Source organism: Leuresthes tenuis, unplaced genomic scaffold (genome assembly GCF_036924035.1).
Source record: "Leuresthes tenuis unplaced genomic scaffold, fLeuTen1.0.hap1 SCAF_1, whole genome shotgun sequence".
Classification (NCBI taxonomy): Eukaryota; Metazoa; Chordata; class Actinopteri; order Atheriniformes; family Atherinopsidae; genus Leuresthes; species Leuresthes tenuis.
This window is the reverse complement of record NW_027325355.1, coordinates 21,108,704-21,234,593: the sequence shown is the minus strand read 5'-3', so window position 1 is coordinate 21,234,593 and position 125,890 is coordinate 21,108,704. Positions and strand designations below refer to the sequence as shown.

Sequence of the window (125,890 nt, the reverse complement as noted above, 5' to 3'; positions counted from 1 at the left end):
TCATTTACCCAGAGAGTCGAGGAATACAGGGTCCTGTACATACGTTTTTCTAATTCTTTGTAGCAACAGTGTTTGGGACTTGTTTCTTCTTTATGTTTTATCATCAGTTGGGACTCGTTTTTTTTCTTCTGTTTCATTTTGTATAAAAGTGAAGCAATGGCCTGTGAGATGTGTTGGTTAAACCGTTGTTACCTTTATCCTAATTTGTTGGCTGGTGTAGTTTATGAAGTTTTTGGTGGAGGATGAGCAAGTTAAAAGTCACAGCCCGTGGGAGGTGGGTGAGATTTGAGGGTTGATGGTCTGGGCTCGACCAGAATATGCAAAATTTGAAGAAACAATGGGTTTCCTGCATGGATCGTGCTCGAATCCTTTTGAAAAATTAAGAATATGGTGCTAGGCTTCACATCTCGGTTTCTCTCACGATAACATTTACTTTTAAAAAAACAGCCTTGCTATTTACCTTAACAGATGATTATATCACTGAAAAGTAATTATGTGTATTATTTTATGAAAAAATAAAAGTATATTTTTGTAACAGGGATATTTGCTTAGAGACGTTATACCTATAAAGTTTCTGATTGAAGGGAATTGGAAAAATTATGAAAAAAAAACATTGTTTTGTTATGTGGAACTGCATAGCTCACAAAAATCAATAGGTCACTCACTTAAATGTCTTACCCTTATATTGCAAGATGAAAAAAATGGTTTGTTTGTGTTTTCATGATTGAAGGGGGTGGTTTTGACATTTCAAACGCACTTCTAATAGCAGCTCTGCAGGCTTTTTGTGTTCCGTTTGTCAATTTCAGTGTCATTGCAACGATTCACAGTCGATATAACAGGGACGGAGCTATCGATGAAGTCAGCACGGATGGAGGAGAAAGCCATCGTCACCTGAAGCATTTATTCTACCCGCTTTCCTCTGTAGGACCAAACAAGGCTGTCCAGGGCTAAATCGTTATTTCAGTTATCCATTTCCTCTTAAATGACAGCTCGGTTATTTGTTCGCCACCCCCCTTGAAGTGATTTGTCTGTCAAGTGACGCTCTCAGAATGAAACGGGGCTCTCACATACAGACCACTTTGAAGCGATTCTGACCACTTGGCTCATCTTTGGCGAAGATAAAGAGACAACGATGGTGAAGAGTTTCACTTCAAAACTAGTCTGAGCCACCTCAAGACTTCATGATGAAACCATGATATGGTAATGTTTAGATATTATTATAAAAGTAACATTTAGAGCATTGTATTTTTGAACTACTGACCAATAATCATCATGGGGGTGCACTCCCTTTAAAACCAACAGCCTTTTAGAATGAAACCCCTCCAGATCTGATGTAGTAATACTCAAGAATGACAAGAATGTATTTAAACATGCCAATTAAATCCTGGTGTATATGTAACTACAACAATAGTGCAACTTTATTCCAAAGCAAGCTAAAGTAAACAGTTCCCACTCAGACAAAAATCTTTTCTGTCCATCGTAATCTGTGTGATTTCATCCAGTCAAGCTCTTCTCACATATCCCCTCAGATCTGTGAGGGCGGCCTGTGAAGCCACTCCTCCTGCAGCAGTGCCATATCTTTTAGTGATTTCAAGAAACTAACTTCCCTCTAAAACACCTGCATCATCTCAAAAGTTTTATTTAGTGCCATAAAATATGCAAAGTGATGAAGTTGTAAACGATGAATGGAAATTGTGTTTGGTTCCCCTTTTACCTTCTTGAGTTCATCACTTTTTCTTTATCTGAGAGCAGGCCTGGGTTTTTCCTATTTTTTAATTCCTTAGTTGAAAAGTTTGCCATAAGCTAAACATTGGCATTCGAGATTTTTCAATCAGAGCCAGGCCTGTTTTTATTCACCTCAGTCAGACCTTCACCTCCTTGGAAAAGTAAAGTATTGATCATGTTTAAGAGCACCAACTCTGAACAAAGAGTGTAATTGGGTATGGCATAAACGTGTAAATAAAATCCAAGCATCACGATTAAGATGAAGACAATCGAGCCATATTCATGAATGCGATGGTCGTTATTCACAAGGCCTCTCGAAGTAGAAACGTCGATCTTGACTGGATGTTGACATGTAGAATCTGTTGGATTTTAATAGCATCTGGTGTGAATGGCCCTGCTTTGAGAGGCTGTGTGAAGGCAAAGGTTTGCATTTTCAATGCGGGATGACAACACACTTTTGTTTCATGATTACATTTTTGGTGATGTGGCTTTGATTAGAAAGGCGATGATGAATAATTATGACAATATATAGCACAGAATTATTCCAGGCACTTTCACGACTCTTGAGACGACGTCTCTTCTGTTTTCTGATTTATTTTCTATTATGTATCTGCAATGTTCATTAAAAGAGATACTGTTATTATTAATAAAACCACATTTATGGTAATGTTATTTCCCAGTCCTGTGTGTGTTTGTGTGGCAAGAGTGAGAGCGCCGTATTAGTTCGCTAAGAATGCCACTCAGCTCACTTTGTTTATGGAACGGCGGCGCGGATTGCTGACGCTGCCCGGATCTCTCTTCTTGGCAGAGAGCCGACACGGCCCACCGCCATAACTCCTCTGTCTTCCGTAAAACCTTGAAACAACAATCAATAATTCTCCTTATTCCACTCAGAGACTGAATCAGCTTGGCCTCATTTTAGAATAAGACTAAATCAGGGGAGTCGATGCATTGAGAAACACTTTAAGATGCTCAGTGTCCTGATTGTCATTTGACCTTAGAGTAGGCAGACAGCTACATCTCCCGAGCAGGAAATTAATTTATTGTTTATGCACTAGTTGCATCCATAATTTAATGGCATCGTGCACATTCTGAATGTATTTTAGATTTCAGACTAACGGCACTGTTACAAGTACTCCATGTATGTGTATGCTCGGATAGAATTAGTCTATCCGAGAAAAACTGGAGGCAAGTTTGCTCAGTGTGACTGTCACATTTAATGTCTAAGTAAACAGGATCCATCTTCCTTCGGCGTGCTTTGAGGCAGATAAACACATTTTTTTATACATATATTTTTTCTTCCTTCTCTATCTTGCAGTATTGTGCCCATGGTGTTGCTGTTTACTTACTTTGCTGTGATTAAAGCAACAGCAGAAAAGGAAAAAAAGAAAAAAAGCACGTGAGGAGGGGATAGTGAGGTCATGACATACTGCCCGACTGTGCTTGAGGTCGGTTGGGTTTTGGTTGCACACTTATAGGGTTAACAAACACTGTTATACGGTAAGTAAATGTGTCTGCAGTTGTGGTTGCAGCTTAGTTAGCTTACTATAGCTATATATATAGATCAGGAAGAGCGAAAAAGCTAGCCAGGGTCTGTCATATGGTTATCCTTAAGTTTTGCCCTTTTTTATATATTATTGTACAATATAAAGCTATCATTTCATCATGTAAAAGGTCTGCAGAACACGAGACTCAAGTCTACACCACAGGGAATTTATTTTTGCCACATATGACTGCTCCTTAGCTCCATGAAGCACCTTGAGATTACTTCTTTATCTTTAGAAACACTTTCACTATGGCAAGTTTTGCTCTATGGACAAAGAATGAGGATTGTAATCAATCAGCTGACCACTCACAGCAGACTGGCACTGTTTTCTTAAGACCCTCCTAGAGGTTAAAGGCCGAAGACAAGACTGCAGTAACTTGCAGAAGAACGTGTGTGCTTTGACAAAATCTCACCACAGGTACTTCACCAAACAAAGTTCACAGAGCCTCTCTCTTTTACTTGAACTGCTTGAGTTTGTTTCACAGGGTCAAGTTGCGCCAGATTACAGCTTGTGCACATCAAGTGACGACAGTCTCCTCTGGTTTACAGGTAATCTCCAATACGCTCATGAATTAGTGTCAGGTGTAAAACTTGGTTTTACACCTGACACTAATTCATGACACTTGAATTTCATGTCATGCATCACCAACAATCTTGGTCAAGTACATACATGAAGAGCGTTGTTCTACATAATGTAACACATGCGCTAACAGATACTTGTCTAATCAATGTTAATTAAAGAGGATGCACAATGCTCTACATTGATGATTCTCCAATCCTGAATCTGGGGATTTGTGGGGAGGATTACTGTTACCCAAACTATAATCACATAAAATCCTTCTCTGATGCACTGTGGGATTTCCACGAAAGAGGCAAAACTACATTCAGTCATCTGTGCCCATGTGAACATAGAAAACCTCCAGATGTTGTCATCGGAGCCGGCGTGTCCCTATTTGGTGTGCTAGTGTGTGAAAAGGAGGAATTCCTAAGGATTTTCCTCCCCAATTAAATCATTTTTACTGCATTACAATATCACAGCAATTATAAGCTGAACAAAAGTATTTTAAGCATGTGTAGACTTTCACTGCAGTGAGAGCAGATCGTGCTGTAAGAGCACACCTTTACACGCACAGATGTTTTGTATCCTCTTCTCCCTACACACATGCGCACATGCTGGGGAAGAGTATTACTCACTCTGGCAGGTATACCACCACCCCCCACCCCAAGTCCCACAGGGCCTTGTTACAGCCGTTGCTGTGTTCTGTGCCCTGTGCGACATGTCTTCCACTCCAAGAACCAGGCCAATTGCCGGTGCAGAGATAGGTGCTGGTGGAGTGTGTGTGTGTGAGGGAGGGAGGGAGATAGAGCTGAGAGCATTTGGAGAGGGGATGCAGGCAGCTGTTAACCCAGATTTGGGGTGATTCTGAACTCGCCAGGCATCGGCACGGTATAATTGGCTTCATGCGAGTCTATGAGCCAAAGTTGCAAGTCATGGATCACTGATCACTTACCAAGCCCTTCAATTTACTACTACTTCCTGCAAGAGCAGCTCCATCTGCAATTATTTATTATTTTACGATAGTATCGATGTCTGTGCAGAGGGGAGAATGTTGGCTATTGATTTCACTGTGGATTTGGCTGACTTTACTGCCGTTTTCATCTATTAAATGAACATGTAAAGGAAATTGTTGGTGAAATCATAAGAGATACGAAAATGCTGCAACATGGATACTAAGCAATTTCTGTCCTTCAATTACTGAGAGAAAACTGGCCACCACGGGAAATTCAAAGGGAAACGCTGCCACCTGCTGGACGCCATTCCACCCTGCATCTCTGCTGAAACAGCCCCAGCAAAGCATGCTGGGAAAAAATAACCTAATTTGGACCATTGTAGGGAAAGTGAGGGTGATGGGTAGATCATTCAGTCATGATAAAAATCACACATCTTCTCCAAATTGCTCCAGCTGAAATCTTTTTTTCCTCTTCTTCCATTTGGAACCTGTAATTGGGATGAATGGAGGTCTGCACGTTTTCCTTTAAGGCAACACTCTGCTGCCGCTGTTACTTACAAAAAGCCTTTTTATGGCTTTTTTTTTTTTAACTATTTGGATTTTCAGATTAACAGATCAGGCGTTGATAAAGGATGGGATGTTAATTTGTGCTGCGAGCTGTACATCAAATAAATAACTGAGTCGGATGACATGGCACTTTGTATCTACAACTAAAATCAAACTAGTAGATAGGGGAGACGTTTATCTATTCATTCATTCAGTTATTCACTCATCTATCTTTATCTAATCAAAACAAGAAGAGAAAAAGAGGAACCAAGCGATGGTCCAAAAGGTGTGTTTGCTTGGCATTGTGGGTAAATAGTAATTGTGAGCGTATTTTCGAGCTTCTCTAGACTTCATTTTTGTGGCTACTAATTAATAAAGTAGACATCTAAATTGTATATATCCAATCTAGATTACATTTGCTTCTTGTTGGTCTTATCTTTTTTTTGGTAGAAATCAGGACGTTGAACGAACAGTTTACTGTAAAGGTAAAACAACGGAGCTGACTCTGTGGTTAAATTCCAAACTTTATACGTGACATGAAAAACAGCTGTTGAAAAAACAGTGAAACGAATACAAGCAAATTAGATGGCATTAGCCTAAAGCTAATTTAGATGAGCGACAAAAAAAAACGAGTCAGGTGTTTAATTGCAGAGAGCGTCCGCCATGACCTGAAGTGACAGACGGAGCATGTTTGGTGCGAAACATGAGCTCTTTACTCTCTATTCAACTTTCAACTTTGTTTTTTGTTTTTACCTTTACAGTGTGAAGTAACCTCTATGTGAGTGAGTTAGTTAGCCAAAACCCCGACCTTTTACCCCTATAGTTTTATTACTGTATTGGTGTGATAACTAGCAAACAAAGTGAATGTAGCGTGGGATGCTAACAGTGCATGCTACATGCGGTCGGTTTTAAAGACTTTATACTTATATTTCTGAAGTTTTAAACTAGAGTTTTTAGCAAATTGGCGGAAATGTACCTCCTTTGTTAACCTAATGCCACTTATCGGGTAACAAACCCTATTGTTATATTTAGTAAGCTACTTCATCACGTATTTGATATTTTTTAGATTTAGGAAAGACAGAATAAATGCCTTTTTGGTGATGGATATGAACAGTGTGGGCTGTAATTTGGGCTAATAACTCATTCTGAAGGTGTTACCTTGCTACAGATGTGACTGAAATCATTTGTGTTTATGGTTGGAAACCCTGTCAGCTGCAAAATGGTCTGAGAAAATATTATGCAAGCCAGGTGTTCCTAAAGTGATCCCTTGAACTGCACAATGTCGAGGTGTTATGAGTTAATATGTATCATCAGAAATACGAGGAAACCCCAGCCCTGCATTTATTGACAGTGTATCAACAAATGTTGATTACCTGTTTGTTTAGTTGCCAGCTGTAAATTATTGGTTGAATATAGATGTAGATGCCAGCCTCCTGTCGGCTAAACGTTGATAAGGAAGATCTTAAACCCTGTAGGTGTTTCAGGTTAGGGTGTGTTCATGAAGGTCAGTATCTAGTACGAATTCATTTGTGACTCGTGTCCACTTATAAATTGGGATAAAACAATTAGTCACTATTTGAAATTTTAAGCTTGTTTACTGTCTTTTAAAGTGACTTTAGGTGAAGTTTGTGTATAAGCAACAAACAGCTGTTGATGCAGATGTTTGGAGTACCATGGTGCGAATATTTGAGACTGTTTACATTGTCTGCTGCTGCCTGTGACGAGAAAATTCCAGAGAGAATAAGCTCAGAATCCAAGCTCAGCGTTTCCTCATCGTCGCGGGCAGCAGAAACTGAAGCTGGTGACTTTTAGACTTTGAACAATGCAGAGTCGGCAGCTTAGAGGATTCAAATGTCAAAATGATGCAGTTTAATAAGGTATGAGCTCTACGTCAGGGCATCTTAACTGAATGCACCATGTTTCTGATAGTCTAAATTGTATGAGAAACAGTGCCAAATGTCCCCCCTCAAGGTCCGAATTCCCAGGCGTTCGGCTTCTTCTGTGTTTAATATCATTAGGAAATAAATTTGTAAATTGTGATTTGAAGGTGCCTCTATGGGAACAATGAGGGAAGGATTTCAGCCCTACAAATAAAGCTATTTGGAAACCTTTCAGTCTGCCATAGCTGAATTCGCTGTCAAATTTTCATCCAGTTTGGTGGTGGTGATGTGGTTTAACAAATAAATGATTTTGTCTTTTTCAGAGAGAATATCAGCTCCACGAGTCCAAGTGAGCATCGCTGGTAAGCAGGACTTCATAATTCACAGTGCTTTGTTTCCACATATGTGAACACAAGGTTGAACACTTGTTCTGCTGATGCCGATTGATTTAGTATGTAGTTGCTTTAGTTCTTGTTTTCTGAATATATGGAAGCACCTGAGGTTCTGCATTGATTCAGAGTGCGTTGGTTGCCTTTGGTCGCATTTTAATGGAAGCTTCGTTGCAGTTTGTTCTCTGGGCACTTCGGTTTGTTGGCTTCATTAAATTAACGTGTTCCTGGTTTGTTCTTAAAGTGTGTGAAACATTCTGTGTTGTTCCAGCTGCAAATTTGCTGGTCTTGCATGTAGTCAGAAGTACAATTGGGGAAAAAAAATGTTATGGAAGTTTTCAATCGCTTCCTTCCTAATACCTCTGATGAGCAATGAAATAGAGAACTTTACTTTTTCTGCCGGCCGGCTAAGTTTTTATTCTTCGTTGCAAGGAAAAAGATCAGTCCACACCATTCAGCGGCAATGGTATGAAAAGATCCAGACAAAAGGAACACAAAGAATTTATACCCGAGGAGGGGGGCTTTGTTCTTTAGGTGTGTAACCACACCTCCAGGGGGGGCAGGATGCAGTCTTGATGATAATTAAGAAACAGGAGGTTAAAACAATTATCTTGTCTGAGTGTTAATTAAGAGGTAGATAGTTTAAAACAATTAGCGTGTCTGGGTGATACAAATGGTTAATGTGGATTGGAGTGTCTGTCAGTCCTGAGACATAAAATTTACCATCACAATAACTATGATAAAAACTTTAAAACTGACATATTTTTATTTTTCATGATATGGAGGGTGAGAAGAGAGGGGAAAAGTTTGGATGTCAAAAAGTTTAATACATTTTTGATGGAGTTTTGAAGTAATCCACCTGTTACTCTGCCTTTGATTGGGTGTCCTGATGTGCTGCAGATGTGCTGCAGATGTTCCTAAAAAGCAGCTGGTGTTCAGCTGGGACAGATGGCAGTGATTTCTGACCTCAAATGAACATTTATACTCTGTTGCTCAGTCCCACACCTCTTCTTCACTGGGGTCCTCGCTGTCATAAAACATGGCAAGCACGTGCTCATCCACGCTGCTGATCACGGGTCTGAAGAAGAGTCCTGCCACAGCTTCGGGGTCCATGGAGCGTAGAGTGTCCCGGACCACACGCAGTTTGTCGAACCGGGCCGCGTTTCCCAGCTGGACTGTCTTTGCGTGCTCATAAAGCGCGCGCTCAGCCTCTCTCTGAAGGGCCTGGATGTACTCCCGACACTCCAGTTCAGTGACTTCTGCAGAGAGGAGGGATGTCACATCAAAACATGAGACGTTAATGCGGGAGAACAAAGCAGACTGTGCCTATATGAGGTGTTATTGAGTCTCACCTGGGCTGAATAGTATCGCTCCCTTCAGAAAAGCGAATTCTGTGACGCTCATCTTCAGTCCTCTGCACATAACCAAAACCATCTTAACGCCCTCCACGTCACCCACGGGCACGCCGGGGTCGTAGTCTCGTCCTCCTTTGTCGTGTGTTAAAATCCTGTGTAACAAGCTGGGTTGCTGCGTCTCAACCGTGTCGAAGTCCACCGAGTCCTGCACCAAGCCCAGAACCAGCAGCGGCGCCCAGCTGTTGCGCACAAGCCGGAGCTGGTCTTCCGCGGGCAAACCCCGAAAGCACGGCACGTTCTTCACGAACCTGAAAGTTTTAATGAGCACGTCCGAAGCCGCTTTGTAAACTAACTGCGGAGCGCGAATAGCGACCCTTTTTCTCACGGAAGCGCAGGCGCAAAGTTGGTGCGCAGCGGCCGTCTGAGAGTCTCTGTTCAGGAGGCTGTAGAGGATGCTGCGCTGCCCCTCACGCGACATGACGCTTCTCACAGCGGTCAGACCGAGCGCGAGCTTTTCGTGGAAAGTCTCAGCCTTTTTATAGAACAGATTTTGGGCACCTGCAGCCCTTCTAAAAGTCTCACAAAACACACATCCGGTTGTTGTTTTCGAAATAAAAGCATGAAAACTTTAAAGCAAAGAGCAGCCTTATGAAAATGCTCTTTTAAAGTGATATAGAGAATTTGGGATTTTTTTTTTTTGTTTCTTTTTTTAATTTTTTTTTTACCCTTTGTTCTGTTGCAAGAACAAGAAAACCAAATTTATTTCCAAACCCTTCAGAAGCACATAGTTTTACAAGTCAGGCAACTTCCAGTCTTTGCCATTTGTCGCTGGCTTGATGGAATATTCAGATAAGCCTATTATAGACTAATGAATCAAATCTCGTGACCCCAGACACAGAGTAGCCCTGAACAGGGCTTGATTTTCTTTTTTGTCTTTAACTTATCTTGTATACGCCCCAAACCTCAATTATGCTTGTGTGTTTTGCATTGCAGTGTCTCACCCCCCTTATTTTTGTCGGCTCTAACGCATAAGCTCCTCCGACAGTCAGAAAGGCTTTAATTTCAGGTGTTTTGCTGTCTGATGTTGAGCATGCTAAGTTCTGTCTGTCTGTGCAATGAAACGTTGGACTGTTTTTAATGTGAAATCATTATGGAACTGCCTCATACCTCATTTAAAAAATTCCAAATTCTCTACAGTCACTTTAAAAGAACATTTTTCTGAGGCTGCTCTTTGCTTTAAGAGTCAAAGAGAGCACATATGAGATAGACTGTGTACAGTATGATGGTCTGTAACTTCCTCGTACCTTAAACGTACGATAAATGCAAAGGCTTTCAGATTGTATCTTCTTCCCTAAGGAGATAACCTTTTGGATCAGAAACATCCAAAAGTAGGTTATTTTATGCTATGGATCCAAGAACTAAATGTATGAAATACTATGTACAGCTATGCATTTGTTTACCGTATGTTTAATCTCTAAATAAACTAACTGAGCCACATAAAGTCTAGAAATCATTGTAGATCATCTGGACAGCGGCGTGGTTGCAAACTTCTTACAGCGTTTTATTGGACATGGCTTCTTTATAGTATTCAACCTCACGACACGCATTGAAACATCGTTAAAAGATCATAGAAACTGATTTTGGTGGGAAATAGTTTAGGCTACAGTATGATTATTTTAGTGTTTAGTGTGAATAATGGTATTTCTTGGCATAACACCTGCTGATGGAAGCAGAGCCAAGGTGGTGTCTCCCGACTGTGCTGCTTGGGTCATCGGGTTGGCTGTGGTTCGCCCGGGTCTCTGTGGTGTGCGTCAGGTGGGCTTTCCTCTGTCTCCGCCGTGCCAACATAAGGAGCTTCTGGTTGGTGTTGTGAGACTGCATCAAAGGAAGCTTGGATGTTGGAGTTACCGCTGGGCAAAAAAGGTTTGATCAATAATAACAAAAATAATAGCATTTTTGGACGCGGCGCAGACTTAGTCTCCAGTTTCATGAATGATGGAAACTTTATTGCTGTGGTCTGAGGCAAAGGAGTTAAAGTTACTGTTCAGATGTCTTTAGGCTTTAAAACTCTGTAACGGTTCGATGGCTGTGGTTCCAAGGCAAAATTAACCATTTTCATCAACTTCTTGATTATGTTGTACAATCTTGTAAGTTGTATCAAAGTGAAGCTCAAGAGCTCCATAGACCCCTTCAATGAATCGTCCAATGATAGTAAGCACATTTAACATTAACACACATGAAAATGGAGCCTAAAGTAAAAAAAAAAAGTGGAATGGAAAAGGGAGATGAGCAGATGTGTGCAAAGTCTCACGAGTCTCCACTGGCAGCGGGACATAGAAGTTGTCAGTCTTCACTGGATTTGCGATATTTTAAGACGGCGAAAGAGTATTTGGTCAGTCCTTGATCCCAGGTCCTGCTTTACATTTCAAGGTCCTTTGTCTGTTAGTCTGCTTGGCATTAAGGTGCGAATGTTACCAAAGGCAGATTTGGGATTGAGGGTTGTTGAGTTGAGTGGTGACTCCAAAGTTAGCTTGACTGCAAGGAACGATTTAAGAGAAGTGGGTGTTTAGCGTCTCCTGCCATCTGTGTAAAGTTGTGTCAAGGTCTGAGAGCTTTTGTTGTCCACGTGGGGATGAGTGAACAGCAGTTAGAGGAAGAAGGGACACCAGGCCCAGAAGTCTGAGTTGGTCTTCTGACTGCTGCACAGAAATAACATGAAAAGATGGTAAAACATGAGTAGACGGTCACAGTATGAATGTATGTGCCAGTACATACATGTGTATGAATGTGCCTTTTCATACGTGTATGTATGCGTGTTTGTGTCTGTGCACCAAATTGACCAGAGAGGCCTTAATTGTCCTCTTGGATCAAATTTGAACACAGGTGTGTTGTATAATACAGCTTGAATATTACACTGGAAAGGGTCACAAATTCCTACGTGTATGAGAATCAAAACAATAGCTTCTGAAAGTTCCCCTCAGGTCACATACTTTGATGGGTCACCCTTTAACGGTGACGCTGGGTTCACACTGGGAGTGCTGCACGTGCGCGGCATCAGCAGCCACTGCTGCCAGATACCCATGGTTGCCTTTTTGGACTCACATGTGCCATCTAGTGGCAGTTAAAGGATTTCATGTGTCCAAACCCCCCTGTAATGCAACTGCCTCAACGTTGGGCTCGTTAAATACGTTTGTGGTAGCTCACAAAACCCACACCAGTAACTGCAGTTTTGTAGCTGTTTAAGATGGGCCTGGTGTAAAACCAGGAGTTATGGCTGAAGCTATAAATAATTATTTATAAAGATTCTGGGATTCTTTTTAAGTAGACATTCACCACACTTTCCCTGTGGTTACGACACTGAACATAGAATAGATTTACAGTCACGTCTGTTAGAGCGTCTCATTAAAAAAGGATCACTGAGAGATCCAGTAAACGGTCTTCACCTGCTCCAGAAAAGCTCAGAGGCCTTCTGCTGAAATTGTTAAAAAGCTGTCTTATCTGTTGTATTTATGGGAATCTGTGAAACGCACCTATCGACTTGTGGCCAAGCTTACTTGCGTGTCAAAGGAAAAGCAACACAAGGCAGTTTACTTTAAACACGTAAAAGGAAATATATTTTCTTTAAAAATGAAATAACAAAAAAAAGAACAACATTTCATACAGAAGAGCTGCTTTTGTCATTGCAGAAGTAATTTACACAGGACTTGAAATTAAAAGACTTTACTCAAAGTGGCAAAACAGCAGCTGCACCTCAGTTTAAAACATTAACTCTTCATTTTATTCGTTTGAGTCTTCAACCGACTGCAGGCGGGAGAGTGTTTTGCCACTTTTGGTAAAGAATGGTAAGGTTATGTCACATACTGAGCTTCTTTTAAGGGTTAATATACACTGGCTCTTGGTAATTCACTCGTATGACGTACGCACCATTGAAACATTTACACACAAAATTATTTTCTCTCCCCCAAAACAAGAATACTCTTTTTATATTTTTAAAGACGACAGTTAACAGTTCTGAAACTGTGGCTCTAGGGTTGGATTCATCCCTCCTACATGAAGCCCTACCCTTCCATACAAACATTCACTTCAGTGTCAACAAGCATGGCTCCCTGCTGGGAAAGAAGAAAACGTTGTCGTGGCGGTATGTCTGGCAGAAACCAGGGGTGTGCATAGGTGTTACGGACTTCTTCCCCCGAGGCTCTGATAAAGAAGTTTTTCCTTCTTCTTTTTTCCCTCCTCATGTTGTAGTTCAGGAGCCATGGTTGGTAGCTGACGACGGTGCTTTTTCATATCAGAGTTTGTCCCAAGAACATTGTTTGAGTACCTGATGATAAGCATATTGTGTTTGAAGAAGAGGGGAAAAACCAGACATGATAAAAACAGGTGACAGAATGCAGCACGTTTTCTTCTTCTTTGTCCATTTTGTGCAAACTGAGATGTAAACAGAGACAATCAGTGGTTGGGAGGGGGCAGAGAACAGCAGGCAACACAGAGATGCAGTGTGCACCTTCAACAAACTGAAAGGCACAGAGGGCCAGCGAAATAAATAAAGCGCTGAGGGTGGGGAAGTGAGAAAGAAACTGCTAAGTTTCCTGTGCTTTTTGCTTCGCTCAAACTTGCATTTGTAGCTGAGGGAGTTAACTTGTCGCCACTGTAGCAGTTTCTGATGTGCTTCAAAGTTCGGCTTGTTTTCCACAGCGGCCGAGGACACTCGGGGGCGTTGGAGAGGAGGACACAGAGTACCACAAGAAGTGCCTTTTAAAGGTCAACACGCACGCACGCACACACACACACACGCGCATACACACAGGCAACCCCATAAGACTGTTTTATGGTCATGCTCACTATTGCCTTTCCTATATTTTTCATCCATCCATCGATTACAAAAGAAAATTACAAAATATCTACTACAATGCCCCGCCACTCCCCACCCTTCAACTATACGAGGACAGAACTATATTCACTTAGTTTTGTTTTTTTTTATCATTTATATATACACATATATGTATATATGTACACAACAATCCGCCTTTGAGGATGCTGAGAAAAGAGGGTAAGGGCAGGATGAAGACTTTCATGAGGCATGAGTCATTGTTTCTTCATTTCCCTCTTTTTCAACAACAGTTTATTTACAGAAATGTGATCTAATGAGAGACTCAAGTTTGACAAAGTTCAGATGTCATGGTCGATCAGAGATGGGACCCTCGGGGTGATGAGCTAATTGCCGTTGACTGTATGTCAGTAGACCCATGAGACGGGAACCCACTGAGGGGTGTTGGACACCAGGTCCACTGCCTCCTCCAGCAGGCGAATGGTGTCATCAATCTCATTGTTGATGATGGTCTGGTCAAAATAGTGAGCGTAGGTCGTCTGCAGCATCTCGGATTCCTTCTGAAGCCGCTGAAGAGAGTCGTCCTGTAGTTACGTTTGCAAAAGATGAAAAGTTATATTCAGACTTTGATACACTGTGTCTAGAATTAGGGGATTTATCCACAATTGTGTTGGATACATGAAGAAGAAATGATTGAAGGTTTAAGCTGGAGGAGAAAACTGTGTGAGTGGAAAGCATCAAAAAAAGGAAGGGGCTAAAGCTAAGCTAGCTAGCTGCTACTGACACAGACACGGGGGCCAGATGCGCTAAAGTCACTCCATGTAATCTATACTTACAGGCAGTTTCTTGCACCACTTTGGGACCTTGTGTGCAAACGAAAATACGCACGCCAAAAGAAATACAAACATGCATAAAGCAAACAGGACATGAGCAGCAAGAGAAATGGAAAACAGAACAGGAAAATAGTGGTTTTCACAGCATGATCCATTATGTCACTACAGCACAGAATAATTAGTGTTTAGTCAATGTTAATATTTTGGTGTAATGCAAAAAGCCAGTGCAGATAAAATCAGTTAGTAAATGCAATTAAAGTAGACTATGAACTGAAAAGTGGAAGTATATGTAACTGTACCTCAGTTATGCCAGGAGTGATAGTAGGAGCTGCAATGAAGACTACGTAGGGAGCAAACTCTGCTGTCCTCAGGATCTTAAGTGCCTGTAGGAGGAAAAAAAAAAACAAAGAAAAACATTTTCACCCAAATTGTCATCTGTAGCGATGATGTTGGGATGATGAGAAGGGATTAGAGATCTATGTTCTGTGCATCTTAACAGTTCTGCTCCAGATTAACTTCTATTGAGCTAAGAGTGGTATAGAAGACACAAACTATGCAGACGAAAGCTCAGTGTGGAGCAGAGGGACTCCATGGCTTATTCTGGGACAGTCATGCTCAGGGATGGAAGAGAGCAAGGTGTGTAGTTGATCTGGACAGTCAGAGTTGTTGTGATGGGTGATATAAGAAAATTCTGTAGATTTTGAGTGGTGCAGTTACCAAGATGGTATGGCATTCAAAGGTGTTGTATTTTCACTTCTCCCAGATGTATGAGAGGTGTGGCAGAATGTGATGTTGGTCCAAAGTACAGCTGGGGTAGCATTGTTTTTGGGCTTAATCCAGGTCTCTGTGAGAGCCAGGATGTCAAGTGACAGGTGGTTGGCATAAACTGTAATAAAGTCAGCTTTGTTTACTGCTGATTGGCAATTCCACAGCCCCACACACAAGGGAGGTAGTGTCACAGAGTGAAGTGTGTTTTAGAGAGCGCAGGTTGTGCTGTTGGTTGGTGAAATCTTCTATGTGATGATGTGGAGAAAAAAAGGAATGGGTTTATATACACATGTATGTATGTGTGCGTACGTATATTAGTACTACCTACCTAGTTCGTACGTACGTAGGTGGTAGTACTAAGTACGTAGGTAGTACGGACGTAGTAGTAAGTAAGTACATAGGTGGTAAGTAGTAAGTACGTAGGTGTTAGCGGTAGTACGTACGTATTTAGTAGTACGTAGGTTTTAGTAGTACGGACGTAGGTGTTAGTGGTAGTAGGTAGTACGTAGGTGGTAAGTACGTGGGAAGTACATAGGTGGTAAGTAGTACGTATTTAGTGGTACGTACGTAGATGGTACGGATGTAGTAGTAGTAAGTACGTACATAGGTAGTACGTACGTAGGTTTTAGTAGTATGGACGTAGGTGTTAGTGGTAGTAGGTAGTAAATATGTAGGAAGTACATAGGTGGTAAGTACGTACGTATTTAGTAGTAAGTACGTAGGTGTTAGTGGTAGTAGGTAGTAAATATGTAGGAAGTACATAGGTGGTAGGTAGTACGTAGGTGGTAAGTACGTGGGAAGTACATAGGTGTAAGTAGTACGTATTTAGTGGTACGTACGTAGATGGTACGGATGTAGTAGTAGTAAGTACGTACATAGGTAGTATGGACGTAGGTGTTAGTGGTAGTAGGTAGTAAATATGTAGGAAGTACATAGGTGGTAAGTACGTACGTATTTAGTAGTAAGTACGTAGGTGTTAGTGGTAGTAGGTAGTAAATATGTAGGAAGTACATAGGTGGTAAGTACGTACGTATTTAGTAGTAAGTACGTAGGTGTTAGTGGTAGTAGGTAGTAAATATGTAGGAAGTACATAGGTGGTAAGTACGTACGTATTTAGTAGTAAGTACGTAGGTGTTAGTGGTAGTAGGTAGTAAATATGTAGGAAGTACATAGGTGTAAGTAGTACGTATTTAGTGGTACGTACGTAGATGGTACGGATGTAGTAGTAGTAAGTACGTACATAGGTAGTATGGACGTAGGTTTTAGTAGTATGGACGTAGGTGTTAGTGGTAGTAGGTAGTAAATATGTAGGAAGTACATAGGTGTAAGTAGTACGTATTTAGTGGTACGTACGTAGATGGTACGGATGTAGTAGTAGTAAGTACGTACATAGGTAGTATGGACGTAGGTTTTAGTAGTATGGACGTAGGTGTTAGTGGTAGTAGGTAGTACGTACGTAGATAGTACGTAGGTGGTAAGTACGTAGGTGGTACGTACGTACGTACGTACGTATTTAGTAGTAAGTACGTACGTACGTAGGTGGGAAGTACGTAGGTGTTAGTGGTAGTAGGTAGTAAATATGTAGGAAGTACATAGGTGGTAAGTAGTACGTATTTAGTAGTAAGTACGTACGTATACACACATATATACAGTAGCTGCCATTAAGTCATTTTGATATGTATTAACTAACAAGTCAAATGTGACAATTGAAAGGGAAATGGTTATCCAAAATCAAGCAACCATTTTTCCCAAGCAAATGGTGTCTGTTGTACATATACACAAGAGCTCTATACCAGTTTTAGAACAACTTGTATAGTTTCACCACCCTCATTACTGTGCTTGTCAGATCTTTATCCACCATCTGCCCCTCCCAACACAAATCAACTTTCAAACACATGGTTTAATGTGACATTACCTGTGGCTCAACATCCAGGATGGAGATCATGCCTTGGACATGGATCTGCTTGATGGTCTCCAACCTGGTTCCATACATGGCGTCCTCATGGCTGCCATATTCCAGATAGTCATTGTTGCTGATGTCCTGCATCATCTGGTCATGGGACACAAAGTAGTAGTTCTTTCCATTCTCCTCTTCTTTTTTAGGAGGCCGAGTTGTGTCTGGGCACAGACAGATGGGAAGATGTCAATACAAGTTAATGGATAGAAAAAGATCTTGATGTTGCTATGGTTGCATAAGCCAGTGTAAATGCGTTACTTTGGCTTTTTACAGATAATTCAAGTCTGACAGCTGATCTGGAAGCATTTAAAGGTCTAATGTTATTGCTTGAGGTTTGTTATGTCCTTACGCGGAATAGGATACGCAAAGCGGTCAGGATGTTTGGCAATCAGTGTGTTCTTGATGTGCCTCCTGCCAACTCCATGTGCACCTGAATCAAGGAGACAATAGAGGTGGTTACAATGGACAGGGTGCAGGCACATTACTGCATCTCAGTATTGAAAACTACACCATTCTACCAGCCTTAAAAGCTACACTGAGGAGAGGGGGTTGTACTCAGTGACCAAGAACCTATTACACTGTTGCAACACCAGTGTGCCTAGCATTAGAATACAGTTATTCATATTTTTGCTATACCACTTTCTGATTGCTTGCAAAGATTTTCAGTCCAGCTATCAAATACTACAACCTCACATCACTTATTTAATTGACAATTAGGTGCTACATAGGTTCACATGAAAATGTTCTGCTCCGGTATGTTCCTTGGTTATACTACACTTGTACTTGGCAGTTGTTTTAAGATCTTTCAAGCTGTCTGTGGCCATTCGGGCTTCACTGCACAACCAGAATGTGGGTCACTATAAAGTCACTTACCGAGCAAAACCAGTGTTTTCCTCTTGAACGATGGCAGTTTGACTACTTCCTCATAGGTCACCAGATCTAGTTGATCAAACACTGCACAACAGAGGACAAACATTGGGTTAGCACAGAAATCTAAACAATAGCAATGTCATGTAAAATAACTGCTGCCACTCATCATACTTCATGACACTGTAGGTTTCTGTCCAACCTTTACAAAAGTATTAAATGGCATGAAGCAGGATGAACTTTGGAGCCATTATAACACTTCAGCTGGGTTCTACTGGAAAATAGGGTGCAGATTCTAAACCAGTGTAAACATCATAAAGGCAAACTTAACAGAGAATCAGAGGGCATACGAGCAAAGTCACTGCTGAGGAGATATCCATTAATTCCAGTGTTATGTCCCTGTAGTTTAAGTTAATCCATGAATTCTTACATGGGCTTTAATATTTCAAGATGGATTATTTAAATGATGCTACAATGTAAACCAACTGTTGGCTCAAATAAGCACTGAGCAGTCATGATGAAGGCCTAATGCCCCAAGACAGCATTAAAACCACCTTATTTACGCTAACCTTGGTCAGACAGAATCAATCCTCAATATGAATTATATTACCATAAACAAAGTAGCCGTCGTTCAAAAGTCAAGGATACATTAGAAGACAGTATTAAAGATGGAAGAAAAACACAGAAGCTGGATGCCAGCTTTGAGTTACTTACATGCAGCCATGTCATTGGGTAAGAGACAGCATGAAATATGGACAAAGGGTGGGAGCGGAAGGGTTAATAAACCAAAAAATAACACCATAAAAGACAAATTCAACTAAAAACACCATAGCCTGTTAGTCACTGAACAACAACACAGCAGTAGAAAAGGGCAATCGGAGGGAAAAACGCAACAAACATGCAACATTAACTCTTACTGGATCACTTCTATTCATTACACAACACACACACTTCATCCAAGTAGGAGTCACTTAAAGATGACAAGTTCTCCTTTTAATTAATTTGTAAATGGACTAAACTTTCCACACATGGTAAGAATAAAAAATACTAAACAGTGGTTCGCAGTACTAAATTACAGTCTTGAAGGTTAGCTTTATACTATCGGCATGACACCATGTTTGTTAGCTTACCTGCATTGTGCTTAGCCAGATATTTGTCTTTGTACTGTTTCTTCTTCTTTCCAAACCAGGTACAACTGGCCTGCTGTTCCTGCTTGGTCTTCTCCATTGCTATACATGCCACTCGCCTGAAAACACCACATTCTCAAATCAGGGTGAACACACCATCGGTGTTGCCTTTTTTTTTTTTGCTTTCTCTTAATGAAGGTCCTGGTGTACATTTAACTTCATATTTCTACTCACCATTCTTGCAGCTCAGGAGAAGGGATGAGGCCCGCCGTGCCATTCTTGGTGTTCTCCAGCTTTCCCTGCCACCAGTTGTGGTCGTCCTTGGAGATTATCTGGATGATGTCACCTACCCGAAAGCGGATGCCTGCCTCCTTACAGGGGATGAGGTCATCTTTTGCTGGATCATATTCAAACTGGGCACGTACATAAATCTGTAGGTACAAGACAGTGAGATAAAAAAAAAATGCATTACGTGCCCATACTGTGGCAAAAGACAAAATTATCTTGCAGCCAGGGGAGAATGTGATCAGCCAAGCTGCCCATGTGAGAAGAGACTGGCTTGATAGAAATGTGCCGCCTGTTTGCCCTTTAATGGTAAGGTCAGGATAATAAAAGCCCAAGCAGGAAATGCACAGACAAACTGATGAACAGGGGAAAAGAAAATGACTGAACAAGCTGCTTTTTTTCTTATTTTTTTCTTCGGCCTGCAGGTGCTTTCTATTTATTAATGGCCTGTGCAAATTGTATGTCCATTGACAAGAGCATGAGGAATAAGCTTAGCTAGCCAACATGGGATCTGAACAACACTACAATGACGTATCAAACTTTGACTTATGGGATGGGAGGAGTTGGGGATCTACTTCTACTAAGGGATCCACTTAGATACATCTTACCTTGATGGACAATTTGTCCTTGATAGCAGGTCTGGAGATCTATGGGGTTGAGAGCATCACACACACACAGATATCATGCAGCAGAAAATGTTGGGGTGCATAAACAGGGAGGGTGACGAGGGACCCATAACCAGGTGCTAAATGTCTGTACTGCAGTTTATACTTGTGCATGTGTGATGTTGGACCATGACAAAGACACCATGCAGCAAATAAATTTAAATGGCTTGCTCTCTAATGCAAGCGTTTCTTTTTTCCACCCTAAGTGGGGTTGTCGTTTCTGTCTGTACTGCAGGAGACAGCAGTCAGTGCTCGCAATTCAGAGAAGCTGCAAGGATTGCTGATGGCAGAGCCAAGCAATCTACAAACAACTCAAACTTGTAACATTTTAGAGGGATTCAAGCACATGCTATATTCACTTTTTACACAGTTTACCTTATAGTGTTTGCTCAAAACCCCATAAATTCTAAGTTGCTTTTAATGGTGATAGATTGAGTTACACACATTTAGCTTGACTCCCACATCAGAATTGCACACTGATTCTCCAAACTGAGAGCACTCCCACTGCTGTAGCCTTCAGGTAAGACACACTGAGGAGAAATACTTGATGGAAACAAGACAAAGAATGAGAAAGGAAGGAGTGTTTTCACATCCAATACACACATGCATGTAGCAACCTCAATGGCATCGTGACTGCAGCTGGAAAAAGGAAAAATAAATCTCACCTGCCGGCCCTTGGGCTGGATGGTCGATGGCAGGTCCTGAGGGGAAATGACATTGTCGTTATTTACTTTTTTCCCTGTGCCATTGTTGTGCATTAAAATGGAATAAAAAGAAACCATGACTAAAATTGTGTACTGTGTGAAGGGGTATGTGGAAGCGAGGCGAGGCACAGACGTACCAGAATGGAGCTGGTGACACTAGCATGGCCATTGGCAGGTGACTGTTGAGACAAATCTGGAGACTCTTTCTGCAAAAGATAATTCATAAAGACCAGTTTATTACCTCCACAGGATATGGGGAAAACAAATGTATCAATGAGTCAATACCTCACACGACATCGACTGGGAGCGGTAACTGGGTACAATCTTGAAAGTGATGCTACCCCTCATCTCCCTCTGTGGAGTTAAAGGTGCATTACTTAACAACTGAGATGACATCATTAAAAATAAAGGTGCAAGTCTGCAATGCTGCACACTTTTCAGCTACCGTATTTTCCGGACTATAAGTCGCATCAGTCAAAACATGCGTTATGAAAAGGGGGGAAAAAACAAAATATATAAGTCGCACCGCACTAAGTAATTTATTTCAAAATCCAAGAACAGAGCTCATCCTTGCTGATCATATGATCCGGTGGCACGTTGTGTTCAGTTACCTGCTTTTCAATGAACTCACAGAAACTGTCGACCTTGGCTTGGAAGTGTGCTGGCAGTTTCAGACACACCGGTGTCCGAGCTCTGATCTGATAGAGAGGCAGTTGCGTTGCATGAAGCAGTAACACCAAGAAGGCCCACCTGCAAAGTCCTTTACGTTCATCTCCTCAGCAAGTACCAGGGCGTGGAGACGCAACTGCACCGTCGACAAGCCTCTCCCGACAGTAGCCTACGTTGTTCCAGCACCCACCTGTGAACTCGTTTCTCCAGCTCTGGCCATCTTGCTTTCAGCCCACGATTTCCAGTCCCTCACAAGTTTTTCACTCACTCAAAACTTTATTTCTGCTGCTCGATTACCATTTTTACTACCTGCAGTTAATATTTCAGTTAATTTCTTCAGTGGCACAGGAGCAGCATACAGTTGTCACAAGCCTTGAGTGTCCTCTCACGGCTGTAGATAGCAATGTTTACTCTTTGTTTCATGTCAGTCAATATGAATTAACATCTAAAAACATGTTAAATCATATATATTTTGATATACAAGTCGCAGGACCAGCCAAACTATGAAAAAAAAGTGCAACTTATACTCCAGAAAATACGGCACATACGTTTCAATCAAAACTCAAACAGGAGTGAATCTGGATTGTGCAACATACCAACATCTTCTGTAGCTGTTCTACTGTCTGATTAGCAACGCTGATGCTATTAATCTCTCGGATCTCATCACCTACATGCAGAGTCCCTGAGGTGGAGAAATAATGAATTAGTGAGGGCTACAAACAAAGCCCTGGGGCGTTGAAACTTCAACACCTTAACAAAGCAAGGACAAACCCCAAAGGGAGTTCTACTAATGTAAGGTACATTTCCCGTAGCCACTCCAGTATAAGAATACATTCATAGTATGAAGTTATTAAAAATTAATCTGATCCAAATGGAAAATCCCCAACAGAATGTAAAACTCTATGCTTAATCCAGTTTTAATCCAGATATGATACCTTGTCGATGAATCATTCCACCATGCATGATGCGGGCCACGATACAGTGGTTCAGGTCATTCATTTTAAGAGTGATGCCCTACAACAGAGAGTGGGACAGGAGGATAACCAATTACTACAACCGCTACCTTGATGTTATCCGTCTGTGCATTAATTTATCCATATTGTAGTGTGCAGGTGCCGGCTGTGACTGGTGGGAAGATCAGCATCTGGCCGGTAAACAGCTCTTGAAGGACAGCCTAAATATTAAAACCTGACAAGTTATCTCTTTCATAACAATATTGTAGCCGTGGCAAATATTGCAATACTGCAAGAATTCCAGTTCACACATACTCACTAACATCTGGCTTTTAGGTGCAATGGGAAAATGTTCAATAGTCATTTGGTCCTGCATCAAATCAGTTATTTATCACATCCATATGTGCAGAGCTCTGGGCTGTAAGAGTGGGCACAGCCCCCTTTTTTCTTCTCAAAAAACATGTTTTCTACCATCTGGCTTGGAAGCTATGACTCTTAACAACAACAACACAGACAAAAACTGTCTGCCAGACAGGTGGTAGCTTCAGCTCTGTGACTTCATCAGTCTGCTCACCATGGGCTCGTCGGTATTCTTCTGAAACTGGACCAGCCGAACCCTGGTCACATTCTCCAGGTCCATGTCTCCGTTGGTGCTGTCCGGGGAGTCTCCGTTCAGGTATGGTGAAGTGGGTGGTGGGGTCACCCTCAACGCCTCATCACTGTACACCTCGTGGGCCACCACATCGTGGGTCTGCAGTAAAGCCTGGATGTACACAGACAGTCATAAGTGTCAAGACTATTAAACAACTGCCAAGTACTGCACATCTGACGTCTTTTTGAAGTAACTGCTGTTTGTGTTGGTTTGTCTTTACTGAAGCAGTTAAATCAGACCTATCAATGAAATCTACACTGAGATTTGTGTTAATAAATTCAGGCTATGACTCAAGAGGAAAGCAAATTTGATGGCAAACGTGGCGTCGCTGCATGTGTGTGTGTGTGTGTGTGTGTGTGTGTGTTGACGATGCCGGTGTGAAAAACAGTGTGGCTTACACTTATCCTCTCTGGACACTAATCGTGCCACTGACACATGGCAGCCTCACAAAACACACCCAGTGGCTGAGCTTTCCAAATGATCACATCTGCGCAGGGCGACATCACACACTGATGCTGTGTGACAGCCAGACACTGAACAGGGACTAAAGCCTTTTGACTAATGGCAGAGTAGCTCAGCTGTTAAAAGCTGTTTACAGGCCTTTGCAAGAAACAACAATGAACTGAAAAATGTTTGACACTGGATCGTTCCATAAAACGCAGCAGACTGCAAAACTAGAACAATCACAAGAGGGGAATTTGAAAGAAAGTGGAAATGTACATGTACGTTGTCCCAGTCGATGCTTGTTGAGCTGTACTGCAGAGTAGTGATACGCACTCCAAAAGAAGATGTCGAACACTTCTCCATTCAGAACTTCCATAAAGCTACCCACCGATGCCTATCAGCTAATCCCACTACATTAAGTGTAAAAGTGTGGGAAAAACATTATTCTTTATTCTTGGGAAATATGTGCAACTCTAAATCCTTCGCACTCGTTCTGCCAGCAGCGGCTGTAAAACCCGGCCGGTCAGGTCAGAGAGCACCAAGAGCTAATTGGATTGTTACCAAATCCGAAGTGTGACGGCACCTTTAAGTGTCACACACTGATTCAGCAGAGGGAAACACCTTGTGCCTCTAAGTCAGCTAAGTAACGCTCACTTCACCGCTGTGCAGAATAACTGACAATTAATCAAATGAGTACACAGCACGACAGAAAAAAATAAGCTACTCACAGCGACTGTACCTTCTCAAGACACTGATTTCTTCTGTCTCACTTTTCAGTTTCCAAGTCTGTCAACAGCGCTCCCTCCGCCTGTTCGTCTCAGCCGCTACACTCATCGGATGAGCACATAGATTCTAATGTTTTAGTGTTAAAATATATCCGCTCTCTATGCAGTTTGGACACCTTGAGCTTTCCCTGCTGCTCTAATGCTTCTGTCGCTGCTCTCTTTTCTTCTGAACGTGTCTATTCCTGCCTGGGGGCTCGCCCAGCTCAGGTGCTAAGCAGCTTTGTGGCCGAGGGAGTTATGTGGATTGTCAAAAGAAGCCTGCTTCTGACACGATGGGTTGCAACTGCTCACACCAATAAGACAGCTGCACATGTCCTGCAAAGCAGTGTTATCCCCAAATTAAGAATGCTCGTATTTCTTTCATTTCCCACCATGAAGTGTGGCTGTGTGAGGATCCTCCTGAGCTCCTTGGCCTCCATGTTCTCTGGGTAACAGGAGATGGTTTCCAGTACCTGTGGAGGGAAAAAGACAAAAGAAAGAAGTTCTTCATGTAGAGCATACCATCTCAAACCAAAGTCAGACATCGAGAACGCGTGTCCCTTCTTTTATTTTCAGCATTTGAATCTCAGCAGCTGAGTCCTCACCTCTTTGGCTCTCTGGACTCCATCACTTGGAGGATTCCTAATCTGAGGGGACGACCTGGTGTTGATTTTGTCATAAAGCTGAAACAACAAAAAATAAACATCTGATATTAATGTAAAACTCAAACAATTCAGTGTTATAAATAGATTACTTAAACATGCGGTTGATTCCAGGTTGGTCCTGACATCTACTGGACATGTTTGGTATTACAGAGGAAGACTTATTGGTATTGCTGTTAACTCACATCTAACAGGGTGTGAAGGTGTTGATCCTGGAAAACACTGTGCAGAAAGTCCATGTCTTTCTCACTGCAGTCTGTCAACGCATGAATCTCTTCTAAGCTATCCAAAACCTGTGACACTGCCCCTGTAAACGCACACAGATCAGGTTTACACTCAAACATAGAGCGAGTGGCAAACATACAAAAACATTCACAAGTACGCCGAGCAATCCTCACAAGCATTCGATGCTACAAAGAAGGCAAACGCTGTATGTGACAGATGAACTACAACACAGACACGAGACCTGTGACACATCGATAAACAGGCAAAAACAACAAGAAATGACACACACACACACACACACACACACAGCACCATGAGATGGGTCACAACACAAAACACTGAAACACACAAAACTATTTAACCCCAAGTACCTGCTGCATCGCCCACACATGCAGCAAAACCAGAGAAACAGCGGTACATGGCATCAATACAACATCAGAGGAAAGTCACTTCAGATAGTCACAATGTAGAATGACGGGATTTATTTTTTTTTTTTTTTTTTTGGGGGGGGGGGGGGGGGGGGGGGTTATGCAGTGAAACAAATAACGAAAGAAATTCATTTGATAAATGGCCTAATGTGTGTTTTGGTAAAACATTTGTTGCCTCCAGGCCAAACACTCCCCTTGGTGATATAAGAGTGAGAGGAAGTTGAAGTGCTGTGTGGTCTCTTTCTGCAGCTCTGAAGGAGCTGTCATTTCAACAAGGAATGCAGTCGTACATTTGAACTCAAGCTGATTCTGAGTTACCACATGAAGTATACATGGCAGCAGATGGCAACAACGGGAGCTTTCCCTCCACAGCCAAACCAAGTCAGGGCTTGAATCTTGTACAAAAGATTACAAAAAAAGTCTTTTTGAACTTATTTATGTATATCTACATAAAAAAGGCTCTGCTTTACAACAGAGAGGACCACACCTTTGCCCAGTTTATATTTAAACTTGTGACAGAAACCATGGAAAAACATAAGAGAGATGGATGAAGAGAAAGTAATCCCTTTTACAAATATGTGTAATTCTGGGCCAATGTGGAGCTTTCAGAAAAGAGCACAATGGACTTCTATTACTGTTACCGTGGGGCATCAAAGAGATACAGCAGGGAAGAGAACATGCTTATTAAGATAGCCAGAACTGTAGGAAAAGCTTTTCATGTGTCTGTTTACATGCATTACACTACTTCAACGTGGGATACTAATCACAGTTATTAAAGTAACTGTAGTTGCACAAATGGTGACGGACAAACGTAAAATTCAAAGAGTTAATAACTCAATCAATAAAATTCGCACATCTACATATGGTTTTGAGCCAGAATATTTACAATCACCTGAAATATTGTGTATCCCTACTGAACTTAGAGCAACAAGTGATTTGCAGCATGCCGTGTGTTCTACTGAGGAACCGCTCCAGCAGAGACCCAATTATGATAGAAATCCCATTGTTTCTCAGGACACTGAAGAGAGTAAGCATCTTATCCTCTTTGCCTCCGTTTCTGCTTTTGCTCATCTTGCAAGATAATAATCAATACATCTAGTTATCTAGATCGTTCCACAGCGTCCTGAATGAAAATGCATGTAAACAGAAAATCTTCTTTACAGGTCAAAGGGGAGCCATTTGGAACAAACGCAAACTCATCAAATCAAGTTGGATTTCTCAAAAGGGAGACAGGAGAGAAGACAGGGGGGACAGAGGGATGGAGGATTAGTACCCGCATCATTCAGTAACAAGAATAAAATTGCAGCTACAAAGAAAGGGATGTGGTGGTGAGATCACACAACAAAAACTATGGGTGGGGAGGGGGATACGTACTTTCAGCAGCTAGCAGTCCTAGAGGCAGCCGGGCAAAAGAAAAACACCACAAAAGACAGAGAGGCTGAGATTAAAGAAGGTTTGCAGCAAATATAACATCTTAAAGCCAGTAAGAATGAAGAAGAAAGTCAAGAGAGGCAGTCAAGATGCAGCAGTGTGCGGAGGGATGAGGGCTGACAGGAAAAAGGAAATTAGAATGAAAGTAAAGAAAGGGCAGCTAAATCTGAAGAATCTGCCAAGCTGCCGCAGGGATCTACTGCACTAAAGTCAATGACCGACAACAAGTCTGGAGCCCTGCAAAAATAAACCAGTCACCAGGAAGTAGGGCTGTTAGAGACCGTCACACTCAGCAGAGCAGGCGTACAGGATACTGTAGGTTTATCTGGCTGCAGGAGCTGAGGCATGAAAAGCTGAGCTGATTACTCCGACTAACATACAGGTCATTTTACATCAAGGACACAATGGTGAGTTCAATGAGTTCAATATGCCGATAAGTGTTGGAAGGGACTGCCTGCAGACCTCTTATCTCAGGAAATGAAAGTCTGAGGCAGTGACAGGGAAGTGAGGCTGTTGGGCAACATAAGTCTTAATTTAAACACAGACAGCTGGCCTGACAATAAGACGCCAGTTCAGAAACTGGATGCCCCAACATCCTGCAGATCTTTGTTGATGAGCAGGGAGAACTGAATCCTTTTATGAATCAATTGGTTCCACTATCAATTAGATTCCAATAATAATGCTGTAATCAAGCGATGCCATTTTCATGACCACAATACTTTATTGTACTTCATTTTAGTGTACGTTAAGCCATGCAAAAGGTAGTAACAGGACCAGGTCCTGCCGTGTGACTTACCTGAGGAGGTTGGGTCCTCTGAGAAATCATGGAGCTCTTCAGGAGGGTCGCCATAGTAGGAATTAAACTTGTGGCTGGAAACAGCAGCCAGTACTGCACCCTGGGATGCAAAGTAGGGACATCATTGCTGTTACACTAAACCTCTAAGAGTTGAGGCTCTTGAAACATTTGCCAACACATTAATGTGGGTCAAGGAAACAGCTGCTTTGTGAGACAAGTTGGCACTTCCTCTTATAGCAAAAAAGTGCTAAATCTGCCACTAATCTAACATCAACAGTGCTGACCTTCAGTTTCCTCCTGGCGTTGAACTTCCTCAGCTGTTCCACCGTTTCAGGCAGGTGGATCTTGTAGGCATACCTGTCCCTTTCCTACAGTTGTTAAAATCAGAATGTAAACACATGAGCATACAAACAAAAACAGAGAATAAAGCAGAGCTGTTGTTGCAGGAAAAGAACGTGCGTTTTAATCAGCACCAATAAATTAAAGGAGACTTTGACCTGCAAAGGTTTTATTAAGTAAAACACGACCTGTTCAACAAAGACTGAAAGCCTGTTGCTTGGTTTGAAGATCATCTATGAATTCAACGAGTGAAGCTTCTATGACAACAACCCAAAACTGGCAACATCTTAAGCAAGAGCCTGCAACATTACAAGCTGTGTGTGTGTGCTCTTGCCTTCAGCCAGGGGTGGTTCAGGGCCTCATAGACTGTGATTCTCTCAGCAGGGTCGAGCATCAACATACGTCTGACCAGATCCTTGGCGCTCTCTGAGATGTGGGCCCACTGGCGCGGGTTCATCTGGAAAAGCACATGCAGGAGGACAGACGCATTCAGAAACGTGTGGCGTTTGTTGCCATGGTGAACTGGCAGTAAGTAAGGTGTGCGTAAAAAATGAGAAATATAAATCCTAGCTAACGGAGATTATTAAAACACAGTGACAGAAGAGTTCAGTGTTGTGTTTAGTTTGAGCTAAAGAGCAAAGTTCTGATGCGTTTATGAACGCACTGAACATGTTCGCTGACAGACTGGGAGGACATTCAGTCGGTCAGCTCTACCTTGTATTTCCCCTTAATGATGGCCTCAAACAAACGCTCTTTGGTGCCATAGAAAGGCAGGCAGCCAGACAGGAGTATGAAGAGGATGACTCCACAGCCCCACACATCCACAGGTTTCCCGTATGGCTCCCTCTTGACTACCTCTGGGGCCATGAAGTGAGGAGTGCCGACTCGACCTGACGACGGAGAAAAAAAAGAGGTGGATAGATGAGTGGAAATTAAACTGGAAAAAGCTGTTCCTGCAGAGACAGCAGTGAGAATGCTTATTAGCTGAATGGGGATAGCTGATACCAGAAATGAAGGCAGAAATCTACAGAAAAGAGAAGAAAAATTAAAGAAAAAAGAAATTAGTAAAACCATTTGAAGCTGATGGAACACAGGCAGAATTGTTTAAATGGCTAGAAAATGGCAGAAGAGTCATCATAGAAAAGCTGATGGGTGAAAAAACCCCAAAATGATTTCAAGCAGAATGACAAGTATTGATATTTTGCTAAATCATTCTAAAAAGGGTGAAATGGAATGGGTATGCCAGCTTAATTGGAACCTTCAATTGAATTTTAAAAGTACAGAAGTGACAGTTGAAGAGCATTTCAACACAGAGATGACCAGATCTCGGTCAAAGGTTAAATGGATCACACAAAGAAAGAAACGGTTTGATTCGAAGCAGCTAATGTGACACTGTGTCCCTCAGTGTGAGATGGCTCGAGTGGTAGGAAACAGTTCAAAGCAGTGTCCATCAGTGTGAAAAGGTAGAATCACAAGTAAAATGGAAAATTAACATGAAGATGCACAGTATTCTATGAAGAAGGTCAAAGCTCAAGTGAGTAATTGATAAAATGGCTGCAGTGCAATATGTAGCAGAGGAGTGGACGAGAGATGTCCTCACAGTTATAGGAATGTGTGTAAGCTGCAGCGGCTTAACGAGCTCGAAAAAAAAGTTTCTATTTTGAATGCTTTGGGGGCCAACCGATGCGTGCTTTATGGACTAATGAGAGGATTTTAAAGGTGATTCTGTATCGAACAGGTAGGCAGTGAAGGGGCTGCAGTGATGAGTTCAAATTCTCATGTTTGTGTAAGAACTCTGGCTGCTTGAAGGCAGAGTTGAAGGCATCCTTCTGATTGATTGTCTGGATAATCCTGCAAATAAAGCCTCACAGTAGTCCAACCTGCACGATATGAATGCATTAATCACCTTTTCAGTCATTCTGAGATCAAATTTTATAACTTTAGATATACTTTTAGGTGGCAGACAGCACTTTAGTAACAGTGGTAATACGAATATCAACATCGAGGTCTCCGACTTGCTCACTGTGTTTGAAGACGGGTGTGAACAGATTTTATGTATCCAACTATTTGCACCAGCAAGAAGAATTTCAGCTTAGTCTTCATTCAGTTTCTTGAAGAAATCTGAATTTATTTACTGGGATCATGCCTCACATTTAACTGTTGTACATCACAGAGTTTCAGTGAATTCCACTGATATAAAAACAAAAAAACCCAGCATGTGCAGCTTCATTAGTGTCGACAGTCTTGTTTTCATGACGTCTTTTGAGCGGTTAAAACTTTAAATGGAACACTGAGGAATTCTGAAGGAGGAGGTTGTGCTCTGAGGCGTAGGCCAGGACAAAGGGGCGGACACCCCAACTTAAAATCCGCTTAGACCTGGGAGCAAGCTGCCGGACGATGACTGGGGGAGAGCTCATCTTAGACAGCAGGCAAAGGCCTGATATGTTGGAGCAGCTAAAAGCTGAGAGGCAGCGACACGGCGAGCCTCAGGAGGCCGTCGCTCTGCCCTCCTCCAAACCTCCAGTGTTTTGGACGCAGACTGCACAATACGGATGGAGTGATTTTCAATCAGATCGTCTATCGAAGGGAGGACCTACTGTGAGGTTTAGGATTTACTGTGTACTTAAAAAGTTTCTCATGGAGCAACATGTCTGCATACAGAGCGAATATTAAACTCTAATTACACCCTGTTGCATCTTTTTTTCCCGGAGGTGCGCACCGCAGACACAGGCTCTCTTTGTCTCCTCTGTTCTTCATCTTCTTGCTTGCTTACCAAACCACAAGTGTTGTGCTATCTCATCTTTCTTTTTAGTCACAAAAGAAAAAATTCACGCATATATTTGAACAACAATACCTTCATCAAATCGGGGAATCAGCGTGCGTAAATTAAATGCTCCTCACACAAATAACCAAACCAAAATAACATTTTCAGCCACAGAAACTTCTGTCTGTGCAGATGTGGCGCAAAACCTATATTTCTAAATAAATGCCGGACCGTCTATCAGCGATCGACAGTGGCCACGATCGAATGATCTGAAGACGGGGGTCGATTTCACATCCAAATTTTTCATAATTCTTTTTAAGTGGTCAGGGCACTTATTTATGTTTTGAAGTGAGTTTGAAGGTGGCTCCGTCAGAAATCTACTAAAAATAGTTTTAATGTTTAGATAAAAGCATAATTTGCTTTGAATAATTCTGTCATTTGTAGTTCGATATTTTAATGAAAGATTATTATGTTGTTAAGGGAGTCTATTTGAGGCCATAATGTTCGACCCTACTCATCGCCCTGGTTTATTAGCTCCAAATCACATTAGGCATATATATAAAACAAGGATTACACACATTTTTAATGAACAAATATTTCCTTGGATTTATTTGACATTTGGATGGACAAACAGCTATAAAACTATATTTGACACTAAAGGGATCATCAAGAGAAATAATAATAAAACCTAATAAAAAAGTCTCAGTTCATTTGTTTTATCTAACAGATGCCTCTATTGTTTCGTTTTGTTTTCTCGAAGCCCTCACGCTTTAAAAAACAAAAACAGCATATTGGTATTTCTGTAACCAGAAAACTGATCAACAGTGCAGATAAGATGGGAAAAAACATCAGAAATTACACAGAAATTTGCTCCTGTTGCCAAAGTCATTTCAGAGTCTGAATCTCAGCCAATAAGAGCTTTTTAGTAATAACAGCCAGCTTGACAATCTTCACATACAATCTGGTCCTAATCAGGCCTTGAAAACTAGGTAAACACAGCCTCAGATGAACGTATATTACACTGTAATTTTTTATTTCACAAAAACTAATCCAAAATGCAGCAGAAGTGTGTAATAAAACATAAAAAGAAACACCTTCTTGTACCACATTTAGCAGTAATAAATTAACCCATTTTAATTTGATATTATCTCTATAAAAAACAAGAAACAGGCTTTGAGTGCTATCTGAAACGTCCTGTTTCACTTGAATACGCTTTGGCTGCTCAGGGTCAACTTTAAACTGCAGGTCTAATTGATGCTGACTCAAACGCACTTCCTTCTGCCTGGAACCACAGCTATACTTTCACATCCGCTACGTGACTGGTGTATTGTGTCTTTGTGCTCTCGTATCTGTACATTTGTGAGCCCGATATTAACAACTGCAACTGGGGAACAGGTACGCCTAAACCTGTTTCAAATGCCCAAAACAGCTGAAGGTGGTCAACTCCAGGAGGGAGCTGAAGGTCAGCAGTCAATGTTAAACGAGGAGAAAGAAACAGACGTGTCATTTATCTGTGATAAGAGGAAACGGTGCCTCACCTGCATAGTGCAGCTGTTTCCTGGTAAAATGTTTTCTAGAAGTATCAACAGGCCTGTCCTTTTTAAGGCTTCATATATTGATGAATAAAAGTCCTGTACATTCACCTCACAACCCAGGGCTGCTCTGTAGAGACTCTGTCTAACAACAATGCCAAAGACAGCCTAACTGGGTCATTTGGGCCTGTTTTACTGCTGTATGACCTGTAGCTTCGTGTTTATGAGTCGACCATACCGCTTCTGTATCTCAACGTATTCTAGAGTCAAATGTGAGGCCGTCTTTTCAGCTAAAGCTGGCTGAAACTGTTTCAGGCAACAGGACGATGATCCCAACCCAGCAGCAAATCTCAGAGCGGTCACTCCCCTCTCTGAAACTACTTCTTGGTTAACTCTCGGTGGGCGATCCTCTCACTAAAGCAAGAGCTTTAAAAACTCACTACAGCACACTGAAAGTATCGGAACTGCACGGAAAGAGCCTTGTGTGTCTGCTAGTGTAAGCTTTTCTAAGCTTCTTTGCTAAAATCAATATCAGCTGTTGAGCAAGTGATCGAAACCCATCCGTGGGTAAAACCTGTTGTCTAGTAGCCTGGGTTGGGCCATCGGAAATCAATCAGAGTAATCAGGGGCAGTGAACGGACGGTCAGTCCCCTCTCTGAAACCACGTCTTGGTTAACTCTCAGTGGACGGTCTCAGCCAAGTACAATTAGCTAACACGTGAACGGCCGTGTCCAATTGTGTGCACAACGTAAAATAAGTGGTTATGCCTGAAGCGTCAGCCATTCTTGGGTAAAGACGTGTCCACCGAGCAATGCCACTGAACAAGGCAAACCTGTCCTACTTGCCTTATCCATGTTGCTCCAGCCTCACCACCTGCTTTTGAAATGTGCCTCAATCCCATTCCTGGTGTCTCCGGCTCGCGTAGAAAGTTTCACACAACCAAACACCACCGCAACCTTAATAACCTCCGCTCACTAAAACACACTTTACTCTGTGACACCTGTCTGTGGGGCTGTGGAATTGCCAATCGGTGGTAAAGCAGACTTCATTATGCCAACCACCTGTCACTTGACATCCTGGCCCTCACTGAGACCTGGATTAAGCCTGAAACAATGCTACCCTGGCTGCACTTTTGACCAACCACACATTCTCCCTCACCTCTTGTGCATCTGGGAGAGATGGTGGAACTCTGTGATTTTCTAGATGAACCAGAGCATGACTGTCCCATAATGATCGTTGGTGATATGAATATCCACCTTGACACTCCTAACTCTTCAAATTTTCTGTCATTAATGCACTTGTTTGAGCTACCAATGCTATGCTGATGATACTCAGCTGTATCTGTCATTCCCACCTGACGACCACACGGTCTCAGCATGAATCTCAGACTGTTTCTCTGACATATCAAAATGGATGAAAGTGGACCTCCAACTAAACCTCTCAAAAACTGAACTGCTTGTCTTTCCAGCCAAACCAACCATACACCACAGCATCTGCATCCAAACCGAATCCCTATCTCTTGCTCCATCAAAGGTAGCTAGAAACTTGGGTGTCATGATTGATGACCAACTAACCTTTAAAGATCACGTTACCTCTGTTGCTCGTTCATGCTGCTTCACATTGATTAACATAAGAAAGATCAGGCCGTACCTAACCCTACACGCCATCCAGCTCCTGGTGAAGTCTATGATCATCTCCAACCTCGACTACTGCAACGCTCTCCTAACTGGTCTCCCAGCCTGTGCTGTGAAACCTCTGCAGATGGTCCAGAATACGACGACGCGTTTGGTCTTCGATCAGCCGAAATGAGCACAAGTCACCCCTCTTTTCCTTGAGCTGGAGTGGCTACCCTTAGCTGCCTGCATCAAATTCAAGACGCTGATGTTAGCCTACAAAGTCCTTAATGGAACGGCTCCCATCTACTCGAACATCTCCTATCCTAGCACTTACCCTGTACTTCCCTCTATGCCTGCACTATCACCCCTGTCACCTCTGACAGTCTGACTTGAGGTTTCCTTCTATGTAGCTTAATGTTAGCTTTCATGTTATATTCTCATTTGTAAGTCGATTTGGATAAAAGCGTCTGCATAAACATAAACATCTACAACAGAACAGCTGAAAAAGAAGAGAATGGCCTTAAAGAGAACGGTGCATAAACAAAAGCCAACAAATACCAATTAACTGAAACAATGTTATAAAGAAGAGTGGCCTACACGATGTCAGAAACTAATACGATTATACGGAAATCAGCAACTTCAAGTTACTGATGCAGAAAGTAGTTCCAGAAGTTGCAGAATAATGCAGTGTACTTGGTTTCGTCACACACATCTTCTGCATTTGGTTTATTGTCAAATAAATGGCAATAAGTCATGTGCTGTTGTTCATCTGTTTTATTTCCCTTATTTTAGGACCTTGTAAGAACCAGAGGATTTTTTAAATTGCGTTGAGATACATAAAACTTTAAAGTTGAAAGAAAGCCTACTTTCTTTTTCACATGGCCACACCAATTAATCAAGCGTTGCTCCCGTTTGTCCAGTTCTTCAGAATGAGTGTATAGATATCTGTGTGTGTGTGGACATGTGAGTGTTTGTACCTCCAGCGACTAAACCAGACTCTCCCAGCTGAATCGCCACTCCAAATCCTCCCAGCTTTACTGGGGCAGAGTTCTCCTTTGAGGCCAAAAGCACACAGTGAGGCTACAGAGAAATAAAGAGAGACATGTCAAGTAGTGTGGTTAAGGAAGGAACACCTCTTACATCAGATAAGTTCAATTAACCGAGAGGGGTGAGACAGAAAATCAACAAATTCTTCCGACAAGTATTGCATTTCCCGTTCTGTGCAAAAGTGCATGGCCTTCTTTGTTCAATGTGTGCTTTGTGCACCTCAGTTTCAGAATGAGCAGAAAAGTTATGCAAATGTAACCACGGTGGGGTTACCATGATGCTGACAATGAGACAGTACCCAGTAACCAAAGGTCTTAGTCAGAACAGGCAGGATAATGTGCAATAAATGAGATGCATGGTTTATTTCATTCAAATATAGCTCTCAACTATTTTTTCTTTTTCAGATGAAGCAGAGGAAAAAAAAAATGAGGGAAACAATCGTAAAGGTGTGTGTGCGCGCGCGCTTCAGAAATTGTATTCTTGTAATCTTTGCCTGCTGTTGAAATATTCAATTTACTCCATAGTCGCCACTGCTAAATTACAACAAATGGTTCATAACGCACAAGCAAATGACTACGCTTCTTCAGAAGTGGACTGTGTTTTATTCGATCCCTGGACTCTGGTTTAGTAGCCCCGCTCACTCTGCCCATTAAAGATGGGACTAATTGAGTTGTGGGCAACAGGAAGGAAGAGGGGGCAGTAAGAAGTGGGTCAAAGCGGATATGCTGCTGATGAAGCACTGAATGGGGAATAGAGGAAGTCACAGGGCCGATTTGGTTTTTGGTGTAAAAGCACACCACTTTTACAGACATCTCTGTTGTCACTCAGCGGATTCTGCAATGCCGGCTTGTTATTTGCAAACAAAGTAATGTTGTGCGTAGGAATGACCAAAGAGGAACAGTAGTGGCTTAATCATGTCACAAAACAACATGCTCCATATGTAAAAATGGCTTGTGTTAAAGTGGTTGAAATAACTATGTGAGAGGAACTTGCAGGAATTCACACCTTCTGTAAAAACCCTGCTATAGCTTAATTATGTATATCAATTCATGTTAACTGTGCATACAGTCTCTTATAGGGTCGAGTCATTTGGCTCTTGCAAGAAACAGTTTAGGGCCACAGAGGCGAAATGCGTGAGAAACGCTGGAGAACATGGTGAGGGAGTGGTGGTGGGTTTACTTCCTCTCTTCAAATTTTGTATTTCTTGTAACAGGACTAAAGGGGTGTAGATGATGTTAACTGAGAGCATGATAAGAACTGCAGCATGAGGGTGAGAGAGAAAGCAGCGACAAGCGCCGGCAGACTCAACAGTCAGACCTGTGAGAGGGTGAAGGCAGAGAGAAAAAAAGCTCTTTGATAAAGGGGGAACAAGGACTTACGGAGAAAGTCAAGCAAGCTGAGAACAGCGAGCTAAGAAGACTGGGAGGAGCACACGAGGAAACAAAAAAACAAAAAAAAAAAATGAAAAAGACATCGCTGTGGGATAAATGAGTCATTCAAGGATTGCAGAGATAAAGGTGAGGACAGTAATGGGTTCAGCAACAGGACATTTGTTTCAACATATGTGCAACTAAAATTTCTTTTATAGGCTGTATTTAGAGAGACTGCTTTCTTAATAAGAAGTCTGATGGAGGAAACCACTGCGTTCTCACCTCTCTTTGCACATTCTGGCACTTTCAAACTACAGCTGTTCTAAGTCTTCTGTGGAAGGAATGCTGATGGTGAGTGTTCCGTCTTAATTCAAACATCTGCGTGTAGTAGCCAGCGTGAATGTGTGTGAATGTGTGTGTTCGACTTTCACCTCGCTATGACTGCAGCTCGCATCGTTTAAGAAATATCAACCCTGAGCTGAGGAGAATCTGTTACAGATGATCAAATATGTTTCTCAAGTTCATTTTTTGGAGGGTGCTGACATTTTTTAAGCGATGCTACATACGTTTCTTTATATGTCAACTTTACAATGAGAGGAACACGCCTGACCTTTAATTCTGAAATCTACACATTACTCACTTGTCTGTGAATAACGCAGAAAATTCTCAACTGTGGTTTGAAAACCCCGCTCTGTTGGCCTTTAAATCAGTCTGTTTTTGAAATCAATGTTAGAAAATTCACTCACAGACAACGGCTTGAAACCATGAAATCACCCAAAGGCTTCAGTATTTTACTTGCAAGGGGAGAACAACACACAAACCTTCTCTCTGCAGATTCACAAGAGTTCTCCAGCGAGTGGTTGCCTCCCTTTATCTTTTATTTGGTATCATATCACACACACACATACAATCTTCTACTATATTTCATGTGCCGAGACCTGGGATATATCATGAGAATGCAGTCATCCACTTATTTGGGCAGTGTGAAGATAACATTCCTTTTTAGTACACCGTTCTCTTTGTCTCCCCTCTCCTCCTTGTGAGTTTTGATATACGATGGCCTCTCTGGCCTTGACATTTATGCAGTGACTTTTCAGACAGTCAATAAGCCAAATGTGTGTTTTTGGATTCTTCCTTTGCAGAGCCTGATCATCAAACGTCGGACACAATGACCACATTCTTCTCCACCGGTTCTTTCACACCAGCTCCTTCGGCCTCTGCATCTTCGAACCAATCCCCTTCTATTTCTACGTCATCCTTCTCCGTTTCTATGTCATCGCACTTTTCAGCCACCTCACCGAACGTCTCCACAAACCAGACGTGCATAATTGATGACACAGCCCTCCGTCTGCCGCTGGCAGTTGTCTATTCCCTGATCTTTGTTTTTGGGCTTGTGGGTAACCTGTTTGCCCTTTGGGTCTTTCTGTTCCTAAACTCAAGCCGCAATTCAGTGAGGGTGTTCCTCATCAACTGCGCCGTGGCCGATCTGGTCCTCCTCGCGTGCCTGCCCTTCAGGGTTTTCTACCACATAAATGGGAACAAATGGATACTGGGAAACGTAGCCTGCAAGTTCGTGGGAAATTTATTTTACATGAACATGTACGTCAGTATTACATTACTGGGTCTCATCAGCCTGGACAGATTTCTGAGGCTGAGGGGGAAAGGCAGAGCACAGAGAGGAATGAGGATGAGGCTGTGGGGGCACAGACGGCCATGGAGCTGGATGGCGTGCGGGGCTCTGTGGACCCTGTCGTTGGTGGCAATGGTGCCCATGATCGCCACACCGGAGGACAAAGAAAACAGCGGAAAATGTTTCCAGTACAAGCCGCGGCAGAGTGTCAAACAGAAGGCCTACTTCAACGCAGTGCTGGTGTTACTCTTCTGGCTCGTCTTCATCATACTCGTGGTCTCCTACGCCAGGATTGCCTCCCGGCTGCTGCGGGTGTCGCGGGACAAGCCAGACCTTCCTAACGCCCACAAATACGACCGGACCGCAAAGAAGTCCTTCTTTGTGCTGTTTCTGTTCACCCTCTGCTTTGGGCCCTACCATGCTTTTCGCCCCATCTACATCTACTCCCAGCTAAATATTTGGCTATCATGTGACTACTTGCACCTGGTGGACCGTACCAACGAGGTCATGCTATTATTCTCTGCCTTTAATAGCTGTTTGGATCCTGTCATGTACTTTCTGTTATCCGGCTCCGTGCGTAAAGCCGCACTTCAAGCACTCGGACACCGGCTGGGCAACAGGCTTCCCTTCCTTATCGAAGCAACATCTTTAAGCTCAACAGCGGAGACCAGGCGACCATCTATGCCTTTGGCTTTACCCAACTCTACCCTCAACACGCCCTCCCTCACCCCTAGAACCAGCATCTGTGTCATGAACTCCAACCTCCGCCGCACAGGAGCAGCTATACTTCCACCTTCTGGCCAACAGTGATAACAAGTATATGAAATTGTAAGAAATGTAAAGAATTTTCATTTTCAGGCTTACTTTACATGTAAAAAGTGCAAATTCTTTGTAAAAAACCGAGTACTTCTACTCACAAATCTAATTTGTTCAAGATTAAAAATCATTTTTAACTGCCGAGTTGATTTTGCTGCAATAAATTTTGAAAGCTTGGTGGCAGTTTGTTTAAACTTTAACATCTCAGTGAAAGACAAAACACTGATGGCTGAAGCTTTGTACCCTTGAAAATACCATTGAGATAACATTTCAGCTTCATTGTTTCCTTTCTTACTCTAAAGACAGAGGCAGACAGTAGCTGTGCCAGATAGCATACACAGCAGACAAAACAGTAAGTGCCAAGTTTGGTCAAGCACCACCTCTTATCGATTCAACTTGTTTCTTTCTTTCTCAGACAATGTCTGAGATGTTTGATGTGGTTGATGTGGATCGGGGGCCTGTTTCAGAGATGCTCCATCTGATTCGGCAATGTCTGTCACCTCGGCTCGTTGATGCTAATCTGACTATTGTTGTGAGACCTGCAGTGCAACTAGAATTAAGCTTGCTAAGGCACTGGTTTGCAAACAAGGCTGACTTTGAGGTGGTCAGATTAAAATCAGGTTTATTCTGTTGTAACTACAATATAACATAAAAAGTGAACATCAACAGAAATTGTACGGTAACAAAGATTGGTTTCCATGTAGTGACATGCTATGTGGTTTTTGTAGCTCAGTGGGCAACACCGTAGAAAAAAACCTCACCTTTACATCACGATGAATCACATTGTTGTCATGGCAGTATCGAAGTGCCTCCAAAATCTGCCTCATGTAGTGACTGGAAGGAGAGAAAGCACAAAGAGACGAGGAGAAATGCATTCAGGGAGTCTACACATTGTTTATTTCAGGATTTATCATTTCTCTGACGTGTATCCTACCTGGCGACAGCTTCGCTGTAAACGAACCCCGCGTCAGCTCTCTTAACGATTTCAAAACACAGGTCTGCTCCATCCATGCTGAGAGGGAAAGAGCAAAATTATATCAGGGTGGGTGCGGGTCCAAATTAAATTCCTATTGTAAACAAGTTAGTATGAGGCTGTGTCTGCTTTACAGCTGCTTAAGCAGGTAACCACAAAGCATTTGCAATATGATGGTTTTGACTCAAACTGTTTACCAGAAAAAATTGGAAAAATGCTACTGGTAAGCAGCTGTGATGGTGGTTTATCAAAAAAAAAAACAAGACAGTTTCCTGCCTATGTCACAACTACTCAAAAAAGGACCCTGAATAAAACCTCTGGGGTTTTTGTGTGCAGTAGGGACTTACAATTCAAACACCATGTACAGCATGCCATCGGAGCTGTAGGTCTCCAGCAGCTCCACGATGTGGGGGTGTTTCAGCATGTGGCAGATACTCGCCTCCCGCTTCAGATCTGGAAGAGTGTGACGGTAAGACACAGTTGCATCCAATATTAGTGTTTCGCACCAGCATAATAATCATAACAAGTTGTGAGTAAAGGTGTTGGTTCTCACATTCATGATAAGAAATGGCTAAGCAGTTGCTAACAGTGATTCAAATTCCCCATTTAACAGCACATATGGGCCTACGTGGAAGAAATAAAAATGAATTCTTGAGATTGGAAGCTGAGGAGACAAACTTAGAAACTTAACACTTGAGAGGTGTAACAGAGAAGCAAAACCAAAACCCAAATACTTCTGAGAAGAGGACGACAACTAACCAAAGACGCCAATAACAAATACAGACTGAACAGGTGGTTTTGTAGAGCCTTATTGTCTGCCTTCAATATGTTCAACTCACTCCTTTATTTTCCATCTTCACTGAAAGGCAGCAAGTAGCACGAGTCAAGTAAAATGAACCAACCCTGGCTCGTTGTGATCAGCTGGGGCTTCGTTCAATACTTCCATGCCTCTCCGTAGTGGATTAATGTTGGAAAAATGATGGAGTTATACTATGAGAAAAGCTGCACGAATAAAGGTTTGTGTGATGGGGGGGAGGCTTTCTCTTACCTTTTGGTTCTCATAACATTGTGTAGCCAGTGAGACTGTTTTTTTTTGACTATCTGAACTCAATGTCTCATAACATGACTGTCTGGACTCATTTTCCCATAACACCGAATGGCCAGTAAACATAAATAATATAAAAAGCAATAGTATTATTTTGCGAGTGAGACAACTCTAAGCCAGTTTCCTGATAGGTTTTGTGCAGACTTGTCTCTTTCTTACAAGAAAAAATGCTTTGTGTTAATCGTATCCAGCGACTCTGAGCCTAATTTTGAGAGAATTTTCCTGACAATTAAAGAGATTAAAAAAAAACCTCCTTTCACACCTCAACAGACGTGCCACATCCCTACTTCAACACCAGAGGGGGTTTAAGTGCAGCTCGTTTCGTGAGAAACAGGACTGAGATGTCAAACATTTGGCTGACAGAGGAACAAAATAACCAAGACAAGTAATGTCAGATGTAGGACCACTAAAAAGAATCTATTCGACTCGCATATCTGGCTCATCATCATCATCTCCTCCACTCGCTGTAACTAGATCAAAATTATACTGCAGATACAATTGCATCATGACCCTGAGGCGATCCTTTTGTTTTGACTGCATCATTAAACAGGGAAAATACTCCCACGATGATTGGACAGCCCCCTCTCTTAAAGACGGGGAAACACACAATACGGAAGACTTCAACAAACAACTGGCAAGAAGTGGTTAAGACGGACACAGACTGAGGTAGCAAACTGACAGACAATGTCCTCTTGTTGAGTTCCTCAGTCCATAAAAACCTCATTTACACACTCCGCTCCCCATGTGCAAGTCTGCTGAGCTTTGTGTGCGTTTGTGTGTCTGCTCTTTGTGTCGTGACAGACCAGTATCATTATGCAACACAGAGAAATGACGCCGTGTCCACACTACAGAGGCCCCATTCTCCTGCCCCTCTGCTTCCATTATTTCCCTCCTCTCCTCTCGACTCTCATCCTCACCCGTCTCATTGCATATCTGTTCTTGAATGTAACAATGCTGCCCAGTGTCCACACAGCAGCAAGGAAACCACTGAGACGGGCCTGGAACACTCTGAAGGAGGACGATGCCATTTACTGGGCCCATTCCAAATCAATTCTTACATGGAGGCTTCAGCCAAGCTGGGACGTCACGTTAAATCATTTCACTTTGAGGTTTGTTTTGGACATTTTACCTCTTGAAACGATAACTCCAAGATAAAAACACAGCGTATTAGAAATCACACTGATCCATCTAAATCTCTCATAAATACATTTGTACATAAATGTGGAAATATTTGCTTCCAAACCTGCAGTTCACTCTCATTTCTGCTGACACGGGTTCTGTCTTAATAAGCCGGGGTACGCGGGCTCAGGAAAGCACTCCCTAAAACATGGCTGTACTCCAGTTCTCCATCTTGCCGCCATGAGCGGCCAACTTTTTATTTCTTCTTGTGACTTTTAAAAATGTCTAACAGAAGGAAAAGGGTACCTTTTCTCACTGTGATTCACGTTTCATTTTGATAAACATTAGAAAGGGCATGCTTAAAGCGTTTATGGCTCTAGACTATCACATTTTATTGGTCAAAGGATGCTTATAGAAAAACATGCAAAATGGGATTCAAATAACATTTAAACATAGTGATCTTTGTGTTGATTTAAGTTGCACATTTGTCAGAAATAACTGCCATCATGTTGACTGTTTATACCAGAAAATTCATAAAAGATTAAATTATCTGTCAATCAACACTAAACAAATGTTCAAGTCTAATCAAGTAAAACTGCCAGACATTTAAGTTATTCTCTGGTAGTTTCATACATTTCAGAATCTCTGTAGTTCAAATGAAATGAAAGGATAATAAAAATGATCACACTACAGTTGTGTACCACACTGCCTCTTCAGAACGGGCAGCAACTTAATCTAATCATTTGAAATGCTTTTTTTAGTGCAGTTGTGCACTTATGAGAATCCAGAAGGAAATCTGATGCCGGGTAAAAAGCTACTCAAAGCAGGGACACCAGAAGAGAAAATTTACTCCATCAAAATCAGCTGAAACCTTAAAAGTTTTATAGCACTTTGAGCCAATGCTTTATAAAGTAAATTTAACACTGCGTCAGTTTTGCTTCAGACAGGTGCTTAATTTCTCCTCAACTGACAAAATAGTGACAGAATAAAAATTACTGTATGTACTGCAAGGATGGGAACTTTCTGAATAGTCGTTAAACTATCAAATCAAATAGTTTATTTAAGAACTATAATCTTATTATGAATAGGGGTGGGCGATATGGCAAAAATATCATATCACGATTTCGATTTTATTACAATCTTAAATTGAAAAGTGAAAAACAGACAGTGTAGCAGAAGTCATTTTCGGCTGGGCAGCTTGTACCGCGGCTCAACTACTTGAAGCAGACGGTCGAACCACTCCTTTTCTGCCGTCTTGAACGGTACCATATCTATTGCAAGATAAAAGGTAACTGCTTCTGTTACCTCTTTCTATCACTTGCTTGACTTGTCATACGGAGTGCCTTTGTAAAATGCCTGTGTTAATGCTGTCTGTTTTGGTCTTAGCTAGCTGCTGCCTCCGCCTGCGGTGCCGGTGCCACCGGGCCCCTCGCTGTTTAGCTCTCAGCATACTGTTTGGGATGCTTCCTCTTCTGTGCAAACTTTTTCCGCTTGATCGGTTGCGGAAAATCCAAAACAAATTCCATATAATGGAGGTGGATTTTTTTTTTTAGCGACCAACTCCTCCGTTTGGCTTTCAGACATGGCTCTCCATGCGGCTACTGCTACACACGCTAATAAGGAGGCAGGTAAGAAAGCGCGTCACTGCCCGCAATTCGCTGTGATTGGCCGGTCAGGTTGACAACGTCATACATAGACGTAAGCATAGAACTGCAATTTATAGAATGTGCCCTTGACGATCCCACGATCTCTGCAGTTAGACAGATCGTTACGGATCGTCTTCACGTTGCAATCGTTCACGATTTAATATCGTCATATCACCCACCCCTAATTATGAAGCTTTTTTGTTGTAACCATCAGCTGGTAGTAATGTGTAACTACCAGCACAAAGTCAGGTGTTTGCCTAAAGCCACAGAAAAGTGCTCCAGTGAGCACAGGTGCGACAGTGCTCCAACCAGAGAAATCATTAGTTATTATTTGTTGATTCATTTCTATTCCCCCTTGATATATTTTCACTTGAAATGCACATCCCTAATGTATCGTTCCCTCAAAACATTATCTATCGTTTAAGGTTTGAGTGAGAAAATATGCAAATTCATTATGCGTACTAATCAATCATGAATAATGTCTGGCATAAACATAGAGCCTTACTATTACCAGACAACTTGGACACTGCACATGAAGGTTTACAAGTATGCTAGCAGATGTCTGTAAGAACCTCTTAGAAGTGTCTGATGTCTCAAAGATAGCTGTCATACTTCAAATCTGCTGTGAATTTGACAAATGAGGCGTCATTAAGAGCTCATCCATCTTGCAGACGCAACTGGCATGATGAGTATACAGTTAGGTTGCCAAGTGTCGAGCTGGTATAGCTGCTTCTTATGAGACATTCTCAGCAGATCCACTCCAGGCAAGCGCACAATGATGTAAACAATGATGCAGCTGACCACTGAATGAAACATGCCTTTATGTGACTCAAGAGATTTGCAACTCCAAAATTTCTGAGACAAGAAAAACCCTCTTCATGTAGGTGTTTTATACTTCCACGTGAATGAATTTAGCAACAAAATGAGGCTGCGTATTCTGGTTTGTGAACCACATCTATAAATCTCTTTTTCCATTTCCCCTGCTTTGGGTCATTTCCTTGTCTTGCTGTTATTGGCTGCCACACAAATCTCTGACTGGGACATCACAGATGGCACTTGGTGAATGCCAACGCTGCCACCGACAAACACCTATGATCTTTCGCCTCTTTGACGAACGCACACAGACCTCAGCGGGACAAGGCGCAAAACCACATAGTGGGACGAGGAACATGAGAATACCTCGTACAAATATAACATCGCAGCCTAAAGTAACCACACAAAAACAGGCAAACACATGCCGTTCCAACATTACTCATCTGGGTGCAGCGTGTGCATGACATTATGCTTCATCTGTTTATGTGTGACAATATGATTTTATTCTCTGTATGTGCCTTCGTGTTTGATGTCTGAGCCAAACAGTATTTGCAGATTATACTCTTTGTTTTAGTCCAAGTGGAAAAACAGGTGGGCGAGTATGAATACCAGCACAGAAAAGGATCCGCAAGTTATTTTTCCCTTTTTTTGTCATCCTTTCAAGGCAAAGTGCTTTTTTTCCTGTGATTGAAAGCATCCTTCTGTGGAGCTGAAGCTGTTGCCCCTCCAAATGGACGACAAACACACAGCAGCTACAGTCCAAAACAGGTTTGCCGTGTTCCTCACCTTCAGTGCTCAGGCCTGGGCTGGAGGTGAAGCTGGCCACATCGACGATCTTTACAGCAAACTGCTGGCCCGTGTCCCTGTTGATGCAGCGCCTCACCACACTGAAGGGCCCCCTGCAACACACATGCCGAGTTAGTCACAGACACCTACAAAAACACATGAACACGCCTTTGTGTGCAGTGTGCATGACTTCAAACATTAAAACACAGGAATAACTCTCAGTTCAGTTAGTACTTAAATCCCATATGTACACATAATCATGGAGACACACCCGTTGAGTGCAATGGGCAGACCTGGCGTTGTTTCTGAGAATATTCTGGGTTTACAGTGGGTGGTTAACTACAATCGGTAGCCTCCACACTCGTGCCAGTGGGAATTATAGAGCTGTGTGGTGTAGCACAGCTGTAAAAAATCTCAAATCTAACAAAAAGACCTGCGCACAAGAGATCTGCCCTACAGTTTATTTTCAAGGAAAAAAAGGTGCAAGACTGCAAAGTTGTTTTTCATGTAGCTGCACTGATGCAAATGCTGACATGAGAGAGGTAGGTGTGGTTTTTGACCCGTTTCCAGCAGCTTGCCCTGAAGCTGTGCACGGAGGATTAAAACGGTTGTCCAGGACTAGATTTGGGATTTCTGCTGCATTACTGACAGGAAACGTAGTTCTGTAGCATATTAAACAATGGCTGTTAACAATTTTGTTTTTATTGTTAATACCGATGAGTTGGGAGGGAAGATGGCGGTGGGTGGCAGTAGCAACAAGCATGTCTTTTATTTGGAAGTTTATCCTCCGTGAATAAACAAAACTCAAAGCTAGCAACGTGTAATACCTCTACAGACCAAACAGGGCGTTTAGCTTGCCTTTAAATGCAGTAAATGATTATTTAAAAAAACTAAATGCTTCAGAGAGGACTGGTACTTTCAAGTGTTGCATGACTTCTGACCTCAAGGAGTCAGGGGTGTGAGTCATCAAGAAAAGGGCAAGTCAAATGAGGGCTGAATACTGCCACTGATTTCATGCATCAATTCAGTTGTGATTAGCGAGGCGCCAACTCTGTCTGATCGCAGATTTGATTCTCTGGCTCAGCCCCGCCCCCACTCTCCGTTCTGAGAAGACGACAGCTCGCACACAACTAGTCCTCGATACAGTCAGCTTGGCAATTTTTTCCTCAATAAATTTTCTATAAAGCACTTAGAGGGAAATTGATCAAATATTCCAGCTACTTCTCAGCGAGGTCTCTTGCTTTCCCTCGAACTTGATCGTGAAACACATTGTTTTGTTTTGGGCCTTATCATCCTAGAATAAAGATCAATTCAATCCCAAGAGAAATGTTTTACAACAAGGGAAGGTGACCTCTCAGAACAACTCTGTGTCGACTGCAGTGTCCCCTCACTCACTAATCAACCTCTTTTATTAATACATTTCAGAGCCTTAAATGAAGATGTCATTTCAAACACTGCTCCTATTCAATCGGCCAGTCGAGCAGCCTTTGTGACTCAACCTCCTGCCATCAGTGCTCCAACAGCGAACCTTCATTAAATGTAATTTATATCCCCCCCAGTCTTGAACAGAATCTGAAGTGAGTGGGCCTGTTCACCATTTTAATACACGCCAGAGATGCCCTGTGCAGGGCTCTGCCTTTCTCCATCTTCACCATTTTATTTTTCATTCAATTTAAAACACCAAGTACATTTTAATTGCAAATTTGCCTTTTTACCTAATAACAATGACAAATGCTGCTACTGTGAAGAAAAGAGCACAATTGTTGTCGTATACACCCGCAGATTTTGTGTTTGTACGACTGTATACAGTAATTCTTTGTCATGATAGCCACAGCTCCAAGTACAAGGAATAAACACTGAAAGTTGAGACAGTAACACACTCCAGCCCCAGACATTCACAGCCCTCCCGTGTTCCAGCTGTCTTCACATCTCTCAGGTTTACAATCCTTCAAAGTGTGACCAACTCTACTGAAAACACACACACAGAAGCAGACCACTCACATGTTAAGCAGTCCTAATTTGCTGAAGCAAAGCGATGACCATTGGCAGGCATTGCTGAACTGAATAAAAAGAATTAATTAACAAATTAACTTGCTTGTCAGTGCCAGTGGACCAAACAGTGAAAGCCATGCATGCAGCGAGTGCTGCAGCTGATTTGCTCTCACTAGTCTTTCACATCTGCTGCAATGATCAGCCCTACAAACAGGGGCCGAGGCAACTGTAAAACGATACTCTTCCCTTCAGATTCCACAGGAATCCGGCGAATTATCCGACAACCCCATGAACCTTTGCCCTCCTTCGTTTATGTGCTGTAGCAGCTGTGTTTATCCACTATTAAGAGAGACATGCTTCCTGAGTACACGATGGAGCCTTTCTCGGTTTCAGGCTGTCGAAGAATTTGGTGGGTTAAGGCAGAAGCAGCGACCGAAAGGATACAAATAATGCAGGAGGGTAAGAAAATCTTGGCACTGATCTCATGTTTGCCAATGTGAGACATTACAGCCTCATTAAGAAATAAAGTTGGGTTGGATGAACCTGCCAGATTCCATGCATCAACCTCATCTATTTACTTGGCTTCCTAAGCTGGGCTCAAACTTGTTTTTTTTTTTTTTTTTTAGATTAAAAAGGTAGAATTACGTTTTAATTTGGGGTTAGATTTTCAGTAGCTGCTTCAGCTTAGTAAGAAGCTCTGGAATGTTTTATGGACACAAGTGTCCTCACAAAGATAGAAGCACAAACGGGTGCATAAGTGTGAATAAGAGGAGGCCACATGCCGTACTGACATCACTGCAGCTGTGCTGAGTGGGCTCGCACAAAACGCCCACACATGGCTCACATCCGACAGCAGCAGTCATCAAACATTAGCCTGAAGTGGCAGCCTTCACAGACTGCTCCTTGGCCCACTGCAGCTTTGTGCTTTATGCAAATCAATTGTACGTTTTTAACATCCATGCCGGCCACGAGCCAAATATCCAATCACGGTGTCCTTTTCAGACCAGAAACATCAATACAGTCTCGACATCTATAGTAATGCTCTCCTGAGAGCAGTATTTTGCCATTTAGCTTTCACCAGGAGCTAGCATGCTACATCATCTCTCCAAATAATAATTAAATGGGAATTAATACCCAACTAGGTAAACAACATCGTATTTGGTCTTCCCTTATAAACACTGGCAAATAACAGCATTTCTATCCCCGCGACATTCATCAAATCACACCACTGAAACACTTGAAATAAACACGCAAAATTAATAGCAGACCAAATTTCAATATTTACGTTGCAAGACTGAGCTTTGACATCAGCAAAAATGTGAGCTTATCATGATGGAGATCATTCCAGCACTTCCTGCGGAGAAATTTCAGGATCACTGACGTTTACCCTGCCGGCCGACTGAGCTCAAGTGCAAAGCTTTTAATTAAACAAGTTCAACACCGTTCCACTACAGTCTGTGAAGGTCCGTGCCACAGTAATCCAGAGTGTTCCTTTAGCAAATGAGGGTAACAGCCCTTTGAATATTAGCATTCCTGTGGCAAACAGTAATTTACAGCCGAGACACCCTCTGGACGTTTTAAAGCTTGACATTAACAAGAAGTGGATCCAGATTCCAGAACAGTTCAAACCCCCCTGCAGAGTCTGGCCTTGTACTCAGAGAGAAAGTCTCATCTTTACACCATCCATTCACAACTATTGATCGGCTGTGTGTGGGAAGGTAAAAGGAGCATCAACTGAGCATTGAGAGGAAGGGTTCAAAGTTGGAATCAGCATTATTTTGGTCAATGTTGTGTTTCAGATTATTCAACACAATTACTAATTGAATTTCTTACAAGTAGCCCTGAAGCCGGGGCTGTAACTAACTCGCTGCCTCCAGGGATCAAAGGTACACTTATTTGAAAGTTCTCCAAAGTTGTTATGACTTTTATTTTTCCTGAACAGCTTGTTAACAAACTCACTCTGTGACTTACGTTGACTCAAGCTGAACTAAACATCCATGCAACAGGACAGAGTTAATTTGGGCTTTAATTGGCCACTGTACTCAAAGTGGTGCACGGTATTTACCACAGAAGACAAAAGGGGAGTGATGATCTGAGATGGAAGCCATAGTTTGATCCAGATCATCTTCTTTTTTGTTATTGAACAACAGATAATCCCAAAATGAGGGCTCCTGGGCACTGATAGCAAACAACAATGGTGCAAAACTCACTGTCTACTTGTTTTGAGGTCAGTGAACCATAAGATGTTTTCTTTTTACTGTGGACACAAGTGCATAGTAGAAGGGCAGCAGTCCGAGGCCATTCCTTCTTGGCAAAGTCTGCAGAGCCCTGTTAAAGTGGGTCTCTGTTGAAATAATTCTGGCACTCTGGAACATTTGATGGAGATGGGTGTAAACGGCGAGATTGTCAACGTATGCTTCGCAAAGAAGAAAAATGCATGCATTATTGTAGCTTTAGACTAACTTTTTCAGTTCCAGCCTCAGAGTAGAAACTGCTGGAACCTTTTGTAATTAACTGTAAGGTGACTAAAACTCACCATTAGGCAAGGCACGTTTATTTGTATAGCACAATTCAACAACAAGGTGATTCAAAGTGCTTTACAGAGACATTAAAACAGTACAGACAGAAAGCATGATTTAATATTTAAACAAAACAAAAAAGAAATAAGAACAATAGATTAAATCAGAGCAATAAAGATAAGATTGAATAAAAATGTAAAATATGATGACGTTTTGATTTGGAGCTTTATTCAAATGCAGCTGAAAATAGATGCGTCTTCAACCTGGACTTAAATACACGGAGTGTTTCAGCTGATCTGGAGCATAGAAGCTGAATGCAGCTTCTCCATGTCTGGTTCTGACTCTGGGAACTGATAATAAACCAGATCCAGATGACCTGAGGGGTCTGGAAAGTTCATACTGGGTTAGGAGGTCACTGATGTATTTTGGTCCTAGACCATTCTGAGCTTTATAGACCAGCATCAGAACTTTAAAGTCTATCCTCTGATGGACAGGCAGCCAGTGTAAAGACCTCACAGCTGGACTGATGTGGCCCACTCTTTTGGTCTTAGTGAGGACTCGAGCAGCTGACTTCTGGATGAGCTGCAGTTGTCAAACTGACTTTTTAGGTAGACCGGTAAAGATGCTGTTACAATAATCAACCCTACTAAAGATGAATGCATGGACTAGTTTTTCCAGGTCCTGCTGAGACATCAGATCTTTTAACCTTGATATATTCTTAAGGTGATAGTAGGCTGACTTTGTTATTGCCTTAATGTGTTTTTCCAAATTTAGGTCTGAGTCCATCACTTCACCCAGATTTCTGGCCTGAAAATAATGAATTAAAGAAGGATGAAAACTTGCAAATATTAGTAGAGAAAAGGCATCTATGAAAGTAGGAATTTGATTTGGATTTGGAGGAAAAACTCATATTGCGATATGATAAATAAATGGCATCATGACTCATCCTACTTTTCTCTGTGCCGATGAAAGGTTTGTGGCCAAAAAAAATAAATCGCCAAAAGAAAAGTGAATGGTCACTCGACTTGACAACCGTCTTCTTTTGGTCCTCATTACGCACTGGGAAAGTGGGAAACCCTAACCCTGACCACACACGCCACTGCCCAAACTGAGACTGACCGGTCATTTTATGATTAGCAACGGGGTAACGAGCAAAGAAAAAAAAAAAAGAGAGAAAAAAAAACACTTTGCAGTCACATAATTGCACAAGGTGACATCGCGTTCTTAGCATTAACCTTCAATGTACCGGCAGTGTAGCTAAACCTTTATGTAGCAGTGTAGCTTAACCTTAAGCTTAGATTCATGTACCAACCACAGGACTGGCTGTTACATCTGTGGTGTAAAGCAACCAAAGAAAAAGCCCTTTGCTTTCAGCGAGCTTCCCCATTAACCCCTTTAAGTGTTTTGTCCAACACCAATTAACACCATAACCCATGTGTTAGGCAGACTCATAGCCTTATGATGATACCACATTTATATTAAGGCCACAGACTCAGTGTCTTGCTAACCATAACCATAACTGACCATGGATAGGGTACATGCCGAGGGGCTGGCAAATGTTAGCAGTCTCTTCATTGAAGAAGAAAAGAAGAAAAATGGCTCAAGGTTTTCTTTTTTTTGGCTTTTCCCTTTGATATCCTGGGGTTTCACAAAAGAGAGAATCACAGGAGGCACAATGAGGGCAAAATCTCTGCTTTTTTTCTTTCTTTTTTTTTAAAAATATAATGCATCGATATTTATCAAAGTCCTGAACAATTTTGTTTTAAGCTAAAGATGTCTAACAAATTAGTTTTGACTGAAGGAGTTTCAGGGTTTTTTGATCTTCTGAATCAAGAGCTGCTTGCTTCAGGGGCCGGGAAATATTGGACTATTCTTCCAAAACGGAGAAACCGTCTCTGGTTTTCTTGATGGAACAGCGTCTCCAATTCCACAGCTACAGGCCGTCTTAAACTGTGTAAAGTTGTGTCTAATGAAGGCTAAAATCTGCCCCATGGGGCGTTAATCAAAAGAAGAAGAGATCTGACACGAGTCAGTGTAACACAAATTAAATATTTGACAAATCATCTATAAATAACAAGTTAAATCAAATGCTACTATGACAAAATAAGTCGCATGTGCCCCTCTTACAGCAAAGCATTCTGGTAAAGATTCCTATGTTAAAGTCTACATCTGCTTGGTGAGTAACTATAATTTGCCACATTAAATTATACTAACAAAGATAATAATAAACTTTTTTTTCACTGCAATGAAAATTGAAAGCATCAAAATAATGCCTAATAAACCAAATGATCTAAGTCAGAATAAGCCTTAGGACTGATCACTTCATTGGTTTGGAATGAGTCACACAGTGCAATATTGTTTGTCGTAATGAGCACCCCGGGGCAGAAATAAAGAGCTCAGAGACTCCAACAGTACTTCTCAACAGCCCAAGTCCTATTCAAGCAGAATCACTGCAGACAGAACTGATTAAATTACCTCTGTGCTTTGCCAACAGCCTTCACAAAAATGGCATGTGGTTAATGCATTATGTCCATCACTTATTCATCATGTAAACTACAAACCAAGAGCACCCTTTAAATACCTGAGCAGATTACATCTGTTCATATCATCTTTTAACAGTTATTCTAGTCAGAAAGGGAATTAACAACTGGCTTCTTTCCATCTTTCTCAAGTGACCACAAGGGAATTGGACAAATATTCACATGCGTGTAATAAATAGAAGTTTTACAAATAAAAAAATCTAACAATAATAATCAGACATAGCTCATGCTTGTCTTCATAGCATCGTCAAACAGCTCTTCCAGTTGTCATGCGATATAAACCTTGACGGACCTGCACCTGACCGGCTATGAGATCAAATATTTTGGTCTTGTTGTGCTTCTGCTCTCAGGTGTGAAACTTTGCAAAGCTCTCGGTGCTGCAGTGACAGAACGAGCACATCATTCGAAACATCCCGTTGAACAATGTGTCCATACTGGAAGTTACTTAAATGCCATCTAAACTCAAATGTGTCACCAAACACCAGTTGGATCCAGGTAAAACTAATCAACTCAACCACTATACTAAAACTAAGATCCAAGGGGAAATTACGATAAAAGGTTATTTGAAAAAAATGGACTTTCTCTTAACAAAAATCCCTTTAAATATGGCACTCTGTACAATCTGCTTTAAGAAGAGGTGATTTGTGGGCAGTTATGGCGTCCTCAGTGTCCTAAATCCCATGAAGTCAGGCAACTCCTCACTGACTCAAGCCAGTCAGGGACAATAATAAGACAACTTCTCTGAGCAATAACAGAAGTGTGAAGGAGGGGCGGCTGGATAAAAGGATTTATGTACAAGTTTGAATGGGGGTGAGGTCAAAGTTTAGCAGGAGGCACATGTGTGCAGCAGCAAAGCGATCCAACAATATGAGAAAAATCACCATGAAAACCTTTGGTTTTAAAGCAGAATAAAAGAAGAATGCAGTTACCACACTGTCATTAGGGATTAGATTGTTTCACTTGCGCTTAATTACAGTATTTTTAGTAAAGTACCGAGATCTGACCAGAGAGGCTTAAAAAAAAAGAAAAAAAAAGGGTCAGGTTCAAATATTTAATTGATGGTCGGATGTTTCTGCACTAACAGAGAAGTTATCAAATCGCTTACAAGCCATTTTTGGATAGATTTAACCTGACAAAATAGTCTGGCTTCTGTTACAGCACTAAGACTAGAAGGGATCAATACCCTCATTTTTCTTAAATGATCCCGTACTGTGGTTTCGGTATGAAATTAAAATGTTTTACAACCAACATCCTGTCTGCCATGCTGTCTCGTACCTACGGTCGTGTCGACGATAAAACACGCGGCTAAAACAAGGCGGAGTGCTGCAGTCGGTGTCTCCTGCCATTATTTATATCCTTAGCCTCAGGGCCATCACATTCCCAACTCCACTTGTCTCCATTGATCTACCTCAGCCTCCCTTTCCCTCCCACCTCCAGGCTGAGGAAAAATGATCCCCTCTTTCTTCGCACAACACATCCCAAGACACCAGGACTCAACACTAAAGAACCAGGTGGATAAGAAAGACTTTCAAGCTCAAAATGCAGATAAAAAATTAGATTGAGACAAACACACACACAAAAAAGGACATTTTAGGGAAGCTGCGAATTCACAACCCATTCAAAGAACACAATTGTTTGACTCAGGCCTTCTCTATACACCGTTCCGCATATACGACCCCTGCTAATATGATTTGCCAAATGAAGGAATGCAAATGTTTGGATTGCAATATTTCCACATTAACTTTAACCGGCGGCACCTTGTATCTGTTGCGAGGATTCCAAGTTAGTGGTCCTGGACTAAACATCAATTAGTAACCAAGGCAACTGGGACTCTCAGGATAGAGAACAGGTCCTGAGGGCTGGGAGAGAGCATCTCTCTCCCTTCAACTAACTTAATGGACCCTCTGACTTACAGTGAGGGAAGCTTGCAGGAGGGAGGGGACAGACTGGTAAGTCAGGCCTCGTTCTTCCCGCCCCGCTTCCAGGAAGATTTGAAGCGCCATATCTAACTGCACAAAAAGAAGCGTGCATCCACTGGAAATTTTCAGTTGTCACAGCACCTTAGTTTGCCTCAGACAGCCTGATGGTTTGTGCTGATGAATGCAACACTACAAGCACAACAATTCCTACTGTTGTCAGATCGCAAAAATCAATGACACATTTTAACATTAAAGGGGAAGAGTCAGAAATATGCTACAGTAATTTCTCTGGACCTGCTTCACTGACAGTATTTAAAAAAATTTAATTGTCCCGAGCTGAACGGCTTGTCAACTCTCAAGTGAGTTGACAAGCCTTAAAAAACAATATGCAGGATCCAGAGTGTCAGAGGGACCACAAGATGAAATCTCAGGCTGAACATGGCCAGGTGAAGAGATATGAAAGGTGACCTGGGTCAAAATAACATCTGTGTGTATGCAAGACTGCAGGTTTTCCGAGCAGAAGATCACATTCTAACAAGCAGTGTTGCGCGCTTTGCCTGCTAAGTGTCTTTAACATTATGCTTGATCTGTGTGTAGGTGTGTTTAACGTGCATGTTGTTCCCTGTAGTTTACTCAGATTGTCTCCTTATTATCCCCGTAATTTGAATGCATTGCAAACAGGATTAAACAATCAAGTAACGCTCATTGGCGATATTGCATGTGACACACTTTTAGCTGCTTTTTCGTGTCCAGACAATTCTAACCACAGTCACACAATGCAAGTGGTTCTTCATTCTGAGGAACAGGAACCGATTTCGCTTGGATTATTGTGCGCCTGTACGGTCCTCCGCATCTGAAGGTCAACTAAAGAAATTACAAACTGGCCAAAACAGAGCTGCCAGGTTAGTATTATATTGTCCCATAAGAACAAACACTATCAGTATGCATCATCAACTTTCATGGTTAACAGTGGAGAACAGGCTGGCTTTCATTAGGACTACGTTTTTTAGAAGCACTCTCTTTTCTTCTCAACCCGTTTTCTTATATAACCAAATTTTCAGATGTGATCAGGTTCATTGTCATTTGACTAGGTCAGCCGATGATATTAACACGTCCAAAATCAAATGCGTTAAAGAAGAGTTATTTATCGTGCCATCAATCATTGGAATAATTGCCCACTAAATATACGTAATTTGAATAGCAAAATATCTTTCAAGCACCATTTGAGAATGCTCTATTTAAATTTGTGAGGAATGGAATGTATGAATGTAATACTGATGAATGCAATAACTTGTTTTGGAATCATTTCTGATGTTTGTAATGTAATGTAATGTAATGTTCTGCAATGTTTTATTGCTTTTACATTATCACTGTTAAGTGATTTTTTTGTTTTGTGGACCCCAGGAAGACTAGCTCATCCCGCTTTTGGTGACAGGTAATGGGGATCCTTTTAACAATAAACAGCCCTGAAACTCCTTCAGTCACAGACAAAGTAGTATGAGAAGGTACGTGCCCTTTGATTTTAAAGTGTACCAAATCTAGTTTTAAATAAAAAAAAAATTCAAATGTGCATCGCTGCAAATATTGATATTACCTGTTAACATAAAGGTCGGTCAAAACAAAGACTGCTTTCATATCAACTCACCCTACAATAAGTGGGTGAAATCCTTTGACTTTACATGTGGGCACTGCCCAAGGATTCTTAGAAGGAAAACCCTGTACATCAATTTCAAAGAGCAGCCAGGTGATTAGTCCTTTTCCTCTCATGTCCTGTTTCAAGCTGAGTCTGTCACATCAAAGGGAGAATTACTCGCTGACTGAAAAAATAATTGCATTTGTGTACAGTAAAAGATGGCAGATTTTAACCCGAGAACAACACTTCAAGAAAACTGATACCAATTGCGACTTTTTAAACTTGTGATCAAACCATTTCTGATCTGAATGACGCTGAAACTCAAAAAGGATGGTCTTAACCTCTTGGTCTCTCGGACACGGGATGTTGTCCACTTAGGTGGCACGACTCTTTGCAGACTAATCCAACCTCACCCACCCACATGACTTTCCCCCTGCACAACCTGCGAGTCAATATGGTTCTCAACGCTATACAGTCTGTGGTTAAATGAAACTGTGCAACATGCAGTGGTACGAGACAATACTTACTTTCCAATCACCTCGCACAACTCGTAGACATCCTCGAAAAGCACGTCGTCGTCCGCCATGGTCATCCAGGTAATTGAGGATGCTCTCCACAAGATATCCCACCCACAAGGGTTTTGAAGTAATCAATGACACTGTATTTTCTTGCTGAATGAGGTATTTATTGTGTCAGACTACGAACGCTTGGCAATGCAAAGTCCCCAATATAGGAGACAGGAAAACCAGTGGCCACTAAAGACACAATTTTAGCCGGCTAGCCACATTAGCTGTCGAGCAGGGCTGTCAGTACACGGCCCCACCTTCTCCCGAGCTACTCTCCTGGTAGGCTGGCTAGCCAGCGAGCTAGCTAAACAGTGACCACAGACCAGACCCCAGGGCGTGGAGATTTCCTCGCTCGTTTGCAGAAAAACACCCCTCTTTGCATGCCCCGGGTTTGTTTCTCACTGGTGGATATTGCCTTGTACCGAACTCCCTCAGCAGCATCCACAGAGACTTCCAGCACTGACCGAGATGCTCCCTTCACCGCAGGCTAACGGGATTTTCGAAAATAGTTAGCTAGCTGTCGATGGGATCACCGGCTGGCTCGCGCCGTTATTGCACCGCGCACACCCAGTGTATCACAGATGGCTTATCCCACCGAAAAACGTAATGTGTCCCGGCTGCAGTATGCTTCAGCTTCCCGAGCCCAAATGGAAGACCTTCACGTTCATATCCACAGCTGTTCTGTTGCTTACACCGTCTGTGCTCGGGAATATTGAAATTATATCGTGTCTTAACACAGCCGACCCTTCGTCCACCGTTGCTCTAGTTCTTACGCTGGCTCAGATGCTGGCTGGCTTTGACTGGCTGTTCCTCCGACTTCCAGAAACGCCAGGCTCCTCCCTCTATCGTCCAGGCAACTGGTCCGATCGGAGCCGAAATGGCCAGAGAGAGTGGGCCAAGATTCGTCTTGTTGCAACGCTCGAGCCAAGATGGCGTTTGGTCGAGGTTCGCTTCAGGCGTAGTTTCCCATTAATCTCCCTCAAAGGTTGCATCCAGTGTGTCCCGCGCAGGCGTCGACCTGCCGAACCTCCTCACCTTACGTCAGCCTTTCCCCTCTCCATCACTTTAGCATCCTATTTATTCTCACTTGAATAATATCTTCTGTCAGTAAGAGTTAATTCCCCTCATACTGACTGTCAGACATGTGAATAAACGGGTGCATTCCGTACACATCATATAGAGGGTTACGCGCTATTTTCAGGGACTGTGACATTCCCATGGAGTCTTAGGAAGGTTTCTAAGCACAGTTGTGGTAATCGGTCTTTTTTATTATTCTATTGAGGCTGACAATTAGCTCGGGGCACAGGTATAAATAAATCGAGTTAGCTTTTCCCCATAGGAGTTGTATAATTATTGAAAATGTAAAGCTTTTTCAGGGTTAAAAAAAGATAACGTTCCGGTGGGAGGGGGAAAATCGTGTAATAATGTCCGGATTCAGTCCCAGTCACGACCAGCCAACCTTTTTGCAGGTGCAGAGATGCAGGTGGAATCTCTTCAGGTGAGGCAGGTCAAAGCGGAAATGGGTTGCTAACGCCCCCTAGAGGTGATGGCAGGAATCGTTCCCGTTCCACTGCTCCATCATCAAATATCAATTTTACCTCATTGGTTAAAAAGAAAAAGAAGAAAAGATCCACCTGATATATCAGACAAGAACAAAACAAAAACGTGAATGTGAATAACATAATTTCACGTGAGAATAGTCAAAAGTCAAAGTCAAAGCAAACTTTATTGTCAATCAAGCATTACAACATTACATTGCAAGCAGACTGAAATTGCGTTTATCCAACTCCAATGTGCAAAGAAACATACAGGAGTAAGAACGGTAGCTGCCATTAAGTCTATTTGATCCTCTTGGTCATGAACAGTAAGCATATAAAAAAATATGAATATCTTCAGTATTTTACATGAAATACAATTTTGTATCATTGAACATAACTATTTCCATATTTATATAGGGTATTCAACTTGTTCACCACATTCCCACTGAAGTTTTAAATGTAATTTCCAATTTAGGGGTTACATTCTTCATAATTTCAACTATGTGTGACAATCTTTAAATGTTACTCTGTTTGACTGAATAGTTTGACAGTAAATAACAACTAAAACAAGAAGAACAAATCAAGTAAAATCACAAAACAGCAAAAGTTCACTCGCGCCGAAGGATGGACTCAAACGTGCAGGTGGAGGACAAATAAATGCCATTAGATGGCGCTGTGTTCTGAAAATCCCCTCTGCAGTTTCCATGGTGCTGCATCCCCTCTCCTCAGACATCATCTGTAAGCTTCTTCCATTGGTTTAAACCCACCAGCTGCAACTGATCATCCCATTGGCTGTTGATGTGGTCATCACTCTGTCTTCTATTGAGCAGCCCTCCATCCAATACACAATCATTTGAAAAATACACAAATGCACACAAGCTCACACAAATGTCTGGTCAGAGCAAATGTGAGCCTAGAAACAATAAAGACAGCCGAGATACATTATGAAGAGGCCAAATGAACCGAAAAATATGAGAAAATTGGGAACTCCACTATTCATGGGTTGGAAAAAAAGAGAAAAGAGCACTGTTTCCATGGTAACATGGAGGGGAACGTTCCGAAGTTGGCAGCAAGTAAAAAATGCACACACGCCAATGCACATACAGGCACACAGAAAATGGTTTTGATGGCTTAACTGCATGGCCTAAAGATGTACACTGACTGCAACACCTCACCCTAAAATGTTATGTTAATCTAATAGGAAACAATAGATAATTTGACTATTTTGTGGTCTGATAAATTCCATCAAATTCTATACCAGTCATTTAGATTTAGTAATGTTCCATTCTCTGACACTTTGGTATAACCTGAAGTCGTTTCCTCAACATTTCGAGAGCTCACCAAGAAAAAAAAACGGTTGGGAGTTCAGTGCTGATGTGTGTGACAGTTATTATGCTCAGATTTTGGTAAAGAAGAGAGGAAAACAGGGTTTGTTATGGCAACTACTCAAGTTAGAGTGTGGCTCAAGGTTGGTAGTCTTCACTCAGGATTGATAACTAACTAGAGGGGCACATCCACTCAAAATTCCTTACAAGTGGTGATCTTAACATATTTGTTTTCATATTTCAACTATTCAACATTCACTGTTCACAGCATTTTATTCATAGATTTAATTCAACTTTAATTTTATTACGAGTAAGGCCTATCACAGATTAATATCTGCATCAGAAAACGTTCAACTTGTACTCACAGCATTTACGAAAAGTCAATACGTTTTCACAGCTCTGAAAATATATGATGGAAAGTCATTCATGAAATGTGACTGAGCAAAGGGTATTTCAAAGAGATTTTTATTTTATTCTCAGAAGATATTTAATCTGTCAATTATTTTTTTGTGCTTTTAAAATTAATTTTGTATCAGATTTTTAAAAAATACTTTTTTTAACGTTTCCAAGATTTTGATTACCTTGATTTTGCAAATCGAGTACAAAGATGACTAACAGATTAGAATTTTAACATATGGATTTTATACATATATTATTTTTATTTGAAAAATACTTACTGAAATAATATATTATCATTAGCATCATTATTTCTAAAAAAAAAAAATGTTTACACTATGTCTCTAACGAAAGAAAAAAGTTTTGTTTTTTTTAAAAAAAAACAAACCTACTTCCTGTTTGGGATAATTTGATTGGCTGATTCTCGCCGCGCAGACTTATGGGAAAGCGCGTTGTTCAAATTTGTTTCCGGATTTTTTTTTCCTCTCAACTTCGGTCGGATCGTCAGACATGGAGCGACCTCAGACAAGGTAAGCTATTTCGTTATATCACTGTACAAAAACAGTTTTCCACATTTATGTTTTTCGAAGTCAAAAACAGCACAGTTTTATTTAACTGTGCATTACGGTTACTCTAGCTGCAGTAGTTGCTCCTTTTTGGTCCCTCTGAAGAGACCGCCATGCGAAGTTACGTTCGCTTAACTGCTCATTTAATGTTGCCGTGGTTTTCATGAAATATGCCAAACTAACGCAACGCCGTACATGATATTTTCGGATTGTTGACTTCCACTATTGAATATAGCGATCGGCTATATATCCTACAACCAAGAGAGAGGTAAAAATATAGATGTCAAAAATTCACATCTTGTACTAGTTTATTCTTTACTTTGCACAATGCTTTGTCGCCAGAATACAGAAGAAAAGAACTGCAAGTGTAAGTACAAGCTAGATGAAGACGTCCAGTATGAAGTTTCTAGTAAAAGAAAGTTTAGAATAAAGGCTAATACAACGTTTCTCTTTGCCTGATGGGTTAAGTTGAATAGATGTAAACGTGATCCGACTGCACATACAGTATGAGGACAGTAGTTTATTTCTGTAAGATCCTTTTAGCAGAACTTTGCTTGTTGCTGCTGTTGATGTTTCCAAATAAACACTCATTTTCTATGTATTGAATAGATAAGTGACTCTATATGTATGTTTGGTAGTGTGCATATGAAGAAAATGTAAACAAATTATACTAAGATTCTCTTAGTTTGGCAGAAGCACACTATCCTCTTTACTGCAAACGTGCCCCTTTATGTTTGTGCATTAGAACCATGACCTCTTTCCAGAGTTACAGTTTACAAAAAAAGATGAGAATTAATGTCAGAAAAAAAATCAACACTCGTTATCAACAACTTGATGCTCAACATCAACACAAACAAGAAACCTATTTTACAGAGGCAACAATGCACACTTTTGTCTTCATCACAGGAGATGAGATGAAGGAGGTGAATTTAATCCTGACAAAAGCTTTTACAAAGGACATATCTACCTTCATTCCAAACTAGAGTACACTGGCAAACTGATCCAATGGTCGGTGTCTGATTTTCAGTGTGACGAGGACTCCTCTCACCAGTGTTCTAGTTCAGCGGAGGAGCAAAAGTAGGAGTTACCGGCACTCGTACCGCAGCTGCTTAGGTGCCGCTTCAAGGCTCGGCCTGACTCCAGGGCTGACAGCTCGGAGACTCAACACCAGCAGAAAAGCTCCAAAGTCGCACAATATAAAGGTTTGTTGTAGAGATCTATTTGTGTGGGGGGGTTTTATTGTTTGTTTTTTTCTTTCAAGGTCATTAAAGATGCACAACCAATAGATAAGTAATTATTTCTCTTGCTATCCTCTCTCTATCAAAGGAGAAAGTGAATCCTGATCACCTGGCCTTGTTGGTGAAAACGGAGTGGCAGCTGTGCTACGTTACTCCTCTCTACCAGTTCAGCCACATGCAGCTAAAGAGCTACGCAAGACAGCTGTCTGCGTTTATTGCAGCAGAGAAGCAGCAGGGTTTGGCAGTGGAGGTGGGGGGACCACAGAACAGCTATAAAGTCTCCTTATCTGTGGTCCAGGGGATGGCAGAGGCAGACAATGATGCCGAGACTGTCCTCATACAGGTACGGACATAAGCCCAGAGGTCATCTTTTATCAGCATCAGTCATGGTTGAGTTTTTTTAAGCGTGCCTTTAGTATGTTGGAAAACTTATTTCTATTTCCCAACGCAGATCCATTCAAAGCCATTGTTTGCGAGGCAGGATGAGCCACAGAAGTCAGTTTGGAGCGGCTTGCTGACTTGCATTAATGGCAACGCTGAATATATGCAATCACTTCCGAAAGACTTCACTTGTCTGCCGCTCTTTGGCAGCAGGGGGGCTGAAGATCTCTCCTCTTTGGTCAAATCCTGGTTCCAGAGGACATTTGACTGCTGCTTTGCCCCCCTGGAAATCAGCCACACCAGCCTACAATGGCTCGCAGCATTATGGACTAACTGTCACACAGAGGCCAACATCCAGCATCTCAAAATGCTTTGGACTCTTCCAGTTGTGCCGCCACTACAAGTAACCTACACCGTTAATCCCCATGATGTGTGGGAGCTGTGGAGCAATGTGAGAAAGGATTCACTGGAGAAGGGTGAGGGAGCAGAGGAGGCGGGCTGTATTGACATTGAGGAGGTGGTGAGGTTCATGGAGGGGCTCAAGAGTCACTTTTACAGACACTTCAGGCTGGATCTGTCAGCTGGAGTCCTGAACCAGGTATCCACAGCTCTGGGATCAGCTAAATCAAGCGGCAGGATTAAGGTAATTTATTTTTATTTTTATTAGCTAAATTTCACACGGAGTAGACTAATATTTCTCCTTTAATTTCAGATCTCCAGCAGCAGATACGTGATCACCACCCTGACGCTGCTGACAGAATGCGCCCTCCTCAAAATGCCCATCTGAGTACGGCAACATGGACACTTTTCAGCCACCGAACCATCGCTTTGCAAAAGTATTCTTTGCCAGAAAACAAAAGACGCTAACTTTTTATTCTTGTTGCAAATATGTTTTAAACGAAACCAAACATTTCATGGTCTTGACCAGACTTTAACTCGTCCATAACTACAACCATGACTTCTGAAGGACAAAAGCTTGGTTTTCCACATTTTTCCAACTCTAGCTGTTGAACATGTTTAGGTCCCGCCCCTTCTTGTAAATAAATATGTATTCTACCTGTTTGTATATTTTTATGATTTACAGTTTTAAATAAAAGCAAAGAAAAGAATGGCTTTTGTATAAACTGATGCATTAAATCAATTGAATTAGCTCCCAAAGTGTTTGGACAGTTTTTATTTTAGTACTCTGATACTTTCTGTACAGAGTCACAGCTTCAAGGTTGGAAAAAAAGGTTACTTCTTCAGTTTGGCAGGTTAGAGGTCCAGAGTTGATTCCAAGTGTGGCTTTTGTAACTGGAAGCTCGTGAGCCCATGCAAACAAAGAGGCTCACAGTGAATGTGAAATGGGTCGGCCTGAGTTTGCTGGAACAAAAAGAGATGACGGAAAGGAGTGGACTAATCAATACTGGTGCAGTCTGAGAAGGTGAGAAACTCCACTGAGTTTGGTCACAAAAAAAAGGCCCAGGCACTAACAGTGGATGATTGTAGGGTCCCTTCAATATCGAAGAAAAACTTCAGAACAACATATTAAGGGTTCGCAAGGTGCAAACAATAAGCCTCAAGAACAATAAAAATAAAAGGCTGCAGATTAGATTCCATGGCTTCCAGAGACACCAGCTCATTACTGTTGGTGAGACAAAAGAATCTGAATTTTTAGGTTTCCAGGCGTTTACTCAGAATCAAACGCAGCAAAGTTAATTGGACAGCACTTTATTTTAGGATTTTAGTAGCAGTCGATTATTGGATCTTAACCCTACCAAGCTGCTTTTAATTTGCTAGAGATGAACCCGGAGAAGCCATCTGCAGTAAAGGTTTGACAAAATACCACGTAACAGGAAACCCATCCTGAGCCAATGTCTGAGGGTCCCCGAGTCGTTGCCTACAAAGGATTTATTTTAAGAAGAATCAACGTTCTATTGAAGTTTAACCGTCTACTTACATTTCAGCCCCTGAAAATGAGGCTCTGTGAAAATGGTTCTGCTATATTTGATCCATTACTGAATCCAAATGTATAGACATGTCATTATGGCCCTATACCAAACCACTAAAATCCCAAATATGTTTTGGATGAGTTGGAACACACACAAAAAGAAAGTTAGTGGTTTAATTTTTTTTTTACTGTCACTGAAAACAAATTCAAGCAACTTTGTTCCAAAAGAGTCACAGACCACATGTATGCAGCTCAAACATGGTTATTAAAACGATGTTAAATAGAAACAAATAATTTAAGAAAAAAAACAAAAAAAACACGTCAATGAAACAAGTTCAACTTGCATCTGAAATACAAAAAGGCAAAAAAGAAAAAGTAAGCAACTCGTGATCAACAGGACTGAACTCCTGAGAGTGGATCTGGATAATTAGAATAATGACACACGACTCAGCAGCGCCACCGTTTCCTTATTGCTACACAGACACTATTATACACACATTACAAATAGCCAGCAAGTATGAGTCACAATCACTGCTCCATTATGCTCTCCAATGATCAGACTAGCGTCTCTTTTGGTGTGTGTAGCCTGTCGTAGAGGTAATTAGGCTACAGCAGATGGTCATTCTACCATTGAAGAGCATTGTGGAGCTGCTGGAATAAAGGATTTTATTCAATACTGTATAATTTGCAAGGCAGAGGTTATTTAAAGTCAACAGCAACCCGTTCACGTGTTATTAGCTCCGAAAGGCGTGCAAACCTGACAAAACCTCACAGCTGTATCAAACGTTTCTCTAGACATTAGTCCGGCAATAACTTCCCACTCATCATGCTGTTTTTGTAATGTTAACACCGGTGTGTGCATTGACAGCTGTGAAGAGAGGTTGGCAATATATTCATTTACATTTACAACGGTGCCCGCGCATGCTGACTCGCTTCAAATCCGAGTTTAGACTCCACCAGAAAAACTCTTAAAGCAAAGAGAAATATGTGCTAGTTTGTGGCAGCTTGACATTTTCAGCAGTGTGGAAACAAGATTAGCAAAGGGTCCCGCTGGAAAATTCTTCACAGTACAGTCAAAGTACCCCAATTTTCTACTGAATCAGCAAATGCACGCTTCAAATTGTGCATGTGATTTCCAGCCAAATGCAACTAGAATTATTATAAAAGGAGAGGGGGTTACACAGTTATTAACAGTCACAACAGATCATGCTAAAATGCTCATTATAACCCCCCGTTACCCTTCTCACTTAATTGAGTGATGATTCAATAGACACATGGGGCAAAGAGGTAAAAAATGGAGAGCAAAGTGACCTATGTAATCATGAGATTGACATTAAATGGAGGCAGCAGCTTTAGGAGGCCAATCCGAGAAAGAAGCCACCGACGAATCCGCTGGACATGACGATGTTCCTCTTTATAAAATCTGTGGCCTGCATAGGAGGGAGGGTGGGGGGGATTGAGTCGACAGGAGACGAAAACCAATCCAGATTAGAAATATTAAGATAGTTTCCAACACCACAAAACACTTTGCGCTGGTTTCACCATTTTTGAGCCTGCTGTGTCACTGCTACTGGCTGTAGTATCGCTAACGTTGCACTAGAGGGCACTGCTGGGTTGTGGAAGAAGAAGCAATCTTCTCACCGCAACCAGCATGACAACAACACATGAATCTGCTTCTTTACACGTGAGGTAATAATGTTGGGTGAAGAGCCAGCAGTTCAACATTATCGGATTTTATTTTAGCAGGTTGCAATTGAAAATGAGCAAAGGCGTGAGAGAAAAAGCAAGCGTTGTTACAGGTACCTTTACCTCCTCAATGAATGTGTTTATTTCAGGGGCTGCTTTGTTGGCTTTCTTCTTGAGGTGCTTCTTTGCTTTGTTCACGTCCTTCTCCACCTTTTTCCAGTCCACCTGCACGTAGCCGCTGTGATTGGCAATCTGCAGGAACAAGTCGTACCGAGAGCTGATTGTGCGCCGCTTATTTTGAATTTACAAAGCTTTATTAGTTGTGCCTTTGTTTTAGTCTGAGCGTTTCACTCTGAAGCACACATTGGAGATAACTGTTTAGAAAAACCCTTTCACATTACAAATCATTCAGGCATAACGTGTTTTCATTCATAAACAACCTTTAGTTCCATCTGCCTGGCAAATGACTCTTCGGATTATAGGGGTGTTGCGGTTTATAACGTCCCCTCATCACACATAACCTGTGTTTTATTGACACTCTACAAATCTGTCGGCAAAACAAGAGTCTTTTTAGGAATTTCAAGAAGTTTCAATGTATTAAAAAGCAGTTATTTCCAAAAAAGCTAGTCTTTTATGAGGGGTTACAGGTTATGAACTCAACTTTACACACGGTAGCCATTGTATTGCATGTGTGCAACCTGTAAATAAAGTCATCTGTGTTTGTTTTAATATACTAATAGAACACAATTAGGAATGCTTTATAGGAGACTAAATAATAAGCGGTTACAACTGCATTCGCCCATAAGTGTCCAGATGGCTCGTGTGCGTCTAGCGCCAGCTCGCACACAATGCTCGTCTTTCTGCTGTGAAGAGGGGACCAGCTGAGCAGCCTGCTGTGCAGCCTGCTGTGCAGCTGGCATCTTCACTTGTCAATGAGGTTGACAAAAAGCCGAATCTTACAAAAGGATGTAGTAATGTAGTGTTTGATTAAGGCTACATAGAGTGTACGCAGTGTTTTGGTGTTCCTACCTGTAAGAGAAGGAACCCTCCACCAATGGCAGTAGCTGCTATCTTCCCAACTCTCTGGAAGACGTAGCCAGCACACCTGGACATGTTGAGACAAGGGATGGATTATTTCTACAAAAGCACATGCTGAATTATGCAGTTCACATTATTCACAATGTGTCAAATGATTTACACAACACAAATACTGAGTAATAAACACTCATTATGCTGCTTTGTTTGCATCCTTTCCACACATCTTCCATCGTTACAACTCACTGCATTGTTAAATGTGTTATTATGTTTATGTTTATGCATTTAGCAGACGCTTTTATCCAAAGCGACTGGTAGGCAGTCAGGGTAAGGGGGTCTTGCCTGAGGACCCCTACTGGAGGTAGTACCACCTTCCTGCAGGGGATTTGAACACATGTCACCCAAATGAAAGGTGGCAATCTTACCATTCCACTATCCAGACAACAAAAATGATAAAAGGAAAGCTTTAGCATTTACTGCAAAGCTACTCTTATGGGTGGAAGTCGGGGTTGGGAAACCCTGGACATTCAGAAAAACCATTTGTGGTGTTTTCTTAGATTTTTCCCTGTCTGCGACAGAAATTCTGAGTTACCAGTTGCCTTTGAATACAGCATAATATGCCTGAGGAGAGTGTAGCGAGTTCTTGTTGCTTCCACTTGCAGTCATTTCACTCAACAGTGACAGGGCGAGCAGCCGTATCCTCAGACAAGAGCACTTTTCAGTGTTAGAAATCTAACAACATTTTCCTCCTGAAACCACATTGCTCTCTAAGTATAGTGCTGCGTAAAACTGTGAAAATGCTGTCAACATGAAACTGCTCGCTGTCAAACCTGAGGAAACATCTACTACCTGTGTTTCAGGTCTTAAAACATTGATTAGTAAGGTGATTAATTAAATTATAAACGTGGCCCTTGAGCAGTCCTTACCATCCAGTCACCCCTCCCATCATGAGTTGAGTAGCCACGGAATACTTCTCAGCAATCGGGCCAGAGTTGCTCCCAAACACCCTGCTCCACCACTGGTGCCTCCGGGCATACTCTGTCAGATCCACAACCTCGTAAACCTCATCTTCGCTTTCCGGGTCGTCCTGACCTGCAAATAACATCAAATGCAAGAGTTCAGTTTGCTGACGCATGTCTAACGACCCAGTAATTGTCAGCGCGCTGTGGCTGTTGCAGCAGTTTAAACCCGAGCTGGGACCCTTCAAAGCCACCGTGTCACACTGTCTGAGGGCTTTAACTTCACTCTAAGTGAGTTGGACAGCTAATATTAGCTGGCTAGTGTCAAATGGCTCCCACTATGTGAGCACCCAGATTCCCCTTTCAATAAGTTCAACAAGCACATCCAGAGAGCCCATATCCCGATTTCAATGTCGCTGCTGGAGGTAAAAATCGATATTTAAATAATTAACCGGGTCAATAAAAACGATAGTAACGTATTTCTAACAGCCATAATAACTAACCTTCTCTCTGGTCCACCGTCGCCATTTTGGGGATACTAGTTATGTCATGAGGATGTTGACAATACTAAGCCACGCCCACATGATGATGCTCTGCCACGTCAGTTAAAAATGCTTTCATCTCTCTTGATTAGGTTCAACAAATTGTCGTTTTATGGGCAAAAAAAGCTCCAACTTTTTCATCCCATGAGGAGGAGCTAGTAGAATTCGCTTAAGAAATTTTAAAAAAAAACGCGTGAAAGGTTCAGGTAAAGTGATGCATTGCAGTCACTGTCATTAGCTCACTTCTGCAAAAAGATAAAACAAGAACTAGCCCTAATGCTTGAATCTATGACTGAATACACGTTGATATTTTACGTGTAGAGGCTGATATTTGTCAGGGAAAAAAAGATCCTGTGAATGCACACGAGACATGTTAATAAAATAAATCGCTGTTGCAGACTTTAGTGATAGTTATGGTATAAATGTTGAGTGATTCGCAAGGATAATATGAATTTTTAAGATAAAAGAATGATATAGCAGGGAAGTCATATGGTGGGAGATGGGCACTCCAATTGGTTGAAGAGGGGAGGAGAGGGCGTGGCTAAAGCGGCGCGTGGGTTCGCTTGGGTTTCACAATTATAACAACTTTATCTTCGCGGCCGAAACGCATTTTATTGTCAATTACCCACATCTTGGATGTTTTATTCAGTTATTTGCATTCAAATAGCGGCATAGTATTACTTTGGAATGAAAAATGTGACGTTTGAGGAGCTACCCGGAGAGCGCTTCTGTCCCCCCCGAAAGGATTTACTATATCGAATCGCATCTTATCATCCTGGGAAAAAGTTTTTGATCATTTTGTTTTCTTCAGTTTCCCTTCTTTGATTTGGCGGAGCAAACCGTTTGTCCCAGCGTCGCGGTTTTCCATGCAATCGTGCGGTGTGTCTCTAGCCGTTGCTGCCTGCGCTGCTGCTCGGAGTCTCGGCTCGGCTTCTTCTAGTGGTGATGAGGGAAAGAAAATGGCGGCGGGAAAAGCGAGTGAAACAGAGGAGGACTTTCCGACACTGACAGCCCAGGAGAGGGACAGTTTGGCCGGGATCGACAGGTCGGAATTGTTACTCCGTGCACTCACACAAAACATTCAGTTTGAAAATGTGTCGTTTTCTATCCCTGCATGTTGAAAATGTCCCCGAACCTCCCTGCAAGTGATACTGAGCCGCCTATGTTGTCTTCTTGCTTGCAGCTCACTGTTTGGATTTCTGAAGCTTCATGAAGATGGCGCCAGAACGAAGGCCCTGTTGATGAAGGTAGTTAATCTAACTGGATGTATTTTACAACCAAGCAGTATCCCGATTCACATGACTGACTCCAGCCATTGAACAGTTGTGCACGACAGTGAATTTGCTCTCCAAGTAGCAAGCCCGGCTGAATGCAAGTGGCCCACTCACTACGGAAAGCAAGGCCAGCTAGCCGCAGCCCCTCATTTAGCCAGTTAGCTGCTCTGTGCCGATGTACAGCGACCCTGCACCTGCGGCTCTTGTGCAGTGTCGTTGGCCTCGGTAGCCAACTAGCTACATCTTTATTGGTGTACCAAGCATGTTAACGTCCCCATATGTTAAGTTTGTAAGGCAACCGCCCTTCCCAGTTAGCTGTAATGCAGTTCCATGCAGCTTATCCTTGTGTACTTGCAACTGTACCCCCCAACACAACGTCGTCGTAGTTTTCTGTCCTGCACACCTTGCACTTTAATGAGGAAAGTTTTATGTCATTGTGAAGTGGAATATTTGCAAGTCCCAGACACTCCCATCTGACCTTAAACACAAGTATCTTTATCTAGCTATAACTGACGGTGGGAGTAACGTAAACGTAGTTGTCTGCAGGGTGCAGCTCACCCATTGACTGTACTTGGCGAGGTTAGCTAGTACCCACAGCACTTGCATTGGTATAAACTTAATCGCGCGTTGGTGGATTGTTTGTGACATTGCGTTTTGTAATTTCACACGCTTTCAGGACGCTCTCAGGTTATTACTGATAAGTCTGTGGGAACACACGTTGACAAACGTTACAAGTAACGTTAATGGCTGGCTGCCTGTCCAAGATGGCGGGACATGGCGGAGTGACACCGATAGCTTTATACCTAATTTGATGTTTGTGTATTTCTCCGAACCGACTGTGTGTTGCTTAAGCGTGTGCCTGTTTTCCTCTTTGGTCCCGACGCTTTGTAAAAATGGGTCCCTATCGCTGACCTAGGTGGTGTCATGGTCCTTTGTTTACAGTCGTGTCTCTTCATGTGCTCTCGGACCAAACGTGCGAAACCGTTAAAGTCTACCAGTCCACTACACAACGCTGTGCTAACAAAGAGAAAAGCTCCTCTCCTGCGGTGTGTGATAAAGTGTGGATGATGTAGAGAACACGGTGCTGTTGACAACTCGTGGCTTTAGGGGCCTTCAATGAATCCGCTCGCTAGGTGGTGTGGGTTACCTACTAGGAAGTGTAACTACTCCACCACCATGAGATGCACAGAAGCAGCAGAAGGCACAAGTTTGCCAGACCATTTTGCCAAATCTCGCGAGACAAACGAAGACCCAGCTTAGTGAGAACAAGCTCAAAACAAGCGAAAATTGCTCTTTTGAAAAGCCCACAACAGGCGACCATCCCCATTATCGTGTAAGAAAAAGAAGACACTTGATTAGTATTTTTTTCTTTGCACTCAATTCTCTGTCCCAAACTGAGCTTAAACTAATGTAGTCAAATACTCAAGTCCTGCAATAAATCTTAACTTCACAGTGGTTATAATATTCAGCTTTTGTTCGGACTGATTTAGAGAGCTGTTTGTGTTCATTTTGGTGTACGTCAAAAACTGGCAGCCAGATGATTATCGCTTTGAAATGATGTCACTTGTAATTTTCTCGCACTCTTAGAATGTTAGACCAAACCAACTGGCCATCACGAAACGATGATTGAAAGCAAAGCTAAGCAAAGAGGCCAGTCTGTTATATTGTTGAAAGAAAAACACTCAAAACTGGCATTTCATTGGCAATCTCAATTAGTGCAACAGGAGCTGCATGATGTGTGTGCATTTCACACATACAAAATGTGCACACCGATTTTGGAAATCCCCCCCGCTCTGGGTTGCATCCAGCCTTTTAATCCTATCTTTCTCTCATTCTTTGTTGTATTTGCTCCAAATTTCGCCCGCGTAGTCTCTGGCATGATTAGAAAAGTAACTTAAAACCCCCATCAATCACACCACCAAAGCTACAACTTATATTTGTGAGCAACTTTATGAGAAAACGAGTCAAATTAGCTTTCAACAATCACACTCTGCTACTGTTTACCATGCTTTGTAGACTGTGTGCACCTGGGTGCATGGAAATGTATTTGTTTGTCCTGTGATGTGTTCTTTAAAACTGCACACCTGGGATCTTGGAACAGCATGCCATGTGTTTAGTCACAACCTTAGCTGGAATTGGTTTGGTTTCAGTGGACATACTGGTTGTACTGGGAATGTGTTGCTGATGACACTGATGACCAAAGCCTGGTTTTTCTCCCATGGTAACGTCCCCCTTTTTCTTTTTTTTTTAAACATCATTACATATAGACGCAGCTCCTATAGCTGTACAACTAACCTTTAGCCTTGGGTGTTTCCATGTGTGATCTATAGCAGCCACTTAATGACAGATCTGATTCAGTAACTCTTTATCCTTGCTGAACTGGACTGTGTTCAAAGGGGTAGCGTGGAGCTGTTAGCAGCTAGTACACAATAAATCAGTTTAGCCCACCCTATGTAGATGTGAGACTTGATCGTAATTCAGTTATGTCAATAAATAATATCTTGACCTTCAGCATCAGGACAAGCATGCTTAGACCCTCTATTTTTAGAGCACATAAGACCAGGCCAACTGAGGTCATTTCTGCGTCGATGCTCAGATCCACTGTGCATGGATCCGTCACTGGTGTGGACGCTCGTCTCACTCATCACATACTGGGGAAATGTGACTGATTCTGGTTGAATATTGTTTCCAACAGGAGATTGGAGCAAGGCAAACAGACAGACTTTCAGATCACGTCTTAATTCAACTGGTAAACGTCCATGCCGAAGAAAATGAAGGAACGTTAAATGTTACACATGCTAGAATACATGAAAATGATACAGGTATGTCATTTTGCCCTGTTTTCCCAAGATTAAAGGAAAACGTTAGATGTGGGTGTCTAAAAGCCTGTTTGTAAACCATTTATTTATTTTCTTCTTTAAAGACCTGAATCAAACACATTGTGAATGTCATACGTCACGTCTCAAGAGTTAAGAATAGAATGGCAAATAAACAATAATGTAGCCACGCTACCCATTAAGAGAATCTCTTAGTTGAGTCAGAGGTGCATTTATTGACATGGAACTTTTTTTTCTTTGAACATCTTAATGCTTTGATGCTTTTTATGACTCCTTTCCCCCCCTCGGTTTGCGATAACCCTGTCTGGCTTTCTGCAGTGGTCATTACCCTGCACTGTTGCTCAGTCTACTTGCAGATAAGAGTGGGTTCAGCATTGCTGACAGAACTAGGTCACTGTATCACCACCAGTGACTGGGTTGCAGTGACGTAAACTTAGAAACAATTAGTCAGAAGTTGGGGGACCTCTATTTGTATTGGTGATTATTTTAGCAGCACATTTTCAGTTTGAGTCGAGGTTGAATCTTGATATTGGACCGATTGGTGCCTGTTTGGATGGAGGTTGCATGTTTTTTCTCCATGTTTGCCTGGTGTTTTCAAAAAGGTCAGGGAGACGACACCGAAAAGCGTGCATGCTCGATGTTTTTCAGTGTTCTCGTGCTGTGCTAATTCCTGCAGGGCTCGATTGGAACAGTGTCGTTTTTTTACAAAGGCAATAAGTCTGCCGTTTTACTCATTAACATGCACGCACTATAGGAAATAGGAAGATACAAGCAGACATTTTGAGTTAAACATTAACGGTGTAGGTCTTTCACTTGGACTGAGATGCATATGTACCTGAAAGAAGCGTTTTTGTTTGTATTACAAACGTCTTTATGATTTCAGCAGCTCAACAGTCGGGTTTGTTTTTTTTTTTTTAAAAATAGGTGTTTCAGTGCAAAATAGCAGTGAGTCGACATTTTCTACAGCTGATGCAGAGCCTCACGCGGTCAGTCAAGGCTGAAACTGAATTCAGCGGTACTGGGAGTTGTTTCACTGTATGGGAATGTGTGGCTGATTTTAAAAATGAAGGTTATTTCGTCTTATTAGCATGTGCTGCAGTTGGAAAACATTATTAATTACAGTCAGTTTAGGCTCATGTGTCACTCAACTGTAAACACCTGTAGGATTAACGCTATCTCAGAACTCCTGGTCTGAAATCAAGCAGATCTTCCCAGAAGCAACAACTTCTGGCCAAACAACTTAGTTCTCGTTTAAGTTTGGCCGACTATTTAACAAGATCTTTATTATCTTTTAATGCTGGGGAAAGTGGGTTCTTGCTTTTTATATACACTAGTTTCCACTTAAATTTGATCAGTGTCTTTGTCATTTCACCTTTAAGAAGTGTTATTCCATTACAGGATCCAATTGAAATACACATATTTAGGTCTGTGTTATTTTCTGGCCACAATATCCTCTAAGTTGCATGATGACCCAGGAGTTTAAAGGTGATATGAAACGCTCAACCACAATATTGAAACTTCTGACAGGTGATGTAAGCAATATTATCATCCTATCAAGTTTAGTGGTCGGCTGTAAAATGTGGTTCTTGCATTCATGCGGATGTTACTCATCATAATGAATGAAACCGTGTAAACAGCGCCTGGCCTATATTGACTGATGAGAGGACTCGACCCTCTTGTCTGTCATATCTGTAGCTTAAATCAAAATTAAGCTCATTGTTGTGTTTCCATGTCACACACTTCAGTTAAGTTATAAGAGAAAAGTGAGATTATTTGCACAAGACAGAGGGGGTGGTGTCCCAAAATCATTGAACCAAATGAAAGGACAAATAATGGAAGCTCATGTTTGAAATGGAGGCTGTTGCGTTTAACCTCCACATTGTGAGGTGCACTTTTTTCCTCTTGTCACTTTAAATTTCGTAGCTGTAGCTATGTAAACTGAATGTATTTGGTTGCGTAACTCCTTCTTGGAAATCGATGCCAGGGAATGTCACATTTGTGTGTTTGTCCTGGTGCAAACAGAGATATTGACTACATGTACTTATTTTCTCTTTGAAAATGGGAAATGTTTGGTGGGCTCAGTTCAATGGTGATCCCCTCTGCCCCCTCTCATTTAAGCTTAGCAACTGAAGAGCTAACATCAAGAAGACAGTTTCTGACCTTACTGGGATTTGTCTCTGCAAATGTCGCTTTTTATACATCAGTTTAGTGTCTTTGCAGGTTGTATGCCACATATATTCAGCTAACACAGCGAGAGGCTTCTTTCGTGTAGAGCGGTTTTGTTTTGCTGGTTTTTGCACGCGTTGGGTCACATTTAATTTGTAATGCTGGCAGAGAAATTCACTAAAGTAAATTTAACTCTATGCCAGCTGATATGAAATTCCATCATGTTGCTTTCGTACTGCTGCCAGGCAGCTCTGCTAGCTTTTGTGATTATAATGTTAGAAAGTGACATAAATTAGTGGCATTACAACAAACGTTTACTCACTAACGTGCACATTTCATCTCAGCCTTTTTTGTGTTGCTGATATTTAAAAAAACGCAGTTGCAAACTACACTCCACAAGTTATTAAAACATTTTTTTGTTGTTGTAAAAATGAACATCAATAAAGACGACTGTGCAAACGGCCTTGTGTCGCCTGGTTTCACTGGAACACGTCTCCGTGTGTCGTTGCCTCTAGTTATCCCTTAATGGGACCGTCTCCCACTGGTGAGTTTTAACTGTTCAGTCATGCTGGGGAAAATCCGTGCTGTGAGTTTATTGACAGTGACATATGCATACGTCTTCAGCGGTTGATGAATGGCTTTGGTGATGCACATCTGTGCTGTTATGCAAATTAGCCATGTGGTAATTACCATGCATTGAAAGCTGCTCTTGCAGTATGAGATTGAGTCATCCCTGAACACAATGTTTATTTGAAGCCTATTGTGTGTGTGTTTTTAATGAATTTATTTCCTGATTTTTGTTCATGAACAGAATTTACTATCTGACTCAGCCTTTTTTGACATTGGCTGCACTTTTTGTTGTTTTTCCCTCCACCATACATGTATTTGCATCCCTGCGGCAGAGTAAATACTTTCTTAAACTGAGTTTGAACTGAAATTTAATTCATCCCTACATTTCTTTTGTAAAACATTCATTGAATTCGTAAAACTCTGAGCTGTTGGTATTATCCATGGAATATGCTGCACGTCTCCAAATTTGATGCATTTTTGGACAGCAGTCTTACAGTAGCTTAAAGAAATGAATAATGCTTCACTGTGAACAAAAGACCTTGAACACAGATCGTGTGATTATGGTCTGTTGTGGTAGATTCTGATTCCTGTAATGGGTGTGATGGGTGGATGTGGAGCAGAAGTTAAAAACTGTTGGCTTGATGCTTATCTTTTGGTGTTACTTTCAGAAGCTCTGTATGACCCTGGTCACTGGGTTTTTTCCCGCCTCGAACGCTCTGTCTGTATAAAACGCTGTGTTTAAACTGGTGTTTTTGTATTTTCCGCAGGCTGTTCGCTGCTATGATTCGCTCATCCTTAAGGCCGAGGGCAAAGTGGAGCCTGAGTTATTCTGCCAGCTCGGTCATTTCAACCTCCTTTTGGAGGATTATCCGAAAGGTGAATCATCCTTTCCTTGCACATATCTGTCGGAAGATGCTTGTTGTGTCATTTTGTCTGAACGTCTTTATTGTTTGAATGAAAACTTTATTTTCATTTAAAAACCCTTATTTGGTACCATCTATAGGACCAGAAGACGTTTAACAACTCCAGGTTTTTGCTGATGATCTTTCTCTCTTCATTACAGCATTATCAGCATACCAGAGGTACTACAGTTTACAGTCAGACTACTGGAAGGTAAAGCACACGTCTACGCACCTGCTCTCTGGTTCAAATAATGGCATTCGCACGTTCTGCTGTTACACATCTTTGTTTTTTCCCCTCACACACACACACACACACACACACTTGCTCGTACACAGGAAGCATGTTGGGTGTCAGTCGGGTTAGATGTCATGTCAGGTTTCATGTGGGAGTCATCTTGAAGCCCCTTCTCATGAAGCTGTCACTTTGTAGTGAGAAAGAATACAAGTTTTGAGGTTACGTTTTTTTTTTTTTTAATTGCTCAACTTCGCCACATAGGCGTAAAATTGTGTAATCTGTAGCGTTGTTGTTAACCACCGAAGCAGAAATGTTTTGTTTTTTTCTCTCTGTGTTTGAGCTATGCATGAGGGACGAAGCCGTTTTGATTGATCCGTTTGATTATCTCTCCCTCCCACCCAGAATGCTGCCTTTCTGTACGGCCTCGGAATGGTCTACTTCCACTATAATGCCTTTCAGTGGTAAGTCCCTACTTTCTGTTGTTTCATTTGGGTGAAAACTTCATTGTCAGCTGGAGTGGTTCTTCATCTCAGAGATGAATTACGAGACAGTTTTGAGCAGCTCAAGTTCATACACTTGAACCCTGTAACTTTGCATGACTTAATAGAGTTGGACGAAACGGTCAATATCTTATATCGTCTGTCTGGTCTGTTCGTGCAAAGAAAGAGAACAAAATCCCTCAAGGAACACTTTTAAGCTCGCTAATTTGCACTAAATGTATCATTTGTTTAAGCTATACAAAACCAAACAACTGTATATTGCATCACGTATGAGCAGTTGCCAGGCAACCAGTGAAGAATTAAAGTGGAGATGATTTATTGTAAAACCAAGACATGCTTCTACACTTCAGACTGTTCACAGGCAGAGTTAGATTTTTACAAAGTAGAGAAGGAAAAATCCAGCCAGCAAGCTGTGTCGTGCAAAGATGAAACATTTCAGGTTGTCACATTGCACAGTTCCACTTGGAATAGGACGAGTTTGTTTATGTTGCAATTCTTCACTTGTGTGCGTGAAAGGAGGCAAGCGATGAACAGAGAAATGCACGAACCTGCAAGTGCAGCACCCAGGATTCCACCGGTTCACTTCCAGTCCACTTATGTTTACATTTTTGTTGTCAGCGGTTGAAAGGAAGCCGCCCTGACGTTTCCATAGTAACACCACAACCAGAGAGGACTCCATTTTGGCTGAATTTCAAATGAGAATCAGCCAGTTTAAACTTGTTTACAGATGTCAAAAAGTCGGCAAGTGCAACTGTTGAAGAGCGCTTCCGGGTTCTAGCTAACCAAAAAAATCTGGATTTTAGGCTTTAAAGTGTCTTTTTAAAAATGTTTTTATAAGATTCTAAAAAAATGGTCTAACTTGCTTTACAAAAACTACAAAAGCCAACATTGAATCAATGATTGATCTGTGAAGCCCGATCAGAATTCGCTGGAGTGCAGATTTTCCAATAGAAATACAATTTATGGTTTTAGTGCTTCCAGCTGGGTCTGTTGACTGTAACCCAACTGGAATAGCAATTTTATTCCAAATGTAACCCAATGAATAGAACTGGATATCACTTTGGTCCCTGCAGAAGCTATGAATTGTTTCACTTCCCACCTCTGTGGCGATGGGGATGGCGTGTGCATCTTTTCAGCATTTTAGCCCGTCAAAAAAGTCTAACTGATGCAAATGCAGAAGAAAAGGCTGAAAACCAACCGGGCGCATTCTGACTCACTGTGGGAGGAACATCTTTAGTATTCAGTTCAAGAAGTGCACACATGCAGCGTGACTGGAATGAACGCCGGCTGTCTGACCGACAGGATGGGCTGAGGCTTAGTTTGTCTTTTGCATCCTGTATTCCTCGTTTAACCTTTTAATTCTCCCGCAGGGCAATCAAAGCATTCCAGGAGGTGCTGTACATTGACCCAGGGTTCTCCCGGGCCAAAGAGATCCATCTACGCCTGGGTCTCATGTTCAAAGTCAACACAGACTACGAGTCAAGCCTAAAGGTACGTCCAACCCAGAGCTCAGCTTTAGAGTCGGGCATTACTCCCCCAGTGATGCCAGAACTGAGACGGGCTGTCATTCAGGGACTGAATTTCAGCAGGCAGCTGGTGATAAACGATTTAATATTGTGCATGTATGTATGTATGTGTGTGTGTGTGTGTGTGTGAGAGAGTCTTATTAGTGTGTTTTAACCATTTGTACCCTTTGTTCTCTCATAGCATTTTCAGCTGGCTTTGATTGACTCCAACCCCTGCACTTTGTCCAAAGCTGAAAGTAAGTACATTACCCGTTTATTTTTTTATTTATTTACTTACTAACGTATGCTGTGTAATTGCTTCTTCTTGTCATTATTGTTTAACGTTGCTGCACACTCACACCAGTTGATCATTAAATCTGTGCTTGTACACATCGTAAACATAAAAGATCTTGATGTGTTTACTGTAGTCAGCTGCTTCAGTTCAGTCTGGGTAGAGTAGAATCTTTATTTAAAATGCTGCTGTAATCTCATCTCTCCCGCCTCAGTACCTGTTACCTTGGCGACTGCAATATCCATTTTTTGCCCAGCTTCTCTGTCGCTGTTTTCCTCTGCCTCACTGTGTCCCCCATCACTCCTGCTCTCACTCACTCACACACACACAGAATCATACATATCAAGGGCAGCCCCCATCTTCCACCCCCTCCTCCCCCCTTTCTCTCTACTTTCATTCTCTCTCTCTCTCACTCCCTCCATCTGCTGAGAGTCACTCAGGCAGCTTAGATCAGACACTGCAGCGTTCCAGACAAAGGAAGGTGCCGCCAGGAGCACAGTTACCTATCTGGTCTGTTACACTCCACATAGACAGGCAACCTTGGGTTTCTGATATCTATTTATTGACAACGCCGTACTACTTTCCAAAGACTGGGGAGGATAAGGCGGAGGACCAACTCTTGAGACTGGGTGGGAAACCTTTCTTAAATGTTAAAAAAACCTCAACCTAACACATTTCCTGCTCTGTCCTTTTACAGTTCAGTTCCACATTGCTCATTTGTATGAGATTCAGGTAAGTGATCATCTTTTATACTTGCTCCCAAAGGTACAAGACGGCATTTGTATTCCCTCCGTTTGAGCTGCATGTTGATTAAGTGAGAATTACAGTGGCAAAAGCTCCTAACCCTGTGTTTTTGTTTGTTTAAAAAAAAAAAAAATCTCAGGGCATCTGAATACCAGGGACAGCCCTTTTCTTTGTATTTTAAACTCTGTGCTGACGAATTGAGGAGGGATCGGGGGCCTCGAGTGGGTGGCGTGCGGGAGGGGATATGAGATTAGCCGATCGACGTGGTTGCCACGGAAACAGCAAAGTCTGTCTTCCCCTTTTTTGTATGCTGGTGGTCTCTCTCTTTATGTGGGCTTCTGTGGAGAGGTACAGTAGCTCACCAGCTCAGGGAGCAGTGGCACTTCACAGCTAATGTGGTTTGTTGGGTTGTGTCTGAGCACAAAAAGCTTTGAAAGTGTCAGTTTTAGGATGTGTTGTAAGTCTTTGGACACAAGAGAAGCAGAGAGGGTTGCCTACATGATTACTTGGGCTTTTTTTTTTTATTTTCCTTTTTGCTTTTGCTTAATATGGCAGTGATGGAAGGATAGGCAAGGGATGATCAGGAAAAAGTCCTGGCTTGAATATGAATAATTTTGCATCACCGTTTGCCATTTCCAGAAGAGATATCGGGCTTCCAAGGAGGCTTATGAGAGCCTCCTGCAGACGGAGGATCTTCCTGCGCAGGTGAAGGCCACTACACTGCAGCAGCTAGGTAAGGCTTGGTTGTTTTCATATTTTAGGGGCTCTCTCGTTTCTCATGAAACTGAGAAATCTCACCCTTCATGAGAAACACAACTGACGGATTTGACTCGTCGCAGGCTGGATGCATCACACAGTGGAACAGCTCGGGGACCGATCCAGCAGGGACAGCTATGCCATCCAGTGTCTGCAGAAATCTTTGGAAGCTGACCCCAACTCTGGACAGTCCTGGTACTTCCTTGGCAGGTGATTTGCACACACACATACTGGATATTTACTTTGTGGGAGAAAATGATCCCTTCTCATTGCACACAGAAGCTGCACGGTACTTGCCATCTTGCTGAAATGTTTGCCACGTCTTCTGCAGGTGCTACTCAAGTATTGGGAAGGTCCAGGATGCCTTTATCTCCTATCGGCAATCCATAGACAAATCAGAGGCCAGTGCGGATACTTGGTGCTCTATAGGGTAAATGTCCATTTCATTTTGCCATTATGTTTCATTCCATAAGTGCCTTGATTTACTCTCTGAAGCTCAAGCAGTTTCAGGAAGTGTAGAAATTCTTTCTTAAAAAACACATCAAATTCTTTCTACTTTCATCATCCGGGCCTTTGTTGAGGTTTCAATTAACCTCCATTCTTTCTTCTCTTTCCATCTCCTCACACCAACGCCTCTGGCCTCTCAGGGTGTTGTACCAGCAGCAGAACCAGCCAATGGACGCCCTGCAGGCGTACATCTGCGCGGTGCAGCTGGACCACAGCCACGCCGCGGCCTGGATGGATCTAGGCACGCTGTACGAGTCCTGCAACCAGCCGCACGATGCCATTAAGTGCTACATCAACGCCACACGCAGCAAGGGCTGCACCAACACCGCTGCCCTAACTCACCGCATCAAATGTCTCCAGGTGGGTGGAGAGAGGAATTTAATGCAGGAGGTCACCACACCGTGGCTGGTTGGATGGTTTTATAAACGAAACAAAACTAAGAAATGGAAGGCGTTAGATGACAGATAGAGGTCCATAAATCAATCATTTGCGGACGTCGCTGACTAAAACTGCTGGCTGCTGTTCATTTATGCTGATCTGTGCTTTTCATGGTGTATCTCATGTGGGTAAAGAAAACAGTGCCACAGAATGCAGGCAAAGACGACGCATGCCACTGACTAATAACTAAATTACCCCGATGTAATGCAGCAGTGTCTGACAGTCGGCTCCTTCAGTTGTAGCTTTAGTAGCCTCTTGTCTTTCTGAACCCTCCTAACCCTAAATCTCCCATCCTTTTTACACTGGAAGGAAAGCACAGGGTTTCTCAGGGTTTCTTCTGTACTACCATTTGTTCTTTAACATTCCTGTAAGACTGACATTAATTAATCCAGATATTTATCCTCAGGGATGTGATTAGTCTTATATGTAGATGTTCTTTTTGTTCCTGAGAATTGTACAGAGCACATAAACTGATCTGAATCCTCCCTCTGAAGACCATTCTTTGTGCTTATTGTCAGTGTAGAAGGTCCTGAGCCTCATTATGGCCTACACCATATTTCCTGAAATAGGAGCTAGTATTCAGTTGTCGGGCAGGTCTTTTAATATGACTGAGGGCGTGGTAACCAAGTACAGGCCAGGGGTTCGGGGAAGACAGTTTCATCTGGTAATACTTTTAAAGTTAAAACTGCAACACGAGGGCTTGAATTTGAATGATTTCTGTTTTGCATCGTAGCCCTTGTCAGACATGGGATATGTCACATTTACAGCTTCATCAATCTGCTAAAGCAGCAGGAATTAGTCAGGGTCCATATGCGTTGGTTTCCCTCTCTGCTTCATTCAGACATGCCTGTGAGGTGACAGAGATCCACAGTGCATGAGAAGTATTTTCCTTTCAGACAAACTTCGACAGCTCTCCACAGTTTAGCCATAACAGTTCTTTGGAGATGAGAAGCTGCAACACGACATCAAACTCTTATTCCTTCCAGAGTTACTGTCACTTTGCCAAAGAAATTCATCAAGCTAATAAACGTGCAGCATTTAGTTGAATAATCCATCAGATGTTACCAAAAGAAAGAAAGCATTGTTCAAAGGTGGAAGCGACACATTCAGCTGAAGGAATGAAAGAAGCGCGTTTGTTTACTGCTTTTTGGGTTGCTTCATATTTACTTTGAGGTTTGTTTAGCACAGATTAGTTTACAGGGGTGTGTTTTTGATTAACAGATGAGATTTGAGGGGAAAGTTTTTCAGAAAGAGGTAATTAGAATCGTGCTTTACCTCTGACACCGGCCTGTTTCAGTCAAACACTCTTAGCAGCTGAGGTAAATAAAAGCCCTGCTCGCTGTTTGAGGAGATATGGTGTATGAGAAGAGTTCACCTTTTAGAAGGTGATTAATTGAAGCCAATGATGGCAGAACAAAGTTGCCTTTAGCCCTCCGTAGGATTTCCACCTGGGGTTGTAACAGTCCCCGTATCTCATGCATTAATTTACTCATCTATATTTTTGTCCAAGCAGTGTCATTTTCCTTTACATGTGCATGAAGGAATGTCACATTTCCACCAGTTATGTTAGCATACGTTCATTGCATTAAGACAAGCTAAGTGGCTTGTTTTAATGGATTTGTGACTGTGTTTGGGAGTACTGTTGTGTACTTGTGTGGTTGATAACACAATGTAGGTTTATTGGCCGAGCCATGCAGCCAAAACAGTTTAAAGACACAAGTTTGCATATCACTGTCAGTTTCCAACGTAGCTTCACTTGTGTTATAACCTCTACCTATATTTACCATTGCTGATCATTTCCTTGTTTTGAGGTCATCAGTTTATTTTTATTTTATTTTTTGTTTTTTCACGTCGTTTTCCATTCCCCTAGGCTCAGTTGAGTAACCCCCAGCTCAGTAGCCTACAGGGTAAAAGTAAAATGCTCCCTCTTATTGAGGAGGCATGGAGTCTACCAATCCCAGCTGAGCTAACCTCCAGGCAGGGAGGCCTGAGCAGTGCACCACAGCAGGTGAGAGACCAGATAGAGCAACTTACACCTCCCTCCCTCCCTCCCTCCCTCCCTCAGACACATACTGTAAACACACACTCGTATACACCGCTGAACATGGAATGGGTAACGCTTGAGCTCGTCTCCCCCTTCCTCACTGTCTGTCTGTCTGCTTATGGGAACACTGATGTCTAAAGGGGTCACTTAAAAATCCTCCCACTATGACACTTTGTCACTCCACTGTAAATGTAATTAGAATATAACCTCTTATTCCTTCTTCATGGTGTCGGTTTAAAATGATGAAGGTTCCAGCCAAGCGTTACCCATTCCTGCACTCCCCCCTCCTTTCTACAGCAGTCACTCGGCTTCACCCATCACGCTCGGCTCCAGCAAAATGGGGGGGGGGGCTTTAAATTCTTTCCTAATCAATCTCTTCTTTTTTTTTTTAATCAGATGAGGGATTCCAAAGTGGCAAACCTGTTGAATCATTACTACACGCTGCTGTTTGCTTTTTAGCTGCTTTCTAAGGAGATTAAAATGCTCCCAGGGAAGTTGTTGTATCTCTGTCACATTCAGTAATGTTTTGGGTTTTCTCTTTTCTTTTTTTTTTTGGCCTTTTTGGCTTTTGTCCCTGCTCTGGTGGGATCGGTGAGGTCGTGCTGTAGCAGAGAGGCCCTCCCATTCGCTCCTCCATCCATCACCCATCCAGTAGCTGACCTTAGAGGCCCGCAGCCGCTCACAAAGCCCCAGCACTGTCCTCTAATGTTTCATCACCACTTCATTCAGTCATGTACATCATACAGTAGATGCCAGTAGCTCTGTTTGTGCGTGGTCTTTGTTGCTGCACTAGAATATGTTAATTTAGCAGCTGTGACGATACGGATGAAGAGATTTCAGTGTGTCAGGTGTGACTGCTGTTTCCTGCCTTTTGCTGGGATAGTTCTTGTAGTGAAACGTCAACCAATTGTTTACACTCTTGAGCAACTTTTAACTTTTAAGGCAGCTATAGGAAAACAAAGCAACCAAGCAAGTGGGCTTCTGTCAGCAGTCACATCTGCCTCACAGGCTTCTCAAGCAGTAATGTGTGAGACTCATCATCACGTTGGCTTAAAAGGTTCAGTCACAGAGCGGCTTCTGCCTTGCGTCGTCTGACAGTGCAGCATTGTTTACAGTGAATTTGGCCACAATGGCAGAATAAGCGCTGCTTATAAGTGTGAAAAGCAGCAAGACAAATACCCAGGGTGCTGCTGTTGTGCTATGACTTTCTATCTCCAGATACACAGGAATGTTTTGCTCTGTTCTCAAAGCTCAAACACAGAATCACATCATTTCTCTCCCTTTTTTTTTCTCTTTTCTATGTTCCCCATCTCATTACTTCTACCACTTGCCGTGCTCTTTCTCCTTTTCCTGCTTTACGTCTTGATAATCGCTCTTAACTGCTCGTTTTTTTTGCTTCTGCCATTGATTTTTCTCTCTCTTCCAACCGCTGCTGTCTTGCGTGACTCCTTCGTTTTGTGCGTCCTTTTAACATCTCCCTCCTTTGCCTCTTTACATTTGTTTTGCTTCCCTTTGCCTGCTCCCCTTCCTCCCCCTCCCCTCCAGGCTTGTAAGCCCAATCACAGTGCAGAGGGTGGGGGCTCGGGCCAGTCTCTGCCCCCTCACGTGGCCTCGCTGGGCCAAGCAGAGGACCAGTCCTGTCCAGCCAAGAGGAGGAGAGCCTCCAGTCCTGCCAAGGTAAACATGACGCTCACGCCACAGAAATGTGCTGCTAGTAGTTGTTCATCCTGTATTACGCTGAGTTAGTTTTGCACCTTACATTACCCAGTGTCTTATTTTCAGCCATTATGTGTGTTTTACTCAGGGTGACTCATGGACCAGTAATCCAGCACAGCAGCCACCACCCAACTGGTACCTCTCTCCACACAAACTACAGGTTGGTAATATAACTCTGTCTCTTTGAATATATGATGTCATTAGAGTGCCGATCACCCCAGGTTTCCACTCACCGTCTTGTCTTCAGATGCTGGAGCAGCTGCGGAGTAACCGGGCCAACCTGAAGCCCCCGCAGCTTCAGATGTTGGAGCTGCTGGAGGCTCAGCTCGCCATAATGCAGCAGGTAACAATCTGCAGCTGTGAAAAAGAAATGGTTTAGGTATCGAGACAAAATGAAGTCTTCTGATCCTTATCAGGTTTAAGTGTGTGCAGCCTTAGGTGAACAGCATTACACGGCCTTCATTAAACACCATGAACTCATCTGTATACCAAAGTATTTTAGGGTCAAATGTGAGGCCATCTGTCCAACAGCTAAAGTTTGGCTGAAACTGGCTCATCAACAGGACAATGATCCCAAACGCAGCAGCAAATCTACAACAGAATGTGTGAAAAAGTAAAGAATCAAGGTGTTGCAACGGTCCAGTCAGAGTCCAGACCTCAACCTGAGTGAAATGCTGGTGGGACCTTAAGAGAGCTGTGCATAAACCAAAGCTGCAAACCTCAATGAGCTGAAGCAACGCTGGAGAGAAGAGTGGCCGAGATTCCTCCACAACCATGTGACAAACAATAGATGAAAACGATGTAAAGGTGGCTCTGCAGCCTATTCCATCACGGGGGGGTGTGACGCCTCTTCTTTGAACTGCTTAGTTTTTGTTAAATAAATACAGACAAAAAAACCCAGCTTTATGTTACATCTAAAAGTTGCATCTTTGACAGTATTTACATTTACACAAACCCTGCTGCCGTCTTCGTGCGTCTTTGTGATGCATGCCTACAGAAGTGTGCACAAAAACGTCCATTTGAATAATTCCTAGTCAATAATTTAATAGTTGACAGCCAATGTACGAGTGAATTAGGGTGACTAAACAGAACATGAATATTTCACATGCACACACAAGCCATGATATTAGAATGAGTAAAGTCATTAATCCAGAATGTAGGAATGTAAACGCTGAGTGATTTATGAGTCAACGGTATTCAGACCTGACTTGGCTAACTCAAATACCTTTTGGGGTGTGTTGGGGCATGTGTAGAGGTTAAATGGTATTGTTTGCCAAACCACAAAGTATCAAATGTCAACATGTGCTTTCCCAACCGACTCAAAATAAATGACTCAGACAGTGATTTAGCCCTCATTCCAAGCTGTGACTTTTGACTGTTATCTTTTGCTTTATAGATGAAACAGAACGCCTCAGGAGGTCAGGTGCGCCCATCTCTTCCCAACGGCCCCGCCACAAACTCCCTCCCCTCCCCCAACCTCCACCCCACACGACCCCACCTGGGAGCCCATAGACCCCTTTGCCCGCCTCAGCCGCTGGCCAACGGGCCCCTCGGCTCCGGGACACACGGACACTCAGACTCTGTGGGTGACAACAGTAACGTTAGTAGTAACAGTGGTAGAATTAATCAGCCAGGGCCCCTGGCCACAGGACCCAACGGAGACGTGCCTTACCCGCAAGCTGCCACAAGCGGCAGCGGCAACGCAGCACTGCTACCTCACACCTGCACAAGCACGCAAACACAGGACGCCACGCAGCGCCAGGCCCTGCACCTAAACTCCTCTCAGGTAAGCAGCCTGGACACGTCATCTTTTTTCAGGCCCTGTGTTCTATTAAGTTATGAATAAGATTGTGTTGTCTCCCACTGATATGCAAGTCTGTTGTGGAAAAAGCTGTCAAAAAGTGGCCTCCAGAAAAGTCGCCATGTAGATTTTCTAAAAGAATATCCGACTGAATTAAAATGCTGCATGAACTCTTCGGCACCTCTGCCGTCGCTGGCACTGAGCCAAAACCAGCATTATTTGCTGAGCAGTGAGACTGGTTTGAAGGCCAGTTGATCTGCAGTTCCTGTTTCTCTCATCTAACAGTTGTACTTTTTCCTTCAGGGGCTTCAGAAAGGGTCTGTTCCACATGCGACAGGCTCAAGCAGTGAGGGGATGCCCTCTCATCCCCAGACCCCCAACTCCACCACTCCCATACACACCAACAATCCGGTTGGACATTCCACTAATGCCCCATCGCCGCGGCAGCAGCCACATAACCACCTCCCTTCCCCCCCCTCCATACCCCACTCCTCTACCTCAGGTGGTGCAGGACCTGGTGTGTCCGCTACCAAAGATGGCAACACCACAGCCACTCTTGTCACCGCAGCCGCAGCCCTCGGAAACGGGGGCTCAGAGGGCAAGGCACCGTTGCCCCTGCCATCTGCTGATAGTAAAACAGCGCAGGCAGACGGCCTAGCCAATCATGTCCACTCGGGGGAAGGCAGCATGGTGACGGAAGGTGGCGATAAACAGAGCCTTAGCGCAGACAATCCCAGGCTATCTGCCCTGCTGGCGGGGGGAAAGGGCCCTGAGGAGAGCAAGGGGCCGTCAGAAGGGGCCGCCTCCACATCCACACTTGAGTCCCACAAGAAAATCAACAACATCCACCCGGCCGCCCTGCCCTCCACCCCCCACGCACAGGGCAGCTCAGCTGCCTCCTCGCCCATCTCTGCCATATCCACCGCCACGCCCTCACCCAAATCCTCAGAACACACCCAAACAGGCGCACAAAGTCCCGCTGCCACCACGGCCACGCCCTCTGCACCCGCTGTCAACGGAAACAGCAAAGGAGGCATCTCTGAGGATTCCCAAAGCCCGCTGAAGGCCGAGCCACCCACCGCCACCTGTCTCAGAGCGACACCTCCACACGGACACAGCTCCTCATCGTCTTCCTCCATATCCATCTACCCCAGCTCCACGGATGTGCTGAAGGCCTGCAGGTGAGAACCCAGCTGACTCTTCTTGGAGGTGGTCATCCTCCCAGCAGAAGTCGTGGTGTTGATGAGGGGTTTGATCGAGCTCTCGGTTCATGAGCATTACCCTTGATTTCTCATGCATGATTCAGAAAATGGAAAAATATGGTTTTGTTTTTGTTCTTCAAATTTCCTAATGAATAGAAAGGATGAAATCTGTCTTTTCTATAGTCACTGTGCACGTCAGAGCAGCATCAGTGGATTGTTTTGAACATGTCTCCTCCCGGTGGAATAACAGTGCAAGTGCAGAAGCACAAGTGATTATGTAACAGTCAACAGAGCTGAAGGCCGCCGGGCAGTCTTGTTGCCATGCAGATGTCATTAAGTTACATTGATTCTTTCATACTTATTTTGCAGTTGATTGGTAAAATTGCACCCTGAATATTTCCGATAATGCAGTCAGTAATCCTACGGGGGGGGGGGGGACGAGCAGAGCCCGGCTGTTCTTTTCTGCTACAATGACTAAAATGATTATCTGTTGTGTGCGTTTGCAGAAATCTGGGAAAGAACGGGCTTTCCAACAGCAGTATCCTCCTCGACAAGTGCCCCCCACCAAGGCTGCCGCCCCCACCCTCACCAGTCCTGCCCAAAGACAAGCTCAACCCCCCGACACCCAGCATCTATGTGAGTAGTGTTTTTTTCTTTCATTCTAGCTCATAAAATCGAGTAGTTGTGTGTGACATCCTTCAACTTTCTGCTTCCTGTTTGTGGACCAGCTGGAGAACAAGAGGGATGCCTTCTTCCCCCCGCTGCACCAGTTCTGCACAAACCCCTCCAACCCCGTCACTGTCATCAGAGGCCTGGCTGGAGCACTCAAACTGGGTAAATGCTTTGTTTAGAATCACGCTTGTATGGTTTTTTTTCATGATCAGTTCAGTACTTTGACAGTTTCTGTCCTTGGTGTCTGTTGCTCTTTCAGACCTGGGCCTTTTTTCCACAAAGACGTTAGTAGAGGCCAACCCAGAGCACCTGGTTGAGGTCTGGACTCAGCTCTCGCAGCCCGCCGATGAGAACTGGGACCCGACCGGCACAAAGAAAATGTGGCGCTGCGAAAGCGCCCGCTCCCACACCACCATCGCCAAATACGCTCAGTATCAAGCTGCTTCCTTCCAGGAGTCCCTGAGGGTTAGTTTCAGGAATATTAAAGAATATAAAGAGACACAGTAGAGGTGTTATGCTGGCTTCATGTTATTTTTAATGCTTCGCTCTCAGGAGGAAAATGAAAAGAAGGCGTTAAAGGAGCCCTCAGACGCAGAGCCAGCATCAGCTGATGGGTACTTGTCAAACATTTCTGTCATTAACTCAACATTTGATGTTGATGATGCGGCTAATTGGGAACTGTTTTGTACCTTCAGTGCAACACGCAAAAGAAGGGGACCCCTGAAGCACATCAAGTTCGGGACAAACATCGATGTGTCGGACGAGAGGAAGTAAGGCTGGAGTTGATCTCACGGTCTCGTCTCGAGGCTTTTTTGGCATCCTTTCGTGCTTTGTAACATTTCAAATGGGAGCGCAACAATGTGATTTCCTGATGTCCACCAGGTGGAAACAGCAGCTGCAGGAGCTCAGCAAACTGCCGGCCTTCGCTCGAGTCGTATCAGCCGGCAACTTGCTCAGCCACGTGGGTCACACCATCCTGGGGATGAACACAGTCCAGCTGTACATGAAGGTGCCTGGGAGCAGGATACCGGGCCACCAGGAGCACAACAACTTCTGCGCCGTCAATATCAACATCGGACCCGGAGACTGTGAATGGTTTGCGGTGCCAGAGCCCTACTGGGGAGTGATGAGCAACTTCTGTGAGAAGTATGATGGACTTTTATGCTTTCTTTGCTTCCCTCATTATCTCTTTCCTGAATTCCTACATCATGGTCATCATCATCCTTTCCTCCTTCTAAGGAACAACATCAACTTCCTGATGGGGTCATGGTGGCCCAACCTGGAGGACCTGTACGAGGCCGACGTGCCCGTCTATCGGTTCATCCAGCGTCCAGGTGACTTGGTGTGGCTCAACACGGGCACCATCCACTGGGTACAGGCCATTGGCTGGTGCAACAACATCGCCTGGAATGTAGGACCTCTCTCCGGTACGTCTGGGAAGATGGTATAAAGAGTCAGAGAAGACACAACCTCACACACATGGGTTTTATCTAAGAGAATCTAAAAATCTTTTCTAGTATCTATTTGTGTCTGACTCTCAGGTGTGGTTGTTGAGTGACATCACCAACATCTCATTGTTCTTTATGTGCTTGTAAAACAATACAAGGAAACGCCTTCAACACTGTTCGTTGTCTCAAACTGCTTTTTTCAGCCCACCAGTACAAGCTGGCTGTAGAGCGTTACGAGTGGAACAAGCTCCAGAGCGTCAAGTCTGTGGTTCCCATGGTGCACCTCTCCTGGAACATGGCACGCAACATCAAAGTGTCCGACCACAAGCTGTTTGAGATGATCAAGTGAGTCCCGGGATCCACTTCCCAGCAGATTGTTTTCAAATCCAGCACTAATGGCTGTGTTTTTGTCGCAGGTACTGCTTGCTGAGGACGCTGAAGCAGTGTCAGTGGGTGAAGGAAGCCTTGGCGTCGGCCGGCAAGGAGACGGTCCTGAGGCCGAGAACCAGGGACGAGCCGGCCCACTACTGCACCATCTGTGAGGTCAGTAAGTTGACGAGGAGTATTTCAGCCTCGGGTGCGAATTTAAACAGGATTTCACTTATCAAGCATCTTAGCTCACACTCGCTTCACCTTTACACTTTAGCTCATTTCCAGAAGCCCATCGTAGAGTAATCCTGGTATTTCTGAGCTAAGATAATCACGAACTGCTGTTTGACTCATCCAGACTACAGAAACGCTATGTCCCAAGATGTTTCTGATTTTGGGAGAAACTGTCAAATTCCCTCAGAATGAATGGATTTGAGCTCTTAGACCACTTCGCAAAAGTTTCATTTTCAATTCTTTTCATAACCAGTGTCGCTTCAATATTATCTCTCGTCCATTCTCTTATTACTCGGGGAGGCCCGCGTCACACTTTCTGACACAAAAAAAAAGAAGAAAACGCATTTTTGATTCAAACTGAATGCATTTGTCCAGTCTGACAGATGGTTGATTTTTCAAGCACATAATGTTAAGTATCGGTGACACTGAAGTCTGTTATGTTGAACAGAGCTTTACTTGTTGCCCCTGCAGCTGTGAGCTCCATCGTATTATTATAAAGAGAAGTCATTCTGCCTTAAGCTGGTGCATTGATTTTAGACAGCGTCCAGGTTAATTAAGGACAGGCTCGGTTTTTGTTTGAGCTAATTAACGGGTATGCTAATGGATTTTTGTTTGAATGCAAAGCTTTCAGCTGTTTTTTGTTTGGAAGAGTCCGCATCCCGTTAAATGACAGTTGTTCACGGTCTGTGAAGCAGCTCCAGGATGTCTGGAGATGACGTTGTCACTGCAGTGTGAAAGGAGTGGCTCGAAACATTTTTATGTACACGTGTTTTCATGTGCTCGCGCCTCAGGTGGAAGTGTTTAACCTGCTGTTTGTGCGCCGCGAGCTCCTGTCAAAGAAGCAGTACGTGGTCCACTGCCAGGACTGCGCCAGGAAAGGCAGCGCCACGCTGGACGACTTTGTGGTGCTGGAACAGTACAGGATAGAGGACCTGATGCAGGTCTACGACCAGTTCACATTAGTAAGTTCTTCAAAGTGGGAGTAAACCTGACAATGTGCAAACTGGTGTTTTTTCTTCAAACTGGGTTTCCTGCTGCTGTTTACAAGCTTTTAGTCCATTAAAATACTCTCCAAACCAAAATCATCTTAAAATGTGTGTGTCGCTCTTATGTTTACTGTGGAATTTGTTTTTTTTTATGTCTCACCATGCTAACAACATGGACTTTTACTTGCAGTATTCTTGCAGGGGATTCGTGGCGACGAATTCAAAGCCCTGGCTGATATTCTTGTGTCATCTCTCCCCAGGCCCCTCCTCTTCATTCATCTTCATCTTGACATTAGGCGACTCCTCTATCTTCTTCTGCTCTGGAGCCATGAAGCCCATTCACAAGAACTTGTATTAAGATTTTCAATAAAAGAACAACTAAACATCAACATAAACGGACCATTTCTGATATTCAGGAAAGCCAAGGCCGTCTCCCCCACCCTCACCACCGCCCCTCTCTTGTGGCTGGTCTCTATAGCGACGGCCGGAGGCTGAGGCGGCCGAGTGTGTCTGTCTATGCAACCTGTTTGAAACGCCAGAGCCTTCCAGAAGGGGGCACCACCTGGCTCGATAACGGGACTCGTTTCTCTCTTTTTCCCTCCTCCCCCTCCCAGCCCCCTCTAAAGACAATGGTTCAGCCCTGTTTTAATGGAGGACTTAATCAAATACGGTTGGGAACTGGGGGAACGAGGGGGTAGGCGTGGGATTCTTAAAGCGTGATTAAAAATGTTTTGTAGATACTTGTTAACTGTCACAACTGGCCACACCACCCGTAAAAGACTACTGACTTGACAACCCCTCTCCCTCTGACTCTCCCCCTTTTTCTCCTTTTCTATTCTGGTAACAGGATGAAATGTTGGTTTTGATTTATGGGACTCTCCCGGATTTTCTTGTTTTTCCTTCTAAGGAGCACTAGCCCAACTGGTCTTTTTTCTATAGTAGGTAGTCATTTTAAGACTCTTTGAACAGCAAAATCTCAACAAAAAAAAAAACTTTAAAAAACGTTTAAAAAAAATGTAATGTGAAGAGTTTAGGTGATTTTTCTTTCCCGTTTTTTTTTTTTTTTTTTTTTTTTTTACAGCTTTTTATGTTTTCTTTGTCACGTTCTTTTCAAAACTATGACGTTTTTGTTTTTCTTAGGTTAAAAAAAGAAAAAAAGGAAAAAAAAACTTACTAGCCAAGTCACAAAGAAAATGGGTTGCACATAGACTTAATGGAATTAAGTTTAATTTGTGATTTTTGTTTTATGTTTCTAATCTTGATGTAAATTTACACTATTTATAAATACATATTTATTGCTTGAAAATATTTGTTGATGGAATGCTGTTATTTTTTCCAGAGTACCTGCCATTAAATTTGAAGGAGTTTTGTCATTTTAACACAACTCCTCTTACATTTTCTATATATAAATAAAATTGCTTAGCAAGCAATGTACAGAAACGGACATTTAAAATTGTTTTATTGTTTGAAGAATGTTTTATGAGTCAATAAACACAAAATTGTCAAATTATCCACGCTTTTGTGCTTCCTTGAACACACCACAATGCTTTTTTTTTTTTTTTTTAAATGCATCCATCTGATGTACACAGAATGAAACAGAAGCACACTGTAGATGTCATGTATAGGTCTGAAACCCAGCAGACAATGTAGCTGTAGACTGAGACACACAGAATCCTACACTGTATGCCAGGTTCAGAACTTATCCAGAAACATTCCTGCTGTCGTCCAGTTTCCCTTCAGATGATGGACAGTTGATTCATAAACATTTTAAAGCTGTGTGGCAGGATTGGTCACAAGTGAAAGCTGTGTGAACTACACAGAAACAACTGCGTCAGAAGGCAAACGTACTTTAGAAAACTCTTGCATCAGATAACCATACTGTGGGTGTTCAGGATGGAATGGTTGTCAGCGGAGACCCAGTAGCCAGATGTAGCTGCTGCCAGCCCCACAGGATCTACACTGACTACTGAGCAACTGCTGGGCACCCAGAAGCTCTGCGGCTCTGGCTGGAGCCAAAATTGTAGCTTGTTTGCCACAGTCCAGGCAAGACCGGAAATAATGAGGAGGAAACCGCCGTCCTGCAGAGTCCACCGCTGATGTAGTGCAGGTGAGGATGTGTATGTAATTTTTTTTTTTCAAGAAATAACACAAACCAAGCTCTGACTGCAGACTTCCTTTACAATAAAATGTATACTCTTGATCCCTTGTTGAATACAAACAGAAATAAATGAAGAGAATGCCAACACCACAACACCCAGAGGCCCTTTTCCCACTTGCACCTTCTCCCATAAACATCCTGCCAATTTCCTTTGTTTGCAACGTGTGAAAAAGTTGTCTGTGTCAGATTCCAGCTCTGCAGGTCTTATTAAAACAATTTTCACACTTCCTGCTACATCCCAGGTGAGGATGTGGCTGCTGCTGCTCATGCAATACAAAGTTGACCTGCAATAAGCTCCACTATCAATCTGCTCCTGTGTGAATGAGCCACTGTGAATAGATCTGGTGAGTTTTAGAGACCGAGCGTTTGTCCTTAACAGAGAACTGTTCCTCTAGTATATGGTAACAGCGGAAATCCATGACCTCTAAAGGATTAAATATATTAAAACTTGATGTTTGCAGGATCACCAGCAATATGGCTTCAGAAGTATTTGTGGGGGGCTTTCAACCACAAGTGAAAGAAAGACGTTTTAAGGCAGCCAGCACCTTAGCCGTGCTGTTTTTCCTATTTTGTTGCATTACAATCCATAATTTAAATGGATATGTTTTAAGGATTATTTCTGTCACGGAACTACAATTTTTTTAATTTATTTTGAAGCCCTTAATTATGATCTGGTGCTGCCTTCAGAAGTCACACAATTAATCAAGTTCAACATCTGTCTGCAGTCTAAGTGTCACATGACCTTAGTTTTAATTCACCTGTTGATGAGGGCCCCAGAGTCTGAAACACAACGAAGACCAAGGAGCTCTCCAAACAGGTCAGGGACCGATTCCAGGAGAACTTGAGGCTGTAACTGATGCAAGAGGGGCCTTTACAAACTATTCACGTTATAGGGTTGTGAATTATTAATCCATGCTTAAGCTTTTCCTCCTTTTCTTTTGTGTTTTTGTGTCACAACTGAAAATGTCGTCCACTCCTTAATGTGTTTGGGACATGTCGGGCAACCAACAGGACATATGGCTCAGGGGGTGAATCATTCTTCAAGGCACTTGCATGTAGAATTTGGGAACATACAACCTGTGGGAACAAAGGACCATGGGATATAGAAATGTCTACCATTAGCACTGTTGCTGATGGTTAATATTAACCTTTAAACACAGCTGCTAATGTGACTCCAAGTGTTTTAAAACACTTTAGGTTTTAACCTTATAAAGACAATTTACACGTTGAGGCAAATGATAAAAACAAGCTTAACTCTCCTCATCTCCCTCTTTGCCTTTTAGCACTTAACAGTCCCTCTGCTCCAACGCTGAAAACAAAATGGCCGTCTGAGCCTGGCTGGCAGCCTCCCTTTGAATTTTTTTCCCATCATTCCTCTTGAAGAGTTGATCTTCGGCTCAAAGTCTGACCATTGTCCTGGAAGGAAATAAAGACATCAAGGTAAGAAAAGTGCAGACACAAAAGAAGAGCTGAGTCCAAGATTTCAGACTGAAACAAATTTTAAACATTCACAGGCAGCTAAAATCTTTGGTCACAGGATGGTTTTGATATAACGTGCTGCGTGTTTAGGTTTTTTTTGTAGCTGGTTTTGTAAAACATTTTGACTTGCACGCAGCCACTCTGGTTTTAGGCACACGGCAACAAAACCAAGTGTGGGCTGAGAATTGGTGATTCTAGGAAACTAGATGGCAGCTTTTATTGTGTTTACGTCAGTAAAGAAGACGAAAGCTTCCTGTTGGTTGCAACGACAAAGGCAGGAAACTTGAGTTTTGTGATACGGTGACATGTTATATGGGAGGGTTGAAAGTGGTAGATTTTATCTGTAATTATTAACCTTCATTCATCATGTTGAATTCTTCTTTAGCATACACTTAACCGTACACACAAGGTGTTTAATGCGGTCTGTGACTCTCCTCTCCCTATATATTCCACCTATGTACTCTGTGAAATCTGGCAGAGTTCCAGCAGAGTGTTATGTGAACTCCACTTGGCCCGGACCACCAACCAACCCCCCCCAAACATCAAATCCCGACCCCCTAACAATGTCTCCCTGTGTCGCAGCGGGGGAAAAAAAAAAGAAGATAAAAAGCAAGAAAGGAGGAGTTAACCCAGCAGAATGATCAATGCCCTCCATCCTGAGCCCCCTTTTCCTTCCTCTCCGCTCCCTTCATCCCTCCTCTGATGTTTCCGCCTTTGTGAGAAGCAGACAGGTGGCCCTGACTGCTAATTTTAACCGGGCCGATTGTCTGCCTGCGTTTCCCACAGCTATGTATAGATGCCTGCAATAAACCAAGTAGGTCAACGTGCAAAAATCATGCACTTACAAACACACACCTGACCTGACCTCGAAAAATTCTCTGACTTGTCCATTCATCCGCTCCCACCTCAGCTGCTAATGATCCTCCCTGATTGGCTGTCACACACAGCCAATGACGGAACTCTACGCTGCCCATTCATAAAACCCAGGGTCATTGAAGTTAATGTGGTATTATGGTATGAGCCAGGAGGAGGGGTAAGCCCACTTCTTAGTTTGCACAATGCAACTTAACCACATTCTGTTGGAGCATAACGTGCACATCACATAAAGGAAAAACAATAAAATGATGCTGACTTGTTTACTGCTGATGTTTACCTGTACATTGTCATATAAACTGAGTCTGCTTTTTTTTCAGTTTACAGATTTTAACAACACGAAATCTCAGCCCTTTAAAATGAGAAGTTCCTAACATTCCTGTGTGCTTAATAATTAATGAACCTACAGCCACTCAGGCCATGATTACCCCCGCCCCTCTTTTCTTGTTTTCTCAGTCTATCACTCTCTAGTCCCCTCATCCGTTTCTCATGTTTAACTCAGACCCTATTGTTTTCTTCCTCTGTAATTATCACACATTTCAAAGCCTCAGGGGTTAATATAGAGATGTGCGACTGTGTCAAAGTGAATCCCTCATGAGCAGACGAATGTGTGACTCCCAGAGCAGGGCCCCAAAGGTGAGTTGGAGGGAGGGGGCGAGCTAGTTCATGCACACTAAACGGATCTTCAATTAATTGTCCAGATTCAGTTTGGAATGAGAAATTAAGATGCTGCAATACGAATTTTTTTTTATTAATGGCAAAATAAATAACATAGAATTATATTAAAATCTGTTAACAAAATGAAGGAAATCTCAAGAGACTGCAATGAACGCATCGAAGTGTTGTGTTTGTAGCTTGGCAACAACTGAGGTGACAGCGACCGGCAACACACTCGTCAATATTCAAGGGTAGAGACGCATGTCCAGGATTACACTTCTGTGGTTAACAAGCGTTCTAATCCCTCTGCCTTTACTCTTACTGCTCTTTCTTCCCGTACACGGTAAAAGAAAAATAACTCTGAAAGCAATAAAAAATGGAGCCGAATGGCCTCTTCAAGAATATTCAGCTGAGATTTGATCAGATAAATCCACAACACTCACTTCATTTAGACGTAAGACAACTTTTCACCTGCCAACCCAGGTCATTTTGTGGAAAGAAGACAGTTGAATGGGAAGGTTGGGTTGTTCCTGTTAAGAATGGCAAAAGCTTCTCTCCACTTTGCAATGTGAACTGTTGCCTCCGTCAAATGATGAGATGGCGAGGCACCGTTTGTGATGGGCTATCCAAGATAACAAAAAAGAATGAGGTGCTACCCATTTCCATGGTAACGGCGAGTAATTAGCACAGAGAAAAGGACAGACGAAGAGGGAGCACGGTTTAATGCGAGTGGGATGTTGGCCTGCTTTCAAGAGATGAGCAGCGGGGAGGAGGAAGAGGAGGGGGGGAAATTAACAGCGCAGGTTTCAGGTGTTTCTACACAACGCCACAGATGACAACTTCCTCTGTGTTGGCTCCATCTTTCACCAGCCACTTTGATTAAGAAATCAGTACTTTTTGCAGGAAGGAAAAAAACAGACTTACTCGCTGCTGCTCTCCCCCCCCCCAAGCCTCGCTGCATGTTTACACAGAGACTGCGCTGCGAGGGGAAAGCTGGGTTCAGCTGTTGATCTGGATCACGCTGCTACAGTCCCCCATGTACGACGGATGTCTGTCCATCTGTTAGTCATGTGATGTTAGTTTCACTAATGTGATTTTTGACAAAAGCTGCACAAAGGACGCATGGAACAAAGACTGTACAGCTAAACAGTCATCGTCTTTAATTTGATGATAATTTATTTTTAATTGTGACGTAAAAGACTTGATGTTTTGATTCTAAATGCTCTGGATTAATTGTCAAGAGTCATTTCTAAATCATAAGCCTCCATAAAGATGGAGTTTCAAACCTTGACGGCTGCAACGTCACTGAATCCACAAGCAGCGATGCATCTCGGCTGCACTGTACAGCAAACTAGTTTTAGGGTTGTGTTCATTTGACCCCTGAGACTGACCTTTGCACCAGGATTCACAAAACTCCTTTATCCATCAAAAAAGAAACCAATTAAAAAAACAAACCTTTTATGAGGCTATGCCAGCGTGTTTCCACCCACACGTGCACTCTAAACACCCACACATTTGGAGCACAATTTTTACTTCTGTTCTTTAAGCATCAAACGTCTCCTCAATCACTCTTCTCCTGCAACAGCTAATGGCAGCCAGGATCCCACGAGCGCTTATATGCTAAGAACAATTATGCAGATGTGTGCTAAAACCACTTTGGTGCTATAATCCAACAATCAGTCCATTATAGTAATTGTCGTTAGCGAGTGGGCGATTATGGCTTCGACAGAGATGCTGAAGAACACGCAGAGCTCCGTTGGTTTTATGCAAATCTGGCAAGCTCCATTTAATGTGTCGGATGTAATGTTGCTGTATTTCTGAGGTTCTGGGGCCACGGAGAGAGTGTGTGTGTGTGTGTGTGAGTGAGTCTGAGAAACCACTTGAAGGTCTGCAGGTAGATGTTTTCAAAGGAATCAGTTAGACAGAATGAACTGTATCCAGTTTTAGAAGTGCAGTAGATGAATTACCAAAGAGAAAAGAGGGAAGGTCATGTTGTTTTTTTTCTCTTTTATTTCCTGTTATTTTTCCTCACGGGTGGCAATAGTTGCATCTATTACTTTGATTTGCAAGAAGCACAGCCAGCACTGACAAACAGTGAATGTGGCTTATCTTAGGTAGCAGAGACTGAACATAACTTTTATAAAGAGTACAACTTCATGCTTAGCTAGCAATCGCATCATTCCTCCAACTAATGTAAAGTTGAATGTATCATGACCTACAATGCTGACCAAACCATGGAGTATTCAGGATATGTACAGTACTTTTAGAAATTTGGGGCAAGCACATTTATTTTTCATGAATTTAGTATAAGTGAGAGTATTGAAATATTGTATACATGATCTATTTTTGAGCGATGTTCAGGCCAGTTACAGGCATTCATCAACATCCCATTTGTTGTGTTTAGAGCTGATGACTTTGGCTGTTTTTTGTCTTCGGACTCGCTGTAGCATCCCTGTTTGGATTTGTAATTTCCCTTGATCTCAGTGAATAATCAGTGCTGAGCTCATCTGACCGCTTCCTCCAGTTGTAATGCATCAGCTGGGAGCTTCAGGATGTCATGTGAGGAGACAACATGTCAGCGGCTCCAATAATGTGGTTACCTTAAAGAGGAAGGCAAGGAATGTATCCTAAATTCAACCCCAGTCCTCCTCCTCCTCCTCCTCTTCCTCCTCCTCCCCTTCAGTCATGGGTTCTCCGCTGGGTAATCGCATACCAAAAACACAAGAATTTCCCCCTCTCTCCTCTCCAGGCAGGGACTACCCCCCTCTCTCTAACTGCCTCCATATTGTTAAGCCACGGGGAATTCACTGGGGACAAACCGGAAACTAAACACCGTTTTTCGTTCAGAATAAAAGCATCCAGTTTTATGTCTCCTTATGTTACACACTGCTGAAAATTAGCTGCATAAAGAGGAGAAAATGAATTGGCAAAAAGATAACTGAATACACAGGTTGTCATGAACATTTGTTGCCAGTCAAAAGTGAAAATTCAGCAATGTTAGTGGCACATTCATGTACTGAAAAGATACGGCGGTTCGTTCATAGCTGTTTGACTGAATCCTTTCATCATCTATAAACCAATCGGAATATTTTTTTGGGCAAAAACTTTTGGGCTTTATATTGTAATTGTTTGTTTCCTGTTATAGTTATTGATTTTTGCCGTGGTTTGTGGTGTTGTTTGACAAAACACAAGAGCCGTGAAAGGGGAGATAGTTTATATATAATCTGAGGTGATAAGGCTACGAGTGCTTACATCGATGAATAAAATAGGCTAATCTAGGATGAATGTAATAATTCAGGACACATTTGGATTTTTTTTTTTTTTTAAAACGACTCACTTTAAACTTTTACTGTACATCACAAATGTGTCATTGTTGGGTCTTTACGCAACTGTGATTTTGAAAAACTAAACCGGATGTCGCTGTCTTTTTGCATGGACCTTGACGGCGCTGGCAGCGCTTCTGAGAGCGGCTTTCAGAGCGATTCCCAAACTGCTCCTAATGTGAAAAATACAGAGAAAACGCCGGGCGCATTCCTGAGACATCTATGCCCGACCGAGACAGACACAACTTGTCTCTTTATGTGTGTGCGCGCGTGCGCAAGCGTATGCACCGTGAGTCTCTGCGGGGGTGGAGAGCTTGGAGACCACACACTTTGCGCATTGCCCCCCCACACACACTTACACGGGACCCAGCGCCGCACTCGGACCTCAAAGTAGCCAAACAGTCAAGTTCGAGAAAAAGAAAAGAAAAACTGAACGCTCAGCAGCGCTGGGTGTACGGTTTTAGGGTTAAAAAATACACATTTAGTGCGTTAAAATCCCACTCTTCTGACCAAGTGGAGAGATAGAAATGTGCTCCCTGGAGAAGCCCGCATGGCCAAAGCAAATCAGAACCGAGATGATGAGAGGGACTTTTGCACAGTGAGCGTTCAGTAGTGACACTAATGTCTAATTAAAACAATAATCCCGAGCTGTTGTCACGTTTTTCAGTCCGATCACACGCCGCGTTGCGCAACCTCTACGGAAAGCCTGCGAACGGCGGAATGGTGCCGACGAGCGAGAAAAACTGTGTTAAACTTTCCTTTCTCCTGCGCGGGCAGCAACAACCACGACAGACCGAGGCTGGAGAAAGTTGTTACCCTCCCTCTCTGGAGATAAAGCGCCGACTGAAAACTGGCTCTACTTACCATGGCTGAGTCTGCTGGCCGCATGTCCCCCATGAGAGCGTTGTGCGTGTGTGCACAGGACGCATACCGATACTAGTGGTCGGAAGCGCAGCGCGACACGTCAACGCGTGTTGCCTCCATATCATAAGGGGGATTCTTCAGCTGCTGCTCGGCTCAGTGGTGCACAAACTGGGGTCCGGGGACCTTCAGCGGGACCCCCCAAGTAGAAAGATTGGGGAATTTTTATTGTTGAGAGCGCAACAAGTCACAAGTGGCTGTGACGCAGCGGACTCGGTTTATTAGCGAGTGAAGCAGCTAACTGGCTTTTTATGTCAGGACTTCCAAAGAAAATTGAAGGGGGAAAAAGGGTGATTTATCGGAGGGGAGTGTGATCACAAAGAAGCCTATAAAATCTATTTCTAAAATCCATTCAGTGGTAACTCAAAAGCATTTTAAACCTCACAGGGAGTGGTCTCCGGTTACTTTTTACACTTGAACATGTGCATTTATTTGGCTGTTTAACAGCAGCTCTGCCAATCAGAAAAAAAGCAGCAGAATATTGAATCCACTCTGGTGTGCTTGTGAGAAGTACGTGTCTCTTGAATAGTGGATGTTTCCCTTTGTTTCAAAATCATCTGCACCACATCGCTGTGTCATTGGGTGATTATATTCAGAATGTGTGGATGTAATGCAAGCATTGTGAGTCCCTCTGATACATCTGGGCAATAGCGCTCTATTTTTTTCTTTCTTTTTTTATAAATCACGGACAAGAACTTGAACATGCAGGCAAGTCTGTGCGTGATTTTTTTTTTCTTTACATGCACATGGCAAAGCCGCTGCTGTTTTACAGATAATGCACTGAATGGTTTTGTCTGCAGCAGAAGGAAGCCTGGAAGATTTGTACTCCTCCTCCTGCTGCTGCACTGTTCACATAAACGCCTGGCATCTCTTTTTCTCTGCAGTGGCTCAACACTGAAGATTGGGCAGCACAAGACGAGGACAGGCATACAAATGGGCACCCAAGGCTGTACGTGCACACACATCTAATGTAGAAACACAGAAACATCAAACGCTTACCGACAGGCTTTATCCAGACTGTATAAACCCAGGGCAACCCCAGCCGCTGTGATCTGCCTCTTTAATTCTCGCCCTCATCTGTTTCCTCACTCAATTTGCGTCTTTCTTTCTTCCCCTCTCCTCTGCAGAACCCCAGTATCCTCCTCTCCATCGTCTCTCTCTGCTCTTCACCAGTTTCTACACTGATCTTTTAAGTCTACCAACCTCTCCACTGATCAATGGGCAGCCGGCAAAGCAAGTTCTGCTGCCTCCACCTCCCCCCGTTTTGTGTGTGTGTGTTTGTGTGTGTTTCACTGCGAGTAGAGGAGGCTTCCAACCCACACACCACTCTGTAGAGCTCTCATCCCCCACAGTGTCTCATCAGTTGACCACTCCACACCCCCTACGCATCAATTGTGTGTATATGTGCACACCTACATACAGTAGTGCCATTAGAAGTAAAGTGCACATTTCAGTGTCACCTGTAGTTTTTTTCTTTTTTGGGTGGGGGGGTGTTCTAAGAAGCGCAGCACAGCATCCTCCGCAAACAGCTCTGAACACTTGTGAGTCATATCCATTCCCAAATCTCATGATGGATGAAGTTGCATCCACATGACAGCAGCGTTAAAGGGGAACTCCGGTATTTTTAAATCTAGACCTCATTTCTGGCATGAAATACGTTTATCTACTCACCGAGAACAGTTTGGAGAACAGTTTGGCGAAAGTCGGCGTCCTTCGGAAGATGTTCGACTTCATCGACACGCATGGCTGCAGCACAGCTCATTCACTCCGGGAAGAACGTCCGTCTTACTCAAAGTCGTCGTTCACATTGTCAAAATTTGATAAATATCCTGCCATGTTGCACAAAACTAGCAGTAGCAAACTCTGTGTGAAGTTAGCTGACTGTCACAGAGCAAGGAGTAAATAAACTGTGCTCTGGGGAGGCGTGTGGATGAAGTGGTCCCAGTAGAGTGCCTGTGTAGAAATTCCTCCGTTAGCTCTCCTATAGCCGCAAGTAGCCACATAACAGCACCTATGAGCTAACAGAGCTATAGTACACGTTTTTTCATTCATTCATCTTAAAGTATTGGAGAAATAAAGACAGATAATGCCTTATTTAGAGGCTGCATCATCCCTGCCCTGTTCACTCCGTTATATGTATATATGCGGATTGCGAGTTATCTAAATATCTTCCAAAGGACGCCGACTTTCACCATCTGCTCGGTGAGTAGATGACCGTATTTCATGCCAGAAATAAGGTCTAGGTTTAAAAATACCGGAGTTCCCCTTTAACCAGGAAAAGGCCAGCTTTGGTGACCGGGAGTCTTACTGCAGTGTTGTCAGCATCCACTCCTTCACTCTCTGTCGAGGAGTTTCCCAAAATCAGAAGCAGGCTTGTTTCTGTACCTCTCCAGTTTGAATCAAGCTTATTTGAAATTAAATGAATCAGAGCAACCTGCACTGCAACAAGGTTATAAATAGTGATCTAAATTCATCCTGCGCTGGCTGCTGTGCGAGGCGGAGAAGCCATCAGATCAGAATAAATGCAAGGCATTCAGTGGTGGCATCACGAGGGGTTAAATCTAATAACGGCAAAGACATTACCGGTTTGAGGCCCCACGGCGCTACACTTTGACCCAGTGTCAGCAAGCTAACAGACACTGCCATTCAGGGCTTTAAAATGATAAAGATAACTTGATTTTTAACTTTTATATTAAAAAAATGACCTTTGCTTTAATGTTTCTAGCATCAGCAGCAGTGGAAAATACATCAATAATGAGCAGTGATTGGCATCATGGCTTAAAAACAGGGAGGACTGATTGACAGGTGACACAAGCCATTCAAAAACACAACAATTAGCCTTTTGATCCGAAGATGGATGTAATATTCAGTGAGAAAATGAATGGTCTTTTAATGATAGTGGGGGTTTTTTTTCTAAAAAACCTATGCAAATTCCCTAAAACAAAACATCCCAACACGATCCTATATAAACGGAGGCTGAATGCTGCTGAATGCTGTCTGGATTTTCTGATCCAGATTGAGTGAGCTATTTGTATTGGTATCAGATGAGATCTGAACAGTTCTGTGATTACATCCAACATGTCGGTTATGGTCAGAATCTAAAAGAAGCCATCACACTTTGCGTCAACATTTACTATCATCCTTCCCTAACCCTAAATCTTGTAATCATGCCCAACTTATGATGCCATTTACAGCAGCTATATCGTGTGATCAAGGTCGATATCTGAGATAACCCAAGTGTAAATCAGTCCTGTCATGCAACAGGTAAAAAACATTTAACCAGTTTTGTTTCTGCACACAGGGAACGCGTGGGGATAAAAGTAAGGATATTTTGAAAAACGAAAAGCCTGCAAGTAATCGGTGCTGTATGGGTGGCTTGGCTTTGGCCGGGTGTTAGGTCTGATGAGTGAGATGTAATAAAAAGATTAAACTAAAAGAAACCAATAAGGAGTTTAAACTTTTTTAAATAAGTGTTTAAAAAAAACACAGCAAAAAATCACAGCACACAGCTAAATGGGAAGCCTTGTGATTTCCTCTGAAGCGTAGCTTGACAAAATGTCAGAATAAAAATGAACAATTGCTCTAAAAGGACAGCAAGATTGCAGTCGAGCTTGCAGAAAGCTGATACCTACTATCTGCCATGATTAGGATCGCGGTTGGATTGAGAGAACTGGTGTTGGTGGAGGCCATGATGGGTGCTGCTTTAAAAGTTCTGCTCTTTCCACACTTTGGACAAACAGGGCTGCACCCTGAACCTGCTTCATCTTTAACGTTGAGCTTCTGAAGATGAAGGCTTGTTTTATAAAAGCTGGGTATGCCCAACTCAACATGACCTTGTTTAAAATGGTCATTTGCTTCCCTGATGTAAAAACCTTAAAGTTTTAAGGTATTCTGAAAGACATTTTATTTACAGCCCCAGTGACATTCAATGAAGCAATTTTTTAGCAAGTTGAGGGATATGATTTTTGGTGGAATGAAGTAAATTGGAAAATGAGAAACTTCATCATAAAAGGTAAGATTTCAATAATTCCTCCTTCCAGCCCACAGTTTAAAGGGTTACTCCAGCAAATGATTGCAATAATTTCATAATACTTGCGATGTCATGAGAAACGAACTACAGAAATAACGGCGAAAGCTAAAACAGCAGAGGTTTCAATTTCCTGGCTTTAGTCTCCTTCTTTCTCAAGCTTAGACAATCCAAAATTGATGCCACAGCGTTTTTTAACTTTGAAAAAATATCCCAAGCCACAAAACCTTTCACAACAACCCTAAATAAGACCTCTTGATAAGGAAACCAAGCTCATGGTGGCACATAACCAGCATTAGTCAAACCCACTCTGTTATCACTCTAATGACATCATATTCTGCTGTTCTGTCAGGGCCCATAGCGTCTCAAGCATACTCAGTGCCGGTTAAGCACTCGAGCCCAGCTTAGAAATGGTCATTTCTGTTTTGAAAACCATCTCTCCGGCTCCTGCAACAAGAAACGGGAGCTATACGACCATTAACTGCATGTATCAGGAACTGGGGGTGGGGTGGTGTTGAGTTTTAATTGTTGAGACAGTATGTAAATTAGTTTGATTATATTAAGTGCATGTTGTTTTTGTGGAAATTGACTGTCGACAGAAAGTCAGAATACAGTTGAGGAAGGGTCAGACATGTATTGGAAGAAACGTATAAAGGGAAATAAGAATGTTGCTCTATTGTGGCTCTTGGAAAACCAAACCAGTTCTTAGCTAAGACCAACTTAGAACTGACTCTTGTACCAGCCCTAAACCAGCACTGGAACCACTTAGGGGTAAAAAGGGGTATAAAACAGACAAATGTAGCCTGAGATATCTCCCACTGGTTTATGGACTTATGTTTTGAAGCCTTGATTTGAGCAGCTTAGCTGTCGCCATCTTGATCTGGATCTGTGTAAACCAGCTCTACATGGGATAACAATTCACAAAATGGACATCTACTCTCTTCATAAAGATGTGAAACCAGCGATTAAAAGCATAAACTTGATCAAAGTTTTACTGAGATCAACAGATCAATCAAAGTGGGAATTTGAGTAATTTTCCTTTAGACCTCTGTGCAAACTGCAAGTGTTAAGTGTAAAATACAGTGTTTGAAATGGAAGGCTATGTACATCTTTTTGTGTGGTCTATTGGTACAATCAGCACAGAAGCCATTATTCAGCACCATATTTCAACAAGTAAGGTATATGTAGGGACACCTATATCTAATGTGTTAAATTAATGTGATGACATTTCAATCCTTGCTTTGGAAACAAAAACAAACAAACTTATTTTCCAAAACCTAAGCATGTCTAAAGCTAACCAAACAAAGAGTAGAATCAAAAGTAGCAAGTGAATGAAAATAAGGAAGTTAAGAAATGGCTACTACAACCACTTGTTCAAAAGCAAACACTGCAGGTAGATGCCTGAGCCACAGATGTGTCGGTGCATGGATGCCAAAGGACAGCGAGATACATATCTACATCATGTTCGTTCATTTACACATTCATGTAACATTTGTAGACACGAGGATGTGCATATGATCTGGTATCCTGTGCCCATGTAAAATCACTCGTTTTTTTTGTGGTGTGGGAGAGTTTGTTCTGTGAGCCGCCTGTCTGAGCCCGAGTCATTTACATAGATAATGGTAGGGGTAGTGCTAAAAAATATGTGGGGGTGGAAAATATACAATCCTCCAGTAGCATACAAAACCAGCCAGGAGGAGAGAGACAGAGAAGCAGAAAGAGAGATGTAGGTGTCAGGCTCCTGAAGCACTCTGAAATGATGGGTAATTACATTTCAAATTACCGATGGGAACAAGAGTGAACTCGCTGACTTTGGTGCGCAGGGAAATGCAACAAGAGTGTTGAAATCAGTGAGCAATAGGTAATTTCTAGAATTCCTGTGTTTAGGCAGTGCTGATTTGCATAGCTTGAAATACCAGCCACTTCACTGAACAACAAATCAGATTTCTTTTACATCTCATTTCAGACAGCTATATTTTAGATATCAAAACTATTCGCCTTGTTCCAACTGAACTGAGTTATTTTAAGAGTCGCTGAGTTTGTTTTCCAGAGATCAAACCTGAACATGTAGTTTAAAGCTGCAATGATACTTTGTGCAGATCTACTTGTGTCCTCAGTTTAAATTCTGAATCTTGGATCGTTTATCGCTGTTTTCACATCGTTTGTAGGAGTGGTAGCTTGTGAAAAGTGGATGCGAGCTCAAGAGAATCTATCGGCATCAGCTGCTGAGGTATTTCAGTAAGGCCCAAAGTGGTGTCGATACTGTAGGCATCCGCAGTCTATCGAGGGAGTTTCATCATATGTTTAAACAAAGGGATCATATGATCAGATACGGTGTGTATGTTGACATAAGATTTCTGCTGAAGGCTGGAGTCATCTGTGTGTTAAAGTGATCAGAGCAGCATCAGTACTAGGGCTGTCGCTTCTTCTTCAAAGTTCAAACTTGGGAAAACATTCTCAAGTCTGTGCTTCAGACTATAGGCCAGTAATCTGAGCAGTGGCGTTTTGGGAGTCATTTGGATTTTACCCCATGAATGGTATAGTAACGACAACAAAGAGATGGTCAGCTCTCTTGACCTGTCAGTCTGCGGATTCACCTACAAGCCTGTCACCCTAACGAGCAGCAGAGGCTGCTACACCAAGAAAAATGCCATCACCAACAAGATGGTAATATATGCATGAGAAGAATATTCAGCCCATCAGTGTTGTTTCGTGCAAGGGGTTTCAGGAACTTATCGTGGCGTTCGGTTTACAGTAACTATGGCAATCCAATGAAACTACAAGCAGTTAAATGAATGAAGGTCAACTATTTTTGAATCTATCAGCAGATTCATATGATAGGAGCTTAATTAAACTATAACTAAAATCGAAGGGACCATGACATTTGCCACCCAAACAGCAGAAAATGTGTTGGGAAAACAATGAACTCTTACTTAACAGCTGGTGCAGTGGCACTGACACAAGCCAGACCAAAACGCAGTAATATGTTTGCCTTTTGGAAGTTCCTATAACAAGTTTCCAAAATAGTTAGAAAACAGGGAGAAATCCTGCTAAAATTGTAAAGAGAAAACAAGCCGAATGTTGAAAATGAGAAATGTTGACTTGCCACCAACACAGTGAGCTGGCCACACGTCAGTAACATTATATGAAGAAAAAGATGATCAGAATATTTCATGGACAGACGATGTTGAGCTCAACACTGTTAAAGACAGTTAGATCAGCTGTTTAAAATGAAGGATTGTTTTTTTACACTATATATACAGTACATAACCAAACAGTAGCTGATATCACTATATGAAATCTCATTAATTACATTAATTCAGAGAAAGCTCTGAACACACAGATCAAGGCTAATTCACAACAAAGTGGAAAACTTTAAGGAGATCTTTTTGGAAAACATGGATGTTCATGAAAACATCATCCAGCTGCTTATCTGCACACAGTTCAAACCCAGCATCCATCATGGTAAGAGAAGGTACACTAGCACATATGGCAGTGGTAAACTGCATATATGCGATAGCAACATTAATCCTGAACAATTAATAGGTTTGGAGGTTAAATAAAGAGGTTTGGAGCGACATATGTTGCTGCACAGGTGACTTTTCAGGGAAAGTCTTGCTTATTTCAGCACAACCTATCAGATTTGTGGTTAGTCTGCTGCTGAACTGGCCTGCTGTCAGCTAATAAAGCATTTGGTGCATTATGAAACAAAAATATGACAAAAGAGAGGAATGGGAAAACTTTTTTCTTCTGAAACTGTAGAAGCTGGTCTCAAACATTTGGACTGTTAAGCGAACAGGTGACGCGGTACATGTCCCTTACACAATTAATTTTTAAATGCTTTGGGTAAAAATTTGCGCATTATTGCGCTCTGTGTCTATTTTCATTTTTAGCAGTGTGGACAGAGGGACACCTACCCGTCCGAGGTGTGCTGAGAGTTTTGGTCTTTCATCTATATTTCTTTTCATTTTTGCAGCTCCCTGGCTGACTGGTCAGATTGTTGCTATGGAATGTGGTGTGGGACAAAAGGAGCGGAGAACCAGAAACTCAGTGACCTCCTGGAGAGGCCTCACTCTTTTTCCTCGCTCTCCTCTCACCCTATTTGTATCTTATTCTCTCTCCTCCGCTATTCAAAGCTTGTTTTCCCTCCAAGCTTTTCTTGCTTTTTCTCCATCTCTCACTCACTCTTTCACTCTGTCAGGCTGCTGTACTTTGATGTGGTGCTGGCCCAGGTACTCTCGCTTGGCCTCTTTCCTCACACACACACACACTCACAACACCGCTATATTCTTCGCCTAGAACAACACAGGCACAAAATCACACGAGCGCAACACACACACATACGCTCAAACAGGAATGTGTGGGAATCTCCCCTCTGGCTACCTCTGTAACCTGCATCTGAAGCTGGTGAGGGGCCAAGAAGGCAACAGACCCAGGAGACTGAATGCAAATAGTGGAGAAGCTGGTAGGCTGCCTGGCTGAGATCAAAGATCTTCTCCACATAGCTCAACTCTACTAGACATGCATGAACAACATTCGCTTCCACACACAGTCTGCAAGTGTGTGTTTTTGTAGGTGTGGGAGCGTGCGTGGAAAGCGGGTGTTTGTACTCACACGTGCAAGCACGCCTGTGTGTGTATGTGTGTGGGCAAGCTGGATTGTGGGGGTGCAAGAGCACGAGCAGTAACGTTAATTTAAGCAGGAGTTCATACTTTCAAAGATTTTGTGCTTTAGGCAAATGAGTCATATTGAATAAAATGATCAGTGACCCCTGAGGAAACTGTTTCAAACACAAGGGCTCAGGTAAATAAAAGATCAGTCAAGCTGCTCTTTGTTGGTTTTCTGCAATGAAATATGCCTCCAATTATGCCTTAAAGCTGTAAAATATTTTCATCTGTTTACAGCAGTGTCACGGTTTTACGTTTTGATAACCTTGTTTCAGGTCTTTTGTTATATTTTCAGGTTCTTTTGTTTTCAGGTTTTTGGTCATGTTTTTCCCTGTCACTTAGTCTCACTCAAGTCACCTGTTTCTGTTCACAGCTGCACGTCGTCACCAATCACCTCCCCACAGTATGTAGTTTCCAGGTTCCCATCACTCATTGCAAAATCCTCACTTTACCTTCCACGCGCACGCCACGAATGCTAAGTCTGGTCTTGTTAAGTCATAGCCACAGTAATTTATAGTCTTGTTTTGTTATTTATTCCATAGCCTGGTTTTGCCATAGTTTTGTTTTCATAGGTAAATATTTTTGATTATCTGGCTCAGCCGCGTCCTTTGTTCCTGCCTTTGTGCCTTTTTGGAAGTGTGCATCTGGGTCCTCCCTTCCTGCACCATCGACACTGACAAGCAGTTCATCATCACCTGTGTTTATGGACTGAACTGTTGGAATCAATGACCGATATCAGCTCTCAGTCGCTGATGTTTGACTCAAAAGCCGAAGCAAGTGGAGCGGTTTTCCTGCTCACGCTGATACTCTGAGGATGAAGTTGCAGAATAGCTGCAGCGAACGTGCACACAAAAATGATAGGATAAAACCACTGTGTGTGCGTCTCGGTTGCCAATGTGGTATTTTGTACAAATAGGATATCTCTTCAGGCACACCTTGCGTGTCATCTCAAAACATGATGCTAAGTTTGTCTACACTGAACATATAAGACATAATGCAGTTTCTTACCAGTGTTCCTTCTAAATATGACCATCAAATTATGCTCAAAGGAACCACCATATAATATCCTCATCTCCCTGATAGCTTCAGACTGCAGCTGTAAAGATTGAACTTTCAATTTCATGTCATTCTTGTAATTTCTTCATAAAACTCCATGATGCTAGTGGTGGTTCAGGTGGTCATCTCGCCAATTTGGTAGAAGTTGCAGAACTGTAAAAAGGTACAAGAAAGAGCAAGGGTGCAACAGACTAGATGATGTCACACGTGGAGTGAAAACATTAACCAAGATGGCGTATAGAGATTAAAGTACAGCTTAGGTGCAGCCCCATGGCTAACAGTTCAATCCCTAGTGGAGTAAATGCCAGGTACAATACAAAAAGGACAATTTGCTTCTGATAAAAGTGGAAACCAAACCACTTTATTGGTTGCCACACTTGGACTTATTCTAGTTTGCCCAAAGTGTCAATATTGAGAAATATTGAGATGTACAGCGAGTAACCGTGAATCTGTGAAATGAAGCGGTGCACTCCCTCCATTCCTCACTGGAGGCCATTAACTTCTCAATCTTTTTTGTGCAGTGATCTCAAGTTGTTCATGATAGAGAAACAAAGTTTCTTTACTCCGTTAAGTCTGTCTCATCAAAACAAAGGCCATTTCCCTAGTTACCTAATTCCTCATGCACATCTGTGTGTCCTCTGATTCCTGCTGGAATGCCCTTTGTTGTCACCAAAAAACAGAACAGATTACATTGAAATTTGGTACATGATTTAGTTGTCTGTCACACTATATGGTAAAAAGAGATTGTGTAGCTTACGGAAAACTTTCTGTGTGTGTCACCGGTAATTGCAGGTTCTGTACACACTAACGTGGGTATTTTAGTTACCACAGATGTTTCAGTGTTTTTGTGTCCATCGTCCGCAGACTATACAGAGTAAGGGAAGTGTCACAATGCGTTACGGAGAACACTGCGACATAAAACAACACTCCCACAACACAGAACCCTTCACTAATACCAGCGGTTTTGGACCAGACCTTTGCTGAAGAATGGTGATATCATTTTCTTAGGTTCAGGACATCCCCGTTGGATTGTACCGAGCTGCTTCTGCTGCACGTTGAAGGGCAGGAAGCTGTTGTGATATCACCTGTCAGTCTCATCAAAAACTGCACTGCTTATCTTCAGTTGTGTCAGGCAGTTTTCACCTCAGATGGAGACTGAGCAAAGGAGGGAAAAATACTTTTTAGAACAATAAGTGTGTGTGTTTTAGGGTGAGAGGACCAGATATAACAAAAGAAAAACAAAAGGAATAAGAAAATTATCTGGTTGAAACAAGAGCCACTTTGGGATTTCTTAAACTAATACGCATGTAGCTGACTGCATGTGTAGCTCCACCTACATCTTCCACATCAGTAAAATACAGCATACGCATTAATATGAATGAGAAAAACACCCTATATGACAGCTAAAGAGAGGGAGGAGAAACTGCCATTCCCCCGGCAGGCTCTGGTTTGTCAAATAGGAAGTAACTTTTATCAGTCATGAAAAGACAGGAGGACGGAAAGGGGGGTCACTGCAATATATACCTGTCTATGTAAGTTAACATGACTAACGTTTGGCCGATCTTCAGCTTTTTGTTCAGCACTTGCGTTGTGAGCTTGTAATCTGGGGAGAGTAAAGCAGTTTCATGTAAATTTTTAACACTTGTGACATTTTTCCATTGTAGTTTTCTCTTTTTCATATGTGTTAGTGCAGTCAGCAAACATAAAGCTGGACTTCTTGGATGTTGTTCTGAATGCAACTGTCCCATGGAGCATAAAACAAGCTGTAAAGATCAGACAGACCTGAACAACAGAAAAAGAGGAACTGACAGCTGTATTTCATCAACTAGGATTAAATGTAATGACGTTTGTTGATTCAAAAGTGGAATTTTAACCAGTTTTACAACGAACTGTGCACAAAGATGTTGGAATTTCCCATCCACCTTGGGCATATAAGCTTCAGTGAATGAGCATGTGTGTTGAGATACGGGGAGGAAAATTCTGCCTTTAATTGGATTTAACTGCCTACAATGAAAAACGTGTTCAAGTGCGTAAATGTGAGTTAATTGAAAAGCAGGAAACAATTTAGATTTGCAGTGATGATAGCCTGTGAGGACAGAAGCACTTAGCAAACATTCTGCACTGCTCTCAAAACACTCTACGTGAACGAAAATAATTACTGATGAAAACAGCTAAGCGAATAAAGACTGTATTCATCTTTTTCTTTTTTTTAGTCAATGAACCTCACATCAATGCACTGAGGATGTGAGGGATATCTAAAGCTGGGCTACTATACTTATATCCAGCTTTATATTTCATCCACACTACAGTAATTTCTCCTCTTATACAGGCTCCTCACAATTCATTGTTTCTGTGAAACAAGACATTTTTAACCTCTGTCTCTTTATGAAGCTTCCCTAAAAGCCTGGCTTCTTCCTATTGGTAGACTTTGTGGAAGCCGTTACAGACTCAGGAGGAAGTGAATAAATCAAAGTTTAAACCCTCTGAGTATCATGACTTCTTGTTCTTCATTGGAACTGGCAACTTTTCAGATTCATCCCCATATTAATAGCCCTAAGCGGATTGTATGAACATATGCAGCAATAAAGATTATAGCAGGATGTCTATTAAATACTGCTGTCTAATACAGTGTATAACATAAATATTTTGCCATATATCTCGGGTGTGCACTGAAATCCTGGCAGAAATTGTCATGAATTAAAAAAGGAAAAGTAGCTAATATTGTTTCACAGCCATTAAATGACTGCATTGTATCCCCCTGTACCGTCTGCAGTTTGAATGCTGTGGTGCGCTGGATACCTGTAACACTAACAAGTAAAAATGTGCTGCAAGAGCACCACACACTCACCGGAAAATATGTAAATGTGGTTAGAAACAGTGAGATGCCAGTGTATCCCTAGGCTGCTGTTTTCTGTTGGACAAAGATCACATGATATATTGTAAAATGCGCACTGTGAATAGTAAAGTATGCGAGTGTGTCACAATTTGAGGAAAAAAAAAAAAACTAAGTACAAGAACTAACAAACTGAACAAAGGGGAATGCCTTACTGACAGACTGACGGAAAAAAACAACTGAACATGACAAAAACAGTGACCTGGCACAGGAGAAAGGAAAATCTGGAGGCTATATACTGAGGGAGGTGATAACAAACGAGGATGAGGTGTGGCAATCAGAAACTGACGACCTGGGGCCTCGTGTACAAAGACTTGCATGGATTTCCTACTGAAAGGTGGAGTACGCTCAAACCCAAATGCCCTCCTGTGCACAAAACTATCCGGATGTAGGATGCATTAACTGTTTATCAGTGTTAAATGTTCACGTGTCTCAAATGTGCACATCACAGTCTGAGGACTAATTGTTTTGACATTTATTTATTTCCCAACATCACCTCTAAATGTCGCCAAAGAATCAACAGCTGCAGAAAAGTGCGTACCACAGCCATGAAGTTGGCGTGAGGCACCGCACATTTCCACGATCATTTCACTCTTGATACGTTGACGTGAAAAATACGCCACTTTTTTGTGCGTATGCACCCTTTGTACATAAGGCCCCTGGTGTGAGCCAAGAGGAGGGAGGCTTAACAAAATTAAACTGATGTACAAGATGAAAAGAAATAACTGACAAATGAACAAGAATACAAAACATAACATGACATAGAAACGTAGATCGAACCATGTATGTTAATTATAATCCTGAATGATTGTGGAAAATATCATGTAGGACAAGTTTTGAACGAGTGATCTGTCGCATGAAGGTGTGTGGAGTAGCACCCTCTGCCATCCCCTCATTTCTCTTTTTAAGCCTTTAGGACCAAATTAATACTGGAGAGATGGCATGAATAAGGAACATGTATGGAGACGTAGCCTTTTGACGTGCTGACTAATCACAATTAGCATCTGAATAAGGAACACAGCAAGAAAAAACAGTGACTGTACAATGTTTTGAGTCTTCATAATGAAACTGGAGCGTTCAGTGATATACGTGTATTTCCAAAGAGCACCAGAGTTTGATTTTGTGGACGTGTTGTGATCAAAGCAAATGACATGTAGAGAAATCTGTGACAAGCCAAAGTCAGCTCTGAACATGACTTAACGAAAACATAAAAGTAGAAATCTTAGCATTCAAAGCAGTCTTGTTGTTGGCCCACAGTGGTTACTTACTCATACTGCACATTTACCTCTGTGCTTGAAGCTACTTCCCTGGTTGTAATATGAAATAGACGAGTGCCAGTAAGGTTTGTCCATCCATGGATCAATGTGTTTTATGTATTGAAAATATAAAGAACCCGCTCAGTGAAGGTGAAGTCATTTCACGGCTTGCTCATGTGCACCATTCAATCCATTATAGACAGACAGACTGTATACTTTTATTCATACCTCCCACTGTGGCGAACGATTGATGCAGGATAAGAATTTTATGTATATTGAAGCATTTATGTGTGTATCTTGTGTACAAGAGGAGTGAAGATGAACACATGGGCCGCGTGGGCGTCTTCTGGCAAAGAGCAGCCACGCTCCCTCCTTTACAACAAAAGCAAGAAATGCAGCATTTTTATATCTGCCAGTTCAGATTCTCCACATGAAACTGAAAAATATCACCAAGTCAGGCTGATATCTGGTTAATTTCATGTGGAATATAAAAAACAAGACACTTCCCTTTAACACACCACAGAAAAGTGAAGTCTGCTGTTTCAGAATACTTTGTCAAGGGGTGAATTATGTGTATTGAGTCCTGTGCACAGCTCCGAAGGTGAAATCCTTGACTAATACTCTTTTATTGAAGCTCCTGTTTGTCGAGAAGGACATTGGATTGAACTTTCATATGCTTGTTTCCCTTGATAAAGTTGACAAACACAAACTGTCTGAATGCAGCGTGCAGACACACATTCACAGGCAGCGTGACACACAAATCTTGGCTATTGAGTGCAAACTGAATCATCGCTCCAGACAATATCTTTGTCAAACACTCTGGCCTTGACGGATAGACATTGGCAGATTTGTAGAGCCATGGCAACAGTCAAGTGTGAATCTCACTGATGAGACGAGAGCATTTGTGCTGTACAGAAATTGGTCGGTTAATTCTTCACACTTTTGCTCTGCATAAAGCAGCTAATGCAAGGTAGAGGAAGGAATTAAACTGCGACAATAAAAGAAAAACAGTCCAAGCCTTACAGTAAGAATTAACATGAAAAGTCAGTGATGGCGATAATAGTGTTGCATAAACTAATGTAAACCCAAGCTTACAGTGCCACAAAAATATCTAAAAATTCAATATTGTGGTTCCCCTGTTTTAATATATCAGTCAACAACATACACGGCATAGATTTGAATTGAAACTCATATCCAGCGAACACCTCTGTTTTCTCAGTGAGGAGATAGAGACCCCTCCTTAATACAGCTTTCTTTATAATTTTACTGACTGAATGTGTTGATTAACATATTTGTCATATCCTTTCAGAAAGCTGAAATGTAATCCCTTCCTTCACCTGACCATGACTGAAAAAAGCTTTTTTTTTTTTTTAACAGTAAAACTCAGAATCCTCCAACACATTTAGAGCCAAAAAATATCAAAAGAACATGTAGAAAAAAAGGGTGAAATGTTATAGTGAAATGGGACACAAACACACGCTCGAATACACACTCACTTAGGACAAGAGTCCACAAAAGCCGAGCGTGGGTGGAAGTGGTAAAGAGGCGGCAGGTGATGAGGAAGAAAGGCTGCTCGACTGCTTTCACATCAGGTTTGATGCCGGGGCGTTTAGGCTGTGGCACATTACCTAACAATCAGGGAGCCTCTACTGTATCACATGAATGAACCGCTGACTTTGAGATGTAAATGAGAGAAGATAAGTTAGAAAGTTTGAAAAATGTCTAAAATTCACATGAATCAACACTGACAAAGTACCCGAGGACATATAATAAATAAATAATGTATGTAAAAACCAACATTTTCAGCTTTCTGGTTTATGTTGTATTTGTAGTAGTAGTATTTGGCCTGTACTGATCAGTTCTATCTGAGTGGGCTTTAAGGGCGTGTAGCTGGATGGCATCATGCTACGTGTAGCAGATCTGTAGTATAGCGGAGCCTTGAAAACAGGACATCGTATATTCTTAACTTACTAACTTACAAGATGTCTTGTAAGATGAAGATGAAGTTTGCAAATCTTACCATCTCCCCAATTAATCTAATTTAAGTTCAACATAGTTTTATTTTTATAGTGCCAAATCACAACAAATGCCATCTCAGGGCACTATATGTGAAGCCACTGGCAACAGTGGGGAGAAATAAAAAAAGTGATTCTTTAAATTATTGACAGAAATGTGACTGATTCTTCGGGGATAGGTGGTGATATGGATCCTTTCAGCTCGTTAGTACTGAGCTTTTTACAATCTATTATGCTACAGACTAAAACGAATTATCAAAAAAATGTCAGCATGTCTCGTGCTGTATTGGACAGCTTTACAGCTCTGTCCCTAACCCTTTATTCTCTGTATTTCTTATACTTCTTTGTGTTTGAACCAACTTCTTATCCAATTATCCATATAATTGGATGCGTTAGTCCAACTTTGAGACATTTGATCTAGTATGATTTCATTGAGACTAATATGTAAAGTTTGGTTTCAGTCCGACTAACAATAATTCCTTTTTTGTTGTTTTTCTTACATCATCATCGTCATGTAAAAACACTGAAGTATCTACAATGGAAAAATGATTGAAATAGGTGTTTAGGAGCAAACAAATAGCGGGGAAAAAGTAATTAAATAGTTTAGAAATTGGGAAAATAGTCGAACAACTAAAAGTACTGGATACATGGTTGAAATGGTTCAAAGAAACAAGAAAAACTACTTCTGGCTTCTGGTTTTGATACCCTTTTTGCTTTTTGACTGCATTTCCCATAATCCATCTCTTCTGTACCACCAAACACCCAATTTTCATGTGAGTTTGGTGTTACTGAAGAGAACAGAAGCACGCTGGTGGTATTCCCTCCAACTCACTTTTTGTAACAAACGTCCAGGACAATTTCAGTCCATTCTACACTGGTCACGACTCACTTATAAATGTGTGTATCTGCTGTGTACACGTAGTCTCCGTAAAACGTCTCCGAGCTATTGAGCTACCCGCACCTGTATGTGCGTGTGAGTGTAAACAGCAGTGAGCGTGTAGAAGATGAGAAAATTAGAACATTTTCAGTTGCTTGCTTCACAAAGGATTTAATTTAAAAAAGAAGTGATAAACAGAGGGAAAGGAGAGATGAGATGAGAGGAAAGAGCGAGTGGTAGCCAAACCTGTGAAGAGATCAGAACTGCTATGAATAAACATGAGCAGCTCAACCCACGCCAATCCGTCCTCTTTACCTCTATTTAATACACAGTAAATGTATCGGGGCACACGGTCTTTTCTCTTATGCACACATATAGAAAACAAAGTGAAAGCAAGCTCTAATCTTCTTTTCTCAAACTTTGCAGATTTAGGCATGCACTCAGCCTTCCTCATGCACACAGAAAGACATCCAAATTAGTCTATTGCTTTCCTATTCCAAATAAGATCTCAAAAGTTTACATTAAGTAAGGAATAGAAATCCATACCGTGTAGAAAGTACTGAATTGTGTTGCTTTTCCAACTCTATCTGACTTAGAGGTCATGCCATGTGCTTCTTCGCCTTTGTTAAGTCTCAAGGCCAACAGTGAGGTCACATTCACTTCTCTTTTATAAAATCAGAATCTGCTCTTATCAAGCGCTGCAGTTGCCAAGGCAACGGCTGGAGAACAGTCATAGGTGGGTGGTGATGCCCAGCAGCATTCAGTCTGGAGGGCTCTCATTGGACTCTCCAATTTCCCATAATCCCTTGCTTACCCCTTTGCAAATATATATATATATATATATATATAAAATGTGTATATTTTAACAAATATATATGAGGACAACCTTTGATTGCAGGCACACATGATCTATCTACCTTGGTTTTTAGTTCAGACTAGTGGGTAACATCTTATTGGTATATCCATCTGTTATATACAGAATTAGATCACGTGGGGGGGGGGGGGGGGGGGGGGGGAGGGTTTGATATTATGTTCACTGTGTATCGGGAATGTATTCCTTGGTAGGTTTTGCCATAATTTTTCACTTTCATGTGCCATGGATATTATGAAATAATAGGATGCTACATTGCAAGGGGGTATCCTTAGTAAAGAAATTTGTAAAACTGAATCTATTAGTTAAAACAAATCTTATTAAAACCTCAATAGAAGCAGATAAGCTACTATTTCAGTCATTTATGCTGATTGCCAACATATCTTCGAACATTGCCTCCAGCCTTGAGAATTTCTTCTGACTTGAGGCTAAGATGTCCTTCCACATGACACTGCAGGAATAATATGGTGCCCAGTTTTCATCATCTGTGGCTTTGTGTCCAACTAAAGTGATTTTTTTTCTGTTTTGTCTTATTTGGTAGTGGGTGGGTGTCTGCTTTCCCCAAAGTAATTTTGTTCTTCTTTTCTGTCGATGGATTTTTTCACTTTCTGAAAAATGGGGGACGGTGCCACAGGCAACATATATGGCTGAGAAACACATGCTTTAGCTTATTGTGCTGTCTTTAGAGCCTGCTTATTGTTTTTCTCAAGTATGGACGCCAGAAAATAAATACCAAGTTATACTCTTTTCAATATTGCCAGCAGAGTAAAATTCCAAGGTGAGCCAAGTGATATTTGCACTGTTAGTCGCTGTGATCTGAATCATTCCACAAAGTAAGGCTGGAAATCTATTTAAGACATTTTCTTGAATGTATTTTCACTCTGCTTGCTTTCCCACGGCGGGGTGGTCAGCCGGTGTCCAGTTTCAGGTAGCTCGGCTGTTCCCAGAACGTGAGCGGGCAGGAGTGCTGGGAGCCATACCAGGACACTTTAGGATCAGTTAAATTCCCGGCATTCCTCACATAGTCCCTTTGAGGGGAAAGCAAATAGAGAGGGGTTTATCAGCCACCCCCTACCCCCACCTCACCCCCTCACACCTCCTCACAGGCAGGAGGGGAAACATACAGCTTGTATCAGGGCTTATCACAATATAACAGCAGTACCATGCAGAGTTGGGGTCAGTTCCTTCTAATTCGCTTACAGTAGTTCAGGAGGAGGATTTTCTTTAAGAAGTTTCAGACAAACAATGAGGTTTCTATTGTCATGTGAAATGCAGTTTAAGTTTGATCTAACATGAATATAGTGAGACTGACGTGAAGAATTAATATCTGCTTTTCCATTTGTCATATGTGAGGGTTTTCACATACTGTGTAAAAAAAATTATTGACTTGTTCCCAGGACGAACACACCCAACTTCAAACCATCCTTGGACAAAATACATGCCCTAATTCAATTAGTTATAGCTGTGACCCTGCAAAGGCTCTACAGGCAACACAATAAAACTCACTAGGAGTCCATTCTTGTCCTATGGAGCTGAGTGACCCAGGAAACTCAACTGATCTGTGGGCAGTTATCAAGCGTGAGAAGAAAAGCCTCTGCAGGCATAGCTGCACTCATTTTGTTTGATTTTACATTCCTGTATTACGTCTCCTCATGAAACTTTTACATGTGAGGATGAAGGAAAAAACGTGTACGAAACGTTTGCATCTATAATAACAGGGAAAACAAGCTTTCACATAACTTTTTTTATTTTGTCACCTGACATTTTTGGGTTTAGTGCTCGTCCAACAGGGGAAGCAGAAATTCTTAAACTTAAAGTGTTTACTTTAGGTCACTTTACAATGACTTTACAATGGCCGGCACCTTGCCTCTTGAAACAGCTGGATTCTTGGAAGATTCACAAAACCACAATCATCACGTTCGTTAAGGCTTCAAGCTCTATGCATTTGTGGGCAATGGGCAGTTGTTTCTGACCAGTCAAACTCCTACACTTGTAGCTATGGCCGTGTTTAATGTGTAAATAAGAATGGCCGCTCCTGGGGAGGTTAGTGTAGATGCTTGATGAAAAAATGTTTTCATTCTTCTCCTGACTGACTTTAGTTTATTCAACAGCTGTGAAAGACTGTGGCAGGCATGTTGTTCATGCAATCCCCTGCCAAGCATTTCTTGAAAGTTTTTGCCCTTTTCCAAACACTTTAACAACTTCCTAGATGGTTCTGTGTAATGAATCATCTGACACTCGTTGGGTTAGCCGTTGCTAGTTTCTAATCTAGAACTAATGCACACACTTTCTCTGGAAGACAAATGGTACCTGCACTAAACAGCTGGTGCAGGTATGGCTCGGCTAATTTGCTGATTCCATTGGCCAGGTTTCCATTCACTAGCCAAAGATATCTAAAGTTATCCTCTGAAGAGCCATAAATAAATGCAAATCATTTCTCATTGACTGGTTTGAAAAAATATATTAGGTTTTTTGAGTGTGTGGCCAGAGGGTGGCAGTACAGGTTACATTGCATGTGGTTGTAGTTCAGTAGAAGAAGTAGCTACCTGGAAGCAATCTTCCATGAGGAACAAAACAACGGTGGTGGACAGTCACAAAAGGAAAATGGAGAGAGCTCCACATTAGGAATCACTTTATCAGTGGTAATATCTGTTATATGTTATCTGGGAAGATGTTGTTAAATGTGGTTTCTTGTTGAATTGTCTTCCAAACACACAAATATGAGCCTCTCATTGGGAGCATGTACATTGAATTCACATAATTCAAATGCAAGTGTAAAAACAACATTGGAAACCAGGTTAGTGGCTACTAGAGTGGCTACTGCTATCAATTTAATACCATTTCGATAAGCAGTACAAGAATGACATTTGTGAAATGTCAAGCTCAACTTTGGCGGAATAATGTCGTAATTCAGGTGAAAACTGTGCACAGGCTACTCTTAAAGAGAGAAAAAAACATGCCTTGAGCTTTTATTTCCTGCAGAAAGCAGATCATAAAGCTAAATAAGCTTTTATTTGCTTTGCTGCAGTGAAAGCTTCTCAAATAGCATGTCTCCACATTTAAAATATTTACATACATGCAACAACTGTGAGCCTGAAATTGCTGCTAATGGCTTTTTGCTCTGGATTACTTTATTTAATTTGTGGTGCTCTTTGTGACTTTCCCCCAATAGTTCAAACAAGACTACACTAAAACGATTTGCCAGCTACAAAAACACTGTAAATAACAAATAGAGAAAAACACCAAATGTTTAATTTAGTGTTCAGAATTGTCGCTTTAGGATTACACAAATGCAATCAGAGCCTATTGTACTGCCCACAAACAGTGAGAAGAGGAGGACTCATCAGTTAGTCACCATGGGGTTGTGTGTATACAGACAAATAGGTTGTTTAACTGTTACATTCAAAGCAACTTAGTTTGGAAAACCCACACTAATTAAAAACAAGAAAATCACACGACTTTATTGGTCTGAATTTAAGTAATTTAAAGACGCATTTAATCTAGCAGAACCAGTGAGATAAATGCTAACTAGAAATAGCAAAACAACCATCTTACATTGTGTTTTATTTGATGGGGGTGTTGGAACTGTGATCAAAACTTTAATAAGTTAGAAGATCAAAAAAAAACACAGAGATCCACAGAATTGAGACTGCGACAAAATAAGAGGACATGCGCATTTGAGCAAAAGCAGACGAATTTTCATGTGATTGACAAGAGATCTATGGGAAGAGCAAAGCAAACAGCCATAAATAAGATCAGCCCTGAGTGCCTGAAAGAACAAATACAGCAAATAAACAAAAATGAGGATGTGAAGGTTTAACATCTTCAAGGAGGCTTATATCAACTAGACTTTTAACCTGAATGGCATGGCAATCAATACTGTATATTGAGTTGTCTGAGCTAAAACAAACTAAAGGCTACGCTGACTTCACAGTCTGGATTCATCTGGAGCAAAGTATTTAATAAGAGGAAAAACTTAAAGTGCCTTGATGAGAGGCAGATTCATGCATTCAATCCACAACCAGGTTTTTCCAAAATGAGACTGTCACATGCCGCATGTGACAGTGAGCAAGATGACTTTGGGAATGTGCATGAAAAGAACTCACACATAACATCTGTGTGCATAGCGATTACAAATCAGAATGCAGCAGACACACAAAGCTGCTCAACACATTCATCTCAGAGCAACTTAAACATCTGTTGCTCAGTCTGGTGTTTTCTGCATATGTTAATTTTGTTTTTTCCTTGAACATTTCTGCACCAAGTTTACTAAGAAAGCTTCTACTTGGAGCACATCATGCACTATTTTTTTGTTGTTCAGAAACAGTTCTTAGTTTTCTCATAGTTTTCTTCTCCCCCCTAGTGGGAAACACTCAAAATTACAGAGGCTAGTTGTGTCAATGCCAAGGTTGTTACTGTGCAGTTTATAGGCAGCAGCACAGCACTCAAACTGAGAGCAAACACTATGCACAAATAATTAGAAGCGTTTGTTTTACTGTGGCACCAGGTGGGAGGAGTCTGCTTGAAAAAAGGGATTTCAGCACTCTGGCAGCCTCAAATATGCATATAAAAGCTGAGTCACAGTATTTTCTCCTGTTTCGAGCTTGCAGAGATCCAGAGAAAACCACCTTGCAATTACTGTTAATCTGAATACTTGGTAACAGTATTCATAGAAGGGCTGGTGGCTTTCAGTCAGACTAACGTGTGTTGGTTGAAAGTAGATTGATGGGCATGACACTTGTGCAGACTTACAGGGTTTGTCTCCCTCTAGTGTTCATGGAGCAAAGGGAATCTAACTGCACAAAAAGGGGCCATGTTGTTGGAGGGAGCAGAGGAACTGATAAAATTACATTCAGTGGACAAGCATTCCATTTAATCATCAGCACTGTGGATAAAACATTTTCAACATAAAGTTTTACAAAATAATTAGTCTTCTGAGTATAAATAATAATAACTGGCTTCCTGTAGCTGTCAAAAAATTAACTCAAAGGCAATTACAGTGTTTTTTGTTTGTTTTTTCAGGCTCCTTCAACCTCTCATTAATGTGTACAGCACAACTGTAGTTGCATCCATCCATCCACACCAGCTTAATCTAATTCAGGGTCTCACGGGGGCTGGAGCTTATCCCAACTGCCATTGTGAGTGGGGTGGGGTACACCCTGGACAGATCCCCACTCCATCACAGGGCCATAACTGTAGCTGCAAATCATACTCTGTGTCATAAACTGCCTTGTTCAGGAACTATTTTCTGCAATGAACACCACAAGTTTAAACTTTAAATTCAACTTCAAACTCTGGGTTAACTAGTCACAATGAAGTAAACAGCTAGTGCCATATTTTACACAGTACATTTGTTTTCAACGTGGTTGCTGCTGAAATATTTAATGTGGTCATTTAAATGCGATGGCCAAGATCAGGCCCAAAATCAACACAAACACATGTCATGGGTACATCTGTCAACGTGTCCAGACGAGGAAATATAACAATAAAGTCGCAGATTGTCAGGTGACATTATGCGAACTGTAAGCATGATTTATTAATTTATCTCTAACCCAAACAGTGTATTTTCATACTCAACAATTAAAAACCAAAACTGACTGCAAAGTCGGAAAGTGAAAGTAGTAGTACATTCAATCATGTAACAATCACTTGGCTCTTGAGTGACAGTCTGCTGTGTAACACCTCTGTACGCTCCCTCCAACCTCCAACAAGAGTTTGTAACTAGGGCTGGGCAAATATTAAATTATCTAATCGCGTTAATCGCGTTAATCGCATGGTTTCCTGTGATAAATCACGATTAATCGCATTGTTATATGCAAAATCCAAGAAAGAATTCAAAAGTAGCATATAACCCACTTTTATCGGAACTGTACAGTCATGTGATCGAAGTACTCCAGTGATAAGACAATTCCACGTTGCAGTGCTCAGAGATAACTTTGGTTCTGTCGACTGTGCCCTCTGGAAGAACTTTGAAATGAAAATAATAATACGATAAAAATAATAAATAATAAAAACGGCGTTAATGGGAGAAAAATAATTGTCGGCGATAATTAATTCATTAGTTAACGCAAAAATAACGCGTTAATGTGCCCAACCCTATTTCTAACATATAGCAGTTGTGCAAAACCACTTTTGTGACACTTTCATATAATGCAAAATGTAAGCATGCTACAGTTTACAAAAGAAAACGTACACTTGTAATATTTCATCGCCAAGACACAGACATGTTCCTATTTTTGCCATACAACAATTCTGGAGCCTGAACATGTAGTCATCCTAAAAACTGCTGACATGTTTCAGACTGACTTCTGAAACCTGGACAAATAGAGCCAAAAACTAGAACATGAATTATAGCCGAAAAACTTCAAAATATGTTTTCACTGTGTTGTGAGTCCACATTTTGATAATCATTGAGACGATTTGTCAAATTCTAGTTGACTCATTGCCTTTTCAGTCCTACAACCATCCACTTCCACTGGAGGGCAGTGTACAGCTTTACAACCCCCATCTTTTACTTTCTGTCTCTGCCTGTCACTCTTTTTAATGAGTATGTCCTTCCTCAATTATATTAAGCTCCTGCTCTTCATGCACAATAATAATCACTGACTAGAATACTGTCAAGGATAAAATCCCTGCAGATGCTACCAAAAACCAAGCCAGCAGTGAAAGACGTCAGACTGCAGTCATATGGTTCTTTATTTGAATTCTGGGCCAATTCGATCTAATGCAGAACAGAGGATAATGTCTTTTGGTGTGTTTTGTAATCATCATAGTTCAGATCAAATTAGAGCTGTGTTACTGTGAATGTCCTCCTTGATTTTTACCAGCAAACTAGATCAGTATCTTATTTCCCTCCAGACATATGGAATCCAGAGCCAGGAGGATTTGCAAAAAATCTTTGCTGCTGAGACACTAATAGAGACTGATGGTACTGGGATGTTCAGTTCCTCTTCTCTCCTTTAATTGCCTTTCTCAGATGTAAGAGTGGCATTTTATGAGTGATGATTATCAAGAGCGAAGCAACTGGCAAGTCAGCATCTTATTTTATCAGACTGAGGAGGCCACATTTAAATCCTGGTCCTCACACAGCACATTTCATTTCATTCGGTTTTTTTGGAGCAGATGGGCTGCTCTTGATTGGATGACTTTGTCAACTTTTGTTATGGCTGCACACATCAAACTCAAATCTATACTTATTTTGCTGTAACTATCCATGCTAACTTTATATTTAAGTTAGGCAGTTTACCTTACAAACACACTCAATTTTATTGGAAGAGCATGGGAGAGA

At 42.1% G+C, this 125,890-nt stretch overlaps 6 protein-coding genes across 17 annotated transcripts; 3 read left to right on the top strand and 3 right to left on the bottom strand.

Moving 5' to 3' along the window:
• Nucleotides 1–8,486: 8,486 nt before the first annotated feature.
• LOC140293801 (nuclear receptor subfamily 0 group B member 1-like) lies at nt 8,487–9,464 on the bottom strand. The gene is made up of 2 exons (XM_072379557.1): nt 8,950–9,464; nt 8,487–8,856 (listed from the first exon to the last, which is right to left on the bottom strand). Exons 1-2 carry the CDS (start codon nt 9,428–9,430, stop codon nt 8,591–8,593), a joined length of 747 nt encoding a protein of 248 aa, XP_072235658.1. The 5' UTR covers nt 9,431–9,464; the 3' UTR covers nt 8,487–8,590.
• Nucleotides 9,465–12,741: 3,277 nt separating this feature from the next.
• On the bottom strand, nt 12,742–57,701 carry LOC140271054 (peripheral plasma membrane protein CASK-like). 9 transcript variants are annotated; one of them, XM_072366329.1, is made up of 28 exons: nt 56,697–57,701; nt 45,567–45,679; nt 40,445–40,550; nt 40,059–40,136; nt 39,886–39,958; nt 35,239–35,341; nt 29,064–29,239; nt 28,684–28,806; nt 28,295–28,378; nt 28,011–28,110; nt 27,159–27,175; nt 25,316–25,441; nt 25,074–25,151; nt 24,861–24,941; nt 23,183–23,371; nt 22,591–22,669; nt 22,252–22,337; nt 21,272–21,340; nt 21,124–21,192; nt 20,948–20,983; nt 20,226–20,264; nt 19,567–19,763; nt 19,336–19,451; nt 18,212–18,277; nt 17,688–17,768; nt 17,297–17,499; nt 14,913–14,996; nt 12,742–14,364 (listed from the first exon to the last, which is right to left on the bottom strand). In XM_072366329.1, exons 1-28 carry the CDS (start codon nt 56,759–56,761, stop codon nt 14,188–14,190), a joined length of 2,814 nt encoding a protein of 937 aa, XP_072222430.1. In that variant the 5' UTR covers nt 56,762–57,701; the 3' UTR covers nt 12,742–14,187. The 9 variants fall into 9 exon arrangements, with proteins under 9 accessions (XP_072222430.1, XP_072222359.1, XP_072222278.1 ...); XM_072366258.1 differs by having other exon boundaries at nt 18,212–18,292; nt 25,316–25,437; nt 27,158–27,175; nt 56,697–57,700; XM_072366177.1 differs by having other exon boundaries at nt 18,212–18,292; nt 56,697–57,699.
• On the top strand, nt 36,604–39,237 carry LOC140271592 (probable G-protein coupled receptor 34). The gene is made up of 2 exons (XM_072366899.1): nt 36,604–37,029; nt 37,821–39,237. The coding sequence occupies exon 2, from the start codon at nt 37,847–37,849 to the stop codon at nt 39,116–39,118; it is 1,272 nt and encodes a 423-aa protein (XP_072223000.1). The 5' UTR covers nt 36,604–37,029; nt 37,821–37,846; the 3' UTR covers nt 39,119–39,237.
• A 2,784-nt stretch (nt 57,702–60,485) lies between the features above and the next one.
• On the top strand, nt 60,486–63,010 carry cenpl (centromere protein L). The gene is made up of 5 exons (XM_072368034.1): nt 60,486–60,524; nt 61,588–61,762; nt 61,887–62,141; nt 62,250–62,822; nt 62,892–63,010. Exons 1-5 carry the CDS (start codon nt 60,505–60,507, stop codon nt 62,964–62,966), a joined length of 1,098 nt encoding a protein of 365 aa, XP_072224135.1. The 5' UTR covers nt 60,486–60,504; the 3' UTR covers nt 62,967–63,010.
• LOC140272706 (FUN14 domain-containing protein 1) lies at nt 61,823–68,870 on the bottom strand. Of its 3 annotated transcripts, none has more exons than XM_072368148.1 (5): nt 68,293–68,870; nt 67,757–67,922; nt 66,825–66,900; nt 65,919–66,047; nt 61,823–63,541 (listed from the first exon to the last, which is right to left on the bottom strand). In XM_072368148.1, exons 1-5 carry the CDS (start codon nt 68,315–68,317, stop codon nt 63,434–63,436), a joined length of 504 nt encoding a protein of 167 aa, XP_072224249.1. In that variant the 5' UTR covers nt 68,318–68,870; the 3' UTR covers nt 61,823–63,433. The 3 variants fall into 3 exon arrangements, with proteins under 3 accessions (XP_072224249.1, XP_072224329.1, XP_072224410.1); XM_072368228.1 differs by lacking the exon at nt 61,823–63,541 and adding an exon at nt 64,275–65,539 and having other exon boundaries at nt 65,913–66,047; XM_072368309.1 differs by lacking the exon at nt 61,823–63,541 and adding an exon at nt 64,275–65,539.
• Nucleotides 68,871–68,909: 39 nt separating this feature from the next.
• On the top strand, nt 68,910–93,039 carry LOC140272153 (lysine-specific demethylase 6A-like). Of its 2 annotated transcripts, XM_072367540.1 has the most exons (29): nt 68,910–69,376; nt 69,515–69,578; nt 75,946–76,054; nt 76,242–76,291; nt 76,718–76,776; nt 78,186–78,306; nt 78,523–78,577; nt 79,310–79,344; nt 79,996–80,089; nt 80,196–80,322; nt 80,444–80,542; nt 80,760–80,979; nt 82,928–83,065; nt 84,647–84,778; nt 84,906–84,977; nt 85,065–85,160; nt 86,214–86,603; nt 86,922–87,799; nt 88,327–88,456; nt 88,549–88,654; nt 88,752–88,957; nt 89,045–89,106; nt 89,188–89,262; nt 89,375–89,638; nt 89,732–89,919; nt 90,144–90,285; nt 90,357–90,483; nt 91,335–91,505; nt 91,790–93,039. In XM_072367540.1, exons 1-29 carry the CDS (start codon nt 69,198–69,200, stop codon nt 91,817–91,819), a joined length of 4,419 nt encoding a protein of 1,472 aa, XP_072223641.1. In that variant the 5' UTR covers nt 68,910–69,197; the 3' UTR covers nt 91,820–93,039. The 2 variants fall into 2 exon arrangements, with proteins under 2 accessions (XP_072223641.1, XP_072223716.1); XM_072367615.1 differs by lacking the exon at nt 82,928–83,065.
• Nucleotides 93,040–125,890: the final 32,851 nt, after the last annotated feature.

Bases quoted from the DNA above. Each gene is read 5' to 3' on its own strand.
- LOC140293801 (XM_072379557.1), bottom strand. From the start codon at position 9,430: ATGTCGCGTGAGGGGCAGCGCAGCATCCTCTACAGCCTCCTGAACAGA. The intron at 8,857-8,949 runs GTGAGACTCAAT...TCCTCTCTGCAG, and splicing joins AGCGATACTATTCAGCCCAG to AAGTCACTGAACTGGAGTGT.
- LOC140271592 (XM_072366899.1), top strand. From the start codon at position 37,847: ATGACCACATTCTTCTCCACCGGTTCTTTCACACCAGCTCCTTCGGCC.
- LOC140271054 (XM_072366177.1), bottom strand. From the start codon at position 56,761: ATGACCATGGCGGACGACGACGTGCTTTTCGAGGATGTCTACGAGTTG. The intron at 22,670-23,182 runs GTGAGCAGACTG...TCTCTGTTGTAG, and splicing joins AGAATACCGACGAGCCCATG to GGCATCACTCTTAAAATGAA. The intron at 19,764-20,225 runs GTAAGATGTATC...TTGTACCTACAG, and splicing joins AGGACAAATTGTCCATCAAG to ATTTATGTACGTGCCCAGTT.
- cenpl (XM_072368034.1), top strand. From the start codon at position 60,505: ATGGAGCGACCTCAGACAAG. The intron at 62,142-62,249 runs GTACGGACATAA...TTCCCAACGCAG, and splicing joins CCGAGACTGTCCTCATACAG to ATCCATTCAAAGCCATTGTT. The intron at 62,823-62,891 runs GTAATTTATTTT...CTTTAATTTCAG, and splicing joins AATCAAGCGGCAGGATTAAG to ATCTCCAGCAGCAGATACGT.
- LOC140272706 (XM_072368148.1), bottom strand. From the start codon at position 68,317: ATGGCGACGGTGGACCAGAGAGAAG. The intron at 67,923-68,292 runs GTTAGTTATTAT...TGTTATTTGCAG, and splicing joins GACGGTGGACCAGAGAGAAG to GTCAGGACGACCCGGAAAGC. The intron at 66,048-66,824 runs GTAGGAACACCA...TTGTTCCTGCAG, and splicing joins GAGGGTTCCTTCTCTTACAG to ATTGCCAATCACAGCGGCTA.
- LOC140272153 (XM_072367540.1), top strand. From the start codon at position 69,198: ATGCAATCGTGCGGTGTGTCTCTAGCCGTTGCTGCCTGCGCTGCTGCT. The intron at 84,978-85,064 runs GTTGGTAATATA...TCTTGTCTTCAG, and splicing joins TCTCTCCACACAAACTACAG to ATGCTGGAGCAGCTGCGGAG. The intron at 88,655-88,751 runs GTAAATGCTTTG...TTGCTCTTTCAG, and splicing joins GGCTGGAGCACTCAAACTGG to ACCTGGGCCTTTTTTCCACA.